Below are 144179 nucleotides of genomic sequence, written 5' to 3' on the forward strand. Positions count from 1 at the left end.
AACTTCCGTCTTTAGCTCAGTCTTTGACCCGCTGTCCTTGTTAAATCCTAACATGAATGCTAGCTTAATTTCAGGGGGAATATTGGGGCTTTTGATCTGTAGGAGATGGGATGAATTTTGCATTATTTTATGCTCCTTACATCATGCACAACTTTTAATGCAAAACTTTAGAAACAACATATTCATGTGAAAATAAGAGTAATGCTTTTCTATGAAAAGCCTAATTCATGCCTACCATTTAAATAATCTAATTTCTAACTTGAGTCGTCTTTTAAAACACTGTAGCACCAGCTTCCTTAGCAATCAGTATTTCTCCAACTAACCAATTTTTTTCACACTGCCACATCAGCATAAATTAGCTGGATGATATTGTGTAAATTATATCTCAGAATGACATTTGTACAAAAGGAAATGAAAACCTAGTGGGAAAATGTTTATGGCATATTTATATGAAAATAGTCTGCAAAAATAACTATAAACAAAATCTTTGAATGTGGGTGACACAATGATTTAGAGTTTATTTAAATCCCTATTTTTTTGTAAAGGTATATATTGGTATTTCCACCTAACTGAAAATATGTTATTTTGAAAGGGGTGAGCGGTTTTGCCTAATAAGTCTGTCTTTAGGACTAAAATGTAGAAATGCTTTGTTATTTGTATTTAAAATTTCGTTGATAGTACTGAAAATCACCGCTTTGATAATGAATTTGGCTTGTAGAGGAAGATTGTAACTTCTGCTACAGAAACCATGAAACGAGATTACTTTGGCCTGAATCTTTGTTCAAGACATCATCCCTACCCATTGTTAGAAAATGAAGATAGGATATTCTATCATTAAGTTGACCACATAATACAAATTCTGAGTAAAAGCTTATATCTCAAAAATATCTTGACAGATTGTGACCTGAAGTTTCTGCTTTACCTGTGGAAGCACTGTACAAACGGAGAGGATGGAAGTAAAGGGAAAGTAAAACACAGTTTTGTGTTATATGCTGATGTATTTGAGTACTAGCTGCTGATAGATAGGTCTGAGGAATAGAATGGAAAAGTGCCAGAGAGAGTGAGATGAAAAGCAAGAACTGTCTTTGTAACCTGTGTCTCTGTGTAAAGACAATTCAGAGTTTAGAGGAAAAATGAAACTTCATAGTTCTGTGCTGTAATAGTGCATGCTGAATCCCAGCCCCCTGCGGCCTCTGTACCGGCCGGCCCGCTACAGACACGCTTTGTATTAGAAAAGCCTTTCTTCCCCATGGGAACAGTCAAGGTCTAATCACATTTTCATTACAAGGTTGCAGGTTTTAAGTCCTTTGAGTCCTAGTCCTAAACATTTAGTGCAACTGGTACTGAGAGAACTATTTGACTACAAATTGTTATTGCTTTAAGGATATTTTTTTTCCAAAAATGACAAACCTAATTCCACGTGCAAGTGTATTAAATAAACTGATAATTTGCAATGATCGTTATACAATGCTCAAAGATACCCAATTCTCTGATGTCTAAGATATTACAATTCCTGAGAAATGAAAACACAAGTAAAAATATTTTTGTCAACCTCACCTCGGCAATTCAAAAAGACCTTTCAGGCAGAGGTTGATTTATTACCTTATCAATTTTGAGGAGTTCCATCACAGGTTGATCATAATAATCCTTAGCAATATGGTTTTTGGTTGTCAACAAATAGTGAGGCCTCCAGGGAATTATTACACAAGTGAGGGCACTATACTGTATTTCAGTGCATCTCCACATCTGTTTGGGGCATTAATCTTGATATATATTGATTGTTTTGTGGTTCAACAGATTTAAACTTTTGAGAGCTTGAATTAGGATGTTGTCTGTAAAAAGTTTTCAGCAACTCACACTGCTTGGCTGATTTAGACCTTTGATTGCTTTACTAGCAATACAAACACAAGAAGCAAAGATCACCAAAAAAGTGCACCAGCTAAAAAATAACTATCAGTTCTCTCAAAGCTCCCTCTTTTGAGAAGTAGGAAATAGCTCTGAAAGTGAGAGAGTACATCAAAATCTTGGGTTTTTTTGAGTATGTCTTATCGCCAGTAGTAACTTATGCAACAAAGAGCCCTGTGATACTTTCCAAACAGCACTTTACATGTTTCCACCCCAATCTTACTCAAAAAGTTGGCAGGGAAGTGGGTTGTACAGTCAATTTAAACGGTAGTCATTAAGAAACATGTCTATTAATTTATCACATTTTCAAGGGACCAAAGCAAGTCTGTTCAGAAACATGAAGGGTATTTTATACAAACACCTGACCAAAAAAATTGTTCCTAGCTCATGAATTCTGTAATGGAACAATTAACATTGTATATGAAATCAGATCTTGTCCAAGGTAGAAAATACATGTGGAGCTGGATTTGGCCTTGGGTTTTGTTCCAGTTTTGTACTGTCTCTGTACTTACCACATCTTTCCTACCTGTCATCTAGTGGAATTCATTTAGTTTGTGTCCTAGACTTGCATGTTGTTTTTTTTTTTAAAAAAAATTGGTTTCTCAAGGAATTTACACTCCAAATGAAGCCACCATAGAACAAGAAAATAGCAAACAAATGGGAGGGTAGGAAATTAAGAACAGAAGGTAAAGTAAACAAAAATAAAGAGCCAGAACTCCAGCTGCTGGAAATTAGTGTAGTTCTATTGAAGCCTATGCAATTACACTAACTGAGCAATTGGTTCATTATTTTTATTTTATCCTTTGTTCCTTCCCTTCGTTGGAGCTTTGAATTAGCTGACCCGAATTAACATCAGCTGAAGAGCATTTCTAATGTGCATCCTGTAATGTAGCAAACTCTGGAATCTGTAAGGAGTGGGAAGGGCAGAGTGGGTAGTTTCTGAGGGAGCATTTGAGAGACAAGAGTCCCTATCTACCGAGACCATAGTTGCGCTCAGGTGTATAGTCTAATTTCTGTTTTGGTTTTTTTTTCTCCTTTCTGACTTTTTTTCCCCAGCGCAGGTCACTCGCGTGGGGAGTCTCACTGTTGGTGTGGGTACAGAGCGCTGCACAAGGGCACCAGACCTTCGGGGACAGCAAGCGAGCCATCAAATGAATTAGCAGCAGGTATGGTGGGGTCATGTCCACACACCATAAAAAACCAGAAATTGAGTATTCCTCCCTTCCTTGTGTGTTTTGCAGCCTGTCCTCCACACTCTCTGCAAGTGAGACTGGGAGCTTGAGAGCAGGACTTAAACATGCACCACCGTGTTTGTGGTGTGGGCAATGGGTGGGCCAGGTCTAGGTGTGCCGTCGGGAGATCAGCAAGAAGGCAGGAGAGGAGCGCCCAGAGGGAACGCACGGCGTGGGGTGGCAGCTGTGTAAGTCATCAGTAGTGGGGAAATAAAGATAAGAGTATGACTGCAAAGTTACAGCTTGTAATAAATGCAGTTTTTGACTGAGTTGGTTAAAATTATTTTAAGATATAGGTGTGATTTTTTTAGTGACTTTTAATTTTAACTTGGAAAGCAAAACTTATCCTTTTAATTAGAGCTTCATGAATGAATTGATGAATGTTTTGAAATTAATTTTCCGTACAAAAGACATTTCTTATCCAGATTTTATTTTCTATAGTTGTTATACAGTAAATCTCTCCTGAATCAAAGACTTGATCTATTGCTCATTCAATGCTAATATATATATATATAGGTTTGTACATCATTACTTGGAAATACATTAAAAGAACATTAATCTGTGAACATCTCTGAAGCAAGGAGTGCTAACAGTAAGTGGATTTGCAGTTCTAATTCATCTGCCTTTTGCATTAAGGTACAGTCTTTAATTACATGTTCGCACATACTCTAGGCAGTTTCCTCCTTCATTATTCACTGTGGACCCCTTTCACGTCTTTAAGGCTTGAATTAAATGTGGAATTATACATTCACCTTTGGTCTCATTTAGGACATTCATCAATGTACCAGCCAGGTACCTTGAGAGTATGAAGGCGTTTATCTCTTTTTGCCATACAGGGTTACTATTTCCATCTTACAGAGAGAGAACTTCAAGAGAGGGAGAGAGCTGTTTAAAATGATATCAAGGCAGATGTAACCTGGTTAAAAAAAAAAAAAAAAAAAAAAAAAAAAAGAGGCTTGGAGGGCAGGGTATCCTAGATTTAGGACTCATCTTCATTCCCTGGGATGAAACATTTTATATTTGGAGATGCCTATTTTTTAATGGAAAAAAGCAACTCAGTGTGAACAAAATGCCATCATGTGCAAATACAACAATTTTGCTGTGCGTTGCTATTAGGGATTTGGCTATGAAGAGTTTTTACATAGATGTTAACCATCTGAGCTGCAAAGCTGCCCTTTCATAAACTCAGTCTCAAGGGATGTGGCTGTTTCTGAGGTTGGTTGTGAGATGGAGGAGCTCGTCACCCTCCTGCTGACGAACACTAGAAATTGTGGACTTCCTGACTGAGGCCACAGCCCCATGAGCTCAGACCTTATTTTCAAACCCAAATGAAATTTCACAGTACAAGGGAAGGTCACTTTTGTGACCTGTTGGCTCTCTCCATGCTGAATATTAAAAGGATTACTGGAAACAATGGAGGTGTTGAACTTGAAATAATTTTGTATGACATAAAGTACAAGGCAACCCAGATATAAAGGTGTATTTTAATTACTGAAATAGAAAATATGTTACCACCGGATATGTCTTCAGCTGTGCGTGTTGTACTAACCTTTACTTGATAGCAGATGCCTAATTCAAAATGCACTTCATTCTCAGGACAAAAACTAGCAAAATTAATTATAATGAAGAATTCTCCAAAAGTAGAGGAAGATCACTTTCATGACTAGTTTAACTGTATGATCTAGTGGTTCTTTTTGACTCTTTGGATATTTGATTAAGTAGGTAACAAACAGGTATTTATTTTAAGCATCAAACTTCTAAATTTGAAGAAGAAAGCTGGATAGCTTGTTGAATGAATGCTATCTGGTGAAATTTCTACTTGTGAAATATAAATTGTAAACAACTTTATTAGTTCTCTCAAGATTTTCTATTCCTAATGGGCTTCTTGTCTTACTCCACTTACCATGTTTCTGTGAAGAGATTAGTTTTGAAAATCATATCACCAGTAGAGGTTTCAGTTTTTTCATTATTCATTCTGAATTGATTAGTAATACAGGTAGAATTATAGTCTTTTATTTCCTCCATGAAAAAACAAAGAGATTTTTAATACATACTCTTTTCCTGTGATGTGTATGTCTTGCAGAGAAAACCTCCAACTTGATTACACACGTGATAATTTAATTTTATATAGCGACAAATAGTAGCTATCATGCATGATGATGATCAAGATAACCTACGAACATCTAAGGAAAAAAAAAAAAAAGAGTGCCTTAATTCATGAAATATGTAAAGAAAACACTGAGCTTTATTTTGAACATATGGATCCCATTCACATTATTCTCCCATGCTGCTGAAAACTGTAATTATATTTGATATGTGCTAATGAGAAAGAAGCATATAGTCTAGCAGTAAAGCAGGTGGAGCCACGGGTTTTTTACACATGTGGCATAAAATAGAGAGGAGAGGGATGCAGTGGTCAAAGTTTGAGGCTTCAGTGAGGAACGGAGTGAGAGACAGAGGAAAAAGGTGAAGGGAAGGTCCCAGAAAAGAGCTCAGGAAAGGAAAGTGAAAGCTATTATCCGATTATTATTGGTATATGTGTCCTTTTACTTCAAAGCCCTTTTTGAAGTTAGCGGTGATTTTTCATGAAGGACTGGTGACAGAAATCAATGACAGTCTCATGCTTCTGTAGAAGATTTTCCTTCTTAGCAATGCGGTATGACAAAATACCCAGCGGGAAAATGTTTCTGGAAAGCCAAGTATCAGCTACAATAGCGATCCGTTTTCATCCGACGAGAAGATCTGCAACTCTTATTTCTTGCAGCCAAATCATGGGCTTCCCTAATTGCTAACATGCTTTGGTAGCTGTGCATAGCGTGCCAAGAATGAAACCGTACCTGCGATCTGAAAGAGATAAAGTGTAAGTGAGCAAATGTATGAAGTAAAACTTTAGGAATTCTAGTAAAACCAGGTGAAAACTAAGAAAAGTTGAAATGAGAACTGATGTGCAATCATGTCTAAACCTCAAACAGAACCTGAAAAATGTGGGTTTTCTCTCTCAAAAACAGAGATATGCGGAAGAACCCTGTGTGGTTCCCCTCTTATTAGCTCTGTTATTTTCTAATCAAAATTACAAGTAACTGGCTGTCTTCCTGACTCAACCTGGGAAGGGGGAGAGCCCAACTTCAGTTCTTAGTGCAGACTTGTTTTAAAATCTCAGGAGCCTCTGGGTGAGCAATATGCGGCAAATCTGATGAGCAGGATTTGCTGAGCAGCTGCAGAAAAACACCGCACTGCAGGCTCAGTGAGCCTGGTTTCTCCACCACATGCAAAATGCAGACCTCGTTTTACACTTGGATCAGCTGTGTGGTACCTGGAGCGAGGATCCGGCCGGGATCAAATACCGCCCGTTGCCTTGTGTCAGCGGGCAAAAAAATAGTCTGCAAAACTTAATATTAACTCTCATGTGAGGCTAAGATTTTCCTAATTCCCTGATTTAGTACAGGTTGGATCATGTTCTGAGACTTATAGTTTTCTTTTGTAGCTCTATAGCAAAATATGTTTTTCCCATTCAATGCGATGGTGACTCTTCTTGCTGTCTTATAACTGTCCAGTCTTTTCTTGTATGCTAATAAATCCTTAGCTTTGATGCTGTCTTGCTGCAAAGAAAGGCTAGTTGTCCACTACGCTAAGTATTTACTTTTGTCTGTAAAGCTATATAATAATTGCAAGCCAATAAAGCTTTCTCTCCAAAATAGCTTGATTTAAAAAATAAAAAATAATAATAAAAAAAATTGTTATTGGGTTTTTGGTTGGTTTTGCTCTTTTGCAACTTGTAGAAAAAAGGCAAAGAAAAAAAGTTACGGAAACACATAGGGGAATTGCTCAGGGAATTCTGTACCGTGAACCATATTTATAATGTATCAATATCAAAGCACAGGAAAAAAAAATGGATTTATCGGTAGGTGTTGATATTTGAATCTCTCATTCCAGTCTGTTTCTTTGCTTGTCTTCTCCTGGAGCTCATGCTGCAGCACCCTGATTTGTGAACCATGTAACTTCCCTGGACAGGGATTAGAAAAACAATGGTATATTAGCTTTGATTACCTCCCTCCAGCTTATGGGGAACAATTTAGTTAAACTTTTTGCTATTTTCTTTCGGAGCAGATCAGTATAGGAGAAAGATCAGCACTTCTTGGCCCCTTTCTTACTTTTACTGTCCACACAGTGAAATCTAGCTGTCTCTGCAGTGAAACAGCAGTTGTGTAGGAAAGGGAAACGTCGTTTGTATGCAATATAATGTTCAAATTATTGAAATCATGTTATCTCCTTCAAAAAAGTGAATGCATTATTGAATAGTTCTCCTGTATTTTTAAGAATTAGATCTCTCATAATCAGCCTCAATAATATTAAACTGGAGTATTATTGTTATAATTAAGTGGCAAATGCCACTTTCAATATAATTTTTAACAACTGCTTTTTGACTTAAAGCTCTGATGTTCCTAAGGGTGTTTGCCTAGCTCACAGTTAGGTTAATGCAAATGATAAATGTATGGTACTTTTAAAGTGTAAAATTAAAATAATTTTTCATTTAATAGTGAAAACTTTTATGGCTTTCTCCAACTGATATAGTTGCATAGATAAATTCTTGAGAATAAAAAAGAGAAGAGTACACTTCCCAACTTGAATTGAACTCTGAATTCCCTTAAATCCTCAAATACAGTTACCAAAGTGAACTTTCTAACACAGGCAGCTTTCATGTTTGCTAATACGGTTGTTGTCATCACCACATTAATGAGAAAACTGCAGAATGAGTTGAGTCCTGAGGGAAACTGTTTATGTGGCAGATATCATAGCTGTTTCCATCGTGCAGAGATAGTTGTATATTAAAATATTGCATTTCTTCTGAAAAAGGCTTCTACATACAGTAGCTGGTTGCATGAAGCAACAGCAAGTTTGGGTAGTTTCAGAGTTGTATTCTTTGTATTAATGACATTTGGCAACAACACATGCTCCAAAAAATTTATACAAGGTAAAGTTTGGCTGGTGAGTCCTGCCTTTCTGTCTGATGTAAACATATTTATCCAATGCATTAATTATTTATGGTCTGGCCTTTCTATAAAACTACTGTTGTATTTCTATTTACTGGTTTTAAAACACTGTCTATGTGGGTGGGCAAAATGATATTGCAGAGCTTACCTCCCATGCCAGCTGGCCACCTAAATGTCTGACTGTGTGTGTTCAACTTTGTTCAGTTGCCACATGACGCGAAGCAGGGCTGTGACCCCGGTGATACTCCGGCTTGTAAATGTAAGCTCGGCTATAAAAATTGCTGTGATTCCGTCAACAGTAGGTTCCTCTGTGATGTTTTCTGAACTCCTCCGTTTGCCAAACCTAGTTGAAACAACGTTTTTCACATCTAGAAAAGTAAAATGCATTTGGAATGGAACCAAAAATTGTCATGGTTAGACCTGAATGTTAAGATTATTAAATTGTGTTTTGCTTATAACCTACCAAAAGACATCACCACAACCGTAAAGTCATGTTCTTTTTCAAAACCCTATATCTTCTTTCAGGTTTCAAATGCTTTTGTTAGAGATACACAAAAATACAGAGTTTTGGGCGTTCCTTTTGCTTAATGTGATATTCTACATTAGGCTGCGGCTGAAATGCTGCCAGCTAGAGAGGACGAACACCACGATGTGTCTAAGCACATCATGACATTGAGCACTAAAGCGGCGTTTCAGAGAAGTGCTTTTACTGGTGTTATCTGCCTGTCTCCATGAACGTTTGGAGTTCACCATTATGAATTATGTCTTGCCTTTAGCAGTGTCATTGCTCTCTGCAGAATACAGCAGATACAAGGACTGGAGGACAGAAAATGGAACCGGCTTTCTGAGGAACTGTCACTGCACACTCAGCTTGTCTGGATACTCTTTCTTAAGCATTTGGTATTGGGCACTATCAGGGGCTAGCTGGACTTTTCATGCAGCCCTAAACAAATATATTTTATGAAGAGTGAGGTAATATTGACTAGTGGAAATACAACATTTTGTGACCAGATGTTAATAAGAACTGTACAGAGAGAGATATGAACAACACATTGGCAAGTGTTTTGAAGTACTGATATTCTTCAGATATACTGACAGAAAGAGATAACGTACTACTAACTCCTATGAACAGATTTTCAGGCATCTACTTTTGTTTTGCCAGGGAACATAAACTCAATGGTAACCACTCACCAGAGCGCCCAGGATGGTTCCCAGCAACAGGGAAGGTGAGGACCTTAGCGCTGCACCCTTGCTCCTGCTACTTTGGCCTGCCGGAGAATACTTCCAGCAGTAGCACTGGGAGACCAAGAGAAAGCAGAGAGAGGAGGACCTAGAAGAAGTGTGGGATAAAACCAGAAGAAATACCAGCAGCAAAAGGTCTCCGTGCTTCTGCTGGCACTTGCACAGGATGAGACTTCCAAAAGGACTTAACGATACCCTGCTGAAACCAAAGCTGAGCTCACCTAGTGTGCTTTTGAAAATGTAACACTTTTAATGTGACTGCAGCCTGTAAGAATTGCTTCACAAAAGCATTTCTTGTTTTATTTATGTCTGTATTTTCCTTTATATATATATTTCTTTTTAAAATTAAAATCACCGCAGGGGTGGATGACAAGGCGGAAAGTCTAAGTTGCCTTGATGTAAAGCTAGACTTTGACTTCATCTCAGCTTTCTGCTGCAGCCTACTCCTGATAAACTCACTGCATGCCAGGACCTGGCATGGGTGGAATTGCAGGATGGCTGGTCTGGAAACACTAATGTTGTTTACAAACCTTCTTGCTTATCTCTGCTAGTCTCTGAGTCAACTATACTTAAATGGACCTGACTGGTTACTCCAGCCCCAAACTATTTCTGGTTATTTTAATCCAAATAAAATAGACAGCAGGCATAATGCACTTCTTTTTTTTTTTCTGAAAATAACACACAATTGAAAAAAAAATTTAAAACCTAGAAACAAGATCTCAGTTTTGAAGCATGACGAAGATTGACAAAATAATCTGGAAAGGATTCAGGAAAGATATGCTCAAGTTTAAAAGAAGAATCATATGGTATTTTAGGACTAACCTTGAGTACAAAATAAAGGTATTTACCAAAGGCACATTTCACATTATTGTGCGTGTGTATTTGATTCTCTGACTTCCCCGTAATACATAAAGTCAGCTCTCTGTTACACTCACAAAGGCCATGAGGTGTGACTAGAGGTAATAGATCTAGTTCCACTGGTTTCAGGAGGACTGAGTCAAGGGACTGAATACACTCCTTAAAGGTGTTCCGGAGTAGGTTATGCCACCTAAGGTTGTGCTAATTCCTTCTTGGTGCACCAAGCAAAGAACATATATTTTCTGACACTTTTCCTCACTTAGATACAAGTCACACAATATTTATACACAGAATTACTGATCCTTCTCATTAAACACAGTTTTTACTTGCATCGCCACAGATTTTCTGTTCTTGAAATTTTTTAACAGATTTTTTTTTCCTTTTTTTTCCCTAGAATCGATGGAGGCGCTTTCCTTCTGTATCAGTTGCTAAGAAGTAAGGAATGTACAGTGCGCTGCGTAACAGGTATTCCTAGGTTTTATGCATGCAAATGATGTGGCAAATCATCAGTGGTAAACAAACATTTCTGGGGAGGCCTTGATATTGGGCAGCCACTATATCTCCTGGGTATATGTCTGAATCTGCTTGTTGCTGTATAATTGTGTAAAAGGACATTATCTTACGCATCTGTGTACTGGTTTCTTTGCGCGGTTATGTATAAATTCTACCAGGACATGTAAAAATGTGTAAAATATTTGGAAAGAAACAAAATTCCCATCTTGAGGGGGTCTGTTACTGTTTCATTTTCGCAGGAGAAGTGGCAGAGAAAACTCCAGATCTGCCTCTCTAAGTTGTACTCAGTGTCTCAGGGTCGTGTAGGAAACATTTTGAGGTTTACCCAACCAGTTTTCCCTCCCTTTTCTGCATGTTCTGGTTATTTTAAATGTTCTTTCTGTTTCCCCTTTTTGGGGAGAACACAAGACCCACCCTGACTAGGCGAGATGACTCCTCATCCCTGCTTTGTGTCCCCCTTCCCCTTGCCCTTCCCAGCTCACCTTCCTCACAGTGCGGACAGCCGTACATTCAAGCCACGGGCAGTTTGGTTTATGTCAGCTCAGTGTCAGATTTGGGCAATCAGCATGTGACATTACGGCGGTGTTTGTGGATGGATGGTGACTAGCTGATGCTGTCGTAATGCGTTTCTCATCTGTTGGTCCTTTCAGACCGTTCTTCAGAGTTTAGGTCCCGATCTCGGTCAGTCGCAGTGATTCTAAACATTCGGAGCTGGCTGATGATTACTGCAGTATCAGAGATAGGGGCAACTCCTGGGTGAGAGCCAGGGTCTCACAGGGCTGCTGTACGTGTCTTTGAACTCCTGTTTGACATTAGACACAGAACAGTGGGTGAATGCAATACAGAAAATTAAAAAATCATGATTTTTACCATTATTTTATTTCAAATTCTTTCAAGTTTCAATTGAAGGTCACTGAATTAAATACAGACATGGCATAACAGAAGGAAATCCACTTAATCTGGTATTAACACACTTTAAAACGTATTCTAATTGCCTAGAATTAAATTATGCTTCGCTGAAATTTTACCATTGACTTCCAGAGCTAAAGCTCTATTCAGCTTCAGGGGATTCAGAGTTTCCTCCATGACTCTTAAATGCTGCTTCACATTAGGAGGTTCATCCTATACCATTTTGGAGACATAGCTCCTTTCCCTGCCTGAAGTCTGGCTGTATCCTTTCACTCAGATTTTGATGTGAATTAATCACTAGTGTCTCACTATTGAGAAATTTAAATAGAGAAAATAGATCCATTTACCCGCATTGTTTCTTGATGTTGCCACTGGGCTGATATTCCATTTTCAATTTCTGGTACACAAAGACGTGACTGATCGATCGGATTGCTGAGGAAACAAAAATAACAAAAATCTACTAATTGAACATGGATTTCAGGGAAGGCTCTACATGTATTTCTTTACATAAACTGTTCTCCAGTGTTTAGTTTTACTGCGTTCTGCCTCCGAGCCATGATCAATCTTTTGTGGTTGGTAAAGTGAATCCTTTGTATATGAGGTCTGAAAACACCTTTGAAATCTTTTGAGACAAAGAGAGCAGAAAAAAGTATGAATGTATTCAGGCATTCATAAAGAAAGGTGACACGAAGTGGAGTTTCGCTACTGATTCCATGTATTCGCAAGAAAAAAATGGCTAAATTGGTAACTCTTTAAGATGAGTATGGCAGAAATGATAACCAAAGAAAAAAGGATTTTGACTGTCATCTTAGATTATAAATGTAGCACTTGGTGTTGGACCGAAGGAGGTATGTGCTTAAAGAGATTAAGGAAATATACGTCCCACCGGAGATTGCGGAGAATCCGGCATTTCTTTCTGGACCTCACAAGTTTTGTAAAATTACGAATTTAATAAACAAACCATTTTATGTCTCTGTAAGGACCTTAGAGGGGATTTTGAAAGTCAAACACTGAGGACCCTTGCTTTGACTGTGGTGGTAAAAGTAACATCTGCCTGAGACATTTTAACAACAGACTGTTCAGATCATTCTTTGCAGCTATGGTAGGAGACTTGACAGATATAAGCCATGCTACCCCTCGTTTCTACACTTACATCTCTCAGCTGAACTAAACCTTACATCAAAGCACTTATATCAATGACAGTCAGATTCAATTTTACCTTTCTCTTTCAGATGTTCTGTTCATTACATTAATTTTTGTGGTTTCCTAATTAAAACAATAGCACAGAAATAACAGAAAAACAATAATTTTTAAAGTTGCATCCCTGGGTTGCCACAAAGTTGGGGTTTTCTGTTCTCCAGATCTGGGACAAAAGCCCCAGCCAAAAATTCTGCCTTGCTCACATACATTTACCAGTACCGACTCAGGATGCTGTGCGATGTGACTCAGACCGCTTCCATGAGCAAGGTATCCCAGTGATGCCGATGTGCATGCTGCCTCTTCCTCAGGAGTCCCCAGATCAAGTACAACAGCATTTAGCCCCGGGATGGGGAGCAGACCTGAGATCATAAGCCAATCTTTTTTTCTTTTTAAAACACGTGGTTATATGACCATGGTAACGTTAGCTTGGGGTAAATGCAAATATTTTAAAAAAATTAAAAAAGAAAAGGAGCCAAGGATCTTCATTGCTCTTTCCACCATTGAGGCTCCTTCCTTTTCCGTTGCTCTGTTTCTTTGTCCCCTCTTGGGCCCACTGTTACAGCCCACTGTTAACCCACCACTAGAGACCTGTTAATTCTTTGAGGTTGCTGACATCCCTGTGCCAGGCATTTATTTTTTTTTTTCAGTGATTGTGTGATTGTTATGCTTCATAAAACATTATAGGAACATTAGCTTCATTTCATGCTTTCTGTTTAAAATTTCACGTAGGTGTTTGGTTAAAAATTTTAAGTTCACAGTTGCAAGAGTTTTGTGAAAACTCTGTTCTGCAAGACTTATTTCCCTGAGGAAAGTTAAAAGGCAAGTTTCAGATGAGGCACTCAAAACAAAGCCAAACAAGGAAAAGCTAGAAACAGCTTGAGGAGCATTGAAAACTTTGTTTTAGTACGGAGAGATAATAAACAATAGCTTTCAGGGTCTTATCATGATATATTGTCTGTGTTTCAACACAGGGTCTTTGTAAAGTGGACAAAACTGGTTTTATTAAAACACCAGTGACAACGAAAAATGCACTTCCGCAAATCACCTCTTCTCCTGGTCAGAATTTATTTTGTCTGGCAGGTGTAGCCCATTTACTGCAACAAAAGGTGAAAGGTTTGATGTTGTGATTGTGGAATCTCAGGGAGACACCAGTCAGCTGAGCACTCAGACCTCTTCTGTGAAAGTTTGTGCAGTTTTCATTGCAACCTATTTCCTAGTAGTTTCCCACATTTTCTACCACATCAGCAACTTTATTTAGCATTACGGTGGCTCATGACCCTTCCTCATGTGGAAAATATCTACTCCATCACAAAAGAGGTGAAGTAAAGAGTTTCTTTGGAGACTGTGAAGTCCCTTGAAGTTTCAACAGTTGGAGTATGTGCTTACAAAGTTTTAAAACTCGGTTTTGATCCAGAGCTATACATGCCTATGCAATGTGTCCATTTTGATTTATTAGAGAGACAAGCATATAGTCTGAAAAGGTCTCTAATCTTTGATGTAGTTGATGAAATATTTATCTCAGTGCCCAAAGTTGTTAATGATATTGTTTCCCTGTTCCAAGGCATATATTTAGCGAAACATCAAGAATTTAGTCCAAGAAAGTGATTAATTGTAGCCCTAAAGCAGTGCATAAAATCCACCATAGGAGATAATTTAAACTGGGATCACAAAAACCCCTTCACAGCCAGCAAGAGATTGCCTACAGATGCACAAGACGAAATGCCCTTGAGGGTGATACTTTTTAAATATGATTCCTCTCTGGAACTTAGGTTCCCTGTACTGGATCCCAAACCCCTTTTCTGGTATTAAACTCCCCTTCATAAAAACCTCTGTAGTGTATACACTCTTCCTTCTAAGAACTCGAACTGAGGCACACTGTGCTGGCTAACCTAGCAAATGGTTAGTGCATTCACCCAGGAGGCAGAAATGCGGTTCGGCGTTGGACTGCTGCCCTCCACCCGAGGAGCTCCCAAGCTGGCGCTTGTCCCTGTGCTCCCGGGTTGTTGCTCCTCACAGCAGAGCTTCACGGCTCTCTGCTTTGCTGACCCAGTAGCTGCCACTGTGACAGCTGTACTTTCTGTGTCCTCTTCCTCTTCCCATCTCTCGGTCTAAATTGGAAGTACAGGCAGTGGCAGTATTTTATTTCCATTCCTCCACACACTTTCAGCTGATGTAATTCATGTCGTTTGCATTCAGTTCCCTCCTGTTTCTTGGACGGACATCTTTTGCAGCCATCCATACTTAGTACCTTGGAACTGTTCCCCTTATTTTCTCATCAGGCTCATGTCCAGCACTTATAACGAAAGGCAGGTGATCTGCACACCGGTATTTTACCTCGTTCAGCCTCCCTAGTTCCCTCTAACTCCAAACTTCTCAAGAATAAGAAGAATCTGGGTACAAGCCATCATTTTTCAGCTCTGCCTGTGATCTTATAAACCTTTGTTGGTTTGTACATCAGAGGAATTTGAAAACTTCTTTGAAAAACAGTGTTAGCTTTTTACATCTAAATCATTGAAACAGACGGTACCAGGTTTTCTTGCAGAGTGTAGTTATTGTAATTAGCTGGAAATTTTTGAAGTACTACCCTTGTAGCTGTACGCTTCTACGGGAGAACTTATCTTGGGCCGCATACCTCCGGGACACAGGGCTCTACCCACCCTGGGGACAGTGATGCACAGACATCAATATGATGGATACAAAATGTCCGTCTATTTAGCTGCGTCACACGCTTATATAGCTCTTGCGCTTCCTGTTCCTGCCACTCCTATGGGGAGGAGTCTATCTTTCCGTCACATCCCGTAATCTTCCGGTCGCCGATCCCTGTCTATTCCCCTACATACCCTGTTGGGAAAATAGACAGTAGCTCAGTAGAAATGCCTACAGCTGAATAGCCACAGGATCATTTATTCTGTATGTGTATGAATCCTTCCTGTCTATATTGTCATCTTTTTTACTTCAGCCTACTAATTCTTCTGCTATTTACACCCATTGCATTTCCTGAACGTGCCAAAAGTTTTTTTCCTACCCTTTTCATAGCCCCTTCACCAAAGTGATTTTATGCTTACTGCATTCATTCCTAAACACTTCTCATTCATTTTAAAATGTGTTTTTTTTTTTTTTTTAACTGATCTCATCAGTCGGCTCTCAGGCCAGAGGGGAGTGAAATGCACTCATACAGTTTGCACATTCTCGTGGTGTCTCAGAATCACTGACTCTGGGGAGAACTAGGTATTATTTCAGACATCATCCAGGATATTCTATACAGCTGATGCAAAGCCACAAAGAAAAATTTTTTAGTGACTTCAGGAGGTTTGACAGTGATCTGACCAGACTTCGATGATTCTCTCCTACTATATTGGTAGCAACAAAGCTCAGAGCTGGCATTTCTGTTGGTAGTCTTTCCTGAGGGCCCCTTCAAAGGCAGCTTTCTGGCAGGATTCAGAGGCCTTTGTTCTTGCTGTACCTCTACTTCCAAAGGTGCTGACTAAAATGATGAAAGACAAACGGGACATCAGCCTGCTGAGGGTTTTGTGCTGGCCATCCAGGCAGTGGTTTCACTTGATAGCGCAGTTCCTCACACACATTCTGAGCACTCGGGGTGGAGGGTCAGGGCCAAATGACTCACACAGCAGAGACGAGCGTTCAACCTGGCAAAGGGTAAGGAGCTGATGTGGCATTTTGTGCTACACCCCATACTTTTAGTTCTTAATTCCATGCTTTCACACATTTTTTTTTTTTTATTTCTGGACCTGGAGAGGAGTATCCGGTGAACTTGGGACAATATTTTCTTTATGGAAATTTCCTTCTGTACAGAATATTAATCTCTGCCATTGGCATTGACAGACAAGAGTTAAAGTTTCATTTTAAGTGTAAAGCTCTGACAGAACATATATAATGCTCTGCTGTGTTTATAAGATAATTGTACTTATTTTTAACGACATTTAGCTTGAAAAGCTCCAAACTCCAGGCATGTTAGTTCCTTCCATGGTGTCTGCTTAGGAAACTCTGTGTAGGAGCAGTTAGCTTTCTTCACAAGATACTGTAGTAACGGGTATTTTGGTGCAAGGTTGTTTTACCTTATTGGATTTCAGCTTGAAACTGGTGTTTATTATTGCCTTAAAAGAAACGTAATTACTTGTTACCATAACCAAAACGAATTCCCCACAAACAGTAGCTGCCAGCTGGTACTGGGTTTTAAAACTCTTATAAATTGAGATTTCCAATTATTTTGGCAAAAGCCCAGGAGAGTCTTATTTTTGTTATATGCTACTCTGTTTGCGGGAATTCATATGGATGCATTCCACCTCCAGTAAAAAGTTATATTATGCTGCAGGTGTACAGCACACACAACCAATAAAATAAAAATCAAAGCCTCACAGGTTTCAGCCATTGTCCATTTTTCGTAGCTTATGGTGTTGGCAGGGCGTCTGCATTCTAAACCAGTGCTGGGCAAGATATCCCGTTCACTTGTATAGGAAGAAGTGACCAGCTGTAGCTGAGGAGTGCAGAACATCCCTTCTCCCACTGCCTGCCTCCCCCCTCCTTTCCCTCCTGCCCCAGGGAGGGAGGTGTTACATCGCTGTGCACGTGACAGGGTGGTGGGAGTTAAAGCAACTGCCTCATCCCCAGCACCATCCAGCCAAGTCCAATGGAAAAATAAATCTCTCTACAAGAAGCAGTTACTGACCATCAGCCCCGGAGTTTCCTGAAAGGTTGAGGCTGTGATTGCAGCTCGCCTCACCCTGGGAAAGTTCTGAGCTCAGTTTCTGTGGAAAATTACAGCTATCTGAATACTTCCTAGCTCCGGAGTTAAGACAGTGAAAAAGGGCTCTCCACTTTCAGTTTGCTGGCTTGAGAGGAAGGGCGTTGCTTTCGTGAATTTTTATTTTCTGTACTCTTTTCACCACTCCTCCCTCTTTTCAGTTTCCTTACTGAATACCAAAAGACATGCAGGCATTAGCTTTTGACAGCTTTATAAAAATAAGTCACCATATATTATTTATAAAATGTTCAGTCAGAAACTGTAAACTAGCTAGAATTTTAAAAAGGAGGTTAACTGGGTACTGAGATTTAGCATTTGACTAAGTGCACAAAATTGGAATCAAAATTGCCTGTGAGTATAAAAGAAACTTATAACATTTACTTGACTGCCAGCTAATTCATATTCAGTGTTTGCTTTTCCAAATTTCTTGTTTTCTTTAAGTTTCCAGTTATTGCTTCATTAACATGATCCACTTCCAATGAAATAATTTAGGTCAAGAATGCCCCAGTGAAGTCTTTTCAGGTGTTTGCAGGATTTTCCTTTTTAACGTATTTCCTATTGTTTAGCAAATCAGATGGGATAGAAGCATGGCTGCTTTCTCAAGGGAAATGTCACACAGGTAACTTAAGCAGGACTGATCAGTGTCAGAGGAGGGGAAGCATGGGCTGTGAAAGGAGCTGCATTCTGCAAAAGCATATTTCCATTGCCCTTCACTGGGGACCCCAGGCCTCAGCTCCAAGGAGGCATAGTTTGTGAGTCATCAGGAGCTGCAAGCGAGTTTTCCTATTGAAAAGGTTCTCTAAGAAAAGTGTCCCTCCATCTCAGCAGGGTGGAGCCTGGGAACTGATAAGAGCAGTGAGAGAAAAACAACCTTGGGAGTCTGGGGAGGAAAAGGGAAAGGAGGGGCAGGATTGGTGACTTTCACCTCCTTCAAAAAACAGTGTGTTGAGATTGCATTGGACCAGGAAAAGAGAAAAGCAGAAATCCCTTCTCCTAGGTTTATCCGTGGGGTCAGTAAGGGATAGTGGATCTCTCCCCATCCTGGACGGAGGCCTTTGGTACACACTGTGCCTGGCACATAAAGCTGCTGGCCATCCTTCCCAGGGCCCTGCAGCAGCATCCTCAGCTGACCTGAGATTCCTGACACTATGGGTATGGATACTGTCCCAGCCAGGGCACTGCAAGGCCAGCTTTTTGATTTAGGTGAGGATGTTCAACAGGTTTTCCCCTGCTCCTCACAACGTACTCCTCCTGGGTTTAGATAACTGAGACATAAGAGCATGGTTTCAAAGCCTGAACCCACTAATTTTATCAGAGCTTCTGGCTGGTATTGGGTACATGGTACCCTCCCCCTGGCCAAAAGACTAGCTTCCTAGGGCAAGCATGAAACAAGGGAGAAGAGTGGTTGAGTGCTAGCAGCCTGAGGAAGGCAATGTACACTTCCACAGCCTACAGTGTTAATCATTCCTCCTCCAGCAAAGAGACGAGAGCATTTGGGGGTGGGCCAGGTTGCAGGTTTGGAGCAAAGACCGTTATCAGGCATGGCAAGAACTTAATGCGGTAGGGGACTTGTTTGCTAAAGAGCATGAGAGCATTTAGATTCACAACTCTTTTGAGTTTTGAGATCTACAGTGGAAAACAACTGAAATAGTAAGCACTTGAAATATATTTAAGGCAGTGTGTTCACCTGAAGCATTTGCGCAGTATTACTTGTATTAAATAGCTTGATTTTGATCAAAATGCAGGAGCATAAAGCAACCTATCTCAAATAAAAGAGGTGTGGCTGTACATATAAGTTAAGAAAATGGAAAAGAGACCACTTCTTTGTATGTTGATAAAAACAAGTGTAACCCCAGACTGGCCATAACTAGGTGTGTTTTAATGAAACTCATGTTGTCATTTCCCCCTTTCTTTTCCCTCTTGTTTCAAATCCACACACAAGATCTTCATTCCCTACCCCAAATTTTGCCCTTAGCATGGCAATGTGATCATTGTTCAGTCTGACAGGGACACAGAGCCAAATCTGACCTTAAACACTTGATAGAGGTCGTCTTGTAAAATATATGATTTACCAACAGCTGCAGTGATTCTACAACAAACATGTTAGTGTATCAGAGGACTGGGACACGAGCTTGTTTAAACAAATCCAGTAAAGTTATCATGGGAAACTGAAGGAATTGGGTCACCAGTTTCCTGATAATATTTACGACAGTCCATAGATAAGAGAACTGGAAAGGAGGCCCCTCTTTCTTCCATAGTTTATCACACAGTTAATGCAGAAAGACGAATTGTTGTAGGGTAAACTCTGATGTCATACGCTAGCTTTGTCACTCAGACCATCTGTGCAAAAACTTATATAATAATGTGTTTTAAACTTATATAATAATGTGTTTTAAACACATGATGTTTAAAATTAAGGTTCTGAAGGAAAGAAGGGGGAGAATGATAGATTTCTGTAAGGCACGTATTCTGAAGGCAAAAGGGGACCTGTGAGGAATGAACCGTGTGCTCTAAGACCGAAGAAGTGTTTGACTGTAGTTCCTCTGGATCAACTGCACAGAAGCATTAGGCAATTATCACCCATTGATTTCAAGGTCCGAAACAAAGAAAAAGCTGGCCTGATGGCTCTGCACTTTGAAATGTTGTTCTTTACTGTGGCACACAAGTAGTATGGATACCTTTAGCAGGCAAATGTTGACTTTAAGGAGAAGTAGTTCTGGTACCAATAGCAAAATGAGACTAACTTTAACAGAGGTGACTTTCTCCTTCCCTTCGCATGTGGAGCCACATGCAGAAGCATCAAGCCACGAGCAGAAGCGAGCAGCATGCACATCCCATTATACACCGCAGAGCAGCTGGGAAGTCTAGGAACAATTTTAATGAAATGACAATAGTATCTAAGCTCCCAAAAACACTCCTGGCAGCAAATCCTTGCTTCCTGAGTAGAAATGAGCCATGGACTGCTAAGCGGATGGTTTTAATTCCTTCTAAGCCGTCCATGGGAAGATGACATAAACTGTGAACGTATCTTATTTTTAATAGCTAAGTAAGCAGGCATGGGTACTGCTTAACTTGAGTGGGTATGTCTTACAAGGACAATCTCAGAAGCTTCTAATTTAATGGTAGTGAGGGTTAATTAGGGGATATAAAGGCCCCGATGAAACTTAATCTACCTATTATGTTTTTGTGTTTCAATAACGCTAATTTCATTAGCTGGAGTTAGAGAGAAAGCTAAAATGAGCAGTGCCCCATGGTGACAGTAAAGGGTTTTGAGTTGCAAGAACAATTTTTTTGGCTCCTCCAAATTGTGGTCCCCACAGCATGCCCAGCTGGAGTATGCTGAGGAGCTCTTCTGGTGGTTCTTCCCTTCCCAGTCACAAAATGCACCAGGTTAAGCAAGCTGGCAGCAATATCCTTCTTTCACTGAGTTTGGAGGGGTTTTATGGTCCCATGGTCCTTACAGCAGAAGTATACCAGAGACCAAGGCAGCCAGCAGCGGAGCAAAATTCCCCCCTTCCCCTCCCACCCCCAAAACCTCACACATTTCAGCCATCACTAAACTGGGTAGTCACCTTTAAGGAGACAGTCCCTTGGGGTTCCACCTGAGCTGCACACCGCTCACATTTGTTGGGAAACAGGAGCCTTCATTAGCAGCCAGGGTCCCCTCACTGGCTGTTTAGATTTTACAACTGATCCCTCTAATTTGTGCAAATTCCAGACCTATGGAGACTAACAGTGGCCTTTGCATGGGGAAGGGCACTCTTTCATTTGTAAGGAATAAATAGCGAAAAAGTATGACATGAAGCTTGCTGAGATTTCCTCTTTTTAACCCGTCTGCTATATTTTTCCATTACTTTCCACATGGTTTTGATTTCAGATCTTCAAAATATATTTTACGTTCCTTCCCCGTTCTCCTTTGCAGGACTTTGTTTTGCAAAACAGAAAATATTTCCTGGGCTTATATCTTTGTCAGTAGCTTGAAGTGGGGAAAGTCCTTTTTAAAAAAAACACTGCTCATATGAAGAGGAGCTCATTTCAGCTTGTTTTCCACTACAGTGTGGCTCTTCTTTCTGCTTGTGGCCCAGAAGGTCTTACACTTTTGTCCATGTTATCAGTTTTCTGCATTGCTGTATTTCTTTGTTTAAACCCTCAACCTGCATCGAAGGTGTGACTCATTAGCAGTGGCTGTACATAACCCACGACAGAAGACTTGGTGCAGATGTGGTTAGTGGTGTTACGCACCTCAGGGATGAGGAAGACCCACTCCCGATGGAAAGCAAGCCTTACTCTGGCCACTGGAAACCTCCTGGCTGCAGAGCCAAGGAGCGCCCGCCCAGTCTAGCAGGAAATTTGCCTGACAGAGGAAAACTGTCATAAAACCGGTTTTATTTCTCTCGGCCGTCTCAGCCTTTGCGTGGTAGAGCAGGGAATGTAGTGGGAAACCAGAAATCGCCTAGAGCTGCTCCATACGAGCTATTCTTGGCTGTCAGAGCTGTCCCTGAGGCTGCCCGTGGTCAGGCTGAGGCATAAAGTAGGTCTTGAGTCATCGGGGGTTTAAGCAACAGCAAAGTTTATGTAAAGCCCTCCATTTCCCCTCTTGTTCCACACCAAAAGTAGCTGGAGTGGACCAGAAATAACAGTGCCCCGTCGGTGCAGTGTCTCGCCGTTACATCTCCAAGCAAGCAGTCTCTAAGTCAGAGATCCTAAATTTATTGCTTTAGCGCTCGTGTGCAACAATACATTTGGGGTAATTTTGTGGCTCCATTTCTGTGGTGAAGAAAGTCTGAAGGAGTCTATGGTAACCTGAAAACTGCCCACGGATGTGCTGCAGGGAGGAGAGGGGAAGCTAAGGTTTTGTTTGGAAGAGGAAAAAAAAATGATGAAAGCGAACATGAGCCAAGACATAAAGTCTCATTTTGCTCCCATGTGCTAGTGCTTGAGCAGACTATTGTTCTGGACTCAGAGATTGGTTCTTAATTATGTTGAGCAGTGAATGGTTTGAATTATGGCCACATAGTTTGGTGAGCACAAGCCTGTTAAGAATTTTGGCTGGAGAGCAGCTGCAGGGCTGCTCTGAGATCACAGAAGGTGGCTGTTGCTGGAGGTGTTTTCAAGAGTTAAGAGGCGTACACGCTGCCACCTGAAGTCCCATGCTTGAATGCTTTATCTAAATCTGCCCTTGTCTTTATTCTGCTATTTCAATCTAAAATAAAACATCTTGTATTTATTGTATCATCACATTTAGACACTACCATTTTGGAATCTCCTGTGGACATCATCAGATCCAGATGTTTCCAAATGTCATCATCCATACACTGAAATGATTACAAATGGAGATGTATTTCTGTAAGCTGTTGCTACTCGGTGAAGATTGCCAGTTTCCCCTGGCTTGGAGGAGACTTTTATTTTTAATGGGGTAGGGATGGCCCCAAGTTCAATACTACAGATTTTTAAATTACACTTATTGTTGCATGAAGCACAAGCGGTTGCAGTCTCTGTTTGCTCATAAATTTGGACTGATTTCCTAAGAGGTTACTAATTTTAACACGTGTAGGATTATTTTAATATTAGGATTACACAAGCTGATTACCTATCGCTATCTGTAAAGAGTGTGATGTAAGTTCATTTTGCACTTTGATCGAGGTATTAAAAATACAGTTCATTTCCAAGGAAGAACTATTTTACCTTCACATCACTCCATTTGCCTAAATCATCTGACAACTGCACTGGTATTTATATGTACTGTACATAGCTCTGTCTGGCTTGTGAATGAATACTACTGCCCTCTACTGCAATGACTATCTAATTCCTACTCAACGTTGCATACTCTCCATTCATAATGTGCACAAAATACAGAGAAATCAGTTATATGGGTGCCCAGGCACAAATAGAGGTACAACCCACAGCTCAGAAGTAGCAAATCTTTATGCTGACCTCTTTGGCATTGCTTTGGATGTCACGGCAAGGTTAGAGTTTCTGCAGTGGGAAACGTGTACCACAACTTGCTGTTATTGTGCCCTGTATTGGGCAGGCTATCTTTTGGATCTTCCCTTCTGGGTACTGATTTGGACACAATAATAGGGATTTTATATTCATGGGTTTGGCCATTTGAATGATGACTATCACAGAGCTAAAATACTAGGTACTCTTCTCTCGCCTCGAAATGGCAACTCGGTTAGGTATTGTAGCTTTCAGGCACAATTAACAAGGTTACTTGTGCGCTCAAGAGTGAGACCCTTGAGCCAGCATCCTGGGTGAAGGATTACCTGTTGTGACTCTTGGGAACACTAAGGAGATGGTAGGAGAGCTCTGTCTTAAAGCCTTGCACTATGTGTACATTACACTATAGGAAAGCACTACTTTTTGCTGGGGAATTATAGTCCAGTAGCTTTACCTAGATGAAAGTGTCTTGCTATTTCTCTATTTTAAAAAAATTATTTCAGGAAATAGAGCCAGTCTCGCTCTTGAATTTTCAGTTTATGACAATGTACTAAAAAAGTCACCTCGCTATCTTTCCCTCCTTTCTCTGGTAGATGATCTTGATCGGGTGAATGTAAATGAAATGCTTCCTAAGAAGATGAGCAACGTAGATTTGAAATACCTCAGACTGTTAAGGAAACAGGAACTGGGTCTTCCAGGTACCAGAAAGTGCTTTGATGAGCAACGCATACACAGAATAACTAATGCCCATCCCTCCTCTGTATTTTAAAAGAAAATATAACTTTGTAAAGAAACGGGCCCTAATTCTTTTGAAGCACACTGGCCTTCCTCTGCAAAAGCTCTCTGCATCAGGCCCTGCAGGGGAATTAACCAGGAAAATTACATTGCTGGATTGAATTTAGGCCTCATCAAGGGGATCAAAGCTCAAAAAGGGATGTACCCAGATGTAACTCCAGGCTCCAAAGGTAGCTAGTGATGTTTACATTCAGAAAGTAGGTGCTGGGAAAGTCAGATGCAGCAGCTGAGCAGGTAATTTGTGATTTCAGTACTGGTCTTGGGTGCTAAATCCCATTTGGGCACTTAAATTCTTTCTGAATTTGCTAATGTACTACCCTTATTACACACAAAAATACAGAACGAAATTATAATAATAACCTAGCTGTTGGTTTGGTGCTGCCACACACAGCACCCTTCTGCCCCATCCCGTGGTTACTTTAGCTATAATGCAATTCTTAGAAGCCTTCTGGAAAGTATTGATCTCTCATTATTTTCAGAATGTTGTCTTACCCTAATGCAGAATTAATAGCAGCATCCTGGCAGAAACTTCTCTGTGATCAGGACCCTTTGAAACAGTCGAGACCCTGTCAGAGGCAGATGCATAAACCTGGCCATGCTGGATGTACAAAGCTGAAAATGCCAGTTTATTGCTTGGATGTGCAAGTTAGTGAAAGTTGCATCCCTTCCCTCACAGGTGGGTTAAGCCCAAATCCAATGCCTATGCTTGGCTGGGTTTTTTTTGTTTTGGTTGGTTTTTATTTTTGTTTGGTTTGTTTTTTTGGTTTTATTCAATACTGTTTATGTGTCATTAGCTAGTGATTATGATGTCTTAAAACTAATAGCTGTATGTAGTAGCCGGGTGTATCTCATTTTGTACCGCTCCCAAGTGATTAATGGGCATGTTCTTTCCAGCTTCCAGACTCCTCAACCAGAATTGTAATTAGGGTTAAAAGACAGTTTGCTTTATACAGAATGTCCTCACTACAAAACCAGATTGAACAAAAGTCAGAAAAACCTCAGGTGCTCCTGGGCACCCTTGCCATTTACTGAGGCATGAGGCCACCCGATACACCGGTTAGAGGAGCAGACACAAGAGCACGACAAGGGACTGACACTATGTGAAGACTGCACAAGTGTCACTCAAGCCACGTTGCAAATTACACTCAAAGCTTTTCTGAATGAAGTATATACACCTTCCTTCGCTAAGTCATTTCTGTCTTTACTCAGATTTGTCATTAGGAGGTTACTAGATCCCCTAACTATATCGGAATGATTGGTTGTTTTTTTTTGTAGACTAAAAATATAGAGGTAATAAATATGCTTCAAATGTACAGTAAGCGAGATCTTTGTAAGCGCATGCTTACAGTTGCTCATTTCCCAACATTTAAAAAAGGCAATAAAAAAAAAAAGACTAGCAAGAGAAGGAAAAGTATCCAGGAAAATCATTGGAGAAGAGTTTGAGGTAATGGTTTAGAGACCTGCCTGTGCCTCATGGAAAACTCAAGAAATGTTTAACTGTATTTGGTGATGTTTCATGTCATGTTTAGGACTCACAACACCCAAGAAGCAGGGTAATATCTGAGACAAATAAGCCCTCAATACAGAAAGGGCCTTTAAATAAACCAAAAATTGTGGATTCTATATCAAATGAAATTATATTTACCTTTTGTGGAGCAGCAACTAACTTTATACTAGGTTAGTGATAACATAATAGCAGCAAAAAGAAGAAAAACCTGAATTTACTTATGTGCAAAATAATATAAAATTAGATAAATAAAAATACAAACTGTATTTGATTTCAATCTAGTTTTACAATGATGGAAAGAGAATCACCTTTATTGCTTATTAGCTTTTGTTAATTTATATTAGACTTTATTTTGGAATTTCAGAAACGGTGCTTCAATTTTATTGTGTGGATGGAAGTTTTAAAATGAAATTTTAAATGTAAGATGAAATTTTGAAAATTACTGAAAGTCAAAGTAGATCGAGATAAATTTAATACATAGTTAGAATTTTCCTTTTTTTGTGTGTGTGTGGTTTTTGTTCTGTTTTATTAGCACTTACTTTATGCTGTTATCTCCAGTGTATTTTCTCATTGACCTGGTGATGAATCTATGGCAAACTTGCACAAGTTCAATAACTGAAAAACTCAGCAATATGAAGAGCTGCCAGATTCCAAAAGCAACTGATCCTACTAAATTGGAAGAAATTGGTAACGGCGGGTAATTATTATCACAATTACACGTGCCATAAGGATATTGTTTTCATGAATACTTACTGCCAGGTCAGCTAAACTATGCTCAATGAACTCTAGGCACAGGGGACTCATCAAATTATTCTTCATGAGAGGTCTTCATGTTGTTATTGGACAAGGCATAAAAGCTCTTCGGGAGGAAGGGTTGTGATACTGAGAAAAATATTTCATTCAGCACCATATGTATGTGTATCATATGCTGTTGTGAGAAGAGAGTCTCTGTCAATGTGTTATTGAAGTAATACTAATAATAGTACTGAAAATTATATGGATACTTTCAAGGATACTTGAAATTACGGGGTTAAGAAACATCCCTTGCTGAATTAGAGCTGAAGTAAAAGAACTTAACATCTTGTGTCTCCTGTATAATTGATTAAGTGATCTGCTGATTCTTAACTAGAGTCTTTTGGGGAGGATTCCTCATGTGACAAAATGGAATCACCCCTTATTTCTTCGCTGGAGGCTTGATATCTCTCAATTGGTCTTGGGTAGCAATGAAGAAAAAGAAAAATAAAGCCAAATCTCTTTGTAAACTCTCAAGCTTAAAGACTCAAGCTAAACCTTGACATGGGTTTTCTGTTAATCCAGCACATGATTTATTTACTGTAAACAATTCTGAAGCATGAGAAATGGTTTCCGGAGGACTGAACATCAGTTTTCTGGACATTGAAAAATCTTTTTATAATGAAAGACCTGTGGATTGAAATTGTTAAAAGAGATTTTGTTTCCAGTTTAGGTATCTGGCTGGACGGGACCGGCTGGCCTTCTCCTCAATCTGTTCCAAAAAACACAAACCACTTAGCATATATAAGTTAATCAAGGCATATGTGTTTAATGGCTCATAGGGCTGTAAAAGGAACATTTCTTTCCTTTTTGGACACTGAAGCATAAAAAGCAGGCAGAGTTGTTTCATCTCACAAGCCAACAGCTTTCTGTGTTCAAGTAATTGTGATGGCGAATTGGGTAGTAAAACTTGGTACCATCATTCTGTCTATAGAGCTCAGGTGTCTACAGACATAGGACAAGTTGGTTCATCGTACTGTTTTCAAAGAAATAGAGAACAGAAATGAAAGCTGTAGAATTTGGCAGGTGGTTAAGGGAAAAAAAGCTCAAATATCTTTCATGGCCTGCTTTCTTTGAAATGTCATCTGAACAAAGGATGTGAAGGATGTTCTAAAAAAGTCAAATATAGCTTCCTTTACAATTATGCACCCAGGTTGTGTAACTGGGGAATTAATGAATTTAACCAGTGGGCTAAATGACTAAATCAAGGAAATGAACATGGACATTTTTAAAATGATCCGCTCAGTGACAACTAGATTAAGAATGAGACATCCCTTCTGGCACTGAAACTTGTAGTAAAAGCCTTTTTCTTCCAAGATACTAGGATTGTGGTCAGGAAAATGGTATACTTGATTGTAAACATCACTTGTCAGAGAATGAAATATTAATTCTTGTTCTTTGGTTATGAAAGTAGGATAAAGCAATTTCCAGTTTATTATCACGCAAGCAAGACTTTTTTTTCATAAGAACTACAGAGGGCTGATAATCAACCAAAATGTCCATTGTAAGAAGACAGACGTGGTGTTTTCTGAAAGAGTTGATAAAAAATTTTAACATCTCTTCTCTTGCTATGATAGTCTCCTTTCTGTATAGCTGTAGCATTATAGCTGAAATGTTGCCGAATATATTTCAATATGAATCAATTGTTTATTGACATTTTTAGGTAGTATAGAATTTTTATTCTTCCTCTCTTCCTTTCTCTTTCTTTTAAATGTTGCCCTTCCCAATAATTTTGGACTATATCTTGCCCATAAAAACATCAGTAGAAAAAATCCTAGAGACACGTGCTAGTGCACGATCATTTTGGTAGAATCATAATTCTGTTCTTATCCTCCAATGCTTCATTTCATCCAGAAAGCTTGTTGCCTAGCTCTAAAGAGAGTTTAGGAATATATATAAAGCAACTTTGATGCTTGGACCTTTCTGCTTTGTCTTTAAGTAACTATTCCCTTAGAATTTTGAAAAGATTGCAGCTTAGTCTTGCCCTTGATTTGCTTTCCTTCCTGTAAGTTCTTGCTTCTAGTTCTCCCTCAGCAAAATTACTATAAAGAGAGGGAAGCACATTTTCTCTCAGTGATATGCTGACAAAATTGCTGCAGGAAACTTCCTCAAAACTTGTTTTTATGATTCATGTGATATTTTTAAGGTAGCGTACTTCTTTTTTCTCCTATTTCCAGAGTTAACTACACACAACCAGTGCAACACACTTTCCAGTCTGCCTAATTAAGTATTAGTAACTGCATGTTGTTTTTTCTGCATGTGGCTTTTCTAGCTGGACATTTCATGGGGGCTTTTTAGTTGTTTGTTTTTTTCCCAGCACTGGTAGCAGCGATAGGTAATCATCTGACTGCATCTCCTGGTGGCAACATCTTGAAAACTGCTGAGCATTGTGTGCCTGTGAGGTGGTCAGTTACGTGAGCACAAATTTCATCTTGGAAGTGGGCCACATAGTTGCAAACCATTTGTATTTGTTATATATATGTTGGAAAATTGATGTGTTTTTCTTCCTGAGGTGAACTGGTCTCTCCTGCCCCTTTGAGGTCTGCTCTAGACTAGGAACCAGATTCTCCCTGGCTGGTGTGTGTGGTGGGATGGAAGGCAGCAGAGGCAAAGAACAAGGGGCGAGGGAGAGAGTGCCATAGAAATATTTGGATTAACAAGGCTGAGTTATGAGCTTCTCTTTTTAATCCTCCTTGGCTAGTCTGTCTTCATACTGATGTATGTACAATGGCAATTTAGTGGAAGACCTGCAGCTTACAGGAGTTACTACCTGATCTGTTAAATACAGGAACAGCACAGGCTAAAACTAAGTGATTGGCAGGTAGTCTCAAGTTTTCTTCCCAGAGAGCTACTTAATGTGTGAGGCTTTGAGCTGGGGACAAAGCACCAAAATTTGTCGGTGATGTACTTATCTGTATGGTTCAGTAAATGCAATATGGAACAGGATTTCCTTTGTGCAACACATACAAGGTGTTTGGGACCTCAGGTGGCTTTTGGACTACTCTCGGAGTAATGTCTTGTAGCGTGTAAGCTGGTGGATGAAAGTGGCTCTAAATAGGTACCCAAACATAAATTAAGTAGAAGAGTTTGAACTGTTCTGACAGTGGTATGGAGCAGAAAAACCACCTAAGTCCTACCATTTTGGACTTCCCTTTGACATGTTGATGCCCGCTAAAGTTCAGTTCTAACCAACTCTGTTCAACTCTTGAGATGCCAATTGTTGCAGAAGTGGTAAAGGCCCGAGTAAATATGGAGCAAGAAAAGTAATAGATTCAGTTTTGAATTAAGGCTGTAAGGGGATTTCAGCTGACTCTTTAAGATGAAGTCAAGTATTTGTACAGGAAGCTGGCCATTTACCTTCCCATGTTTATCCCTCATTACTGCCTGGTTGTATGCAGCAGACGTTGAGTTGGCAAACCGTAGTTTTTCAGAAATTTTAAGCGAACTTACTTTGGCACTAAAATACCATATTGCTTCATTTTGCATGCTTGAGTTGTACAATTCCTGGTGGTAAAAATTGCACTTTGGGATTTTTGTATTCATTCTACTTAAGGCACTGGAATCCTGGCAAACTCTAAGCCGAGTGCCTGATTTCCCCTTTCTCGTACACCAGCAGAAGGTCTCCACTGACCTTCAGTTGACAGGATTCTCTTGATGCAAAAGTGGTGCGAGTGTGGACTGAATCTCAAATGTATTTGCAAGTTTAACTGAGATTCGTCAGATTTGGGTCTAATGAAGTACAATAATTATGTATATGTTTGGCAACATTTGTCTCCCGGTTAATATTTTTATGGTCAGTTGTTATATTACTTACAGATGTCTTCTTTCTGCTTATTTAGCAGATTTCCATTTTTAAACAATTTCATGTAATTTCACAAATATTTAGTAAACATTACAATACTGGGATTTTTCAAATGGTGCAAAACTGACCTGGCTCACTGAAGTTAAAATCTTGTTGCACTGTAAAATATATTCTTTCTTGTTGTTTTTAATTAGCATAGCATTCTTGAATTTAATGCAATTATATATCTTCTTGTAGACACATAACACAGAAGAAGTACCACTAAGTTCTTTGCTTGCATTACAGTTTACAAAATTATTCCAGTTACCAGAGGGTAAATATTTTAGCTTTGTGTTCAGAAAAAAATGAAATAATAATCAGTAAATCCTATCCAAACATTTGGCTTTGTCCACTATAATGTCCTACAAAGCTTTACTAATGTCAGTGCATAAATGCAGGTTGCTAATTTATTAAGAACTGTGGCAGTCAGGTTGTTTAGGTGGTGCTTTCTGTTAAGAAGACTTATATTCTGTTTATTTGCATGATTAAACTAGCACTAAACTCACATCTTTGTCTATCAAGCCTTTCAGGTTGGCTGCGTTTGGGATTCATTCCCAACTCCACCATGTTTTTTCACTTGAACTTTAAAATGCCAGATAGAAAGAAAATAATTCACAGCTGTCTTGGGGCTTGATTCACCTGCCTCTGACATCAATTTCATGCCAGCACAACGCCATTGAAAGCCATGATGTTACTCTGGTGCTATACTGGTTTAATAGAGTAGCAAATCAGGCCTTGGGGGGTTTCTTGGTTACTTCTAATTTTCTGATTAAAGCAGAGTTATTGAAACTCATAAAATCCATGTAACATTGTTGCTCCACTGTGGGCTATCTGCATCAGAAACCTCACTTTATTCTAGGGTTTAAGGAAATTCCCAGCTGGCCTCAGCTCAGCGAAGGTACATTCAGTCAAATGCTTCAGTGGCATTTTTATTTTTTAATTTGCATATTATTTTAACCATGTTCCAGAGCCTTGCAAACACAGAGGTTCCAATTATTCCATAGATTTCAGGTTCTTAGGCAGATGTGATGCACCATCTCCAAATTCATGTTTCTCTTCCCTACCTCACCCTTCCTGACTCCGTGCAGCCAACAAACAAGCAGATTACTACCCAAAATATTTTCAGGATTGACTCTTTGGGCAGGATAACTCGTTATTCACCCTCTATGGCCTGTCGCTGGTAGTGTGGTTGTGCTGCCACAGTCTAAGGGCTTCCCCAGGGGAGTACTGGCATTCATTGGACCAAACTGAAACATATGGAGAGAAAGGTAAAGGACTTTTAATTTTTTTTTCTTTTTTTTTTTTGACACTGCTGCTATTCAGATTCTGCCCCTGAAATAAAATACACTAAAATAAAATAATAATAATAAAAAAATTCCCAAACCCCTAAGCAGAGCTTCCCTCGGTTAATGCGTCATGTGCAGGGGTAGGTTAGTCAGCCATGTGGCACGAGCAGCATCAGCCAGCTGCAATTCCCTCCCCAGCGTGGGGCTGCGGGAGGGCGTCTTGCTCTCCCCACGCCTGGCTGAGCGCACGTAGGGTGCTTGCTTTATCTGGGGGAATCGATGTAACATGCACGTTGCCACCACTAAGTAGTTCAAGATCACGAGTCAGAAACGCCTTAATAAGTTATACTGTTCAGAAATCATGCAACCTCTGAAGTCCCAAGGGTTAGAAGTGAATTCTTTATAAATAAATGAAAACTGAGTTTCCCACGTCATACGCGATTCTAAAAGCCGGACCTTAACGACACCACCAAAATAGTGGGGGACTCTAGGTTGGATCAGAAGAATTGGCAGCTCTCTCACATGTTCATCTGGATTGTTTATGTTTTCTCCTCTGGGAGCAAGAGCTTTCTTTGAAAGCATTGCATCACTTCTCTGTGGGAGGAACACGTCGTGATGGGCAGCTTCTTGCAAAACTAGCCAGAGAGTTCTCAACAATACGTAGGAGGGCTAAGCTTTCCAACACAGCATCCAAACCTCCTGTACAGCAGGGAGAGAAAAGAATGGATGTAAACAGAAGAGGAAAAAAGGAGGGGAATGATTAAATGAATTCTTTTTTATGTCTCGAAGAAGGTCCAGTCAGATGTGCTCTGACTCATTATTATGGTTGGTAATCGTGTGCGCGCCATTTGACGGAGGGAGGGTGACTGAGGGCTCAGTTCTGTCTGCAGGCAATCTGATAAATGCTAATGGCCTCAAGCTCTATAAATTACTGTAGTGAGAAGAGAACTTGTTCTGCAGCCTTTGCCTGCAGAGGTATAGATGTTGTCTGCTTCAGGAAAGTTGACCCACAGAAATTCTTGAAGTGTGCAGTGTTTTTAGGAAAAATCTCATGCATAACTAAAATGGGTTTTCATTTGATTCTGCTTTATTCAATGCACACAGTCCAAAGGATAATCAGAGAGGTCTTTTATTTCATTAGAGGCTAAAATCTAGAAGGGCAGAGACCTAGGAGATATGGAAAAAATGTTTATGGGGGGAAAAGAAAAAGAAGAAAAAAAAGAGATTATTTAATTTCAGAATAGTTCCTGGTGTGCTTTAAGCCCTGAATGAAGATTTATGTTGGTCCCGCTTGATCCAAATGGGTTGCCTTAATAACAAAGCTTTCTTTGAGGAGGTTTAATGCATATTGCTGCTGCCAGATACAACCTTCTACTTTTTCTAGGTTTTGAAATAGACTGGGCAATTCCTAAGCTTTCTTTGGCATGTGAAGATAATTCATGCGTTGGACTACAAACCAACTGCTCACCCAAAAACGCAGGAGGCGCGGATGATGTAGATTAGGAGTAAACAAAAGGAACTGGAAAATTCTGTAGAAGTAACATTTTAATAGCTTTGCTTCTGCATTATATGATGGAAAATAACTTGTGAAAAGTGAATAGTCTGTGGAGGATTCCCTGCCCTTGACTATAAAAAGGTTAGTTTTCTTGTCCCTTTACACGTGTATGCAGCAGATGATAACATAGAAAATGCTAATCCTAGTCATAGCCTGTTGAGAGGGAAAGAAAAAAAAGTGAGACTTAAGTAGTAAATCTGGATAATATACTCAGAAAGCATTGGCACAGCGATGGCAGCAAACGCACAGGACAGAGAGTGTTCAAGCTTCACTGTGGCACACGGAAGCGTCTTCGAACCATAACATGTGCAGTGTGTTTGTTCCACAACTTAGCATTCCTGCTGGAGTGTCACGGGCTGCAGTGCCCCAGAAATACCCTTTAAAAGCCCCAGGCGCAGTTGCTGGCCCTTGAAACTTCATGCCAGAGCTGATGTGAAAGGAGGATATTTCAATAATACGCCTGTTTCCATGGAGTACGTTGAAGAACAATGGAGCAGAAGACAAAACTTGGATGAAGTTACCCCCAGGAAAGGTTTGTTTTTGTTTGAAAACTGAGACAAAATGTACATAAACGAATAAACTGAAACGGCTGTAAATACCCTATGAAGACATGCTACAATAAAATGTTTAGAATTCTTCTTCATTATCCCACTTCACATTTGAGAGGATGACTGGAAAAGAAGATCCTGTATTTTTTAAAGAAATCCACAGGCATTATAGCAAACAAGTGTGTTTTCCAGTTCAAATATTTTCAGTATTTTTTAATGTTTGCACAGGCTCAGGATTTCTGAGCCCATGTAATAATCTGCAAAAAAACCCACCATTTCTTGCTTCGCTGAGACTCACCACATGGCACACAGTTTAAAACACTTCGCTGTGGCGTATTTAATAGGTTGCAGATTAGGCAGTACCTCTAGCTACATGTGGTTCCTTAGAGCAACTGGGATGAGAGCAGATAAAATATGTCCCACTTTCCCAAAGCAAATTGTATGGCTCTGTGGCTACCTGAAAGGAAAGACCGCTTCCAGTTTAGCCACACAGACGTAATCTGTGTGTATTCTTAAATTTATGAGTGGCTTCATTAATGTGCAATCAGCCTGGATTACCAAAATGTTGGATAAGAAGGGAAAAAGGTTTGCTTCTCATTATTTTTCCCTCTGCACATACGTCTGCTTTACTCAGAATTTCCTATACCTGATTCTTTGGTGTCTGTGACCACCAACAGAGTTTCCCCCAGCCCCAGCAGTCTGGTTTGAATGTGTGCACTGTATATTCTCGTTGTCCAGAGGGTTCTGGTAAAGGCATTTATCTGTTGAATGACGTGCAGACTGCCAGATTCAACAGATGACAGCTTAAGCACAGCACTAGTGACCACCAATGGTGTGGTTTTTATTTTGGGATCCTGCTCTTTCTTTTTTAAAAAATCGTTGTCACTATTGACTTTTTTTTTTCTTTCCTTCGCAAGCTGTTTCTTGTGAGTTCATGAATCCTTCTGCATTGTCCCATATTGAGGACCGATCTTGATTTCACATTTTGTGCTGCTCCTCCTCTAGCCTTCAGCAGTTGTTTGTGGTTTGTGCTCCTAGGAAATCAAAAGCAGGAGTTTGGGAACAGATGTGAATAAATGGGCATGGACATAAATACATGCCCTCTCGCTGCCTCTCTCTTCCTCACCTGTTGGCCATTTGCTAATGTCTGTTAAATTTAAGACATCGGGCAGTTTAGAATACACACTGATCATGACTCCGCTTTGTTTTTCTTGTTCTTTTTACAGGTGGAAATTTGTGGAAAGGGCAGACAGATGCAACACGGGGGCATAAAAGAGGCAGACTGAAAGGACAGTCCTGAGCTGTCCAGCCCAGACCTTTGGTATCAGCAGCAACCGCGTCATGTAGCTCCTTTCGTGTGTGTATCAAGCTGGAAACTGCTTGGCAGCGTTGTTGTCGGAAGAATTCTATCTTGTCCTGTTGAAGCTGAGCGCAGTTCAGGTTAATCTCTTTAGGGGTGGCATACTGTTCACGTAGGATGGTGTTAGAGACCCAGGAAATTAAAAAGTCAGACAGATGCAGATGTGTATAGTGCAAATTCATCTTTCCACAATTCTGCGTATCACCACAACAGTTCTTAACGGGGATTTTCTTAGCAAACAACATATGCAAAGATAATAACCTCCCTGCTGATACTGGCAGATATCCTCCTTTCTGACGGGCTCAGTTTCATTCACATGCACACCAGGGGGGAAAGGATTATTTTAGCATACTTATTTTCTTTCCTGGTTCACATCATTCACTGAGTATGTTCAAATAGGAAGGATGCCAAAATGTTTACAGAAGATCAGAGATTATTTGAGCCAAAACTATCAGTCCGAGTGCCCTCAAACTTTAGGGGTTTTCTGATGTGGCTATGACTCTCAAAGCTGTGACTCAGCCCCATCTCTACACCAAAGTGAATGTCAAAATTAATATTAAGGACAAAAGCCCTCTTAAGATACACTGTGAGTTCCCACTGAGTGCTAGACATGAGAAATTGTCCTGACTCTGTCAGCATAAAACTTTCAAGACACAGGTAATGTACATCATAAATTTGAACTGCGTATTTACCTTCAAGAGTTTTGCCTTTGAAAAATCTTCCTAAGCTCCTATCTCCTTCCCCTTCCAGACCACCCGCAATTGCCACCCACAAGCCAGTCACCCCATGGTCTTTAGAGGTCATCTGTCATCCTCAGTATCACTCTAAAAGCATAGGTGCTAAGGCAAAAAAAAACCAAACAAACTTTAAATAGATGCTTAATGTCAAAGACACAATTCATATAATTAGAATATAATTCGAATTAATATTAACACCTCTGTGTTTACTTCCTACCAAATGCCTGCATATTTTCCTGAATCCTGGCTATGTATATAATAACAAAGGGATGACTCCATAGAGATATGGAGATCAGACATTTGAGAGAAAGAATTCTGCTGTAAAGGAATCAACAGGAGGTACATCATTGGCTCTGACACACCAGCATGATACCAGGGATGTTTTTGTAAAACACTCAAGCCATTATCATAATCCAAAATGAAGCTGTGGATCAGGGAATATTGTAATGACATTTCCAGTACTTCCTGTCCCCCCCCCCCCTTTTTTTTTTTCTTCAGATTATATGTTATATCTATATTGAAACTGCTGAGTACATGAGTAGCAAGCAATAATTTTCAAATCAATCAAAGTAAAAGAAAAGGGTTTGGTGATTTCTACTTAAATGCATTGTCAGTCATATCCTGCTGTATTTTTTTAAAGTGTTCTTGAGACTAAAGCTTTCCTGCTCAGAGAGCTGAGCCCTTCACTTATGCCCTTATCATCTCTGGCTTTGATGATGGTCACCTTCTCTCCTCTGACTTATCTAATGCTCATTCAAATGCAGCTGCCATAGATGATCTTCCTTCCTTACCATACAGTTAGGGTCACCCCTTCACTGAACCCTGCCACTGACTCATCATTTGCAGCACTAGAAGAGCTTGCTTGTCCTCGGTTTCAAAAGACAAAGTCAAATGCACCTTTTCTTGATATTTTTTTGTCATCTCTCAACCAATTGCTCTTTGCTTCCATAACATCTTCGCTATGGAGACACGCCTCTGTAACATTTTTGAGGTTTGGTGGTTTGGTTTTTTTTTTTTGCTATCTATATTACATAGTGATATGTAATCTGATATGCTCGCTGAAACGCTGTCTTTCAACACCCTGAAAACCTGCTTTCTCCTCATTTGGCTCCATTCTCAAGACTTAGCTCCTACACCTCTAGGTATTGTCCTTTAAAAAGGGAAAATGATTTGTGATTGGGAATTTGTTTTTACATTTATTTTTTAAAATTTGAAATATGGTATGATGATGGTCATGATCTACATGTCTTAGGTCGGCTCCACAATATTATTACTGTTTATTGCTTCTGTCATCTTTGATTTCCCCTTCTGTTGCAGCTTTTCCTTGTTGAAGCTTGTCTTAATTTCAGACCCAGATCCTACGACTTACACATCTGCTTACCTTTAGTCATCTGCGTATTCCCATTGATTCCAGGGAGAATACACACGTACTTTAAATTAAGCACATGTGCAAGATTTTTGGAATTAAATAATGGGAAATAAAGTCTACTTGTTGTTATTTTTCCCAGCTTCAACAGCTAGCAGCTTCTGCAGGTGGTCAAACCTGCAGAGATTTAAAAACCATTGTTACTAAAGAAAAGACAGTCCGCCTGAAATCAGTAAGATTTGAGAAAAGGTCTTGACAATATTAAGAGAGGTTTTTTTATAGCAATAATAGTGGTGTGAGCTTTCATAGCAAGGGTTGTTCCAAGACAGTAGAACTGGCAACGACCCAACATTTTATTCTCTTTTCTCAAGACAATACTCAGATCAGATACAGTTTTCCTCCCTTAAGTAAATCGGTGTTGTCAAAAGTACAGGACAAGAGGGATAAAGGAAATTGTAGTTTTTGATGGAGAAGCACCTCCAGTGTAACTGGCGCCAGGTTGTTTGGTAAGTGGAAAGGACTTCAGTTCCTGAAAAACAAGCAACAAGAGGACAGCAGAAGTTTATGAGGGGAAAAAAAAATCAGGTGGAAAATCAGGTTGAAGAGCCATCTGTACCGTGAAGATTGACTACACTGTTATAACTCATTTTTCTTATTTCTGTGTATTTTCTTTGTATTTAAACTGTTACAACAAGGGCTGGAAACAACTCAAATTTCAGTCTGCTTTAAGTAGCATTGTAACTGCACTTCAATTAAAAAAAAAAGAGAGTTTATAAGTAATGGTATTCCAAATCACATGCCACAGGATATTTAAAATTATTTTAATTACTTTAAACCATTAAAAACATTACAATTATTTGAAAAAAGCCAACCTTTTTTTTTCCCCATTTGCCCATACAGGCCAGCAGTGGCAGAGTAAAATATGAGAGAAAATGAAAAGTGTGGGAGGATAAACTAATGACAGTTTAATTTTGATATAACATTTCATTCTTCCAGAAGTGCAGCTTTAAAAACATGATTCATGATGTATGGAAGTTAAATAAAATGCACACTGTAAACACAGGTCTCAAAATATTGTCATTGTCAAAAGACAGAAATTCTGGGCTACCACCGCCTCTGCAGCCCTGTGGCCAATATCTGCATTATTTATTTAGCCTGGGAAACCTCTCTGAAGGAGCAGGATCACAGGGCAACCCAGAAAGGGCCAGACGGGAGGAGGTGGGAGGTCAAACCCCGCACTCGGCGCATCCCTTGTGGCTTTCCCCAGGGCACAGCTCTTGTGCCCAGCAGCCCAGGAAAGAGCCACTGCAGGTCTGGGTCCCTGTTGGGAATAGAAACCCAAAAGACAGAGAAAAAGAGAGATAAAGAAAAGCAGGGGGAGCAAAGAATGTAACCTAGCATTTCCCAGCACTGTCTCCTGAAAAGAGCCCTTCCGTCTCAATCTTTTGGCCGCACAGAAGCGTATGAGGTGACCTCAGCCTTAGAAATCAGATGAGCTAACTCATTTCTCTGCTAACTTATAATTACTTTTGCTGATATGCGATTTGCTGGTTTTATTTCTATAATCTCTTGGTAACTTAATTCCTTTATGTTTTAGAAAAAAATATTTCCTCCTTTTCTAGCTTTGAGCTGTTAGTAGAAGATAACCACATTTATGAGAGGAGCACAAGGCTCACAGGGGCGAATGTGCTGGAGACCCGGAGCCATTTTCACAGTCAAATTTCTGCCTTCTCATCTCTGACATCTTGCAGGTAGGGCAACAGTGATTAGCATGATCTTTTCCCTCCTCAAAGTATATTTATATTTGCCATACAATAACACACTTTTTTTTTGGTAATTCTATGAATACGACACTATCTGCAAACCATCATTGTTCTCTCTGATCAGTGCTAAATATTGACAAAGAAACAAAAAAATACGCACACTAAAACAAGCTGACCTATGCTATGAGAATGGTAAATAAGCTATTGACCGTGGAGATCTCTTTTATTATTACTAATTGGTTTTCAAACACCGCAAGTCTCTTCTCAGTTGTGGAAGAGAAAGGCTCCTCCAGCGTTGCGTCAGATTGGGGGCAGGAGCAAGTGGAATAGGTTTGTCTCGAATGGTAAATGTGTGAAGAGGTGGAGCAGGCTGGCTGTGTTAGCAGCTCTGGTTTTACTGGAGCTGATGGGTTTGGGGTGCTTTCTGCTACCCCACAGCACTCCTCTGTCATGTATCTGGGGAGAGCGATTACTTGACTGCATGTAGACATATTAGGTAGTACCTGAAAGCATTCAGCTGGTTTGGATGGTGTCTGGAGTCTACCGCTTCATAAAACTCATCTTTATCAGGGCCCAAGAATCTTCCTTTGTAGCTTATCCAGAAACTGTCCATAAGCCAAGAAGTTCAGAACAACCAAGAATACAAAAATGCAGTTAAAAGTGCACGTGGTATGCATGGAGGCTGTACGGGAAATAGTCGCAGAAATTGTAAGGCTTGGCAGAAAAAAAGCATCTTGCCCCAAGTTAAGGGTACTTGGGAGGCTCATTTAACCTTCACTCTGGCCATTTGCACACAATTTTATGTTATTATTTACTACATGATTGAATCGAAATGTGAATTCGCCATAGCAACCCAGGCTTCAAATGGGGCATATGTTGTTTTCCAAAATTACAGCACCTCCTTAAAAAGGAGTAAAGAATAGTGCTCTGTGTAATCTGAACTCTTGCAAAATGTTATTAGCAAAATATGGCTTTAATAAATAACATATTTTCCCCAATTCTTAGAGTACATTTAATAAGGAAAGGTTGCGATTACAAAAAAAAGATCATATATATTTATAAATATATATATATATATATATATATATAAAACGAGCTACTTCAGCTTAATCCATTTTTGAGGAAAACAGTAAGATGGGGGACATACAGCTGGCAATGGTGAGGCCAAGTCCCTGTGGGACATACGCATGATGTGGGTGAGGGTTTCTTTGCCACTGCCTTCTTGTTTCACTGTAAGAAAAACAAAACAGTGACAGGTCATACATTCATTCATGCATTTTACTCTTTCCATTTAATCAGTCCTTTTGCCAGAAAAATAATGGAGCATCCAGCAGATGACATAATTGTACATAAATAAATATTTATTCAAATCCCCTACTTGCAGTCACTTCCCACTAACAAAATACCAGAGTCAGCTGGATTTCTGGAAAGCAGAATGTGTCCAGAAGTTTTGCTAGGTTATGCAGGATTACGCTTGTTTAACTGAGCCTTTGAAAGTCTCACATGGTTTTAAATGTACATGTTTGCGCGTGTGTATGTGTACCTGTGTGTATCTATGTATCCATTCACATGATGTGATACGAAACACTTGGACTTGCGCATCCATTTCACTTTTTGCCTGTTATTCTCGGGTAGACATTACTAACAAGATTTATCGTAAGCATAAGTAAATGTAAGGTTTTCTATTGTGAACATCGATTTTAAATAACTGATGTACATCCTTTCTTTAAGCAGAGTTTGAAGAGATTCAGCCATGTGTATGTTTGGCATAAGGGAAAAAGCTATACAAAAAGGAGAAAACGTCTCACCTTTACAAATTATTTCTTGTGACTAAAGTGACAATGAATATCAGGCAAATCACAGCTATATGTTGGCATTTTTTTAAAGCCAGCCAAGAACCCAGGCCCTGTAGTGAACAGGTACTACAATGGGTGAGATAACCCAGGTCTTTCCAAAGATTTCCAAAGATGTTTTCAGTAGGAATTTGTTTTCAATAGGAGATAAATCGGAGATTCTTCTGCACCTAACAGTGAAGAAGCAGCCCCAAACCTCTGAATTTTTAAACTGCTGCACTGCCATAAGCTTTCTTTTTCAATGCAGGCCAGCGTAAAGGACAGAGGAAACTTGGGGCACAGTGGCTGCCAGATTTGTTTCTATGCATCTCTGTTATCTGAGCTAGTAGTCTGGACCGAGGAGAAATGCAGCTTCAGAGCCTGAAAGGCCAGTGGTGGGCCCGATTTTGGACCTGTTTTTGATATAACGCAGATTGCATCAGAAGCTTTTACCGGCAATAGGAGCTGCCCGGATGCAGGGCTTAGAAGAGTTGGCTCCTATTCCTTGTACACATCGGCACAGTTAGCCGATGGACGCACCAGCCTTGCCGAGTATCTACAGTCTCATTCTGGCTGGTTCAACTCATCCCCTTTCAGACTTTCTGTTCATTGTAAACAGAGACCTGGGAATCTGGACCCAGCATTTTTGCAAATATTCTTGTCTTTTCCACTTTATTGCTAGTGGTCTCTTTTGGGATGCTACAAGACAATATTAGAACATGTCTCAAATATCAGCTTCGCATTTGCAATTCATGCTGTTAAATGAAAATTTCACAGGACAAAAGAACATCCTATGGATTGACTTAAATTTAGTGTCCTTATTTTAGATTCTCGTAAGTTAATGAAAGCCACAGCAGGTTTGAATTTTGTTTTCCTTTTTAATCTAAAGATATTATTTGTTTTGGCTTAAAGGGAATTGTGAGAAATACGGATATACTTAAAGAGAACATATTTAAGTGCTTTCTGAGGACAGCAAATGAACCTTAACAGTGAGATCCTGCTGTATGTGAGGCTTTAAAATTGCAATATACAAGTGCTTTACTGGATTGTAAGTATAAGGGTGTAAAATTAGTTACATGTCTAAACGTGTGTAATCCAAGATGATATCCAGTTTAAAATGGCTAATGCATAAGGAGAAAATTATTCTCAAAATTTAAAGGCATCAGTTTGTATGCCCATCCCAGAGTTCTAGTGACAAAACACACAACATGAAACAATAAAATCTAATAAAGCTTGTTCACTTCAACAGAAGTTTTAAAGTATGTTCAGAAAGACCCTCCCTCATGAGTGCTGCCTGACTTCTGCCTTGAAATCCTAAATCTGACAGTCATTCACTTCTTTTTTACCTCTTTCTACCCCACAGAACAGCATCTTTGCTTTTCCTTCCCAGCTTGCTCCTGCAGCATGCATCAGCTGTACCAACGCTCTCAAATATTTTATGTAAAGCATTCCCCATATTCACTGGCAAATACCAGAAAGTGATGCAAGCCCTGACGTAAGTTTTCAATAAAATAACGAAATTAGAGCCTAGCTAGCTAGGAGCAGTGCGCATTTCATTTCAGAGCTCCATAACTCCATGCCTACAGGCAGTATAATTTCACAGTTCTCAGAATATGTGAAACTCAGGAGCTACTCAGAAACATAAACTGCAATTCCTGGAGGTAAAGTGAAATATCTATTAGTTGTATGTATCAAATTTTGTCTTCTCTAAAAGAATATACATTACAGAGAGGTACTTCTAATACCTGGCATATGGTCTTCTTTTGGGAAATCGGTGCTCTGTAAGTATTAAAAGCATTGTTCCATTTTAAACCTTATGCAAAGGCAGAATATTTTTATGGCCTTGGTCTTCACAGAGTAAATTAATTCATCTGAATTGTGTTTTTATTAATGCTAAAAGCCAGGGGAAAAAAAAAAAAGCTAGGACCAAACCCCATAATGCCTTTGTTCTGCTAATCAGAAAAATTTGGTTGTCTATACTTTAAGTTCCCTGGGAGAAAGTCTGTCTTCCCAGCAGTTTCAGACTATGTACAAGACAATAGAAACAATGCTGGGATATAATAAATGCTTAACAATATTAACAGTGCCAGTGGAGTCAGTTCTGGTCCATGTAATTGCAAAGCGTGTCCAGATTCTGCAATGATGCATATCTTGTAAATGTATATAACGGTAAACAGATAATAAAGGTTGAATTAAACAAGTTGATGATCTTGGCCTTGTTGCTGGCTGGCAGTTAGGAAGTGCATGTGAAATAAACCATCACCACAATTAGCACTTATTGGCACTCTACCATCCCCAATGAGATCCAAGATGTTGACTCTCTCACTTCTGGGAATGGTCCCTCTGGGTCAGCGTTCAAAGCATTGACTGGTCGGTGCAGTACAACCTTAATGCATAGTGCCCAAACTTTTTATGATTTGCCAACTAATTTCAACTTTGGGAGCTGTCAGTTCAGCCCTTTTTCCAAAATGTAAAGGAGAAGTGTTTTTTTAAAGGTTTTCTCAGAAAATAATTGCAGAAGGTTGGCCAATTCCAACACAAAACCTACCCACAGTTTTATTACGTACCTGAAAGGAGATATAGGCCTTCCTCCTGATTAATTATCAACATGTGTATTTACTTCATTATGTCCCATGTCTCAGACACCACACGGACCATCCCCTAAGATCAGTGGTACAGCCACACTGTAAAAAGCTATTTACCTCTATTCAATTACATAAAACCATTTAATCTAAAACAACAGCAATGCAGGGTAACTGTAGGCTAGCCTGGGTAAGAATTATCTGGGCTGTGCCAATAGATTTCCCGCCTGTTTCTTAAGTCTCCATATTTCAAGTCTCCTCTGTAAGAACATTTGTCTGTTACTTATTGCGAAACTATAGATGACAGGGTTTCCACAAAGGTATATTAATACCTACTTAAAGTTAAAGATGAACACAGGTGCTTCATGAAAATGTCATGCACTTTAAAATAGACTATATTGATGTTTCCCTGGAGGGCAAAAGATCCTGTGATGGAAGGTGTAATGACAATTCAAGGTATTAGTGATAGTCACTCGGTGGTATTCCCCATTTTCCTGGTTTCTTTGAATTACAGCACATGCAGGTATATTTGAAATAAGAAATAAGGATGCTCCTGATAAGGGAACGTGCCTTTCTAATAGGATTGGGCATCGATGGGTAGAATCTGTTACAATAAAGGGAGCTAGAAGACAGCTGAATGAAACCTGAGACAAAAAAGAAGTTCTTTGTGCTAAATGATAAAAACTGAGGCACTTTGCCAAAGCATGCATGCATCATTGCACGCTCCTTATTTGGGTGAAGAAATCCCCAACTTCCACTTCTTGTGCCCTGACGGATCAGCTCTGAGCCATCAATTATCCCCAGCCAACGTGCCCAGGACCACTGTTGTCAAATGCTCAGTAAAGCCTGCTGCCCACCGAGGCCCATTCAAGGATCTGGACTCTGGTTTCTCCCAGAACTGCATTTCTGGATGTGTGTGACACAACAGACTGCATTATAATGAGCACAGTGTTCAAAACTTGGCACCAGTGCCTGTTTTTTTTCCAAAGTCAAGTGTATAGTCTTAGGGCCCTATTAATGAAAAATCCATCCCACGGCTGGATCACAGAAAAAGGAGGGCCTCAAATTATGAGCAGGATCTGTTTTAAAAGCCATGTGTTCATGTAAAAATATGATGGAATATGGGCACAGAAGGTTACATGTGGATTTCACTAGATGCACAGGGATTCCTGGTATGCATATAAATTTATATGTTGTACTTGGAGACACAATGCAAAGGGTCAGGAGCCTGTAAATATGTTTCCTTGCTGCATAAAGTAGGGTGATAAACAATGACATGTCGAAATCCCTGAAACTCAAGGTTATAGCCAAACTACAGCGTGAAGCAGGAGACTCAAACACAACTGTCCATGCATGGACAGTAGAGCTAAGGAACTCAGTAAATTATGAAAGATATAGCACGTCTTACTTTTTGTCATCCTGCCTAAAGTTTTTGCTTCTAAGAGCGAAACCAACCACTCTTGCATGATACATCAACCATGCTCCCTAAACAATCTGGGAACCTGTTAATAGTTTATATCCATCTATTTGATATAGGCTGCAAGAATAGTCAGCACCTGTAATTTTTAGAGAGGCAGTTAAACAGTCCTAAAATATAAATACATACTAGGAGTATGTTATTGTTCTCAGGAAAAATGGTTATTTTCCCAATGATCTCAGCAAGTTAACATACTCACTTCTATTTCTTTTTACTGTTTTAGTTGAATAGTTCAGGAAAAGATAAGACACAAGAATTTTCCATCAGAAAAATATCACCGTATTAATGTCTCTAGCCTTAGCCAACTTATGCAAAGCGGACTATCCTTTAATATGTTTAACTTCCCATACATATCTGCTCATTCTTTCATGGACAGCCTGGATTACAATAAAGTGTTTTAGCTTTTTATTTAGTTAGTTAGTTAGTTAATTTATTATTTATTTGTTTAAATAAATATATAACAAGGCAGGCTGTTTCACGCTGCTCACTTTATGCGAGTTGTACTTGTAGCCTAATCTGCTCTGCGCCCTTTCTCTCGTAGCTGCATGTGTGCAGTCTTTTCCTACCATTAATTCCCAGCTTCATGGGCTTTGTAAATGAGACAATGCAGGTCATGAGAGGCCTCTGGGAAGGAGCTCTGAGGCTACCTTTGTAAGGCTGGGTTCAGAAAAGCCCTTTCTCCTTAGCATCTGCATCGTCCTACTGTCAGGAAAGGCACGGAGAGGGGCGAGGCCAGAGCATACAGGCCTTTTTGGCAATTCTGGTGAAGAGCTTTCTCTTTGGACTACTTGACTTTGCCATAATTTATGCTATCCCAAAGGTTGTAAATTACATCTAAAGCAGCTCTATCTTCTTTGCTATTTATTCTTATTAAAAGACATGAAACAGAAGATAGTGAGACTGAAAACTAGTCTTCCTCACTAACATGATGACCTCAACTCTTTGTTCTAGACATGAAACAATGCAACAGCAGCTTCCAGCTTTTTACAGTGTAAGCCCGTCACAGCAGCTGGAGGAAGCTCATTCAAGCAAGGACATTCAGGATCTACACAGGCCATGTAGATCTTCATCATTGCTGTTGCTCTTTAGAGTTTAGACCTGACTACAAGGACAAATTTCAGCCCCAGAGCAGAGCTTCATATTGCATCATGACAGAAATGCAGCCTAGCTGCGCTGCCAGCCAAGAACTGCTGGTAAGGATCACCTTAATACTATTGAATAAGTTGGGTCAAAGTATACCAAAGGAAAATGGGAACTAAAGCACATTTGCTCAGATTCAACCTTCAAATTATCAGGGTCTTCAGGCAGAAATTGTGCAGTGGGGGGGTCTTGGGATCTTAGAAATGGAGGGGCATAGAAACAGTTGTCATAATCAATGTGTTCCATATACCTTGAGAAGTCATTAAATGGGCTATTAATTACTGGTGCCAGTACAAGAGAGGCAAGAAAGCGAAAAACTAATGGTCTGTTTGTACAGGCAACAAAGGGGAGGAAAATAAACACCACCAAAGCTGTAAATATGTCACAAAAGGTTCAAAAATATATGTTTCCAGGGGAACAGAAGATTTCATTAAAATTTTTACTTTAGCTCTGGAAAAGAATTCAGTTAGAACACAGGTGGTTGTTATAAAAAAATGTGTATATTAGGAAAAAAATCAGTGTTGTCTGTTGCAAAGTAGGAATAATTCTGTCCAATACCTTCTAACTGGCAGGTTTTACTTAATAAAGTGGGGCAATAAATATACTGCGTAACTACATGATGTATGTGTAATATTACTATGCATGTAAAAAATGCTGTAAACAGAAGGATTTTTTTTATATATTATCCTCTGCGAGAAATCCACTCTATCCTCCGAAAAAGTTTATCACTGAAAAGACAAGATAGGTTACAATTAATGTACAGAGACTGTCATAAAGTCCAATTCTGCAAGATGTTGCAGAGCTTTCTCTCTTACTGCTTTCGCTGGCTGGGACTGCAAATTCCTCGAACTACTTGCTTAAGCACTTTGCAGGCAATAAGGGTTCCTTACAGCCTTAACATTTTCAGAAAGAGAAGTGAGTCTGTGTTTCCATGGACAGATGGCTCAGACAACACAGCTAATGCTATTTGAGATTTGTGTGGGGCAGCAGGATAGACGAGTTCCCTTTATACATCAACCAGCTCAAAAAAAGAAGTAAAATTATGAAAGGGCTCCCTCTGTCCCATCTTGCATAGGAGATAACAGTGAGAAGGAGATGACATTTGGGTTTTCTACTAAATGCAGTTGCAGGCCGGCTGGAGAATGCCTGCTCTTGCATATACATTAAATAACACATATATAAAGTATATGTGTGTAGTAATTGGTGTACATTTTTGCCTCAGCTACTAGGTAGGCATTTACAAAACAGCTGAACAATTTATGAAATTGCTTTTGTCCATTTTTAGTTTTCCCATTCACAAGGTCTGCACAGCCTGTTCTGCAAGCCATAAATTCTCAGTCAACGTACACTTCTCTTCCGAAAACAGACTATTGTGGTATTATTGGCAGAAGGTCTCAAGCAGAAAACAAAACAAAACAAATGAATCAGCTGTGATTAAAAAACAACAACAAGAGGACAAACAAGAGCACTCCTCTCCTGCCATCTGGCAAAACAAAATCCTTCAGGCATGATTTATTAGTAAAACCGGTATGGACAGTTAATAGTGTACATCTGGATCTAATGAACAAATGCACAGCCAAAATCAATTTTTTTTCCTAGAGTTTAAGTGAAGTAATTTATCTGTACTTTAACAAAAGCTTTTATTTCCACATGAAGAGGTGGGCAGCCACTCAATCAGACATGACTAAAATTGTTTCAGTCAGTTAAATTGCTTAATATTTTCATGTTACCTTGAAAAACAAAATAGAGAAGAGCACGTGCATGCCATTTTGACATAAGGAAATGTATGCCTCTACCTACAAAGTGTTTAATATATATAAATTTGTATACATATATTTATGAATCTATTATACAGAGAAAGTAATACACTCACGTTAATATGAAACATCACAATAATTAGGATCCTCAGTAATAGAAAGTGTAAGTGGAACAAAAAGGCTGGGATATTTACTCAGCTCTATAACCCTCTGGGTAATAAAAGCTCATTTTGAAAGTGGATGCGCCTGTCTCATAAGAGAAATTCAGTTTAAGTTTCTGAGCGGGTGTTCACTGCTTTCAGCTGGCAGCGAGGATTTTTAGCCGTGCCTCCCATCATTAATGTCCCAGATTTTGTTGCATGGGCATCATTAGAAATGGGAAGACCTGTGCTTGAGGAAAAATCTCAGTAAGAGTTTCTCTCTGGCATGTATGTAATATTTCAGTACCACTAAGCGATGCAAGGAGGCTCACCAAAGTCGATAGCACTACTGACATGTTTAAAGTGAAACACGTGTGTGATTGTTTGTAGAACTGGGGTCCATGATTTTAATGCTCTTTAACAGTGGCTTAACTCTTAATATCATACAGCTAGCAGGCTGCTTTTCTTCTACTCCTTTTTTTTCTTGGAAGCATGCCACGATTCTTTTAAAGGAGCTTTTGAATTAGTCTAGCGTCACTGCTAAGCAGCAAAGCGGAATATCAGGCACTGTTGTGGAGTTTTTCCAATTAATTTAATATTTGCAGCTAAATATAGGTGACATGAGTTAACACATGACTAATCCATGAACCATTAAACTGCAAAATTTCAGTGGAGGGGTTTCTTTTTTTAAAAAAAAAAAGAAAACAGACAAGATGTTTCAAACATATACCAAACATTTACAGGGTTGTTAACAGCAAGTGGCTGATGGAAAGCTGGACAACTTCAAACAAAGCAACTTTAGTTGGTGGATCATTTAAATCATCGAATAATGGCTGACGATGTCTTCATACTCAGGTAGCCTTTATGGCCTTTGTTACAGCCTCATGCTTGTTTCTGAAAAATCTCTTATAACAGGAGACCAAAGATCTCTGAAGGAGATGGCTCTAGCCAGTCATTTTCATCTTGCTCTGGAACTTAAACTGACACATTTTTTTCATGCAAGAAATTCAGCTAAAGCTTGCAACCGTACAGGCAAAATAACTCTTCTGTAAGATGTATTTGTGTTGATAATTGGCATGGCTCTTCTTACGCGTTACTCATTTTCCATAAAGAACAAATCTTTAGGTTAAAAACTAATGAAATGAGAAATACTTTCATCCTTTCAGTTTAGCTTCTGCATGTTGTAGGGCAATCAGATATGACAACAATGGAAGCCAAAAAATGTGACCTGATAATAAGATATTTATATCCATTAAAAGCTAAATGAGCTAAATACTGACCTCACTGTTTTTATTTTTTCTAAAGTTGCCCAGAGTGGCACACAAGACCAAGAATTATTCAGAGGTCTAATAAGAGGAATTCTGCATGCCTCCAGCTGGCCCTTCTTCATGAGCCAGTAACTGAAATGGATCATATTTGGGTACTTTATCTAGCTTTGCCCATCATTTATTGCCTGATCTTGGCTAGTTCCCGATAGCTATTTTTTTATATGCAGTTTTTATACAGCAGTTTTTAATGCTGTATTGGAAAAGCCTGCAGCCTACCATTCCATGCAACGGAATAGAAAACTGTAAACATATGAGTAGTATCCAAGGGGACCGACTACCATTCAAACTACCATTCAAACTGGTTGGAGAAGTCTTCCTTGGTCCCAAAATTACGTTCTACAGAATTTCCTAAAGTTATATTTTACTTCCTTTATCATATATCTTGGTAACTGAGCTACACATATATAAGGTATAAGAAATATCAGATTCACTTCCTGTCTGAAACAGTGCAATAGGTAGGGAAGGTTAACGGCTTCCAGCCACTTTAGGGATCCTATGATCATAGGCGCTGTCATGGAAAGTAATTTGTAATTAATTTCCAAAAGTATTTCAGTTAAAATTACACTGCTTTTATATTTATGACTTTTTAGTAACCAGAAAGCAGTAAGCAATGATTTTACAGATGAAGGGACTCAGGGCTTTTTTTTTCTTTTTTTTTTTTTTTTTTTTTTTTGCTAGGAAGAAGCATTGGCATCATTTTCAGCTTTCACTGCTTCGATGGATTAAATTGAGAATGGCAGGTATTTTAGCGGGGGCTCAGCTAATTGTATATCTGGAGCTGTAATGAAGCTCTGAAATATTTCTCCCCCCTGGGAGGTGCGAGTGCTGGCTATTACAATAGCTTACTTCTTTCATGCCTGACAGTTGAAGGGCTTTTTAAATAACGGCAGGAAGTCCAGAGCTTTTCTGTGTAGTCCTTTCCTTTCAGTATGCCGGATGCTCTGGCACCAGAGAGGCTTTGAAACCTTCTCCTGTTTCTTCAACATTTGATGGTGATAGTTCGACTGCAGATTTACAGCTGACCTGAAACTCAAGTCTTTCAAATAGCTGAAGTTACAGTAGGTTGAAATGGTACTGGATTCACTGGAGTGCTAATGTTATCAGCAGCGGATGGCTGATGAACAGTGAAATGAGATGGTAATTTCTGCATTCCAGTGGTCAAATGTTCCTACCGCCAAAGACACCAACACAACTCAAAGAAAAAGCTATTTAGAGTCCTTATCTTCCGCACAAGTTTGCATACGTTTGAGCTCTAACCACATCAGTAACATTACCAGCTTTAGTTGAATATCGCCTGTCACAGTTTATCGCATGCGTTAGTACTTGCAGGATGAGGCCTCGGTTAGTTATCTCCGAGCGGAAGCACCTCAAGAAGCCATGATCAGGAAAGAAAAGAGACTTCCTCCCACTGCGCTTGGACACTGTCCCATCCTGCCGGGCCTGAGAGGAACTGATGAAGCCAAATGGGGTGTGTGGGCATCGCTGCAAATTTTTTGTGGCCTGGAGAGATTTCTGTCTTTGAATAGCAGCATCACAGGGTGGCTGAGGTTGGCAGGCATCACTGGAGATTGTCTAGTCCAACCCCCTTGCTCAGGCAGGGTCAGCTAGAGCAGGTTGCTCAGGACCACATCCAGTTGGGTTTTGAATATTGACAAGGATGGAGACCCTACCACCTCTCTGGGAAACCTGTGCTACTGTTTGAACACTCTCGCATTAAAAAAGATTTTTTTGTACATTCAGAGGAAACCTCCTGTATTTCAGGTTGTGCCCCTTGCCTCGACCTGTCACTGGGCACCAGTGAGAAGAATCTGGCTCTGTCTTCTTTAACCCCCTCATTAGGTATTTATACACGCTGATGAAATTCCCCAAGCCTTCTCTCCTACAGTCCCAGCGATCAGCCTCTCATAGGGAAGATGCTCCTGTCCCTTCATAATCTCTATGGCGCTGCGTGCAACTTGTTCCAGTATGTTCTTCTTTCCCCTGCATTGGGGAGCCCAGCAATCGACCCAGCACTCCTGACGTGTCTCACTAGAAAAGGGCAGAAGGCAAGGCTCATCCCTCCCCTTGACCTGATGGGTCTGCCTAATTCAGCCCAGGGAGCTGCTGCCCTTCTGTGCAGCAAGGATACACTGCTTTCGGTAAGGGTGATACAGCTCTGTCAAAATCTGGGGGTCCTTTCAGAGACTGTAATTGCTCAGGCGTTATGAAGGTCCTAAGTTGCACACAAAACGCTAAACCGTCCCCTTATGTGTCCCCTTGTCTCCCCTCCAGCCACTGTTCCTAAGAAACCAGTAGTAAGTGAGAGCCAAGAAAAAAAGACGCAAGTTCTTTGTGAACAACCTCATACCTAACGTTCAGAAATGGAGGGTTTCATTGCTGCTTGCAGTTTTAAGCCACAATACAGCATTTGAAGTGACACTGCAAAGCTGCAAAACAAGTGTTCCTGAGTTAGAAATAAAAGGGGAGATAAGGTTGAAGATGATTTATGTCTGTAGGAGGAAGCTACTATAGATTCATTAATAAAAAAAGCTGTGAAGCTTTATTAACTAAGACACAAAAGGATTGCATCAGGGATAAAGTTCCCTGATGTAATAACAGTGAAAAAGGAAAAATTATTCTAGAGCTTAAACTAGTTCAACATCTGAACAATGTTTTCAAACTACAAAATGCTCTCTCAGTAGTGATTCTTTCTCTCATTAGCTTTTCTTTCATTAGTCTTGTTATTACTGTCTTCATCAGTGTCCCTATTCAGATGTGAACATGTACTGAGAGTAATTCCCACATCTGTAAGAAAAGGCTTTATGGGGAAAAGGGAAAGAATTAAAAGGAAAATCCTTTAGCAGGAAATGTCTTTTTTCTTTAAAAAAAAAAAAAAAAGGAATGACAGTATTACACTGTCAAAAACCAACCCCAAGTCTGGCCAAAGATGGAGTATATTTTGTGAAATACTAATAAGTAATAAGTTAGGAAAAAAGAGATTAAGAATGTCTTTGAGACTATTAAATTATGGTAGGGCTTGAATTATCTTCTTGAAATTATCAAAATATTCTTTATATTAATTTAGTCTATTATTGTAACAGACAAATAGTATCTAACAGTAACAGACTACAAGCATCTTGCTCTCACTGCTATATACAGTTTATTGTAGTAAAACATGCACAGAGGCATACACAGGTATGTATGTATGTAGTTATACATTTACCAGGCATTTATATTTTCGTGATATTATTTTATATTTCTACATTTAACACAGCGCAATATCCAATTTCCAGGAATCCTACTAAAAGTTTAGCAAGAATGAACTTGTACTTAGGAAAAAAATCTAAATGACATTGCCTGAAACTAGCTTGGCAACCTATTTTTTAGGCTGAAAAGAATATGTTGCAAACATGCGTCAGGGGATCACTTGTGCAGTTTTCTTTGATATCTAAAGCAGTGATTAAAAGATATTAAGTTGTAGAAATCTTAGAAATAAACAAACAGAACTACGATTTCATTGGTACCTGGTATTTGTTCAATAGTACTGGTTATGCAGGTGGGTTGCTGGCTACCTTCCTAACTTGCTATCCAGTCACACATTATACAAAAAACACTTGCCACCCTCCCACCCCGGTCTGCGTGTTTGCAAGCGAAATGGGCCATGAAAAAAACTTCTGAAACCACCATTTACCAGAAAAGTTTGTACTTCCCTTTAAAGAGAAAGACATTAAAAAAATAATATTCCAATTATAAATGAAAAAGTCTATCAAATTAGTTAAACATTCTGTTTCCACATTGAGGATAGTACCTTACAGTACAATTTCAGTGTTGCTTAGCCTTTGGGTACCTCATATCCTGGAAATATAGCAGAAACTTCTAGCAGAATCCTATAAATAAAAGATGTCTGTAATTTTTTTTTTTCACTAAGACCCTCATCCCAAACCTTAAAAATTAATTGTAGGTTAAAAACCTTTTACAGTTTATCGAGTTACATCAAAAAGAATGTTTTTACTGCTATTTTATGAGTCCATAATATAGAGTTTTATAAGACAATTTTGAACTAAAGGATCTTCAATAAAACATAAAATAATGACCTGGTTAGAAGCAAAAAATCTATAAATAACAGCTACTTCAGCAATGACTGTTTAATGTATCAAATTGTACATAGCTGTAACACAGATCAGTCAATAAAACAGGGAATCTTTAACTTTTTTATGCTCAAACAATTGAAATGTTGCTTATTAATAGCTTTTGACTCATGTTTTCTTCCTTCACTTCTGTTTAAGGGGACAGGAGATTGCACTATTAATAATTGCTCTTAGAAAAACAGTAGTAAAATATTTTTAGGTTAAAACCAATACAGATTCTTGGGCAGGCCAGGTTTAGTCGAACAATTAGGTGACAAGATTAGCACAAAAAATGTTAGAATTGTTTTAAAGATAGATGGTTTGAAAATTATCCTTGCTTGTACCTTTAACGCAACACTTGTGTTTCTGTTATAAAACTGCATCTTGAAGCAAATCCCTTGCAATTTTCTAGACAGAAACAAACTCCTACATTTTAAAGGATATTCTTTAAAAAGTAGATAAGTTTCACAGTAGTGATTTTATATCAGATGTTTTAAAACCTGTGTTAAGGAGAAGCCTTCCTTTCAGGCATCCGGGAAGCAATACTGAAATCTGAAGCTGCAGTTTGCCTGTGCTTGCAGGGGTTGGTATAGCTTTTCTCTTTACTGTAACAGTGTCTATACTATGTTACAGCAAATGAAGAGGTAGCTCTTCATTTCATTAAATAGATGGATCCGAAATATATAGCCCCCAAAGGACGATGTCCATGTGTCATCTCAAAACACAAGGCTAACTGTGCCAGTTCAAAGCAGATGTAGCAATGCGGGCAGAAACATTTACTGGCTTTCACATTTCTAAAAAGGCAGGCATCTGTGTCTGCCAGGAATCTCCGAGGAGCTCCCTTCTCATAAATATTTAAATACTTGTTTGATCAGCACTGGTATGTCTAATCCATGTGAGTCTTAATGGCTGAAGGTACTCCCAGCTTCAAATAGGCAAGTGGGCTCACCAGGCAATCCACCTGCCAAAGCCAGGACAGCTCTGGATGGAGTTGTGTAATGAAACATTGAGGGGAGAAACTCAGATGGAGCTTCAGCAATTAACTGGGGTGTTTGTGAGCTCTCGTGAGCCTTCCTTCTTTATCCTTCGTGTTTCATGACTGGTTTCCCAAGTCATGGAGTGCAAGTGTGGTAACTGAAGCCTTAAAACCAGGGAACCAGCAGCTCCAAAAAGAATTATGAAAGTACCTGAACTGCAGTATGAATTCAGTTGCAGCTGAAATGACTTGTGTACCTGAATGAGTTGTCTGAAAAGTAGTCATCTTCCACAGTTCATGCAAACAAATTGAATTAGCATGGATGATTACAAGTATGGCTGTGACAATAACTCACTCAAGAAGTTATTGAAACAATAATTTGTGACAAATATTTCCAATTATTTGCTCAGCTATAGTCATGACTGTTCCAACCTCTTATGTTGCTTAAAATTTATGACTTTAATATTGCTACATATATTTAAATATTCTTTTTAATGCCAGTTCTAGATATGCTAGTAAAAAAGGGCATTATATCACAGCAGTGATGAATTAAAAAGTAGAACTGTGTAAGAAAGTGCTCTGCCTTTTAAAAAAATATTTTGAAAAGAAACCAAAGACTTTTTTTCTATTCTTTTGTAGAACCTCTTACAGAATGTAGTAGGTTATTGAAAGTAACTATTATAGGACTCTAAAGAAAGGTTCAGATAAATCACAAAAAGAATATTCACCATTTTTACTATTTGCACAGTTTACAAGGATTTCTACATAACTTTACAGACTTCATCCCCATTACATTCTGTAGAAACTTCTTGATAATGAATATCTGCTTTTATATATATTTATACATATATACGTATGTATATGTGTGTGTGATAAAGGATATCTTCTTGATAATGGATATCTGCTTTTATATATACTTACACATAATGTATGTATATATGTGTGTGTGTATAAACGTATGTGTTGCCTTGAGGATTTATACTAGAACTTATTTGTTTTAAGAGATTAGAGAAAATACTCATGCAATAGTCATGAAAGCCTTATTGTGGACTCACTCACCATCTGTTCACTACAACTGACTTCGAGGAAGAAACAGAGGGTAATTCAGAAAAGGTTTATTGTAAAAAAAAAATTGCATTTCATTAATCATATGAGTAGTATTTTTTGTTTAGAGCTTTAAAGTAATATAGAGCACATAATAGAAAAGATTAGCTGAGTATAGAACCTATTACTGTCAGTCATAAGCTACAAGACAAAAAAAGCTGGTTTTTTTCTCATATTGTCCTCTGTAGACAGAGGAATTGTACTTCTTTGTGCCATTTACTCAAAAAGGTACATTTTCTTTTGGCATCCTGGCATGTTAGAATCTTTGTTCAAGCGTGTGGAACACCTTGTTTTTCCATTTCATCTCTCCACTGCATGAAAAAACAGAGTAATATTTGGAGAGTTGTTCCTTGGAGAAGGAAGTTTTCTGTGTGTTCATCTGAAACAAGCAATCTTGTGATGCAAGAGCTCTGTGTGATAAACACTATTTGGAATGAAGAATTTAATGAGTACAGATATTATCAGAGCTGTTCCTTAGCCCCAAGTGAATATTAATGGCATGTGTTTTGTATCTCATGATACACTTTTTGAGAACGCTTAATTAAAGGAAAATACTTCCATTCTCAGAAATATGCAGGGCTTGTTATTGAGTAAGGTTTTTGTGTAAAAGTAATGTGATTTGAATAATTATTTTTTGGCTGCCACTGTGTAGTCACTTAGAAGACCTCAGCTAGATACTTAATACATTAGTACTTACTGTTTTGAAACTTTTGCTGTCCACAGTCAGCCTTCCAAAGGGCACTTTAAAAACAAGATGAAAAACAATGAGCATAAATAAATAGCAATGATTTTCTGTCGATATCTAATAACTCCGCTTTTGTATAGAGGTGGTAGCCATCGCACGTTGAGTTCAAAACAGACTGTAACACTATTTCCTAGGTCAGCCCAAGAGCACCAAATGGTCCTCTCAGTTATGCATTCCTTTATGAAGTTTGCTTTTGTTCACTCTTGGGTTGTTTTCCTCTTAAAACCAAAGTTATGTTTTTTTTAGATTGTATCTATTTTCTAAATAAGCCCAACATCACCAAATGCCCCTCTTTATTATGGGTTTTAAGAACATGTAGACTACAATAACAAATCTAAGTTTTTAAAATATGACAACAGAAAGTCATAAACTGATAGTATGAGTTAGAACAAATCTGTGCTTCTGACACACAACTAAGGATGCAGGAGCTCAATTCAGCCATTAACTAGCCAGAGTCCCTCTGCTACTTAATGGATCACTTTGCTTTTGAGTAAAATCTTTGAAAACAAACCAAAACAAAACAAAAACAACCAAAACAAAACCCAAAACAACCCACCACCTAGAAGAATATTTTAGGCCAAAGCAACAAGATAAGATTTTAATTATTTTTTAATATTTGGAGAACAAGATTTTCTTTAACTACTTTTAATAGGTCTCTTAAAATCTTTATTTACATTTTTAATCAGTTAGATTCTATTGCTTTAATGTGACAAACGCAGCTAGGATTAATCGGAGTGGCGCTGTTCATGGCATTAAATCAGGGTGTATTTACCTCCCAGGGCACACAGTCTGACATTGTGAGGCTGTACAAGATATTCCTTGCCTTGCTTGATGTTGTGGAGTAATCAACAAACCCCAGTTAGGCAGCTCTTCATATGCACTTTCTGAACTCCCTCTTACTCCCCATTGACTGGTAAAGAAGCTCAGAGAAGTTAGTCTAAAACAACCACATTCTTGCTTATTTCTACGGTTTGATTCTGCCAAGCTGTTTATGCTGAAATGGTACTTAACTGGCAGAAAAGGGACCAGTTACAGAGTAGAGTATGAACCAGAATAAACTAAGCTGATAAAACATAACCAGAAAGTATCAAGGTCCAAACGACTCATATTGCACAGACCTTACCTCACAATGCCTGACTCATGTTGAAAAATACTTCAGCCATGAGGAACGCCATTGAAGCGAAGTGCTTTGTCAGGAAATATGTCTGCTTAAGATAGCTGCAACACTGACCTTTGATAGCATGTGGGCACAACATCAGTCACTCGCTGGATACCAGATGATTGGAATTATCCACTAATCCAATCACGGCAAATTAAATCTGAGTGCACAAGCACACACACACACACAAAGATGGGAGATATTTCACCATAAACAGTTTTAAAATAGGCAACGTTTCCCATGGTCTATAAGTGTTGAGGCCATGACAATCTACTTTCTGTTCAAAATAAGCTCGCTTGCTAATAAGCCTCAGTTAAATCACTACCATGATTCCTGTATTTGGGTATTACATGCTCTGGAAACTGCCCAAAGACAACTAGAAAACAAGAATCCTGTACAAAAAAATCTCTCTAAGGAAAAGGATGTAAATTTGTCAATATTCTTTTACAAATGCACCAAACCCAGACTTCAGGGACAAAAGACTGTAGGTGAATGCTACAGACGTGGGGCACAGAAAGTTTTCGAGCAGATCGTATGGTGACAGACTGTCTTATCCAATAGTGGCAATTCCGTGTAAATAAAGTATGATAGAAAAGTTGCCGGTATATATCTGCAGGAGTACTATACTAAATTTATTCCTCTCTTCTACTACTTACATCCTATTTCTATGCCACTGCCTATAAAATGGCAGCAGCACAGGGAACCATTTAACTACAACAGCATAACACACCACCACCAAGAATTTCTTTCGTTAATATGAGACCATGAAGCTATCTGCATCGTTCATAAATCAAACTATGTTTTTTCTGTAAATAATTGCAATAGAAACTCCCCTGCACGCTGTTCTCAGTTTCCTAACAATATTCCCATTGGAAATGAAAAACTAAAACAGGCCTCATATGTGTCAACCTCCTCTTTGATGCAAAAAGAAAGCAAGCAAATCTGTGGCCATGCATTGCCCCTCGGCGTTTGCACATCCTGCTGGTTGGCTTCTCGGTGGTACTTTAGGACAAGAACGAGTATGGCTCTGGTCTCTGCCCTTGGGCAAGAGGCAGGAGGGCAGAGGGCCGGTGCCTCGGTGCAAAATGCGGGCCAGCTGGGTGGAAATACCTCGTCTGTATTTAATCTGCAGTATGTTCTCTCTCCCACAGGCTTCACTTGAGAAGCCAGGAGTTTGTGAAGTATGTGGCAGGATGCTATCTACTGCCTTCACGGGAGGGATCAATTGTACTTAAACAGGCTGCTGTAATGGGAGGTAGGCTGCACCTGTGGGGCTGCCTCGGCCACCGCTCTCCGCAGTGTGACAACAGGAGCAGAGAAAGTCTGGAAAGCCATGAACTGCTCCTCCGAGACTCCAAAACACCTTCGTAATAACGCTAGTTTTCTATCACACTGCCTGCTGCTCAGACTAATAGAGGCAGCTCAGACAAATAGAAATGTTTTTATAGGCTGTGAAGTTAGATTTGTTCTACAAGGAAGTGAAATAGGGAATATTATAAAAATGGGAAAGTTTTGGGTTGTGAACCTGCAGCTTATTATCCATTCATTATCACGTTTTTCCAGCGATTTGTCTCGATAAGTGTGAAAACGTCTGAACAGTGTTGTGGTTCTTCCGGCTCTTAGTCACTGAAGCTTGTGATAGACTTTGTAGCAACTCACTCGCTTTCCCAAGCTTTCTCTGCTTACACACTTACAAAAGCCAATTTAAGATCCATACTTTGTTTGTAACAAAGACACTAATGCTCCGGGTTACGCTTATGACGTGCAACCAGGAATACGGAGGAAGGAAAGACAAAACCCATGCCTGGGAGGTTTTGGCACTAGAAGTCTTACACATGCACACAGGTGAAAGTACTGATGGATATTTAATTTTAACTTCTTAAAAGATGCTGTAAATATACCTGTGGCATTTTATAATCACAAAACAAAGATATATATTTCTGCAAAGAGTAATAGAAAGATGCTGGCAGATGTATAAAATGTAAGAAGTCCTTTACCATTTGAACTAATCCAGAAGTCATAACTTTTCAGGTTTCTTTACAGCAATACTTACAGTAGTTGAAATTCAGCAGATTCAGTCAACCAGTGAAAGTGCTGTGTGGCTTCTCTCATACAATTTTAAAACTAATTATTCCAACATAACTAAGCCTAAAAGGGCAGAATGTCTGAGCAGTTGGAGTAGATGATACAATGAGTGTATATAATCTTCGGTTATAACACTACAGCTTTGTGCTGTCTGAGATGACGGAAAGACTGTAAAGCAACCATTGATACAAAGTCTACATTAACATTACTTTAAACACACACAAAAATGGATTTTTAAAAGAAATATGAGGAAGAAGCTAAAGCATATTTTTTCCTGAAACACGACTCTGAGAGGAGTCTTTGCAAATCACAGGTCCTTCTCTCTCCTCTCACACAAAATTCCTCTGCTATAATCCTTATTTTGGGCCTTTTGCCACACATTGACATTAGATGAATGCAGAATTATCGCTTGAATTTACAAACTGAGAGACAACAGGATTTGCTGACTGACTGAATTATCTTCACGCAGTCTGTCACTTCTGCACGTTGTACACTAGAAAATATTTGCCGGTGTATCACTTTTAGGCAAGATACTGTACTAAGGGAGTTGAAGACCTAACAAAAACAAGGCATGTTAGAAAGCAGTATAGTTTGTGTAGGGCACATTTTTCAAACTGCCCGTATTTTCCCCTGTAAGCCTCAGCCCGCATTACTTATGTGCTCCTGCTGAGACAGACAGGCAATGGGATTTTTTTTCCTCCTCCACCCCCTACCTGTCAAGATATTCTTTGTTGAGCTTTGTGTCATGTGGCATTAGGAAAGCTTTGTTCTTAGAGTTTAATTCTCTGTTTCCAAGTCTGCTGCGGTGTGACATTTACAAACTAATACACTTGCCCTTTATGTAGCCCCTAACATAAATCCCATGCCCAATAGGAATTACGTATCATTTTGCTTTGAGAAGGAGCTTCATCTGTGCTCAAGGAAATTCAGAAGTAAAAATGTACCTCAAGACTTAGTGCCTTTTTCATCAGCTTTCTTCATGTACGCAACTGTTCACTCTTCCTTATTAAAGTGTATATTCAGCATTATATTTGCAGTTTAATTTGGGGGTAAAGGATCTTTCTTCATGCTCCTGAAGACCATTATAATAAAAGATTTTTTTTTTCTAAATACTTTTTAAATAAAATTGGTATTTTGGAATTTTTAATAAAATTCTGTATGTCAAGACCAAAAATCAGAGTCATCCAATCAACTGCTTTTCCCTTTTTTCAAACATATGTTAGTTCCTCTACTAGCAGCTACCCCCTCTCTCCATCTGAGTCCTTTTGTACTTCTCTGAACACCATGGTTAAAATATGCTACTGCTATTTCCTTTGAACTAGTATTTTTTTTAAGTGGGAACCCATAATAGCAGTAATTGACTACAAATTTGCTCACATAAACGTTTAATTGGCTGTTATGGCCATTCTACTTATTTGTATGACACAATGCTTGGGGTCATTTGTGCCATTAGACATTAAAAACGGAAGGGTGAAGCCTGTGAAGTACCATACTCAGAGGCAAATAATTACCACTGTCCCCTTCCACGTAATGTCATTCCTATAACTAGGAAAAAAACAAAAAAGACATTTTCTTTTTAAAATATACAGAAATAGGATAGAGAAGTGAGTCATTCTGAAAAAAAAAAAAAAAAGGAAATGCTTCTTCGAAAATGAAACACTCTGGGTATATTTGAAACCTGATTGTTTGAAAGAAGAAGCAGCCTGTGTTTAACAAATGTTTTTCCACAAAGCCATGGTGAGTCTCCTAGAACATCATATTAAATAGCAGGGCAGCTATTAAAGATTGATAAATTGCTGTAAATACATTTTTTTTATTTGAGAGTTTGGCTTTATTCCTCCTTGTAAATGTCTCCTAGAAAAATCACTGCAGAACAAGAAGTAGCTTATATCTGATTCATATAACCTACAGACCAGAATGAAGACTTTTGAGCCAACTTTTAAGTAGCACCCATATGGAAAGCTTCCCTTCATGTTTTTGACTGATTTTTGCTGAAAAATCAGGTGGCCATTTTTTTGTCTTTTCTGCTGTTACAGTAGAAACCCAACAGGAGGGAACTACTGAGATTTTTCTCCACTGCAGAAAAAGATCAACTCCCAAATAAGAAAAAAACAGAGGTCTTATAAAAATGGCCTGTGCTATACGTGGTTCAAATCACCGCAGCAACCCCTCAGCAGTTCTAGGTCATTTGTGAATAGAAATATTAATCGAGCAGTATTGTGAAATTGTCATTCAACTTAAAGAGCGCTTCCCCAGAGCTATCAGCAAGGCTTGGAAATGCTGGCTGAGGATGCTCTCCTGCCACAAGTGTGCCTGTGCTTCCCCCCGCCCTGTCCTGCACAGCCGTGCTGCCAGCAGAAAATAGCTGCTACTTCCAGGGCTGTTATGACATTAAAATCCCCTCCCAGGATTTGTTGTAGTCACCTATAAGTAGAGTTAATCTGCTGAGGCACAAAGTTGAGCCCTTTCCCGCGACAGCCTGTATAGTACATATAGTTTATATAGTATAAACAGGCTCTCCTGCCACTGTGGTGATGTACGGCCCGTCACGCAGGCCACAGCGAGTCTCCGGTTTCGCGGAGGGCAGCCTTCGTGATGAAATGTACAGCTCGTACAGAAGCAGAGCTACTGTGGGAGGAGTACAGAAGTCAGCCTGGGGAGATGGGTACGACAAAGGGTTTAGGCACCTAATTGTTAGCCCAGCATCTCTTTCAGGCAACAGGCAGCAGTGGGCAAGGGAGTACAGAGCAGCAAGCCTGCACTTGGTTACTGAGCTCTGCTCTTCTCCATGCATCCTTTGGGCAGGATGGTTGAGGGAATAGTGAATGCTCATATTTTCCTATGGATTGATTTCAAAAGCAACAGCATTTAGCACAATTCTATCCTTGGCAGTGGTATATCCCCAAGCAGAGTGCTTGCCTGGCTTTCCCTGTAATGAGGAGGGCTTAACGAAGCTGATGGGGACAGTACCTGTGGCTTTTCCAGGTCCACCGTTTAGTTTCTGGAGCCACATCAGCCTGCATCTCCTTGAGGTCACAGCCGCTGCAGCCATGCCTGGAAACACAGCTCCACTTTCCTGAGATCAGGCGCCTGCAAGCAGAGGGGGAGGCAGCTGAGCGCATGTCCAGGATTGCTCCGTTCGGTTTACTATCGTTGGTAGCCGCCTTTCCTGAGCCTGTCCTTGCATCTGTTGTCTAACTGAGTTCCTGCTGTACGTTGCAGACATTCATCATTACAGTGGGTCTAATGCATTCCCACACTCCGTCACACACTAAGTTCGTTTGTGCATGCTTGGTTTTATAGCGGTATATTTTTCAGTGAAGGTAAGAGCTTTTAATGATGGAGCAGAAAGTATTAAAAATAACATTTGCTGCATTAAAGATCTGCTCAGCGGTTACCTCCCAGTTCTGCCACCTTCACTAAACTGATTCATATTTTACTTTACTGCTGTGGCCGATGCTTTTTGCACTGAGGTCCTGGAGCCTGAAACAAGGATGGGAAAAGGGGCGATGACAGGACACCTTCCCCCCAAGAGACTCATCCCAATTTTTGCTCTGTGAAAATGAGTAAGGGATGCAGAAACCTCAAAGGATGGTTTTTTTGGTGTGACTCTTGGAGAAAGAGGAGACATAAGGCACCGTACAGATGCAGGTATTATTTAGAAGAGTATTTCAAGTATGAGTGTGATTGTGATCTGTTTAGGTCTATAAAGACAAAACCCCAATAACGCCTTATTAATTATCATTCACTAATTATTTCCTCGGTATAAATATGGTGTCCTTTAGAAAGTCTCTGCTCCTGCGCTGAAATCATGCTTCAGGCGGTGGCTGTTTTCTGCTCTGCTAAGTTGTCTCCATTCTCTCGTTCATTCATATGCGCATGCCATTTGGTATCAGTTTTCTGTTTGATGACACAATAAAAGTCACCTAATTAGGTAACAACAACTTAATGTATTAACTACATCCTTGTAAAACCACAAGAAATTTGTGGGACAGGTTTACTGCTGATGTTTTATTACCGTTTGCTTTCATTTCCTTCAGTTGTATATTGACCCTTAGCAATATTAGAGGTGAAATTCTGATCCACTGTAGAAATCAGCAGCAAACCTGAAATGGCTTTAAGAGCACTGGGATTTCTCATCTAGTCCTCCATATGGCAATAAGAGCAGTTGTTCTCATGAGAAAGCCCTGCTAAAACAGCCCTCCGTGCGTAGTAATATTTTATACACAGGACGTGTGGATACCCTACTTTTTTTAAACAAAGTCAAAAGAACAATAGCAGTCTAAGTCAAGCACTCAGAATATGGGAAATGCCAGAAGGGAGATTCTCTGTGTAACTTCACTTCAGACCCCTTGGTAGTCCTACTGGTTACTGGGTTATTTTTGTTTTTCCTCAGACCTCAGTGAATCACAGGAACTCTGGCAGATTAGCAGGCAGTTGTTCAGGATTTCACTGCATGGAATTTGTTTAATGTGTCCCCTCCATCCCTAATGCTATTTAAACACAGTTAAGAGAACGCTTTATTTCCTCAGAATCTATATCATGGCACTAGCTGTTGCTTCACAGTGTATTTATTCTCACAGGACCCATTACTCTCAATTTGCTCTCAGAAGCTGGACGCACAGAAGTAAGAACGTCAGAGGGGATAATTTAGGGCATACGTTCTGAAATACCTATTCCAAAATATCAAGACCCTGATTATTAGAGTTCAACACCACGGGGCAAAAGAAGAACTCACGATTAAAAGGTTCAGGGGTTTCAGATGTGAATAGGGTCCCTAATATTGTGTACGTCAACGTTATATGCTGTGAAATATCTGAGCTCCGTTAAAATAATTAATATCATACTGGAAGCCAGTTAGTCAAAGCAGGATAGAATTCAGCAACTTCTGTGTTAGCCCTGGTTAATTTTCCAACCTGTCCTCTGAGTGAAGTGGTATAAATGCAAGTTTTGTGCAGACAGATCTATAGTACTGGACACCTTGTAAAGATGTCCTTATAGAGACAGAAATTCTTTAAGAGAATTAAGCACTGGGATTACAGAAAAAACTCAAGTGTTCTCAGTAACTCTTGGGACTCATTTTTTCCTCTTGTGGAAAATGTTTTGACTCTTTAGGGTGCTTCTCTAACAATTAACATGCATTTCCTTTAGGCATCCATTTGTCAAGATGTTCCTCTTGATAAATATTAAACAAGATATTTGCTGGCTATGTGACAGATGTCTGGGCATTGGCAGTTCCTCCTCAAGCAAACTGGGATATGGAGATGGTAACAAAAATGTTCCATTTGCCTTGGGAAACATCACAGAGGTCAGCTAGAAAGCTAATGGGGAAGGACACTTCTGAGTAAGCAGTGTCCTGAGGATGTTCAAATGCTTAAATATGCCGCTTGTGAAGACGTAGCATCCCAGCCACCTGAAAAGGATATTCTCAGGTCCTGATGTAGGACCACAATGAAAACATGGATTTGTAACGGGGCATTACCTGTGTACCTATAATTATACATTGTATTTTATATATAATAATACTTTTAACATTTAAATGCAAAGGTTTTTTTTGTTTTTTCTTTTTTCTCTAAGCATTTCAGTGAAGTTTTGGAATGGAATATCTACAGCCAAAACTGAAAACAAAAAAAAAAGGGGGGGGAACTTTACTAGAGTACTTTCCGGAGTACTAAAGCCAAGTGAATTACAGAAAATAAACATGTCATAAGTAGCATGAAGTAAATTAGATTTTAATAGGATTTCTGACATAGTTTATGAACAAGAAAGGATTTTTTATGTTTACCAGAAATACAAGGGAAACTAAAGACAAAATGAAGACCAAAAACCCCAGGCACTATACAGATCTAGTTTGACTGGCACTTAACTCTCACACAGCTGGACAGTCAGTTGGTTTTACACTTAGTATAGATATTTAGGACATCTGAATTTTATTTAGTTGTACGCTATGTACGCGTGTGAGGGAGGAGGATTTAAAGCCATATAATGATTGTGATCTTTATGTTAAATGAGTTCACTTAAGGGTAGTTTCAGCGGGACCATGAGTCCATTCCCACCAAAACTGTGAGCATATATCCCTCTGACATTAGTAGGAGCAGATAAGTGACGTGGTAGGCCATCTTGCAGAATCCAAATATACATGCATGACTTGGATCTTGTTTATCTTAATCTATTTCTTCTTTTCAGTTATCAGATATCCATTTTCTCATGCTTGAAATTATCAGCATGAAAGACAGCATCAGAAGGCCTGAAGAGTTTGATGATAGAGTAGCCTCCCTAAAATGTAATGTAGTACAGATGCTTGCAACATGTCACTCCTTCAATTCACCGGTAAATATCTATTAAGTTTTCCTTGAACCTTGAAACGCAGTCTAGCCACTCATTTCAGGCATCTGGGTAAAATAAATCTTAAATTGAAAGTTGGCCTCATCACCAAATGTCATTTATTTATATTGGATTTCATCCTTTTGAGTGGCCTCTCTGTACATATTAGACGACAAACGATTAAGGCCTTTGGTTCAGAGAAGGGAAGGGCATTGGAGGTCGCCAGCACTATGTATCAGATTTTAGCCAAGAAAACTTCTTCAAGTGTGTTACTAAATCACAAAAATTACAGATTAATGCTCCACTAGAAGGCAAAAAAATGCTGAGTTTGCTTCTGGACTGTTCTCTGATGCACTGGAAGTAAGGCTGGAGACGATTAATCTTGGGACTGAAATTTAAGGCAAAATATTTATGTGAAGGACCCTTAAGACACATTTCTCTAAGTCTTTTTTAACTTCTCCAGAAGTTCTTGTAATACTCAGAAAAGTCCTTTAAATCATATTTCTTGTCTTGTACAGTTATAAAATTATTTTTTTTTCCTCTTGGATTATATAGAGGAAAAGTGTCTTCAGCATTAATAAGAATTTGACTACATGGCTATCAGATAAAATAGCTTTTCCCAACCTTTTTTCTTTTGAAGACCTCTCTAATCTTTTGGGGGAAGATAGTGCAGATAATCTTACAATGTTCTACTTCTGCTCAGTGGATGAGCTGGAGGATTGGGGTGATTAATAAATAATGCACTTAACACTGAATATTTTTTCAAACTGTCACAAGCAGAGTTACAAAAATTTTAGATAAGCCTTGAAGCCATTAGGAACTGGCTCCCCCCTAAGCCTACAGGTACCCAACACTCTGTGGAAATACATGTGTGCTTGTAGCATCGGGTTTTTGTTTTCTGTTGACCGTCACTGTGCATACCACCTTTGGAAGCTTGTGGAGCACACTAGTGTGGGAAGAAGAGGTTAGCTGATACTAAGCGTGATGATGCACATGGCTTTACAGATGACTAACATTCTGGATTATAAAAGTGAAACAAATTACATCACGCCATTTAGAAGTCAGACTTCACAGAGAACTTCACAGGTCATACTGCCTCAGGACACAAGAGACTGCTCTGCCATGAGTCATATATGATGAATCTTCAGGACTGGAAGATGACCTTTTCACATCAATGAATTATGCAATGAAGACATATCCTAAGGGTAGGGCTCATTAGCAGAACACGGAATTGAACACTGTTCTGATTTATCTTGTTCTTTGATCACTTCCTTCCCTCAGAAAGCCAGCAGATAAAGAAAGGCTGGAGTGTTTTTAGCTGAGTTTAAACCATGTGAACATGTTCTTCAGTACTGCAGTCATCGCACATTTGGCCTCATATAAGTGGATTAAATGAGGAAGCGCTCATCTCTGAGCTGCCCTAAACTGTTTTGCTTCTGAGGCTCACTCTCTTCTTTCTCGTGTGTGTCAAACATAAAAGTGCTGAGGTTGTGAGACTGCAATAACTGGAGGCATACAGGTAAAATAGACATATTTGGATAATCCTATCAAATTATATTGATAACAACAATTATTTTTTTTTCAGAAGCTAATGTCAGAAGGCCCTCCTGGTACTCAAATACTCTTGAAAGCCAATATACTATTTTATTGCCTAACTCTGTTAACCCTTTTAGCCACTGTCATTGCTGTCTGTGTATCACTAACTAGAGCTTTGATGGTGCAGTAGCTTACTTCCAGACTTGAAAAAAGTGTCTTAAACAACCTTACACCTGGTGGAAAAAGTCACTTGGAAACTGAATGCAGAGGCTGGGTGCTCAGTTTATGTAAGTTACCAGCTTCTAAACCTTTCTTCTCCCTCTCCAAGCATGTAAGGTCTCCAGTAAAGAATTACAACTTGCTGTTCATTCTTGTTAGACTGCTACAAAGGTCAGCAAAAAATCTGCCGGTCTTAATAAACTAGCCAGGTTGCCATCGGAAGTCCTACCAATTTCTCATATATATTCTCTAGTGTGCCCCAGGAACTCACCTTAAATGATAAAACTTTTAGGAGAAAAAAGAAGAAAAGTTCATTTTATATCAACTCAAAACAAAAAAAAAGATCTGATGACTAAGTCCTTGAAGGACGTGCTGTGAAGGACATCTGTGCATGTGGACTAGGCACAAAATTGCTGTCAGTACTAGAATATTGCCTGGACTTTATACGCGATGATGTAGATGTACATGAAAGCCACTTGAAAATCGAAAAGGATTTTGAGAACTGTACAGTTTGTCCATATAAACATAGCTAATGTGTGGCTAGAGCTAAGAATGCACTTTTGGACTGAATCTGTTTTCAGGCTTTCAAAGAAGGAAGAAAAAGCAGTAAAGAGCTTTGGAAAATTACTGTAGTTGTTTTAGGGCCTGAAGCCAACTCAGCTTTAAAGTATCCTAAAACCTATGCAGCCTCTCATGAGATAACAGTTTTCAGAACTCTTCTGTGGCTCTCTGATGACACAAAAATCAACTTTTTCAACAATGAAAGGAATTTCCAGGGAGGAATTATCAGAGACCAGCACGCAGCACATGCAGGTACAACATGCAATCTCTCTTGGTCCCAGAGCAACCAATTTCATGCGCTTAACAGAGTCCCAGGGTGTATCAAACCAAGAAGGAATGCAGAATTTAGTGGCTGCAGATTATCTGTCCACAAACTTTATATAATAGCCAGAATTAGGCAGCAAGATACTATGGTATTATGTGCATTAAACTGCCACAGGCAGATCTTATTTCAGTTTAAGCGCTGTTCAAATCTTGCATGAGCAGGTCTGAATGTTCTGTGGAAAACAGAAGGTGTGGAGTCCTGGCCCCACAAATGCACTGGGAAATTTGCCATTGATTTAGTGAAGCCATTATCTCACCCCAGATCTTGAAAACATTTAATAGATACAGTGCTTCCCAGTGTGTTCTCTGGGGCCAGTCAGAACAGTAAATATTCGCTCGCTTTAGCATGAGCAACCCTTGCTGAATACCTACCCCTTTAGATGTGCAGGAAGACAGGCTCAATCTCCACCAGAGAGTAGCTACAAATAGCTGTCACATCAATAGCTGATCTGGCAATGGGCATAAAGATCCATTTTTAGCAGGCAGAGGATGAACCATACTTTTTACTTTTTACTTTTTACAGTTTTTACTGTTGCAGGGGAATTGTGAAGAAAACGTTCATAATGATGCAGCTGCACAAATGCAGCTTAAAGAACGGATGAGTGAGCAATGCCATTGTTTCTCTTTCGGTGAAGTCCGTGGAGTTACCCTTTTTAACACTGACTGGCATGCCTCATACATCAGCACAGAGTTTTATAACAAACTGCTATACAACATAGGTGTCCTCTGATATCTGTGAAAACTCATGATCTGTTCTCTAGCATGATCACAAATCAATGCTCCTCAAACGTTCATGGTAGTCGGTCTTGGAGCAGCTGCTAAACAGCACTTAATAAAAATAGAATACTAACTCTAGCCATCCCCCAGTTCTTCATGCCCCTCTTTTCAGTCTTAGGAAACTTCTCAGTTAACTGGGAAATCAGATGCATGGCAAAATAGCCACGCAGAAGCATCTGCATAACAAAGTTTAAGTGCACCTTACATGTCAGTCCCGCAAAGTCTCATGCTCGATTTATGCACTGACCCCCTGAGTATTATCTAAGCATCCACCAGAAAATCCTACTTTTTCAGGCATCTAGCCTTGACTTAATTTGACTGACAGAATATATTTTTCCAAGATATTCTTGGACGCATGCAGGATCAGTGGCTGCAGTATGTGTGGTAGGAGGTGGATGAATGAGGTAATAAGAGATGGGGGAACCCACTTTCTCCTCTCTCATGCGTGTGATAGGATCAGTGAGTTGTTTCTTGTTTCTCCCAAAGGTTCGACCTTCTCCCTCCGTGTGTTGGCGTGTGCCAGGATATACGTGTGTGTTTGTGCTCTGCTCCTCTAAAGGAGCGTGAATTAATTTTTTTTCTGGCTGCTCGCTCTGCACATTTGGGAAGCTTTACTTTTCTGAGCTGGTAGCTAAGAACCGAAGCATAGACAAATCAAATAACGCTAGGACTTGGGAGTTGAGTTCAGGAAACACAAGCTTGATCAGCCGGGCTCCTAAGTACCAATAGTGAGAGATGTGAGAATTACGTGCTAAAATGAAAGGAACAGTTCTTACCTGTAATTTACTCTTTAAAGTCATATAGTTTTCTAGGTCAAGATCCATATCTTGAGGAAACTGGGCAAGCAGTCTTTCAAAATGCTTGACAATTCACTTCTGGGGATTTCTGCAAGATAAATGTGGGCCTCGTGAGGTAGTTAGCTAATTCATACCTGGAGACAGTTTGAGTCAGAACTTCTCAAGACAAACTCTCTCATCTTTCTCAAGGTGAAAACACGCTACTAGTGAATTCTCTGCTGAAGAAAGGTATTAAACAAATCTCAGAATAGGCTCCAAAGGGTTTGTCCAACACTTACTCAAGATAACACGTGCCTCATCTGGGAAGGAATACTGACTGCAGAATGAAGCTCGGTGTCCTCTGCCAGATGTACTGATCCGTCCTTCCCCTATTCACTCAGTTACAGTGGAGAAAGAGACAGAGCGTGTGCAAAAGTCTGCCTAGAGCCAAACTTGGGAAAGGTAAGAGATTCTACAGGACGAGTGCTTAATAATAAGATTTGTTCTCAATGTAAATTCAATATATATTTTCATAATCCAAATTTCATTCCAGAGTGGTCAACTAACAGTTCAGAGTTAAAACAACAAGCTGGGAAAAAACATTGCATATTTTGTCTTTCAGCATGGCTGGAACCTTATTGTCTCAGTCAAAATTTTCTGATTTGGGCTGGGTTCTCATTTCATAATTTTCAACAGGAAGCTGAAAGCAACCACCTCTCGACATTGTTCCTTTGACTATCCAGCAAAAAGGGATTTGAATTGCTCCATCATGGTGCTAAAGAACGGGTATAGGCTCTGATGTTACCACAGGCACTATTTTCAATACTTGCAGAGAAAATGGATCTGGATTTTAGTTGAAACTTGGGTCAATCTGACAAAAGACAGGTAAGCTTTGTGGATTTAATACGTAACTTTGGCCTAAATTTCAAACAAACCTGGGGCAACACAATCTTTGGATTTAAGTGGTTTCATATGTCTCTCAAGTGCAGGTCATTTTCCTTAAATTTCAGCTGAGAGTCTGAGTTTGCTCAATACTGAAAGTCAGAGCAAAATTTAGGGGTGTGAACCCATCTGGACTAAAACTGAAGGAAATATTGGCACAAACCTCAGCAAAATGAAACTGCCAAAACTTGAAACAACTCTGATATATACATCTACTCAGAGAGAGAGAGTTTAATAAAAGTTAGTAGTTTGTCATAATCATAATCAATTTAGCCTGTTTCACTCAGAGATTGAGGGAAAGGAAGTCAATTTAAGTCACCTATGGCTTTATGAGCACTTTGACTAATTTAAGAAAAGTTGGCATTTAAATATTTAAAATTTTGCTAACAATTGCTACATGCTAATCAAACCTGAGCTAGGTCAAAAAAATTAAGAGGCATTCTGTTCTAACACTGCACTGGGAATAGAAAGAGGAGAGGGGAGAAGACAGCAGAGGGGAGGAAAGGACAAAAAAGGGGAGGAAAGGAGAAAAGAGAAGCCTTACATTAAACTGAGTTTGAAATCCATTAAAACACAAGCCATGAACATCTGACTGGAAGAATTTTGATGGGCATTGTTAAGTTTGGAGGAATTTTATGACTTGCATAGGCTAATTTGTTCATTATTTGAAGGGTGAGCTCACTCCATGGTAAAACATCAGGCTGAATTAGGTTATTAATCTCCAGAATTCTTTCAGTTTCAAGTTTATATTAAAGGGTTATGGAATGTTACTCATATTGTAAAAATGCATAAAATGATACTATTTATCAAACATACAGAATTTCCCAAGTGCTCTAAATAGCTGTTTAAAATTAAAGCAGATGGCAGAGACTGAATAAACTGTTTGATAAAGCAGCGTATGTAACAAACAGCTCTAACTGCGCTTTTATACTGAAAAACCCTCCTCACAAAAACATCTGTGTTATAATGTGATCATTGTTTCTCTGGCTAATTACTGTTGTCTATGCCAGTGAGAAGCCTTGCTATAAAGCAGCAGGAGTGTACACCTCCCTCATGCATGGACTTTTTGGAGATCATATAGGACAAAAAAAAGCTACAGAAAAAAAACATACAAATGAAAACAAAGAACTAACCGTTTATTTTTCTGGGAATGAAATCTGTGGAGTCCATAATACACTTTCTGTATTAGCTAGAGTATGCACTCATACATGATTTACTAATCATGGATAAGAGTGTCAATGTGATAACCAGCCTTGTGTGCATAGTGCCATTCAAAATAGCCCCTTTGAACCTTGGACCATTTCCAAACTGTTCAAAGAAAAATATGTTTTAACTTAGGCCCTTTTTTATTTTCTATTTTAAAAATATTGTTCCATTTAATAGTGGATCTAGCCACAGAGCCAAAAGCTTACGGATAGCTTATGTGTATTTTGGAAGGTAGAGGAGACAGCGAGCAACACCTGAATCAAGTAGAAGGAAAAGATACATATAGAGAAAAATTAAATTCCCATCACATAGAAATATTGTAGAGATTTAAGTGTGTTTATTGGAACTTGGAAAGATATAGCCACGTATCAAGAGAAAGATCACAGGCTTTCTGTCCTAGAAGAAGCATCATAGGTTTCCAATTTTACCTATGTTTTCTCTCTATTGTGATTCTACAATAATCCTGGCAAAGCAGCTAAAATAACTCCTTAGAATGAGCATTTCCATGAACAGTCTTCATTGCAGTTGGAGTTTGAGAGAAACTTTCCATGGAGATCCGTAAAACAGAGGGCGAGACTGAATACTTTTAGAATGTAAATCCCACAATCATGAAATAAAACCGCTTTAATGCCTTTAAAATTAGAATGACAGAAACGCTGATCATTGAAATATAAACCCTTTTTTTTATGTTACTTGTATTCATTAGGTTATGTATGAAATATAATTTTGAGGGAAAAACAGGAAGCTAATAATATTACAACCCCATATATTTTAAAAGCTGCCAATTTAAAGATACACAAATCATCAGCTTTACCAATTTGTTCTGATCGCTTCCTGCTGACGTCAACAGAAATGTTGACATAAACTTTGTTGGGGAAAGGATTAGGACATATATAAAAGTACAGAAGTTTAACAAAATTCCTGAAGACCACAGAACATATTCCTCTTAGAACTTAGCACATTTCTCCTGTGCATGCACTAAACACATGTTTTATATTTGATTATTAATTCAATCATCTCACTATTTTTTCTCTACAAACTCCTGTGGCAAGGTTCTTCGTCATAAAACCTAAAATTTTCCTCTTTTGTGATCCATAAGGAAAATCTTACATTTGAAAATATACTGCAAGTGAATAGTAAGCAAAAAGTCTCTTCAAACTCCCAAAACGCTACTTTTAATATGCTAAAACATTAAGCAAATCATGCTTAGCAACTAAGAACATCACATGATGTTATAAGACATTTAGCGTGCCTCTATTCAACTGTGTTTATAGAATCATTTAGGTTGGAAAAGACCTTTAAGATCATCAAATCCAACCATTAACCTAACACTGCCAAGGGCACCACTAAACCATGTTCATAATTATTATTTGTTGACAACTGGATTAGTGGTCTAATGTATTGGTTGCTGGCTTTTTTTTTTTTTTAGTTCCTCTAAAAACATCCAGGGGAACTTGCAATACCCTTAAATGACTTGTGGAATTTACTATCTTCAAACAGATCACCAGTTCAGAGACAGAGACATTTTATGATCCTATGATGGTTATCCTATGTCTCTCTGTGCAGATCTTTCAGGTTTTTTTTTGAAGTTTCAACATGCAGTGAATGCTGTTCTAGGCAAAACACCGGACATATGTAAGTGCTTGCTCTGTTGTAGTTGTGCCTGAGTTCTGTTCACAAATATAAATCAATCTCTCTTGGACTTCACGAACTGGCATTTCTGTAACAATGTTCCCTTGTCTTCTACATGTGCCTTGGGCTGATGTGGACAAGAGAAGATAGACTTCTGAGATAAATTCATCACACCTTCATTCTAATTTTGAAAATTCACTAGAAATAAAGCTAGAATAGATTACCCCAGTTTTTTCATTACATTATCCTGGCTAAAAGCCTACAATGTATTTCAGTGAAATGGTTTGAAAAGGCAGTAAGAAAAGAAAATGGTCCGATATACTTAGTAATATGGGTCTTTGTATATTTTTTTTTCCCAAGTGTTGACAATCCTTATTTTATCCCAAGCTGTAAGAGGGAATAAAAAAGATCTTTTGTCATGATTATTACAGTCGTACAGATTTGCCATGAGTATGTATCCACATATAAAAATTTCACTTCAGGAGTGATATTTTATTGATTTGAAATGCCTAGTCACCCCTGCACAAGGAGGATTCTTCAAGACTGAGGTGTACTTGTTTATCCCACAATAAAGGAGGGTATAAGCCATACAAGACATGTTCCCTGCATGACAAGTTCCCTGTTTAAGGGATAAATGTGTGTGTAACTGGCAAACACCGAAAGAGTTTCCAGACCAGGTTGGTGAGGTCAGATTAACAGAAGAGTTAAACTTTGAAAAGTAATGGAAAGAGCTGTAGTCCAGTGCTTAGTGCAGGAAGGAGGTTCTAAAGCGTAACAGGAGAAAAAAAAAAAAGAGAATTAAAAGGATGGAGAAGAGATGGAATATGTATGTACTCATAGCAAACTAACAAAGGAAAAAGGAGATCGTTGCTAAACGAGTGAAGAATTGCGGAGAGCCTTGAGAGGGAAGAGCAACAACAGGAAGCCTGGCAAATTTGGTGAAAAGAAGAAGAAAGTTAAATAATCTGAGGGGCCACTTTTCATTTTCACTGGAGGGCACAGTGAAGATTGCAGTTGTCCATCTAAATAAAAATAGTCCCAAATGTGGCATTAATTCTGATAGCAATGAATAAATACGACAGAAGTGTAATTCTGTCTGGCATTCCACTGCTGAATGAGGCAACTGCTCCACCCTGTCTAGGTGAGATGTCTCAGAGCACTGTTGTTTAAAGCAATGCTGATGGTCTATTTCTAGTTAAGGTAATATATATGTACATATATTTGTAGTTTTCTTTTAAATTGACCTCAAATATGAGATTATTTTGTTTGTAAAAAGTAAAAAAATCACTTTTTACCTCCATTGCCTGATTGGTAACGGCACTGTTACAGCACGTGGCGATGTTTTTGCTGGTTACTTTCTTTCTGATGCCAACAGAACTTATTTGAAGAGGAAGGGCTCTGATAGAGATCGTGTAGCAGTTTACAGTCTGTGACCACAAATATTTCAGCATCTGATCTCCAGCTGGGTTTCAGTGGGGTACCTTGGATCAATCTGTATGCAGAGAGCCATAGCAGAGATCATATCTCTCATGTCTGTCAGTGCACTGATCAGGAAGCAAACTGAAGCACAGTGTATGTGCACAAAGGTGGTTATGAAATGTCTTTACTGCAGCAGCTACCATATGCTTCCCTGCCTTGGGCTGGAGGGGTGAGAAGGCAGCTTGCTGACTCATCTGCTGGAGGTTGATCAAATGACATCATCACATGGCAATGTGAGATACATAGCGAAGAACGGGTTTCTTTGGATTCTTTGCACTGCAGGGAATAAACATGTGAAGAACCATGCTGAGGACTAGCACATGACAACACTTTCTCCTCTGGCATGGTCTAAAACACATCTAAAAACTCTAATCCAAACAGTCTGAGCATGAAGCAAGTCTGGATTTCAGATCACACTCAAGCTATAGTATAAATCTATCAGCGTATCAGGAGGCTTTCATGCTTTCCTGAGTATCCCCCTAGCAACTTTGTACATAAGCTATTAAGCTATGTTTTACATGGAGAAGACTATGAAGACTTGCTTTTCACAAAGGAAGGACCCAGGCTTGACAGTATGGGATCCTGTGGCAATTAATATCTATTGAAGCACTCTCATGAATGAAGGTATGGAATCTTTAGTAAGTCTGAAACCCTTAAAAACTAGACTTTTCTTCCTTTTTATATTTTGTTTTCTGCATTTCTTCACTGTGAGTAGAAATACCTGGTCCCTCAAACTCTTATTTTTTTTTCTGTATGGAAATATTAAATATTTTTTTGGCCTGCCCGAACAGTATCTCAGCATATAGAACTCCATTGCCAAAAAAATCATGTATGCTTTTTCAAGTTGATCAAAAGTGGGAAAGATGTGCTCGATGATGTGCTGAAAACCTAAATCAGTATATTTTGCCTAGCAAAAACATGCCTTTCTGAGACCCTAGTTTGCTTGAGATTTTTAGCATCTTGAGGTTGAGCTCCCTGTGTATTCCTTGGTACCAAATATGCGGTTGCCCACGTGGATCTTTACTCTCTGAGGAGACCCCCTTGACAAAGCATCCATCTCCTCTGCTCAGCTGTCTATGAAATTTATAGGAGCAGAATATAATTTGAGAGCACTATCCATCACATTTAACAGCATTTGGTTAAAATTAGGTGATAGTGACAAGGCAGACAAACAGGATGCTCCTACAAGCTTCATTTCCCCATGAAATGAGGCTGAAATGAGAAGCTCCTCCACCACATGTGTTTGTTTTTGTGGAAGCCAACAAACATTAGGGCTGCAGACTAAACAGAAACAGCAATATTGGGTATATCTTGTCACGCTTTTGCATATTTCTCTTCATTATTTTCAGCGATTCTGCCCATTTTTCATATATGAGAAATATTTTACTTTCTCTGCAGACCATCAGCTCAGATGCATTGTCAGTTACAGAATTAATCCAAACCCCACTGATGCGCTTGGCAAAATTATACTGATTTGAATTGATTTTGGAGGGTCTTAACACTCTGAAGTCATGTAACTAATATTTGTGCCAATACCTTTGGCTGCTGTTAATATGCGTCTTGTCATCTTTGTTGGTAGACGATGCTGTTATGGACACAAAAGTAATGGAAAATATTAAGTCTTTCTCAAGAGACACAAATTAATTCCCTTATTTCTGGGCTTTTTTTTTTTTTTTAAGGTGTCATTTCTTTAGTTTAAGAGCAAATTCATTTTCTCATACTACAATGAAAAGAGAGGGAGAATATAGATGCCTAAATGGGCATAACTGATTTCTAGGCAAGGTGCCAAGTATTTCTGGGGAACAAATAGAAAAGAAGGAATCCCTTCTCCCCCAAAACAGTGGTGGAACTCAAATAAGGATTAAGTATAAATATCAGCATGTATTTCTGGGTAAATCAGGTTATTTCATTGTGTTTTCTCATGCGTTTTAATGTGTCAATCATTCAGGGGCTCTAATATCATGATTTCTAATCAGCATATTGTTGACATAATTAAATGAAATTATGATCAAAAATAGTCCTGACCTTTCATTTTTTGATATGAAGGAAGATGTTTTTAGCAGTTGCCTGGAAAAGCTGAATAGCTAACTAATAGTTGTTTGGAATGTAAATTGAAGAAATACAGGGTTTCCTCCAATTCTCCTGTCGAGCTTTCTGTGGGTGTCCCAGGGCTGCCACTATAGTCACTCTTTTAACCACACAGCTTAATCTTATGCAGGAATTTTGGTTGATTCAAATGAGGTAGCTTATTCCATCTTTTTTCTTCTAGTGTTGCTTTGGTATACCACATACAATATATATTTTTCTTATCCTGCAGCATTTGATGTTCTAGTTAAATTAAAAAGAAATCTATTCCCGCTGTGCCTAATTTTCAAAATTAAAGTGAAGAAAAGTGCTCCCCCCCAACCCCCATTATGCTAATAGTGACTTCGGGGAATCGCCACAGCAAAAGTTGTGAAGTTTTTGTAGAAAATAACAAATCCCCTGCCAAGTTTGTAGGATATGCAAAGAGGCCTTGCGAGCGAGAGGAACTTAGCAGAGATACAGCTAGTCTCCTCTGAAAGGATGCTTTCTGCTGCCTCACCAGGAGATGACCATAAGCTCAGGTAATGAGAGAGCAGGTAATGGAAAAAACATACGCAGGTCAGGGAAAAGCAACATTCACTCATTAGCTAAAAGTAGAGCTAATTGGCGCTTTTCACTGCTGGAAAAAAATTTCATCAGAAAATACAGCCTCATCTGTGCAAAAGTATCAACCTGAAGCTGTGAGAAAGCTCAAGCTCTGTTTCTAACAAGCTTTGACTGGCAAGCTGCTGGGGAGCCCGGGTTTCTGTCCTGCTCCAGCGCAGCCCTGCCACCCACACTGCCATTAAAAGAGGGCTTAAAAAAAGCCTGTACTGAGCTTGCCTAGTCCTTCTTTGAGCCTACTTCTACTTTTTGCACCTGTAATAGACAGCGGGCACTATGCTCTGCACTTTACTCATATAGCATACAAAAAAAGGCACTTCCCCTTCTTTTCTGTCTGGTCTTTTTCCACATGATAATTTCATCGACTGTTTTCTCAGTTGCTGATTATGAGATACAGCTAATAATCAGAGACTGCTCAGCACCTTAATAGCACTTGTTACTGTATAGACTTCTGTCATACATCCCCTGCTTTGTTATCTCTTTCTCAGCTGAATTGCATTTCTTCTGTTTCCTCTGAATTTCACCTATTTTTGACATAGGACCTAATTTCCTTATGAGATTTCTTGTGTGGAAAATATTTTTGGTCTTTGGTCATACTTGTTATCTTCTCTATGCCTTCTTAGCTTTACTAGAGCATTTTTGACATAGGACTCCAGAACCTGAGTTTCAAGGTTTGATTTAATTTGGAAATTTTCTTCACTATTTTTTTCTTTTGATCATTTAGAAAAAAATTTCCTCAGATTTTTTCTTTCACCAAAAAAACCCACCAAAATTATAAATGATGTCTTTGAGCATCTGAGAACTAGCAAATCAGCTTTCGTAGGTAGGTGTCATCCAAACAAGCTCTAGATTTGTGTCTCACATGCCAAGCATTACATTGTACTTAAATTACGTACTGCCAACAAATCAGTGCTCACGTAGCAGTAACACACTGAAAACATATACAAGCACAGAAACACGTGTCATCTGGGTATGGATGTTTGCCTCATGCGTGATGCTACTAGTGCTACAGATGCAGTTTCCATTTGTTTTGCAGGTGCAGCCAAACTGAGAAACGGCTCTCAGGATTTCTTTTAAAGATCAGGTTACAGAGAAGGAGCTCCTGCAGTGCTTTGAACGTTTAATTATGACTAGGGTTCCCTGTCTGAGAACAGTTGTTTCACACAGGTATAATCTAAACTGCAGATATGGTAGATGGTCCGTTTCTTTGTCAAAAGAGTCCAGTAAATATTGTTAACTTGGATAATGCTTTGAACTTGCTTACATATATGTGCATGAAACTTTGCAAAGTCAAGCTGTCTCGTAAGGGCACCAGTCAGGCCACAGTGTTTGGTCAGAGAGGAATCAACATTTCACATTCTCTTTGCTCTTGTTTTTTGCTCCTTTATCTCTAGAGTCTGAATTCCTGATAGGCCAAACTATGGAAGCTAAAGATATCTCTGAATTTTTCATTTCATGCACAGGAATGACATTCCTTTACCCCAACTAACAGTTCACAGGTGTGGGTTTTAATTTTTGAACATTACCTTATCCAGAACTTACTGAAATTAAAACCATTCTGCTTGAAGGGAGAGATCTTTCTGTTATTATTTGATATCATGTCTATCAAATGGCAGTTTCTCCCACACAAATTTCAATCCAAGTACATACATGCTGATTACTACTTGCTACAGGCGTCATGAAATGAAAGGGAATTCAATGGGAGCCATACACGGCAGACCCCCTTCTCCCCTTTTACTGCCTTTTCTTTCTGATCTGTGTTGAAATGGAAAAATGGTGAAACATAAAAGCTATTGATGGTTGTACTCAAAAGTCACAAAAGAAATTCCTAGCAGAGATTAAAATCACTGAGATCAAAACCGTTTGGAGAACAAAATCATAAGATTATTTTTTCCCCTCCTCCAAAGCAGATGAACAAAATTTTGCACAAGGGAGAGATTGTAAAGTACCACCAGGCTCAGCTGAGCATAGCAATCTCTCATTCTCAAAATAGAAATGAAGCCATACCCCCTTCTATGGCTGCATCTCTAATTGTATTTGCCGATTACAATGGGCATACACATATTTGACAAATATTTCTTCTACAATGTCCAGAGAAACATTTAGATATAAATTGTCTACCTTGGTTAAAATAGTTCTTCAGTCCTTCAGATGGATCTGTTCGTCTGGAGACTTAGGTAGATGGCATATGGCTAGCAGATTTTCTTCATAATTTCTAGTGCTGTATTTGCATTTTCAGAAGTTACACAGGAAAATTCAGTTTACATCTACTGTACCAGTACAACAAAAGAGTTTTTGCTACAGCACTACAGCACTTCCCAGCTTCAGCCATACCAGGAATCATTTAAGGAGGACCTTTCCAAGTTATTTCATGAATACCTCTTTCTAGATATAGCTGAAGAGAGAGACAGATGAAAAGCATTCACTTTTCCCACTTTTAAACTGAACTCTTATAGAGCCACTGATCTGCCAACTGCTGATAATCAGTCTATCAATAAGGCATACGAAGGTTCAAGCTGATTCTGATCTCAACCAATTGACTTATTCCTGCCACATATCTAAAAAAGGTAGAACATATACGTACGTTGAGAAGTAGCAGCCTAACAGCAATGAAATAATCTGGAGTTTATAGTGGTTTTTGGTTGGATTTGAATCTTGCAAATCCAGATCAGGGAGCAATCCAATCTGGGTTTTGTTTCATTTGAACCCAAATTTCAAGAGCTGAAGGTAGGCTAAATAGCTTATGGTTTTTGATCATCCCTACTGGAGAGTAAAAAAAAAAAAAGCTAAAACAAGCGAAAACCCAGAACTCCCCCTTTTCTTTATCAGATTGCATGTTCCACAATTCTTGGCCCTGTTTGAATTGGTTCAGTTGCTTTTTAATGCAGCATATTCAAAAGAAAATGAGGAATACAATTCTCCTTGCCTTGGTAGAAGTAGAAAGTCTCGAAGTCAGAGACTGTTTGTACCACTCCAATCTGCTGAACTGTATCTCATGAGGTTTAAATTCTTCTTTCTTAATCGCTCCAGCTCAGCTTCACAAGCTAATTTCTGCTTCTTTAATTCTAAAGCAGGACTAAAGGAAAAATACAGAAAAGGGAAAAAGACCCCAACAACAAGGACTCCAAACTGTTCATGAAGTGTGGCTATCTTTGTCTGCTGTAAACTTCTGTAAGATAAGGCAAATGATACACCGTCATCAGTTCATGGTCCAAAACCATGACAAACAAGAAAACTTGGGAAGCTTTGGAAAAAGCAAGTCAAATCATTCATGCTATGTTAAGGGCATTAGAAAGCTATTACTAGATATCATGACTAAACCATGTTATTATTACCAGCCTCAAATGGCATTTTATCCTCCACAGAGAAAAGTACTCTTTCATTTTATGTTCTTTATTTGGTTTTGGGTATTTTTTGTTTTTGTTGTGTTTGGTTTTTTTTTTTTTTAACCATGATCAAAAGCTGTATATCTGTCAACTTCAAACCAGATCTATGAGTTACAGTAAGAGAAAAGAAGCACCACCCCTGGGAGCTTTTCAATGAGAAAGAGCAGATCAGAGAAGTAAAATGGAAATGGACTTTACACATACTTTCCAGGATTTCTGGCTTTAAATCTCCACAATAATTTAAATTATTGAATGCACAGAGAGTATTAAATCATTGTGGTTTACTTAGAAGTGTCTTTAGCTTAAAGTACGGGAAATACAAGACCTGCTACCTGCGTTTATCTGCAGATGTAGAGAATTCTTGAGATGTACAAGGAAAACGGATTCAGCATTTTATGTGTTATGCAATAGATGTATCTGTATAAATCAGAAGGTTACTTTGAGCTGCCTATGGGACCCAAGCCAAGGTTACCTATCAAGAGGTAACATACTGAGAGACTTTCAGGGACGGTACAGAAAAAAAAATGTTTGAAACCTCTCTGAATATGAAGAGCTGTGCGAGATCCTAGTCAGGTGTCATTGCTTTTAAATGAGTCTTTACCAGTTTGTCCTAGTAAACCCTTTCTAAGCAGTGAGAGAGAAAAGACATTACTTGAATTACTTCCCTAAAGGTCCATACCAGATTGGTATCACAGAAAGGAGGATAATTTCATTTTGCTTTGCATAGATAAGTAACGCATATTTTTAATGTATACATTTTTTGTGGTTAAAAACTTCCTCTCCTAAGCCTAATTTCATTCCAGCCAAGTTGTCCACGAAGAGTTTCCACTAGAAGTCAGACAGACCTAATGTGGGTTTGCAGCTACAAAGAGGATGGAAACTACCTCTTCACAAGTTGCCACATGTAGAAGACAATGGGCAACAAGTACGAGTTTTGGGAGAGGTTTTATTTTGACGTAAGAGAGATTTTTTACAGTAAGAACAGTCATTCACTGAAACCAACCTCTCCAGGGACATGGTAGAGTCCCCATTGGTGGAGATTTTCAAGATGCATTTGGACAGGGTGCTGGGTGCTGGATAATCTCATCTAGGCTCCCTGGAGACCTCACTGAAATGAAAAAGGATTTCAATATAGATTTGATTTCACCAAAGATCTTGTAGCAGCACTGGAAATGATCAACTGTATGACTGTTTTCTGAGGAGTGATTCCTCACTGGCTAATTATGTCAGGACCAACAGACCATTTTCCACTATAACTTATAAATCATATTACAGGATATATCTATTACTACTTTCAGAAACTACAACAGGCACCATTGGGCATTTTTTTAATTTAGAGCACACATTCCACAATTTTTCTTTTTTTTTTTCCATTACAGACTTTGCTCAGGGCATGGCTACACCGAAACATATTGTCCCATAGAGATAGCTGAGATGTCTCTAGACAAATCAATTTAATGTGGATAGCACAGCTGTATTAACACATTACTCTTCCAAATGAACATTTGCTGGTTTACTACTGCTGCATGTGTGATAACCCGCAAAATTTCTAACACAGGATGAGGCAAAAGGGAAGTGAAGCAATAAGATCAGAAAATCTGATCTAGACAAGGATGTAATGGCCCCTCTTTAGCTTCAGGATTCCAAAGACTGATGTTGTGATTTGGAGTTTTGAATCTTCCCTTAGGAGGCAGCACTGAGATTCAACGCTCCAGGCTGATTCTAAGGGCAAATTTATTTTTTCTGAGGTAAAAATATCTCTAAAAAGGTTTCCTCCTCCACCTCAAAAACAAATCCTAATTGCACATTAATTCTAGTATATCATCCTGTTTATAATGAGTCAAACTTATGGGATAAAGGAAATAACAGAAATCTTCCTTTTTCACAGTTTACTCCTAGTGGAAGCTAAGAACAGCTCCCCTGAAAAAAAACTCCTGAATTTTAGCATCTTCTAAATGAGCTTGAGTCAACTGGCAGATTACTACAAAATTTGTTGAAACTAGTAGTTCCTCTGAGCAGTAGAAGTGATCTTTGAATTATTTTTGGTGGCAAGCTTGAAAGGCTTGATGCATCAAAGCTGGTGGAAGTTTTTTTCATTAAATGATAAAAAGTGAAAATGGATAAATCTGGGACAGTACTAAAATCCTCCAAGAGCAGGAAACAAAGTAATATTATTTTGAAGAAACATCACACAAAGAGGGTTAACAAGCATGTGGCCAAGATGTGTGGGTTTTATAAAACTTTTATAAAGAAGTTAGGTCAAAATACTCCAGCATTTTGAAAAATTTAAAACCATGTATCTTTACAGATAATTGAACCAAACCATGCCTGCCTTAAAGTAAAATATAAAATATTGATTCATATTTCAGAAAACTCATCCCTAGACTTCCATGTATTATCCGTAGCAGATGTTGACTCGGTGATTGGCCATGCTGTTCATATTTGGTTGGAGCGAACATTCACAAAAATGTCTGTGTCACGTCAGCAATGCCACGCGTGCACATAGAGTTGCACACTGAGCTGTTCAGACGTGTAGGGAGCAAGAGTAGAAGGCAGAACAAGAAACACCAGAAGTGACTGGGAGAGAAATGTAAAGTATTAACACATCGTTATTACTGCGGAGGCCTCTCAATCGGAAGCGTCAAATGTAATTAGATAACGGCTTAGATCTTGAATTGGGTTCATATTTACCACCTTCCATGAGTTGGTAGCTCATTCAGATCCTTACCTCACACAACAAGTGCACAACTCCTTTTTTCATGATGTCTCGCTTAGTGGCAACAAGGTGAGGCTGGGAGCTTAAGAAAAAGCCAAGTGCAAACAAGCGCCTCCTCAAAACTGTGTCAGGACAGAACTAAACTCTGGGTGATATCTGAACGCCAAAGCAAGTATCGCTGACTTTAAAAAATAAAATACCAGACAAGAAACCAAATATGTTGTTCTGAAGCAACGCAGTTGCCTGTAAAATAGTTACAAGTTTTTCATTATCATGCAGTCATCATCAAAATATGTGCCTTGGTTTGAAAAAGCAGCCCACCAGCATTATTTAAAAAAAAAAAAAAAAAAAAGAGGAGAAAAAAAGCCCTTTCCATTCCTCAAACGCAGTGTCTTTGTGCTTGTGTCCCTGGCTGTCAACACTCCTTCCCGGTTAAAAGATTATTAGAAAAACAGGATTCTGCCAGTGCCAGTGGCCTCAGAAGCCTCATTATATCGTGAGGATAACCCCAGAGAGAATGCAAAATCTAAACATTGGCCATAAGGAGTCCTTTTAGTCAGGGTATGCACACAGGCTTCAGCCAAGTTTACCAGCAGGTGAAGCTCATATGGCTGCATGCAGAATTAAGAAAAGACAATGAGAAACTCAGCAGCTTTTATCAGACTTTCTATGGGAAAAAAATAAAATCTAAGGGCAGGCAGGGGAAAGGATCCAGACCCAAATTCACTCCCTGAGTTCCCTTTTCTTCCTGGGAATGTGCGTTTTTGTCTTCTGGAAACTGAGGCAGATGAGAAGAGAGGTGAAAAAAAGGGGTGAAGATGGACCCAGTGGAAGATTTTCTCATGACATAACTAGATGTCTTGTGGTCATATCTTAACCCCATCCCTTTGGAAAAATCTTACAACGCTTTTATGGTTTTTTTGCTCTTGGACTAAAAGCCTACAGCTGTTTTGAAGGTTGACATAGTTCTAGCATATAATTAATACCATTTCCATTTAACTCACCAGTGAAATCTTAAACAGAATGCACAGGCTGTGACATATTACTGAAAAGAAGCGATGCATATTGGACAATTGACTTGGCGGTGGCCTTTAATGCTGTGCCCTGTTGGTGTGGTGTCTGTGGCTACCATTTTTCATTGGAGAAATGTCAAACAGTTCATGGGCCTGGCAAACATAACTATCACAGGCAATTCTGCTTCTGCTTGCTTTCATCTCATGAAACAGTTGCATTTGCTCACAGTGTGCGTAGATTTATAGGCATATATGCAACTTACACTCTGCATACATGCATATCTGTTTTTATAGAAGTATGTGTAGGATACAGAGTAGGTCTGGTTGCAGTCTGGTGCAGTTTATCTCTACTAGATAGCCAAAAAACAGGTAAATTATTACGCTCCCAAACTAGCGAGTGTAAATCTATGTTGGCTATCTGCATTACTGGAAGTCACTTTTGTCACTGCAGTGTGGATGTACTTTTCAAGTGAGAGTGAACCCTAATTCACAAATGCTGAAATTGGGTCTTATATGAATTCTTCAGTATTTGGTGAAATTGTTTCTGTGATCATTTCTGTCTGTAAATTCTTTCTTTAGCTTATTAATGGAAAACAGGCCTGAAAAGGAAAACAAACACCACAGAAGTAAGAGGTTGACTAAATATTGCAATACTTTTTTCAGTATTTCCATAGCTCTAGTCAACTGACTTGGTTGCAAATTGCCCTAAATATTTGAGTCATGGGTAAGGTTTCTCCAGTGAAAGCTGTTGCCGGCAGAAGTCCTGGTTAGTGCAGATTAGAAATACCGCTCAATGTCATTAAAGTAATCAGTTCTCGCTAACAGCAACCAGTCAGCTGGCACGGTCTTTATCACAAATTTGTCACGACTTAGCTAAAAGCAACAACAAAACAGAACATCCTATTCAGAACAGTAGGGATGAAAAAATACGCTAGCAATAGTGAAATTTTAAGAAACATACTGAGGAAAGTTCATTGATTCCCACTGTTCCTCTTGGATTTTTTGTTGTGAATGTGCTGTCTGAGGGAATTTTTCCTCCTTCCATGTCTTTGGTGGGGGTATGTCAGTGACTGGGGCTTGCCCAGAATGCAATCAACATGGACAAGAACTGCTTCAGAGCTGTTGTAATCACATTACGCTCCCCTCACGTTCTTCCCATCAACTGACTGTAATGTGGCTGTTTGGCTTTGAATTGGGATTATTAGTTTTGAAAGCCTTTAAGGTGTTGGGCCTGGCTGAATTTTAGACACAGCGTAATATAATGCCCGCTCTTTCAAGAATCTGCTATCACTTCTGAAATTGGCAGGTGACTGTATTTTTGACTGCGGGGGGCACTACAATCCCCCTAAAAACTGATTTTATTTATTCCCTCCTAACTTTTAAAACCTACCTTTTCATCTTTTCTTTAATTTCCAAAGGTGTTCTCAGATTAACTACCATTGGCTCTATATTATTATTGCCTTATCCAGTCGTTTTTACTATTTTTTCTTACTGGATCCCTTACACTATTTTTCACGTTTGTATTTTGAGAACTTGGCATTATATTTTTGTTTCACTGTTTATAAACTTATACAATGTTTGTTCTGTTGTACGTGATCATGTAGATAGAGAGAATGTGGTATGCTGAAAATAATATTGGGATTAGATAATTGGGGAATTTTCGATATTGCCCTCTGCCTTGGGTTCCAATGTAAATCTATGCATTATTTCAGACATGAATATTTCTACTTGTGTGAAACTTGAGAAGTGACCGTCTTTGCCTCTCTGCTGCCACAATCAGAAACTGCCTCCCTGAACACTGCAGCCGCACGAATGTATCACTTTAAAAGTTTATTGGTCTTCAGTATGAGGCCAATACTGAAGGAATGTTAAATGTCTTTCAAACTGTTTATACATGCCTGTCGCACACAAAAGAGCTGGCATTGCTTCCTTCATTTTTTAAAGTGGTCTAACTCTTTAGTTCCAAATAGATATTTTTGGTTGGTACTGGGTGCAAGCTGGAGCAGAATTTGAAACAAATGGTTTCCCATAAAGAAATTAATTGAGAAAGACAGCGATTGTGAAGGCAGCCTTAACAATGTCTGGGAAAATGTACACTGGTTAGCTAGTTTTACTTGAAACAGGGAATATTTTTTTTTTCTGTGGCAGAAGGTCTGATTGCAATTTTTGTATTGAGAAGTTGCTCATTACTTGATACAAATTTTCAAATTTAGCACAGAATTAATGAATCATAGAAACGTTGGTTGGAAGAGACTGCTAGCAATCATCTACTCCAACCTCCTGTCTAAAACAAGACTAAAGCCAACCTTACACTGAGTCAGTCGCAGCTTTGCCCAAACGAGACTTTTAAACCTCAGAGGGAGGCGAGTGCAAGGCCTGTCTGAGCAGCCACACGTGGGGCCAGTAGCTATCACCCACAAGATTAAAAACAAAACAAAACAAAACAAAAAAAAACCATCCAGATTAAAGAGCACTTTCAGGAAATGGTAAGACCTTTGCTACTACATTGTTCTCTCCACCCCCTTAACCCCTGGGAAACGTTTTTTCTACTTAAGCCCACAGCTTTTCTGGTGTGCCACCATTTTGTCACCAAGAAAAGAATGCAGCAGCAGCACAAAGTGGTTACTACTGTTTTATTAAATAGAGTTCCTCATAAATTCCAGCTGCTGACCATGTGTTCCATCTTTTTATGTGCAAACTCACTCTCATTTTAAGAAATGCTGAGCACATATGTGAGTACATGCTCTTGCAAGTCCCCAGGCTTTATTTGCTTTGTGCATAAACCTCAGCATGTGACTTGAGCATGAAAGATCTGTTGAACGTGCCCCTGTCACCTCATAATCACTGTAGTTTTTTTCTAAAAACGAATCTGACTAAAAACTGATCAGGTGATCATTAGACTATTTTACTTGAGTATTATCTAGCAGAGATAATCTGTGGAGATAAATGAGGAGATAGAGGTTTCAGCCTGTAATCATAGTAATTTGAAGGGGAAAGGATTTTGCCCTGACATCTGTGGCACTGCAGGATTGGAATTCAGAGCGAATGGCAGAGGGCAAGTGGGGCTGTGTTCAGAAAAGGCACCAAGCTTTACACAGGGCATTTGTAGTGATGGTTAAAACCCAGAAGGCATGACATTAAACCTAATATCTAGCTAGTATTGTTTGTGAATGCTAGCAGATGCTATCCTCAGAAGACACATGGTCATTCTTTTGCTAGTTAACTTCACTGGAATTTGGAGCAAATCTTTTGTAAGGAGATTTGATCCCTTTACTAGTTTAACTTTTCTAAATCCACCCAAAGTCACAAAAACCCTTATTTGGATACTGCCTCCCCAAAGAGAATAGGGAGAAGACTTTGGAAGCTATGTTGTTTTGACTTTTGTATTAATATTATGCTGTAGATAACTGTGGTATCTTAAAGGCCAAAGTATAAACTCTCCACCTCAAGGAAGCTGGCAACTAACCACTGAGGTCCGAGAACCTCGGTATGAGGAACTGAATGGCAATTCAACAGACCATCAGTCATAATCACAGAAATTGTTCTTTTAATTCCTTCACCTGTTGCTTAAATAAGAAAGCCTATTTAAACCTTATCCTTACATATACTCAATGAAGTCATGCACATTAAAGCACGTCAAAGAAATAGAAGTGAGCCACTAAGATAGGGAGTCATCTGCACCCCTCTATGACTGGATTAAATGCAGCCCTAGGCAACTTCAACATCAAAATGAGCTGTAACCCTAAGAAATATGGAAACAAAAACATATAGTGCAACACTTGTGCAATCCATTAAACTATTACCTGCCACCCTTCCAAGAGAGTAACAAGCAGCTAGAATGATCCGAATACTATTAAACCAGACACTGGGTACTAGCAGGGCTTCTAAAAGAGGGCAGAAGAAAGTTGATTTCTCCAGGGAACAAACAAGAAATAGAGGAAGAAGGCTACATGCATGTGAAGTAATGACCGGGCAAAGGGAAGTTGTGGTGTGTCTCGTGTAAAATTATTTAAAAGCAAGGGCAATATTCTGTTTGAAAGTTGCAATACTGGCCTAGGGAAAGGGTTGGTTAACAAAATATCATAAAATTCTTCAGAAATCTGTTTAAAGACGTTTCCATATTACTGATATCTTATTTATGTACCAAAGACTGAGGCATGACGGTTAAATGACTACTTCTAAAGATATATTGAAATACTTCATACTGCATTATTTGCAACAAGATTTATTTAGGATAAAGTTGAGTGCTACTTCTTACAAGGAAAATTTATTTTAAGAAGAAAAAAGAGGGAGAGACACCCCTCTGATCAATACAAGTAGAGCTAAAACTAGGCCAAAATTCTGTTATTCTGTGATAGTGGTGGCGTTAGAAAAGATAGAGATACAATATTTTCTGAGGGGAAAACCACAGCTTTTGTACAAATTACTATTTTTGGTTTTCAGTCTTAGAGTAAGGTTTCAAACACGGGTCCTGGAGTTTTGTTGCGGCGTGATCCTGTGGCTGGAGCCCATGGGGGCTGTGACAGTGCTGTAGGACCCAGGATATTTCTCAGCTCTCATGCAAAGGAGTATCCACCGCCACTTTCTAACACCATGGTGGGACAAGGTTCCAAGCACACGAGGCAAGGGAAACCAGTACGAGAGCCTGAAGGGAGTGAGTTAGGGCATACACCAGCCATGCCCCGGGAACCGGCTGCACTGGGGGCTCACCAGTCCTGCTCAACATAGTCTAAAGGCCTAAGCAAACTTGGGTCATAACAACTTTGGAGTATAAATTAGTATTTGGAGGAATATCTAAGATCACTTGTACCGACCAGTATAGATGAGGTCAGTTTTGGATTATGCATAACAAAGATCAGCCATTCAAAAGAGCTCCTTCTACTCCATCCTGAATTATTGCTATATTCTGAAAGGGAGGTTATTTTCTGGCTTTTTGGAGTGACAAGGTCAGAAGTACACAGAGAAGAAATAATAGCTAAATGCAGTGTAAACTTTTGGCGTGTAAACCAGAACTGAAATAATTTAATGCGGATGCAATGTGAGGACTTTTCTTCTTCTCATTATTTGCCAGAAGGATTTGTATAATACGTGACTATTCATCTGCCAAAACCATATGCATCTCTGACAGAAATCACATTATGTTTTGTGTCTTTTTTTACATGGACTGACAAATACAGCCTTCATCATTACTTTTTCAGTACTGGAAAAAATTAATTTGGCCAGTATTTTTTAAGATCTGAGACTATTCCATGTCTGTTTTCATCTTTTGAAAAAATATTGAAGATGGGTTTTTTTAGAGATAGCATTTTTCCCTTCTCAGCAATTATGTGTTATTTCACTAATTATCTGCTTTTTTTTTTTTTTTTAAGAGAAGTACAAAGGCAACCTCAGCAACTTCCATATTTCTGTTAACATTTAAGCCTGGTTATTTCTGTACTTGAATTTAACTTAGAAATTTAGGTAAACATTTTTGCTAAAAAGCAGGAGAATCTTAGACACTTCTTAAAATTTTAAATGTCATTGCTTAGAGAAACTTACCACTGAAAAATACGTAGTTCAACCAATTAGTTATGGTCTCTAAAAAAACCACCCAGGAGTTTTTTGGGATTTGCTTTGCCATACCGTCTCCTTTCAAATATGATTAGACAGTGAAGCATTGCTCTCTTACTTTGCTCACATTAAACTAAATCAGATTTCAGTCTTATCTTTTTGCCTCGCTTTCTCTTGAAGACATGAAAATTTTTTCACAACTTGCATTTGAGACTGATGTTTCTTTTCCTTTAGTTTTTCATTCCTGAAATGTTATGAGCTTGTGCACCGCTGACATTTGTTTGTAACACTGGCCTCCCCTTGTAAGTTTGTGCAAATTGTTTAGTGTTGAGATGGGACTGAGGAGTGCTAATTCCTTCCATTTTCCTGATGTGCCCTAAAGAAGGGTCTGATTAAGGAACAACCCTAAGTCTCTAGAAGGGAAATCCCTCTAAAATGATGTTATCAGAAAATGCAGCTAGGGTTGTCGTTAACCCCCAGCAAGCTCCCCGAGACTTGGCTGACATCCTCACATTCCTAAAATCTTTAAGAAATTTGCTACCTCTTCCCCTGCAGAGTAATCACATGTTTAGGAGACCCCTCACATCAACCAGATTAAAATAAGCAATGGACAGATCTTCATTTATTGGAGAAACTGAAAAACACAGGAGAAGACATGCCAATATGAAAGAAATCTTAGAAAACATGAAAAAAAAAAAAAGAAAGAAAGAAACATGTGTTATGTTGACCCTCCTTTGTTCTAGAATAAGAGTGTTTCCCTCTGTAGGAGTTTTGCTGAGAAAGAAGAGGTCAGTACAGCACACTGGGCACTACCTAGGGATGTGACGGCTCAGTACACAGCATTTTTCTAGCTGAACTTACCGTAGGTAATTTCTGAACAGCTATTAATAAAAAAAAAATATAGTGTGCATGTGTTTGTTGCTACCAAGAGAGCTCATAAAAGTTCTTTTCCCTTTTTGCAAAGTATCAGATAGTCACAGTGCAATGTGCTGTGTTGATGGTTGGACTTGATGATCTAGAGGTCTTTTCCAACCTTAATAATTCTATGATTCTATGTTTGCGTCTCTTTCAAGTAGGCAGTGAACATATTCTGATTACAAAAACAAACCCATCAAAACCATAGATCTTTCTGTGAAAAATGCCATCTTCTCTGTACAGGGGTAGGTTTTTTTTGTCAAAGCTGCATTTCTTTATTGCCATCAATAACAGTACAACTGGCTTCAGAATTTCAGGAGACTCTAAAAAGTGAAGATTCCTATCTTGCCTCATAAAATGCAAATTATACTCCAGATTACTATGTTTTGGTTGAAGATTTTGGGAAGAACTTTTGGAAATACAAAAGATGCAACAAAATGTGACTTGAGAGAAAAGAGGGAGGGTTTATAAATACATGTATGTGTATTTTGTTGGGAGAGGAAATATTCCTGCAGTGCACAAAGCCAGCTGTTTACATCTCTCAAACCTATTGGACCCTTTCTATTTTCAAGCTTCTAGCTTGAAGAAAATGGACAAGATATCATCACCTTTTTATTTATCATTTAATTGGGAGCTAGTCTTCTGTTTCTTAAGTGATTTAGTGCTCAAATGACAGAGAAGATTATAAGTGCAGTCTTGAAGAGAAAAGCACTAACCCTCAGTTGTTGTTGGCTTCCTTCTTCTTGCTATACCGGAGTTTAATGAATACAGTTCTCCTGCTCTTGGAATAACAAATTCAACATGAGAAAATTGCTCAGGGAACTTACAAGCCAGAGTTACAATGTACAAGGCAGAAGACTAACAGGAATCTAAATGAAGATGGTAATCATTAAATGATCCCTCTTTGAGGGTTTACATTGGAAAGCCTTAGCTGGCTTAGATATTCGAGCCAAGCCCCTTTAGCGTAAAACACTCTGGTGAGTGTGTGGAAGCTGCCGGTTTACTGTGAAGTCCCTTGAGAGAAGGTAGGATGTAAAGGCAAGTGGTTTTTTTCAAATATTACTGAAGTAAGTTTCATAACAGACCTGAAGAGGTAGCAAAGTTATTGTTCCCACTTGACAGATTTGGAAGCTAAACCACTAAGCAATGAGGTCATTTCTGTGAGATCAGACTGCAAGTAATAGCCCTTGCCATCTTACCTTAGAGCCCTAGCAAACAACTTCTTCCCCACAATTATTCTTCAAGGCAAGATGATATTATCCCCCACTTTATAGCTGGAGAACTGATGCCCCAAAGATTTAGCAACTTGTTGGCGATTATACAAAGTCTTTGACAGGTCCAGAAACTGAAACCAGATCTTCTGAGGCTCAGTCTGATACCTTAAACACATGCCCATCCTGGTTCCTGTCCCTCTGTCTGTTACTTAAACCAATTTTACCTGACTTGACTTTAAAATATGGACATACAGAACACAGTCTGCTCATTGCATTCGTTTTGAGGTAACGAGCACTGAGGCAAACGTGGCTGGTCAGACAGCAGCAACAAAGGCTGTGATGTCCCACAGCACAGATGTGCACCACAGAGGCAAAATTTCATCAGCATTTTGGGAGAGAGGCATGTCGCACAGCATGTGATTCCTTGCTTAACGCAAAGAGCATCAGAGCTGTAGAGCAAAGGCACTACGTACTGCTTCTCTGATAAGACATGCTTGATTGCTGCTTAAAAGAAAAAAAAAAAAAAGGACATTTGATGCCAAAGAGCATTTCTGTAACACATCTTCTGAATGGCATCCCACCAAAAATAAACCCTCAAAAAACCCCAAACCAAAATAAAAACCCCCATCACAACACAACCGGCATGCTGGAGGGAACATAGTCTCTCTCTCTCTCTCATCATCAACTGAAAGGCCTTTGGGGAAGTTGCCTTCATACCCCAGTCAACAAATGTAGAAAATCATAAAGATATCTTAATTGAAAAAATAAATGACTCACAGCAAGTCTGGGCTATCTCAATCCAAACAACAAAGCAGCTCAGTTTGTTTAGGGAAGACGGATTAGTGGAGAAAATAGTTATCAAACCACAAAACGACTAACCAGGGACATCCCTGCTAAGAGATTTACTTTCCTAACACAATGGCCCAGATTGTTTGTTCTGGTCTTTATGCTCACAGAGCAGTGCAAGAGAGGGTGTGCAAAATTAGGATAACACATTTAAATTCCTCTGCAATTATGGTACCAGTCATGTAGTCCTTCATATATTGTCAGGGAGCTCCTATATGTGCCCTGGGCCATTGCAGCAACTAGGGTGATGGAGGAGTAGAAATTCTCTGACCATGCTACCTTCTTTCCTGGTCACATTCCTGGTATGTACCAGTGATGAAAAACAGCTGTTGAGGTTGTTTCCCTAAGACCAGAAAAGATCCATTGAACCATGGTTGAGCTGTGGATCTGGATGAATAAACAGTGTTTGTGCAATTGTTTAATAAACTTTTAAAAGCAGTGAAAAAAAAAATGTGATCTTAAAAACTGACGGGGAAAAAGAAAAGGGGAATGAGAGTGGGTATAAGTGGATATAATCAGAGGTCCTTATGACTTTTTGATGTGTATCTTCTCATGGTGTTTTGCTAGACAGTGACTTCACAAGCTTTCCGAGATGAGTGAATAGCTATTCCTCTGGAAAAAAAAATACAGTCCCTGGAGGGGCGTTTTTGGAACTCTCTCTGTTCTTGTAAGGTTTGACATCTGGAATTTGGTGGCCAGCATTTCTTACTAATAAATGAAATACAATTAACTTTATTAAATGCTGTGGAATTATCATTCCCATTTACTGAAAAGTCTCAGTTAAATACCGAGTAATAAAAGAAAATCTGGGGAAAATTATATAATTTGAATAGACCCTCTACTGCAATCTGTGGTAAATTCACATCAAATCTTAATTTAACTTTTAGATTCATTACTAGTTCACCATGCAAACAAGAAAACATACAAAGATACACTGCCCTTTTACTGCACTTCGCAAAAAAATGTGATGGAAAGAACAGAGTAGAAATATGTTTACGAAACTACTCCACATAATCCACATAAGTGACTAATACAAGTATACATAAAAATGAAGGTCAGAAGAGAATTGTTTCCCAGAGTAATTTGTCTGACATGAACTGACCCAGAACAACAGATGACTATTCAGTGTGCTGCCTCATGTAAAATTCAACTATTTCCCAAAACATAAGAGGAAAAAAAAATAAAAACAATATGAGGAAGCAATTGATATTATCATTCCCCCATTGTTCTCTGCCCTGTAAACGAAAATAACTCGAAGGACACTATGAAATCCCCTGATAAAATATCAAGGAGACATAAGCCTCCAAAAAATTTTTTGCTAAAAAAAGCTAAAAGCAAGGAGACATCAAGACTACCATACAGTTTATTTTCCCAGGAACATTTCTGGTGCTTAGGAAATTTTCTTTGGTGGTAAGCTTCACACACAGACCACGTCAAAAACGTACAGGCTGGAAGCAGTTCCACTCATCCCAGCTGGACTCCAAACAGGCAGCAGGATGAGATTTGCGCACAAATATTTCTTCTTTGCCCATGCTTTGTTTTCCCTAGGAAAAAAACCCAGGCACCTGGGTGGGAGGAGGTGCAGAGCTGGGGTGGGACCCCCAGCACAGGCAGGACCGCAGCACACTACAGGGAGCATACCCACAGCATCCTCTGGGGTAGGCACCATCCTCTCAAAGACACTCACAGTTGACAATTACAGATGATTAGACCATCTCACAAAAGCACCTCTTTTGCCCCCCCACCTTTGCCCCTGCAAAATAAGCTCCGCATGAAGCAGGATGCTCTTTACAGTCTCTAAAGAGAAAGTTAGACAAGCTCCCAAGCAGCTGGGAGAGAGCCAAACCTGAACCTTAAATGGGCACATGTGATGCCCTCAGCGTAGCGAAGAGCGTGGATGCGTTACAGCCAAAACCACGGAGCCCGCATGCTGCCAGGGCAAGCAAGATTTCTGACAAGATTTATCATTACTCTGTTGTGATCTAGCCCTGAAGGCATTTCATTTTAATACAAAGTAAGCACTTGTGATGATTAAGAGAAATGTACAGTTGGATCACTTTGTTGTTCGGTGGCCAGTCATAACATAAAATTTGCTGGTTAATGCAGAAATACAGTGTTTCGGCCTATGTGTGGTTACTGTCTGCTCCAGCATCTGGGTTGATGCTGCAAGCCCTTTGACACGGGCTGATGGTGCTATTTAACACCTTCGTTAGCTCCCCTCCCTGCTATCCCTGCACTGCCACCACCTACACAGACAGAAAGAGGAGGACACTGTTTTGGGTTTGTCTTTCTTTTTTTTTCTTCACCGGCACCAGGAGAGTGACATTTGATGATGCCTTTCACACCTAAGCTGCAGCCTGGCAAACCCCTTTTGGGAATTCTTTGAACATGAAGCCCTGACCTCAGATACACATGGAGACCCTCACAGGCTAACCAGCAAACGTGTACAGGGTAAACTGAGAGCCACTCTCAGAGGCTAGGGAGCACCCAATCTGACACTTGGCAAGCATTTTCAACAGGCTGTGCACAGTATAAAACACGTACAGTACCTGTAAATAAGCTGTGGCAGAGCGGAGCAGTTGCTCGGCCTGCAGCGCGCACAGCCCTGCAACCACCGGCAGCGCGACCCCCTCTGACCACCGCAGGGGCATGGGAGAGGAGGTGGCCTCTTTGGGATGAAAGCCTCTACACCTGCCACACCGGGATTTCCCACCCAGCCCCTTGCCCTGGTTTCAGCTGGGATAGTGTTAAATTTCTTCGTAGTAGCTAGTATGGGGCTGTGTTTTGGATTTGTGCTGGAAACAGCGTGATAATGAGGTGTTTTGGCTGTTGCTAAGTAGCACTTACACTGGTCAAGGACTTTTTCAGCTCCCCGTGCTCTGCTGGGTGCACAAGGAGCTGGGAGGGGGCACAGCCAGGGCAGCTGACCCCAACTGACCAACGGGATATTCCATACCATATGGCGTCATGCTCAGCACATAGAGGAGGAGGAAGGGGGAGGTGTATTTGGAGTTATGGCATTTGACTTCCCAACTGTTACAGGTGACAGAGCCCTGCTTTCCTGGAGATGGCTGAGCCCTTGCCTGCCCATGGGAAGTAGTGAATGAATTCCTTGTTTTGCTTTGCTTCCGCACACAGCTTTTGCTTTACCTGTTAAACTGTCTTTATCTCAACCCATGAGTTGCCTCACTTTTACTCTTCTGATTCTCTCCCCCATCCCACCAGGGGGGAGCGAGCGAGTGGCTGCATGGTGCTTGGTTGCTGACTGGGGCTAAACCACAACACCCTCCCCAGTCTGAGCCTAAAAATCCTTGCTCCAGCTGTCTCCCACTTCCTTCCCAAATCTGGTGCCCTTCTGAGGCTGGTGTCCCTATGTATATGCCTTTGTGCTGTTTGCTTATCCCTCTCCCTGTGGAAGCAAGCTGCAGGACCTACAATCCAGACAACTGATTTAAATAAGCATCCAGAAAGGAGGCTAGAAATCTGGCACATCCATTTGCACAAGAGCAAGCTCCTAGGCAAAAGATAGGCAATGTCTCTGAGTTTCAGCCTGTGGCATTTCAGTGTGCTGCCTAACCAAAAAACAGGCAACAGGGACTCTCAGCAAACACCTCTCCTCACATGGTCCTCTGTACAGTCCTCCACTTGCTTTTGAGCTGGTTCAAACTGCGTGCCCAAACCTGCTTGCCCATTAACGCTACACCAAGCGGTGCCATCGTGACTTCTTTTAGAGAGCAAGGCAGCAGGCAGACTTATTTCACAACCTAATAACAGCATGTAAATGGTTCCTCTGGCTGTTTCCATTTGTGACACAACGAGCAAGAAAAGCCTGTGCAGCACTTACATGGAGAAGGGTACGATAAATGGAAACATTTCCCCTTAGCGATGTAATTAGTTCTTAATTGTATTTAGGGTTATCAGTTACATTTGTATACATGCAAATATATATATGTATATATAGAAAAAAAAAGGCTCGGGAGCATGTAGGTAGAAAAGAGGGGAAAAGGAGAGATTTGAGATATACTGAAAAGTAAATTTTAACATTTCTGAAAACTCAAGCTGAAAAAACAGTAAAAGGGATTCCTACTGCTCACAGTTGACAAATGGATTTTTTAGATGCAATTAATAGTCTGCTTACCTATTCACTGTCTGCTCAGCTTCCAGGAAAAACAGAGAAGGGACCCAACTTCAGATTCTGCTATGATAACCCCAACACAGTTCTTGTGCTTTTGTCCTGCTTTTCCTCCTTTTTTTTTTTTTTTTTTTAAAAACCTGCTTTTTCATTACCACTGCTGTGACCTTTCTGTGCTTGGCTTGCACCTCATTCTGCCATTCTTCCCCTAGTTCTCTTACTGGGACGTTCAATACAAGGACACTTGTTTCTCTGTTGCCATTTTCAAACTAAAATCCAGAGACCTAACTTGGGTTCCCCTGAAATACAGGTGCTCCTGTAAATAGGTAATTAATTCCACCTGAGATGTTTCTGTCCTGAATTATCCTCCTGCCTTCTGTTATCATGTGTTAACAGATACTTCTGGGTATAACAAGAGACTCCTCCAATGCCTGATAATAGTGTAATACAAAAGAAAACTCATTGAGTATTGTGTGTAGTTTCCCTGGCTGCTCTGTGGCTGGGCTAAGGTGTTAGGTGCTCCTCATGCATAATACTACTGGAATAAGAAGTCGTTTGGATAGGTCACATATACACCTATTGATTTTCCTCTTTGCCAGCCATTGAAATGATTTAAGCCTTATGTAACACCTTGTTTCAATGAAACTGGAGCTAACACTTTGAGATGGTGATAAATGATAACCTTTTGCATGTAAATGTATATTTAAACACACACACCCCCGCTCCCCCCAAACGATGTATTTTATCCCATGGGAAGAGTTTTTTCTCAGTAAATATTAGGTTTTCTTATTGAAAAAAAAGAAAAAAAAAAAAAGATTTTGGAAAATGAGTTGTAACTATTCATTTATACTTTAGAAATACCTAGCCAGTCTAGGTGTTAATGGTGCCCTGGAGTTAAGAGCTATGAGTTAATATCACTGAACTTGCAAGATTCTGCAAGTTATTTCTGCAAGTAGGAGTTCAGATTTCAGAAGGCAGGCAGACCCAGCACCATGGTGTGGGCAGAGGGGTGCTCTGGTAGGCACTTTGCCCACATACACGGTGACATGGCAGTACCAAGGAACTTTCCTAGTTTTTCTGAGTGTGTTCAAATAAACAGTAAGGCTTCAGTTCTTCTCTGACACTGTTAGAAACAGATTTATTCTTACTTCTCATTCTTGGAAGCCAAGTTAATCCAGACAGCCTGAATAGATTTCCAGGTTCACTAATGACCTCACAGGAATTGAATAATGAAATCATATCTGCGACTTTACTGAATAGAGACAGCCGAAGCTTACACAGATCTAATTATTGCATTTCTTGAAGATAAATTGCAGCCTTGAAGGCGTCTTGCAATCAGTTATCAGGCGTAACTCCATGGGCACCAACTTTCATTTTTCTCCAGTACAGTGATGTACTGCCAATATTTAACAAGGGGCTCCCACCAATGTTTCCCTATTAATCTGTTCTATACCCTTGTGTCCCTGAGGCACGTATTCTTGCAGGGAAAGAAAACAGTAATGCAGAAAATCTATTCATTTATTTTTACATTACTGTTTAAACATTTTCTGAGAATCACAGCCAAAGAGGAAAATAAAACCACTTGGCAAACAAACCTCTATTATATGTACTTTTGCAGGAAATGTTTATACTTCGCTTCATTCCTGTTTAAAAAAAAAAAAAAAAGCTGGAGCACTTCTAAAGTGTTTGACTTGTGATATTAGTGTTGGTAGTAGCAAAGATGTGGAGTTACCTGTCTGTGAAAAACTGGCAAACTCAGGAAATGCATCCTTTAAAGAAGTATGAGAAGGGATAAGACCGATATTCTCGAGTACGACAAGAACAGCAGTTAGCTGAGCGAAGGGGAAGAGATTCTTCGTGAAATAAAGTGATCGCCACCTTACTGCATTGAGCAATCCTGTCTGTTCCAGTGGAATGGAAGAACATGTATCTAAGAAAGAATAAAAATCACAGGACCACTCGGTATTTTTAGGCAGAAAGAATTCTGCTTTTGATTTTGTACAAGGACTGGTCACTAGATGCTATAGTTACAAGAGGATGAAAAGAAACAACTAGATTTAACAAGTATCCAAGGGGTGCCACAGTTCCATTAGTGGTAGGAAATCATCCCAATATTCCTTTCAATTTGGCTGCAAAACCTTAACAAGACTCTCAAGAAACACCAGGGATTTGCGCCGGTGATGTTCCCTTTTTCCTTTTTTTTATATCCAAATCTGATTATATTTTAAATTTGGCTAATCTTTTACTTGTACTTGCCTTAACAAGTAACCAGAGATGTTTTTAAGTTTTATAGATTGATTCTAAATGTAAAAAAAATTGCTACTTTGTTTTTATTATTTGTATAGCTGGTAGGAACTTTAGCGTCCTTATATGATTTCGGCTTTTCACAGCATCAAGGAAAGAGAAGTTTAGGGTTTTTTTTTCTTTAAAAACAGAATTTTTTCTTACTCTGAAGTGAAATAATATGTGTTTCACTTGAAAGTTCAGAGCTTGCATGAGGTTTTCTATTATAGCTTATGTGTTATTTGACTTTTAAAAAGAAGTGAGGTGAAAAATATTAGGATGACGTGACTACTCATCCTGATAATGAGCCCTGCTTCCCCGCCCTGATAATTAACAAGTAGCCACCCATTATTAAGCAGACCAAATACTTCAATAAAAGGTCCTGCTGAGTTGTCTCTGTTCTGAAACAGATTTCACTTGAAAATTGAAATAATGAGGTCCCTTAAACTGTTAAACAGCTCAATCAAGCCCACTGCACTGGATCCATAAATCTTAAGCAGAGTTTAATTATGAGCGGGGTTTTCCTGACAGAGCCAATAGAGGGGCCTTTTTCTCTAGCCTGCTGACTAGTTTGTGGTTCCCATGATTCAAGTAAATCTCTGTAGACCTGCCTGCAAGGAAAACAGTTTGAAGTTTAGACATCAGTTAAAAGGGAATTTGAGGGAGCTGCAAAAACAATGCCCCAATGATGCCATTGAACGTTGCGGACAGACAGCTGAAAACAAAACATCCAAGCAAGTAATTAGCAAGGCCAAATCACTTCCAATTAGGCATCTGAACAGCAATCCTATGCGGTCTCAGAGGGCCCTTCCCTTTGAAAGATGATGATCACCTCTGAAAATATACGCTCCCCCCCACACAGAGGAAGTGTTCCAGCATGTGGGAAAGTGTAGGAAGAGCAGGCTGTGATAACGTGGGATCACGTGCAGCTTTCTGCAGTGGGCAGTATATCTCTTCTAGTGCTATGGGAACATTCACAAACACTTAGAACACATATATCCTGATCCTGTCTAGGGATACTAAGAGCAAGATTTAGTGTGTGAGAGAAAAAGTCATGCTGAAATAAATGGGATTAGCCGGTATTTCTTCTTAGCAAAATCATAACTAAGACTGAGTTGGCACTTCCGTATGATTGTTCAAACAGAGTAGTAAATTGGCTTTAAAAATTTTTGGACTAGAGAGATTGGTAACTGCAGTGCTTTTTGGATCAAAGAAAGGTCAGAACTTTAGAAGCTCAAGCCAGTCAACGAGTCAAAGCAGAGATCCTTGCTTCTGTGTCTTCTCTGTTAAGTAGGAAATAATGTTGGATATTGTTGAAATAATGGTGCCTAACTGAAAAATCCTACACGGACTGTCATAGGCAAACCATTAAGTCCTCCCATGCTTTTCAAAAGGCAAACAACAAAAAAAAAAAAACCACAGGTTTAAATAAAAGAAGAACCCAGATTTAACAAAACCTTCAAATGCAGTTGACAGCAACAAGACACAGCAAAGGAATCAGTGTCTACCGTACTGTCACCATTGCTTTAGAGCTACCAAAGTCTGGAAAACAAAGGCCAATGAAATCAGTAGAAATACAGCTTAACATATCTGAAGACTCTTGTACGTTTTACTCTGTATTCAGATTAAGACTTAAAACTAATGTGTACATCTGAGAAAAATAATGGCACATTCTGTCTTTGCATACAGTGTATTAGATTTTAACTGATTTATTGTTCTGCTCTGTAGACTTGAGGGAAATCACTGTGCTGTGGTGTTTCACAGCTTCTGCCGAGTACAAGATGAAATATTTGTTATGAAAGAAACTATTTGTTATAGTTGCAAATCTTTATAAGCCCTGTTGGCGAAAAGCAAATTCAATACTACTGGAAACATTCCCGTCATACACAGAGGAGCTGGAACACAAAGATACTCACACTAACAGATGAGTTTTGTACCACATACCTTCAGCACTCAGAACTGTTGCATGCCTAACACATATCAAACTCATTTATGGAACTTTTTCCTTTTTTTTACTGGGTGGGATTCCAGTGAGTTCAAATGAGCCATGAAAAAAAACAAACATAGAAAGGCTTCCAGTTTCATTAAGAATGTGAATTGTTTACATCTTCCCTTTCAGTTCTCCTGACTAACCTATTTGTTTAATAACCAAACCCCAGATTTCAGCCTCTGCTTGTAGCCTCAAAATATTTGAGGCTCGCTCTTCCTAAAATTATTAGGACTCTCTTTAACAATTTGAGCATGAACAAGAACAGAGAGTGCATGAATAGTGAGGATGCTGGAAAAAGCTTCTTTATATAACATGTGTGCTTGGCCTTTTGCCACAAAGGGGATGTCAACATTTTTGGTTCCTGTGTGCCAGTACTGAGGGTCCTATAGAATCTCTCTTATTACACAGACAGGAAACTGTATATGGTCCTAATACCTGTGCAGTCTGGCTCCCGCTACTTGAATTGTAGGAGTACTTTTATGAAGTGATCATATAAATACTGCCTTAGGAGTTGACACAATTTTTCCTAGCGCTCTTCAGCGTGTCAGGTATGGGGCAGTTCTGCTCCCATGAAGTGAGCTGCTGTCGCTGACTTCTGCATGGGCCAGTCCTTAATATCTTTAAAGATGCTCTCCTGGATTCCCGGGGAGCTTGCCCCCAGACGTGTCTCTACTTTGTGAGGTTCACAATGCACTTTAGTGTCTACAAGCCATTTCTGGGAATTTGCTGCACATGAGGAAAAAGTTATTTTGTATGTCCATTTCAGACTTCCAAAATGCCTCTCAAGTGCTTACTAGGGTGTGTATGTACTTGCGTAATCTTCCTACCTCTCATTCTCATTTTGAGAGAAGATCTGTACAGATTCCTAGACTCCCCCATAAAATCTCTTCAAGATTTTCCTATGGAATAAACATGAAGTATAAAAGTCAAGGTTTTTCTTTAATAGTTCTTCACAGTCTGCCAAAGAGGAGGCATATGGTGCATCTACTTATATTCCTTTCCTCTCCAATGAGCCAAACAGAAGTTTTCCTAACACCACCATGCCTTATAAAGACTTCTCCTGACCTTTTATTGATGGCATAATTCAGAAGGTACATTCAAGCTTAGTGAGAGTCCTCTTATCAATGGGAAGTCCCACTGTTCGTGAATTCATTGGCATGGCTGTGAAACTGCAGGAGTATCTCTGTGCTTCCCAGAGATACCTTTGATTTGAGGATTGTACTCAAATTTGAAACTCTCTGACTTTTGGTAAAATACGGACATATAAAGAAGTGGAACAGAGCATAAAGGGCACCGCTTCTGTGTAGAGGGAAAAGGGGATTGTGTTGGGTATGTGGGGAGCACGCCCACAGCACAGCTCTCCCAACTTTGTATTTAAATACTCACCTATACATATGAATGCAAGCATTAACCAACCTACTTTGTGTGTTGTTTAACATGAAAATTAACCATGAAAAAGGACCCAAACTTATTTGTGATTGTCATTTTAGATCACAAGCCAGAACATCAAGCGGAAGGATCATATTCCAGTACTCCAGAATGACATTTCTGACTTTGCCTTCTCCAGGAACAGGTTATCACAGTTCCACTCAGGTATACACTCTGACATCCCTGGTGTTTGCACACACATGCACTACTGCCCCTCTGAGCATGATGGGATGGGGCAGACTTAGCTAGTTAACACTGCAACGTAATTTAGCTGCATTCATTATTCTGATGTAGTGCTCCAAGTTGTGAAAAGCTCACGGGCACTAACTACATCAGAAAGAACTTTATGAAGCCAACTAAACTTCAGCACTTGAGCCAAGCGATCAAAATATTAAAACCTTGCAATAAGCAAACGTGCTTTTTTCTCAAAACAAAAAGTATTTTTAGTGTAGCTGTAGGTATTGCAAAGTAAAAAGGGGGGGACAGGAAATAAAGTTAGTGTGTCATTTTTCAAAGATTCATATAATTTTAACTTCACGATTTTTAAAATTCCTCTGTCACTTGTGACGTGATACTTGCATGAAATCAGAGCCACCTTAAATCATACCTGAGTTAACACTTGAACTTCACACAAAGCATAACACTTGAGTATATGGAAAAGATTTCCTCATCTTTACCTAATTCTGGCCAGCTAGTGATGTTTCCTTCCAGAATGAAAATGTCTAATCCATCACAGAGTCATCCAGCTGCATTATAAATGTTTTCTTAAATGGCAGTTCTGTCTTTCTCTTGCTACTTTGCAAACCACAAATATTTGTAATGTGTTTCAGAAGCTTAATTTTTTATTCAGGCTCTGCTATAGTCTTTAAATGTAACCTTGCCATTTTCTTTTCAAACGTTATACCTTTATCAGCAGATATCAGAATGTAAAACCTCACTGCCACCCTGGCGTTCATTCCAGATAAAGAATTGACAGATTGATTAATCAAGCCTAAATCCTATGCAGAATGCAGGGAAAATGGTGCTGGAGCTGGCACAAATGGACAACAAATGGTCTCAGAAGATAATCTCCCTGAGACATGGTATATCATGTAACATGAGGGGATCTAAGACACAAATGACAGGGGAAAACTAATACTAACACATTTTTGACCCCCAAGCAGATGAAGACAGACCTTGAGACTTTCACAGCAGTGCTGGAGCTCACCTTATAAAGCAAACTCCTTTGCAGCATCCAGGGGCAGCAGGAACTGAGCCTGGAAATCAACACCCACGTTCACAGGAGCTTTCCCAGAGCGCAGAAAAGTGGTAATAAATTAAAGATGTAACACTGTTTTAAAAGAGAGTGAGAGAGAGTATGAGCTGACAAAGCACAGCATTTTCACCATACGCTTTGCCTACGGTCTCTTGGCACACCGCTTACGCGAGGCAGCACAACATTTCATTAAAAGTAAATGATACACTTGTTCAACACAGAGCTCACATAAAAGAGCAAGGAGAGCGAGCCACCACTGCAATTCTCTCTGCCTGGATGATGCTAATTATTTATATATTCTTTTGTGGAACCTGTCATCCTCAGACTCCAAACAGAACACTTAACTGGCTTGATTTGTTGAAACAGTGTAGTGCTAGCAAGGCATTACATAAATATGAAGTAAGTAGCTCTCCTAAACTTAGTATGTCTTGAAAGAGAGTATTATACTGATGATTGCCAATTCCAAGTTCAACTGTGAATCGTTTCTCACTTCAGCTGATGAAGTTCAGTTCCATTTCTTGCCGTTTCAACCCAACAGGAAAGAAAAGTAATTTCAGAGGATAGGAACAAATTCACAGTTGAGGAAAATAAGTATGCAGTATCACGGATGCTCTGCCTCCCTATGTATTCACTAAGATTTGCTGTTCCAAATACAGTCCAACAAATAAACAATCTTTTTGCTTTCTGCCTTCTGCACAGTGGAAGATCTGGCCGCCACATGTTCCTGTACCACAGACAAGTGGGAGAAGTTGTAGGTTGTTTTGTTTGGGTTTTTTTTTTTTTAATGGGACAAAAATTGCATTCCAGAAAAAGTGTTTAAGAAACAGAGACATAACAAACACTATTATAGTCTCTGCCTGTTGCAAGGAGGACCAAAAGATGAATTAAAACTTCCATTCAGTGCCTAGGAGGTGAGTAAGAACACACCTTCCTTTCTTGTGCTTGGCAAACCACCTCTTTCAACCTGACTTTCTGTTTCAAGCATGAGAACTACAGACCCTTGCTGAACTGTAAGCTCTCACAGCAAGTGTGTGGAGCCCACATAATGGAAAGGAAGGTGCTGTGCATGCTTAGATAGGCATTTCACTGGATGTTTACCGAGCGTGTCGACAACAGCTCCACAGAGGGAACTCTCTTCCCATTGTGCAGGTCTAATCCTTCTCATTTTCTTCTCTTTCTTTCAGTATACCTTTCCTGATCTGTATTCCTTCTCCAACCCCCAAGCCCCTCTTCATTAATAAAAACACTTCTCTGATCCTCAGCAAGCTTTGTCATTACCAAACCAATCTTCCTAATCCAAAAGAGTTTTTCCAAGCTCATTTTGTATATCCACAGAATACTTCCTGATCTCTTTAAAGAGCCGATTTAAAGAGCACAGAGAAAAGTAATTTGCCATGAGCAAATTCAGTCTGTACTTCAAAACCTAACAAATACGTTGCCTGATCTTAACCAATGCCCCTTTCACTACTCACGCGCCTATAGATTAGTTTAACCATCCCCAGTACTCACCAGGACTTTCCTAGTCAAAATTATTCCGTTTCAGAGTAGCTGATCATAATGAGGCCTTTGGTGTTCAGTATCATAGTCTTTTGACCCTCTTAGGTCACTTTGGTCTTATTAGGAATTCTGAAGAAATCCTACAGTTCATACCTTTTTGGACAGTGGTTTTCTTTTTAGTATTTATTTTTTAATTTACTTGTACCTGTGGCAGCTTTATTTCAAATTCTGGACAATGATTCATGCCATTGTGATTTATTTGAGCATTTGGAACTCATCCCCGAATAAATTGAAAATAGAAACACACCAATGAACTAATGCTGTGTTACAAGAAATATTCATTCTTCAAATAGGATTTTAGAAGTTTTAAGAGCACGTAAGAAATGCAGTGTTCCTAACTGCAGGAAGAATAACTTTAGCTTTATCTCTCCACTCTTTCCGAAGAAAATTAAGTTAGAATTTAATTTTAAAATCTGGGATGTTGCCAAACATTGGTGCCCATTCATTTTGCATAACTTCCTTTTATGCAGTGTATTCTTTCAGTGGTGACTATGTCAACAGATTTCTGTTGTTCTTATTCAACAGGAAGCATTTTTTCTCTTTTCTATTGTATTTTGGAGGTTTCAATGTCGCAAGTGCAGTTTCAATATTCAATGCGCTAAATAATGAACAAAGGATAGATGTTAACATTTAAAATATTGCAGATATGGTATGAGAAGATAAAAAGGCTATCATAGCTTGCAATGTCTGGTGGACTAAGAGTAATGACCACCACAACAACAAAAGACAGATTGGTCTCTTTTGTAAACGGCCTTGAAATCTGGGGCCGTATACAACTGGTCAAAAGTAATTTCAGGGGGTTAGCGGTTTAAATGCATTAGCAGAATACTTGCTGATGGTTATTTTCTTTATAATATTTACTGTTCAGTACAGCTAATGCAAAACACTGCTAGAGTCACAGTGGGGGATTTGGCAGCTAGAGAAACTTGGAAAGTCTAGCAATTACAGTTCAGGAATGTGCCATGTACACAAAAAGAAAAATGCTATCGTGTGTACACAAATAGTAGCATGAACTCAATCAAGAATTACTATTCCATCACCGCTATCTACCCTGAGTCAAAGTGTTAATTTTCTTAAGATAACAGCACTCAATAGAGTCAGATATTCTCTTTCAGGTATTACAATATTTCCAGCAGATAACAAGTACAAAAGGGAACTCTATTCTCTTCATTTCCCAGATGAATTTATTTTTCATATTCCCAGCTCTGCCATTCATACTGACCTTGTATTCCACATCAGTGGAAGACCATCCGTGTGCAAAATTTGCTTCAATATCAGTGCAGGTAATATTTTAGATATGTATTAGGGATTTCCAAGCTAAGTCATGCTATGCTAGCAAGGGTTGAGCACATGGTACTTTGGATGCTTAGCATCCTTAGAAGAAGAAAAGTGCACAAAAGAAGGAGGAGAAAAATGTGAAAGAAACGCCTATTTTACCTAACTTGTAATTTGTTTGGTATGAAGTTGGAATTTCCTTCACAGTTTCTTTCAGGAACAGATACTCCACAAGAGCAATGACAGCATGAATGAAATTTAAAAAGTTATTTTCCTGGCAGGGAGCAGAACATCATCTAAGAAAGATATTGTCTGTTGAGTGATGACAATGACAGTATTGATTAAAGCCCTGAGGGCTGAAGATAGGTACCAGCCCAGAAGAGCATGAGGTATTCATAGAGCATTTTGGAAAAAAAAAAAAAGACCCACTCCCCACCCCCCGATATTAGTGCTGTGAAGACGTAAGCATTTGAAGGATTACATGTTTGCCATCAACCTCACAAACTTAGTGCTTCACAGATATTTTACACACCACAGGACTGAACTCAGAGGAGAGAGTTGGCTCTGCTGCTCTATCCCACATCTGTGTCTTTTAAGTGATGAGAATCTGTTCATTAGCAATTCTGTGGTAACACCAAAACCTTGTGCCTCAAGGAAAACATGAGCAGTTCAGGATGATCGAGGACAGTGGTAACAGTTGGGCTGGTGAACCCTGGAGAGATCATGACTCCCAAAGGTCCTGAGCTTTAACCTCTAATCTTTTTTTGCCATATAGCACAGATACTGAAGTTGGATGCAAGTACAGCTTGGAACTGCATGGTCATCCTTTCTGGGAATTACTTTTATATGAAAAAGTGTAGTAGCCAGAAAGAGGAAAAAGGGTCTAAAAGGCACTTAAACGTTTATCAGCAACACACTTTTAAAAGCAAATGTCTGAGTCAATAAAATACATACATGTCCAGTAGAAGGTAAATAGGTTCCCTCTCAAAAGGAACTTCATAGGTAAGATAATTTGCCTGTGAAAATGAATTAGGAACAAATTAAAAGCAAGTGGCTTGATGGGATACAAAATAACAACAGCATTGCATAAAATGACAGGATCATTTCCCCTTTGCCAGCTGATAACCCTGTGCACAATTTGCAGGTTGGTTTCTTATTTGAGAATTCAGGGCTGCAGAGGATCCTGCCGTTACTCCATATATTTATTCAATGTTTAGCAGTTCTCTTTACCTGAGCTGGAAGATGTGAGACCGCACAAAGCCAGCACTCTTCCACAAAAAAAGTCATCCTTACAGTGGCACTGAGAACCCTGTTTCTTTTGGATATCCTATACCATTCACGTTCCCCTGAGCTTTACGCTTGGAAATTTCCTAATACAAAATTGCTCACCCTTGAGTGACTGCATGGTCTTAGGAGGAGCCTGCTATTTACCCCATTCTGTGGCACAGACAAAGCCCACCCAGATAAAGGAAAGTGCGTTAATATGTGGAACACTTTGCCTAAATAGCCTCAGAAGTTACTTTTCCCTTTTCTCATGCAGAGCTTTATCCCGAGTGCATAAGCATTGATGATTCACTGGATTCTGCATAACAACTTTGCCATGCTCAGAGGTGTGAGCAGTGGTAAGAAAAACAAGACCAATTTTAATTCCTACTGGAAATATACCCTCTGCAACATTCACGGTCAAAGGATCACAAAGTCTTATAAAGAAAAAAAAGAAACAAACAGCTTTTTGCTTTATTTTTTTTTTTATTGCAGTCAGAAAGCTATCTTTTATTTCAAGGTTCAGTTGCATCCTGAGTTTTTCAGCCAAGTTTTGTACCCAGCAAGTGGAGCACGGACCATCCCTTTAACTTTACATAGGTTATATAACAGAATAAATAAGTTGTCCCTTCTCCTCAGGGAAGACAGTGGATGAGCCTATTCTTGCTGTTCATAAAGTAGGCACAACACACTGATCGGTCTTCGAACAACAGCTGATTTGGCTGAGAAAGATAGAGAGGATCAAGTAATGTTTTAGATCAAGCTTTCAGACACTTTGAAAAGGTAACAGGAGGGTTTATTCATTCAGAGAAGTCTCCGGTTATTCAAGTAACTGAATGCATTTAAGGAAGGAATGACATACAAAAGAGAAACATTAATTGGGCCGATCATAGCACTGTAGATCTATTTTTACAAAACCCAAACACATTTATACGTAGCCATGCCTTTGAAGCATTTTAAGGCAACGTTTCTTTCTTCCTTATCTGCGTAATTGACATCTTCATTCAACTTCAACCAGCTGTTGTGTGAATTTGTAATCATTTTATTTCTTTCAGGGGAAGGCTTAGTCTTTTGAACTCAAGGAATAATTATTATTGCAAAGCAGTTTTCCTTTTCCAAAGGGACTGCTTTGGGGTCACCGCTGCTTCCAGCCTCTCCGGGCAGGAGAACAATGAAGGCGTTGTTGGTGCTGGAACGCTGTCCCTTCCAAGGGGGCTGGCGCTTTCTCTTTCTGCGCTCGCCTTCACACGTTGAAGTGAATTGTGCCACATCAAAAGGCTTTAAATTAGCACTTCGCTGCTTGCAAGTGTCTGGAAGCTAATTTTAAATCCTATGGGGCTAAGAACCTTTTCTACATCCTTATGCACAGGTACACCCATCAGAATATGAGGCTTACAAATGTAAACAACACCTTTACAGTTATTTCCTCTCCCCATTAAACAATTTTTAAAATGCATATTTTACGATTTTCAGCTAATCATCAAACAGAGCACACATTTTGCATTTTATGAGAGGTGAGCAGCTATTTTCCTCTTTGGGAGAAAGCTGTTTTTCAGTGACAGGACCAGGGATTATTATGGAAGAAGGATGGAAGCTGCAGAAAAAACAGTGAGTGCTGCTGCCAGTAGTAATCATACCAGTAAATGATCCTACTATCAGACATGCAAATGGACTTAGTAAACTCAAATTACTCCAGGAGCCTGACAATTAGCATGAAAAGTAGATTTTAAATGTTGCATCTTTTTTGCACATTCAAAAGCTTGACATGTAATCTTGAGCCATACAGAATCTCTCTTTATCCAAACCCTTAATAGAAATTTCAAGTAACTATAAATTTAAAATACTCTTCTTAACTCAGTAAATAAGGAGCAATTAAAAAAAAGTTAAAGGAATCACATCTTGATGCACTGAAAGACTGTTAGTGTCTCATAATTTCATCACTGAAAGATCCTTCTGCAGAAGGATCTGGACAGGCTGGATCGATGGGCTGAGGTCGACTGTATGAGGTTTAACAAGGCCAAGTGCCAGGTCCTGTCCTTGGGTCAAAACAACCCCAGGCAACGCTACAGGCTTAGCGAAGAGTGGCTGGAAAGCTGCCCAGGGGAGAAGGCCCTGGGGGTGCTGGCTGACAGCCGGCTGGGCATGAGCCAGCAGTGCCCAGGTGGCCAAGGAGGCCACCAGCCCCCGGGCTTGTGTCAGCACTGGTGTGGCCAGCAGGAGCCGGGCAGGGATGGGGCCCCTGTGCTCGGCCCTGGGGAGGCCCCACCTCCAATGCTGGGCTCAGGTTTGGGGCCCTCAGGAAAAGAAGAACACTGAGGTGCTGGAGCGTGTCCAGAGAAGGGCAACGAAGGTGGTGAAAGGTGTGGAGAACAAGTCTTCTGAGGAGCGGCTGAGGGAGCTGGGGGTGTTTAGCCTGGAGAAGAGGAGGCTGAGGGGAGGCCTTATCATTCTCTACAACTATCTGAAAGGAGTTTGCAGTGAGGTAGGGGTTGGGCTCTTCTCCCAAGTTACTAGTGATAGCATGAGAGGAAATGGCCTCAAGCTGTATCAGGGGAGGTTTAGATTAGATATTAGGAAAAATTTCTTCACTGAAGGAGTGGTCAGGCATTGGAACAGGCTGCCCAGAGAGGTGGTGGAGTTGCCGTCCCTGGCAGTGTTCAAAAAATGTGTTGATGTGGCACTTCAGGGCATGGTTTAGGAGGCCTGGGGGTGTTGGGTTGACAGTTGGACTTGATGATCTTAAAGGTCTTTTCCAACCATAATGATTCTACGATTCTATTCTATGATTATTTAACCTTGCAAGAACATTGTTTTTTGTATAATAATTTTATACAAATCAAGGCATAAGCGATGTTTGCAAGAGACCAGAATTTACACCTGCTTTCTTGCCCTCCTTGTTGGTGGACATTGCAGATCAAACACAGATTAGAGCAGCCTTGAGGTTCACCCTTAATTTCTACCATATCTTCAGTTACCAGTGGGTGAACCTGAGCATAGTAGTTGAAGATAAGTGCCACCTTCTCTTCTCTGACACAGCCTGTGAACATCCCCTGAACCCAGGGCACAATTATGTCTGGCTTTATATGGTACATCTAACATTAGGACATTCCTGAAAATTAAATGACTACCTGTAAAGGCTGTTTTGTAGCCCAAGATAGAAATGAAGAACAAGGACCATAGGGTCACCACCAACTAGACAGCCAACCTCTGAATAACAAGAAGGGTGCTAGAGTTGTAATATATACACATGAAAGTCAAAGTCTGAAAGAGTTTGCATTTAGCACCGTTTTTTTTCTAATAAGGGTTTTCTTTCTGGAATACGGCTGATCACTTGAAAGAAAGCTTTATTTAATTCTTGACCTTCTTATCTGGCAATAGTGTTCTGTCTGAAGCCTCTTAAGCTTTTTTTTTCAAGTAACAAAAACTGTGTTTTTCCTTAAATGGTCAGAGTAAAATGTGTTCAGTGTCAGGTAAGTACTAAACAGAAAGAACTGGAATATAAGCAAAGGAGTTCTATAGAAATTTTAACAACCCGCCAAGAGCCCACCAAGTACATCTCCAGTAGTCTCTGCCTGGGAGAATGGCCTCAGTGACTTTATTCTGAGCCCTAAGCCTTAGACTTCCGCCTGAAAGACCAACCTCACCCCTGGGCAAACATAAAAATGATCAAAATACCTAAGAAAAATCAAACAATCCCTTATGCAAATGCATTTGCAGTATTTTCTGGGCACGGCTGCCAGTGAGTGGAGCCTCACAGTCCAGGTTGGCCAGAGAGCGGAGGTATCCCTAGGAGTTGGGGCAGTAGATTTGTGCCATTTCTAACACCTTTTCCGTAAGAAAATAGTGCTAGCCACTATTAGAGAGTTTGGTGGATTCTTGGGGGACATTTAACTTGGCTTTCTTAGGTTTCCCTCCCCAGTATGTCAGATTTAGAGTTCCTCTTTCCAGGGTTGGCCAGATAGGAACCTACTGGCAGCAGCACTCATGCACTTAGCCTAAGCTGAGAAAGGTGCCTCCTCTCATTCTGCAAGGGACCAACAACCACAGCAAGCTTTAAGCACACAGCTCCAAACAACAAGGTACAGACAGGCTGGCCTGGCACTGGGTTGAAGGGACTGCTTCATCCAGTGACTGCAGTAGAGTATTTTAGGAGCAGGGTCTACAGGCTGCATGATGTCCTCTGGTCTACCAATGCCCAAGTCAAAAACTGTTTAATAACGGTCTGTGTAAAGAATGAAAGTTGCCAACAGCTCTGAGTGTCATCAGGGATTTCCATGCCATGGAGAACACCAGTTACGCCCCAGTCATCAACACTGGAAAGCAGTTTTATGATTTTCTTATGGGTACAGAAGATAGCAAAGGTACCTTCTTTGTAGATGTATGTTATCATAGACACGTAAATAAAGTTTGCGTCCCAAACTGTGTCTTTAAGGGATGTGTGCAATGCATGTGATAACATGATGGGGTGAAAGCAATGGCTGAAAGGCAGCATCAGAGAAAACGCTGCAAGGAGCAACAAAAGGTCACGGAAACCACATGATTCCTTGTGCTCCACAGCTGTATACAGAATACATAAACAGACTTCTAAAAACTAATTAAATTCAGAAGTGTATTTTGAAGAACATCGTGTCAAGCCAGAGACTGAGACATTGCTCTTATTCATTAGCACCCAGCGCAGCCCAGTGTATGTGGCTTCCAGCAGGTTTTATAGGCCAGGGGAACTCGGCTATTTCTAGGCACAGATGGCTCTATTTTTCCCTCAGCTTGTTTACCTGACAATCACAGTCGGTGAAAGGAAGCCCAGTCATATGCTAATTCCACCCAGGCCAAAGAGAATATGAAATTGCTGGGGGCCCGATCCTGCAAATGATTCCCCCTTGCAAGCCAGTCGTGAAGCACTGCGCAGTGTGGGGCTGCAGTGCGGGGACAGCTCGTGGTGTTTACATAGGGATCCTGTTGGCTGTTGGCGCACTAAGCACTTTTGTCTGTGCGTAGAGGAAGGTTACTATTCTTGGGATTCATCTTACATCTTGTAGCACTTTTTATGTTGTTTGTTTTTCGAAAAAGGCTGACCTGGTTTTGTCCTCAACAGCTTCTTGGAGAGCATTATAAAACCCCAGTTACACATCTCCTCTGTGTAGGAATGATAATAACTGCAATTAAATTTTGCTGCCCTGCTGTACAAAACATACCAGCCCTGATGAATTACAGACGTAAAAATAACTTTCACAGTCTCAGAACCGTACCTAAGTGAAAGAAGAAAATCTGATCTTAAACTGTGCAAGTATTTCCTTGCCTCAGACTGTGGATTTGTTAAAGGTCAAAGCCTAGGGGATGCTGAGCAGTGGTGGTTGCTCTGAGGTGCCCAGCACACCATCAGACCTGCTCCAGCTCTGGGAATGGAGCGTGTTTCTTGACTGTATGCCTGATCTTGCTCTCTTTGCAGTCAATGGCAAAACCCCACATCCGTTTAATAGTGCAAGACTGAGCTTTCTGTGGCCATGTTGCTAATTCATTTGATATTCCTAATTAGAGATATATATAAATTGCCAAAATCATATTTGACTCGAGATCCATATTTTTCCAATATTTGGTTTGCCAAGACAAAAGGGTTAACCTTGAAATACAGAGTGAATTCAGTTCCAAGTATTTTGTAAATTTAAAAGTATTTAAGACCAAGGATTAAAGTGAGAATTCATCTCTTCCTTCAATCTTTTCTAACAAGAATGAAGGAAAAGAATACAGAGTATAACTGAGATCCACTACATAAAAAGATCTAAAAATTCTTCCAGAGAAAAATAGTACCTTATGGAGGAATACAGGTTTTTCTGAACACAGAGAAAGAAGAGAAAGGTTTATATTAAAAGGTACAGTTATTTTAAGCCCAAGAGGGTCCAAGGCTGAGATACACAAACCTAGCAGCACACTAGTTTGTCTCATAGGCAGGTGTCTGTGCCTGCTTCCCCTGTTCCGACAGGTCTTTCTGGCACTCATCTGGTTTCTAGGTGTCTTTACCACAGGAGGTTAGAATGGGAGCATCCAGTTTTTCTTATCAATTCATCAGTGACTGACACTCAAAACAAGCCGAAGCTGCATGGCACGGTACTGTGGTATTTGGTTGTTTTTGGGGTCGTTTGAATCCTAGCACAGGAGTGACTTGCTAGTCACTAACTAGGTCCTTGGTCTCTACCCTTGAATGTGGGTACAGCCTACGCAATGCAAACCTTTGTTAAAAACACTAATTGTAGGTAGGTGAAAAGTGGAAAGAAAAGTCTAAATATAAATCAAGTCTATCAAATTATCTAGAATCCCACTGATGTAAGTGTGATAAGTTCTGAGGAAAGAAAAAATTAAAGAAGAGCAAAGAGGGTCACCCACTAAGGTTCATTTTTATAACCATTGTATAAGATTTCTGTTTGAGACTGAAAGTACATTAAACAGTCATGGTCTGTCAGTGACCTTATATTTAAGAGCAGAGAGGTAATATGGGATTATTGGTAACACACTATTTTACAGGGCATCAATAACCATGTGTAAGAAATTACCATAGAATTACAAAGTTATTACATGGTTATTTGTGGCTTTGCCAAATACAATGTTACTTGATCATCCTTAGATTAATGGGGTGTTGATCAGGTTTGGCCATTTACCTCCATTCTAGGTCATAAACCTGATGTTAGCCGAACTAAGTTCCCAGTCTAGCAGCCATGGCATTTAACATTTCTTTCCCTCTGCAAAAATAGGTTGCTGTTGGGGGGTATGATAGGCTCTGTCCCGAGGAAGCAAATCACAAAGTTCTCTGGTTCTTAAATGCAGAGACTATTTCAGGCATAGGCTTTCAAAAAGACCCCATCAAGACCTTTTCAATAAATACATGTAATTTTATATTCCCCACAGTCTGTAAATAGATTCTCTAAGTTTGGAAATGCATATTTTCTCAAACTATTTGGATTTTTCCATCAAAAGAACACTGTTTGCCACCACCCTTCTCTGCAGTGCAAATGGAAATAAAATTAACGAGCTAAATTTCATTTAACACATAACTTTTATAAAGACAACATTCTTGCAAAGCACAGGCCTATTGTTCGTTATATCTCAGTGCAGGCAGAGCCAACAGACACTAAGTTTGGACTTGGAAGACTGTAGAAAATCCTTATACACATGTGTCTGTGTGCATATGTATATATATGTGCCTACATACACATGTATATACATGTGTATACCTGGTAGTTAACAATTGCCCATGGATGCTATAAGAAACTATAGGTAAGCCAGAAATTTAGAACACTGGACTGCCCTTGTCTGTCTGTCTAGAAATATTTAACAGAAATGTCAAGCTGCGGACCTGAGGCTTTGGCAAGGAGGGTAGCCATAACCTCTGCAGTTTAAACACTGATGGCAACAGGCTGTTCCCTCCCCAGCTTTCTCTTTTTCTAGTATTTCTTCCAAAAATTCTCCAAAACCAAGGCAGGTTGAGCCCAGTCCTGGCACTGGCTATTTTCTTTACTTTATACTGAGAGCTCAATCCCAGAGCCCGCAGCTAACCGGGTCTGAGGGAAGCATAATAGTACCCTACAACAGTCTAGAAAGTTAACCACAGCGTAGGCTTTATATTCCTTATGAGTGAGAGTTTAAAGCAAATGTAAAGATTTTAGGGTAGATACAGAGTTGAAATTCCTATGTGCTTAGGTTGGCTTTATTGGTATACCTCACAGCAGCAATAAAAAATAAAACAATTTCTAAAAAAGACTGCAATTCTAGAAGAGCTTGACCTTGCCTTCCACCTCATTGAGTAATAAGTGAAAATGCTGTGGCCACAGTGCCTTATGCTCATTTTGTACTCACTTTACAAAGTTGTAAATGACTATAATGCACGGTCCAGGTCATACATAGGGAAAAAGCCCTCATCTGCTGGCCAGCAAGGGTCATCCTACACCTCACACGACCCTTATTACAGCCTGACGTGCGAGAAAGCATTTTTTCTTATTTAATCAAAGATGTGCTGTGAAAGAATAAGAAAGAATGCCTTTTCTCTGAAAACATCTTTCAGAGACAGGATCGGTTCCCCCTGCCATCTTGAACAAACTAATTCCTTGGTATCTCAATCGTCCCCAAATCCCAAATGCAATAATAATGCTTCCTGTCTCTATCAGTGAGGGAGGTAATTTGTTAATATCTGCAAGCCATTTCCGCTTCTCGGATGAAAAGTGCTATTCAGACTCAGATTATTATATTCGGAGCTGAAAATAATGGTCAATATTCAGCTGTGTGTACTGTCTATAACTCGGCTGCTTTTTTTCCTTGCTTGAAATTTAAAGCTCTGAGCTAATTGAGCACCTTCCGCCCACCCCGTCAAAGTGACTGTCATCTTTCATATTGATGCAGCTGTAATTCATAATTTCTTTTCCCTAAACTGATGAGGAAACAGAAGGGATAGATGAACACCCGCAGCCTCTTTGCCTGCCTTTGGAAGTTGCTGTCTCCTCTGCCGGGAGGCTGCTGCCCAACACCTGGAGAGGCGAGGGGGAGGCTGCAGGGAAGGCAGGGGCTCTGGCAGGACTGGCAGTGAAAGCTCTCATCACCGTCTTTTAATCAAACACACCAGCCCTCCTGTAAGGGGGGGCGTCTGTCAGCAGCTCTGGCAATTCACTGCCGAAAATCCTGCATGCACCGTAGTCTAATTCAGGAAACAACTCTTCTTTAAGAGTGTTAATATTGGCATCCAGTACCTGATTCCAGCTTATATTTTAGCAAATAATTTCTCTTTCCTTTCACCAAATTCATCCTCAGTGGAAATTAGAAATATATATTGCCATACTCTTGAAAATTCCTGAATAAATCAAGGACTGGGTGATTTGAATTTATAACAGCACCATCCATCACTCCTTGAGCTCCACAACACTAATTCTCTGTTTGTCTTCCATCTAAAAGTAACCTTGGGGATTAAGTACTGGGTATAAAATCACCCCACATTTATTACCAAAGATATTAGGAACATGGCAATTTCACCTACGTAAATCTGTCATGCTACGTTGTCCAAAAAGTACAATTTCCAGATATGGAATATTTCTACCTATTATTTGTGTTGTACAGAATTTGAGGCTACAACACTAAAGAACATCTGTAGTTTCCACATCCTCTCACTACCCCCAAAAGTCTCTGTTTAACGATTTCAGGTTTGAAATTGCAAACCTTGAAGCGTTAAGGCACTACTTACTGGAGTCACCAGATTAGAAGGCACAGGGATTTGAACGTAGCCTACACACATTTAAAACCCAAATGCAAAAAATATTTGATGCATATATCCCAATAAAAAAAGGAATAAAACTTGTAGTAGAGTGCTAGCTTGGTAATTAACTGTCAAATACAGGAATTTAAAAAAAAAAAAAGACACAGAAGGAGAAAAAATGACTAATCAAACACCTTTCTTTTTTGAGATCAGGTTAAATAAGAATTCCTAAAAGTTGAGCTGTAAGTTATATCATATTAAACTAAGCAGTAAAGTGTTATTTGCTCTGTTAGTTTGCCTTATATCTTACTGAATTTAAAAAATAAGAGGAGAAAAAGAATGTTTGATTATTATATACCAAGAATGTGACAAATTAAAGATCTCGCTATGTAAGGATGAACTTACCGACTATGAGGACAAGAGCAGGAGAAGTGGTAGAAATGAGAGCATGGAGATGATAGAAATTATTACATCCAACACAGAATCAGACTTGGGGAGCCTTAAATGATAAATGCCTCAAGCCTCAAAACCCGCAGCTTTCTGAGGACTTTGCACACCGCTCTTCATCTGTGTCAAAAAATGATGCGTTTGGATGCAGAAAATAGTTTGGGAGGCCAATTACATGGGCCAGATTCTTAGAGGAAGAAGCTAGGCTTGTTGAGCTGTTGCTTGGTTTGCCATAATCGAGCTCTGCTTGTGCTTCACTTCTTCACTTCAAATAGCAAGAGCTACTTGAAGAGAGATGTGCCTATGCCCAGCAATTACCATGGGGCAGAGGAAACCTGGTAGTGTTGCAGAAGGGGACTACCTTTCCTATGAATGAAGGACCCCCTGCTTGTGGTCTTTTCTGATTCAGCATAGGCTCTAAACTGGCCTCAAATGGCTCGGTAGACCCTAAGTTATATTCAATGATAGCGTGATAGCCATGCATTGTTATATGCAGTGATACTAATATCAATAAAACTGTATACAGAATTACATGCAAAATTAGGACTCCAACCTGGATGAAGCCTGTTGTAGTCTTTCTTCATGTTATTTTCCATTTCGGGAGATAATCTTCATCTGGAAAAGGAATTAAAAGCTACATGTCTTATAAAGTAAAAGTGTAATAAACATCAAAAGACATGAGGAGATTAAATGAGAAAAATGGACAGAACTTTGAGTCCCAGTCTTTTGTGGAATTCCCCATAACTTCATATAACAATAATTATGATATATTTCATAATTTTTTTATAGCAATAAATAAATATTTTTCCTAGAAAAAAAAGTATTTCTTGAACTCTATGCAGAAGAAAGAGGGAAATATCTAAAATGAAAGCCAGGCATATTTTATGTAGATTACAGTAATAAAATCTCAACCTCTGCAACCATCAGAATCAATGTTACTGTAGGGGTCTGACCCAAAATTCACTGGAGTCTGGGGAGAGATTCATCTTGACTTCAATGGGCTTTGGATTAGGTCCTGCAAGAACAGCCAAACCCTGCAAAAATTTGTTCTGCCAAGTTCAAAACCAGATCTTTGAATACAAATAAAACTGAACCTCAATATCATCTCTTCTTGCAATAAATTCTTCTAAGTTCATTGGGTAGAAGGAGCTGAGATTTCACAATACCTAAAAGCTCCGGTTCCCACATTCCAACAGAAATAGAGAAACCTGGTGGGGCTTTACTGGTTCCCTCTTTTCTCGTCTCCAGGGAATACTGAAGACAAGGCTCCTCACTCTTTGGTGGAACTCACTCTCTGTTCCCACGTGAAAGTGGGCAGGAACCTCTACCACAATTACAGTTCACAGGGTGGGAGAGAGATGAAAAATGTATCCTTCTTTTATTTGGTTTCCTCAGAGATTATGGATGTAAATCCCGTGCCCAGATGGAAGGGACGGTTTCTTTTTTTTTTCTTTTTTTACCCTCTCCACAATTTCTTGGCTCCCATACCCCACTTGGAAGACAGTTTTATTTATTTGGGGAAAGGTGCAGGCTGGGCAGTTGCAGCCATATTTCATATATTTGCAGTCCTATGACTTTAATTGCTCTGTTTTTTTCCGCTCATCGTTTCCCTACTACATTCACTCGTCACTGTAAAAACAGTAAATCCCAAGATTAATCTCCTGGCTCTGTAGCATATTGAATGCACTTAGTGTCCTCCGGAGAGCCGTGGCAGCCATCACACCTCCCCGACCGCTCACTGTGTGAGCACTCGCTGTCTGCTTCATTCCCATCTGGCACGTGCAACCCTAGGGCTGAACTGATAAAACCATATAGATGGTCTCTAATACACCTGGCAGGCGTTCAAGTGCAGGTTTATTTAGATATTACAGCCCTGTTTGATGATGTGGGTCAAGGGATTCTGTGGGGATGCCTGTTCTCTCCATCGCTGCTGGCCCACGCGGGTGTAGGGTTTAGTGCTGGCTTGGAAAAAGAGTGATCTTCGACAGCTTTTACTAGCTTTTTCATTAGTTGAAGAGTCTTTCATTACATGAGGCAGATTTTTCTAAACAGCTCTTCCTGTGGTATTCTTCTGCCAATAATACTTTAATTTAAATTAAATAGCATCATGAGAACTCAGTAACCTGGCTCACTATGCTCCATAAACAGTTTTGTTTAGGTGAGACAAAGGGACAGTGCTTCTACTTTCATTAGTAACAGTTAATTCTAAGTATCATCTGTCCTCTGTTTATATATGCACACTAAAAAAACATTTGATAATGTGTAACTACATTTCTCTTCTCTCCTTTCAGAGTGTTTCACATTTAAGATATCTTTTGTTCTGCAAAGTAGCAAACTGCAAGGAAATCTGTACCAAATCTTTCTGTTTTCAGGAGACTCTCACATTGACTTGACTTTTCTTTAACTGTACCTGACAAGAAAATATTTTGATTTTCTATAAAAATTTAAATATGTGAAGAAATCATGGAAAAGCAACTCCTAGTTCCTTCCTTCCTCCACTTCATTCATTACCCACAGCTAAAACTCATAGCTCCCATTAATTCAGAATAAATTAATTTGGGGGAAAAAAAATAAAAAGAAAGATGAAACATGAGTGAACAGGAGATGCTATATATAAGGGTCATGTGTCCTTTGGTAACAGAAATATCTCAGGGGGGATGGTAAGTCAGATTTTGTGAGAAAATCCACCATCATTACTATTAAAATTATTTTAGTTGACTTCAGAAACATGTATAAAAATTATTCCCACACAGGCTCTCTTAAATGTATGTAATACTGTGGCTCCATAAGCCACTATAATACCTGGATTTAGCATTCATAATCCCTACATCGTTTTCCTGCGTAATATATGCATAAAAATACACACATAGACATAGTTTTGCTGTTTTACATACCGGCCGTGTATGAGTTTACTTTCTATGGGTCAGGACACATGGATTTGAGTTAAAGTAACAGTGACCCTAATGCTTCTTTTTGCTTAACATGAGCAAGCATCTCCACACGCAGTGTTGGTGAATCGACTTCAGTACACTCAGCGGAACAGCTTAACAATTTTACCAGATCTGATGTAACACAAATTTAAACTACCTGGTCACCTGTTAAAGAGCCACAGAACAGATGACTCTCCCCAAGAAATGTATTCATTGCTGGCTTCCTCCAGTTTTACATAACAGCTAGTTTATCCTACCCATCAAAGAGGTTTTCATTAAAACTGATTAGCTGCTGAAAATAACAGAGTAAAAGGGGGCTCTGATGATTTTTGTTCTAAAATTACCATTTTTCTCCCCCTTCACAAAAGTATTGTTAATTTCACCCACAGGTATTTATTTCCATTTCAAAAACAGAACCCAATCATGTATAAGCCAAAAAAGTGGAAATTAGGAGAGGAAAAAATATAACACCGTAGATCAAGTAAAACGTACTACTAACGGAATTCTGATCATGAACGTACACCCTTCCTTCCTCAATGCATCTGTAGTAAATTTCTGTTACTTCCAAACACTAATTAAGAACATTTTCTCCCAAGACCTACATACCTGTACTAGCTAGCATTAAAACCCTTAGGAACTCTTTTTTTCTTCTTAGTTAAGCCCAGACAAATCACACTAAGGGAAAGGTTCAAAGACAGCCTTCAGGCAGAGGGGCACTGAGGTACCCAGGGCAGTTCCCTGCTCATGCTGCCAGCGTTCGCTGCCTGACAGACTCCCTTGTTCTCTCCCTGTTGACTTGCAGATTACTCCTGCAATAGAAAGAGGGCAATTTCTGTAGGAAAAGGCACTTATTAGGTTAAATGATACTATTTGTGGGGGAGGCAAGAGGGAAGGAAGCATGGCACTTTTCAGGAACCCAAGATTTTTATTGCAAACAGGCAGAGAAGAGCATCCCCTTGACAGCAGCCTGCTTCTTCCACGGCTGCATCTGCTGGTGTGATTCCGCAGGGCAGGGCTTGCCTCTGGTGCACCCTGACTACAGCTGCTACCCGACGCTGGCTCTGACACGTGGAAGCAGCTCCGTGCAGTAATTTGCTCAGAATTAGAAAGAGGAAACTCAAAAAGACATAGCAAGGCAGAGCTGATGTCCAAACGTTTGAAAAAAGAGAACTTCTTATGGACATTGAACTTTCTGTAGCCAAAACTACTTGGTTTGCTGTGAAGATTGTTGATTCACCGTCTTTTATTATTTTAATATGTCTCTATAAAACTAACAATGTATTAGGAACCAAATCCTCAGCTGGGATAAATCATCCCATGTATCAGCCTACCTTCATAACACCCTTTTTTCTCTGGCCTGCGGGGTTAAATCCCGCTTCAGCTTCATCAGTAAAAGCCTTTTCCAAGTTAAAGTGCTGGAGGTAAACAGAGGAAAAGCCTTTTCCTGTTGTTGCTGATACCGCTCAGAGGCTTAGCGTGGATTTTTCAGGCTAAGGATTTAATTGCAGTGTCTAATCTGAAATGTCTTTAAATCTTGGATGCTGTTCATTAGACAGATATTTTCTGCTTCTTTTTCCAAAACTTAAGCATCACGAAAACAAGAATGTATAATGCTAGAGCCTCAAAAACCCACTCTAGGCAGCCCAGCGAGACAAGAGTGTTCCTAGATGAGATTTTTAAAATCTGAAAACAGTGTTTCTAGGAGTCTTTGCCAAAGCACTTTGGGACCTCTTTCAACCAATGTGACATACAATAGGCTGCGACTGAAAGAATTTGAAAAAACAAAAGATTCAGGACATGAAATGCCTTTACCCCAAACAGCCTGAGTGAGTAACAAAATCATTATTCAACATTTGTTTTCCATAGTGTCCACAATGTTGTAGGCACTTCTCCGAGGCAGGAACGTGCAGCAGCTGCCTAGACACCCACCACGTCTGGCTGAGGGGCTGTCACCACACTCTGCATGGAGAGGGGTGGCAAAATTTCCTTCTAACTCATAACTCAGGGGGCAAATCTGGTTAAAGCTGTTCTGTTACTGTTTCATCCCTTTTTATACTTTAATAACTCATGAAAAATGGGACCAAAACATATGAATGTGAAGAAATGTTGCCTGACACTAAGCACAGTGGGCAATTACGCTTTTCTGTTATAGAATGCATTCAGAATCTCCTCCAGGTATTTTATTCACAATTTTATATAATAAAATGTAACAAAACACCCATTTATTTTCAATTCTTCTCTTTTTAATAACATAAGCAAAAACAAACTTGAAAATCCCCTTTCTCTAATTGGATTGTGAAATACTGCATATATTCAAGAAATATTTGGCAGCACATCAGATCACTAGAAGACCCTTTATTTTTCTAATTTGCTGCAAAAGTCTGAAATCAAGTTCTTTCCACATTTGCTTTATGTGGTGAAGCACATCCTTAATTCCCATATGAGTGTCACAGGTATTTGGGGCGTGCTGAGTGTACTTCTTTTAATCAATGTGTATAAACTGAGCTATTTGATATTTTAAATCATCAAAGACACAGGTTTTATTTCTTAACATTTTTCTTCTATATAAAATCTTTTAAATCTCTTTTTCAGTGCTCTTTCATGTCCTGATGTTTAACCACCCCACCCCCCCCTTCATAGTTTTTTTAAGGATGGTGGGCCTCATTGCATTTGATAGAGAATCAATATGAGTACAATTCCTGTGGATTTACACTGGTACAAATGGTAGAAAACCAGGTCTAGTATATTACCATCTCTTCTCAAGTAACTGCCTTTCATCCTCCTTAATACTTTGAAAATTATAATATTTTTCTGCTGTTAAATCTTAGCCATGTTCCCATTCTATGCAGAAACAAACAAAACCCAGTTATCTCTGGTGAAGTCCTGCAAATTATAACCTTTCACCCCAAAATGATAACTTAATCTTCCAGGAAACAGCACAGACAGACAGTATTTGAGCTTTGGGGGAAAGTAGTTCACTGTGGCATGTGAAGCTGGACCAAAGGACACATGAAGGGATGCAAGGACTGAATAGTTGGTTTTGCTTCTAATTTTTTACATTGATTCACACAGAAGGGTCTTAATGCACCTGGCCTTGGGTGTTCTTACCTGAAGACCTCTCTGTCATAAAAGTGGGCTACATTTTCCACTTTTAGCAAATAAGTACATGGTATTCTATTTAGTAGCATTCAGACAATGCTGTAAGCATAAAAATATTTTGGTTTAGACCTACACAAATATGCACCTTAATTTGTATCAGGCTGTTCCAGCTTAGTTATAGCTATTAAGCTGTACACAGGCTGTGGGTGAGCGTATCAGGATGGCGAGTCAGGGAGGTGTACACCTGATCTGTCCCTGTCTCCTTTCCCACCGAAAGCTGTCCTCTGGCAAACACTCAATACAAACGGGTGATGCTGACAATGTCCCTCTCCTCCATCCTTAACTGAAGCAGATGTTGGTACGAGCCTACCGTGACCCACGAGCTTGGGGATGCTGCGGTGAGGACGCTGGGGCCGGGCGGCCCCGTCGCCCAGCAGTTTTTCCTATGCTCGGAGGAGCAACTTGCTGTTTCTGTTACTTCGGCTGTTTAAAAATAATGCATCCCAGAGCTGAAGGAGGGAAATTGCAGGCCCCGGGACATGAGCGCTCGGCCGGCCCTTCCTGGAGCACAATGGCAGGAAGGCACTGCTATGGTTTCTCTGAGGCCTGGGCGGCCTGATATGATGCTGCGAAAGAAGTACAGCGAGCGTGCATGGCAAATCCGTATACAATACATGAGCTCTGTGTTAAAGGACAAATAACGCTAGACACTTTACCAGCTGCATTATGAAAACGTCTTATCTGCTGGCTGTAAATGCTAGTTAAGCCCATGGCATCTTCATGCATAAACCCCATATACCTTTATCAAATAAGCGTTAATGTTTATGTATTCGTGCTTTGTTTCTCCCCTCACACGTCCTCATACTGAACCTCCAGGCCTGCTACTGAGAGAAAACATTCCATGGTTATCCAAGCAATTTTGTACAAGTGAAGAGTGTTGTCGGCTCTGCCACAGAACATCCGTAGTGAACCCAGGGAAATAAAACTGATGACAAAACAGAAGGCAACCTGTACATGGGACGGGTGTATGCTAGAGAGGCACCAAAATGAAGCTACCCTATAACGGTACTCCGACAGTGAGATCCAAACGCTGCGTTTGTGTCAGTTTCCCACCCTCCAGGTAAGTTAAGGTTTCGGACACCACTTACACGGCAGTGCCCTGCTGGAGTGGTCATGGGCTTCTGCTTCAAGCCCTGCAAAACTCTCACCTCAGTGATACCTTGGTGAGATACCTTGATTTGTCCTACCCCGATACTTTGATATGTCCCTCAGATTAAATATACAAGGTATAAACCAACAAGTTTAATTTATTCCTTTTTAAAAACTGTTATGTTACTCTCTTGATGTGAAAACTGCATGTAGGAGCCCAACCTTGCCACTTAAAGTGACTGAAAGTGTGGTCTAGTACTCATAGCTGGTAATTTCAGCTCTGTGCTCACCCTGCACTCCCTGACGCAGATGATCAGCCTGTATCACCGCTCAGCATAACCACAAGTAGCTCGCTGTTGTTCAGATGTACATATGGATTTGGTAAGTAGAGGACCACTACAGTGGGTGGGTTTCACCAAGGCAAAGCCTGTAATACCCACAGTTTCACCCACCCTGGTATGAAGCAGCAGAAAGGAGCTGTATCACACAGGAAAAATAGAGACTGCATCCAGTTCCTGGTAACTTTGCTGCCTGTTTGAGAGCTCGTAACATTTCAGATCACAGAGGTAAGTGACTATTTTTTGGTCAAAAGCCATCTCTAAGACACCCAGAAGGAGGCAAATGATTCCAAATCCTATGGAGTCTCAGCCCCCTGCTCCTTCTGACATACTCAGTGACAAAGTATGTGGACCTGTAATTAAACTTACTACAGAGGCAAAGCAAACAAACCCCAAAGCCTATTAGAAACATCTAATCATGACAGAAAAATTGCACTACAAAAGTATGATAAACAAAACACTTATTATGAGTACCTTAAAAACCAATGACAAACTCAAGATTGTAAAGATCAACAACAAAAATTAAATGTAAAAAAAAAAAACCAAAACAAATGTCTCCTAAATTAATGACAATATTTATAGAATAGATCTAAGCACAGACCTAATATTTAGCTTTACTTAAATTTTGGCTCCCAAGAGAATTAAAAAAACAGCTGGTATTGTTGATCTAACAGCGCCATGTCGGCCCAAGCAGACAGCGTAAGAACTGTGTGAGGTTCAACGTCAACAAGCTATAGACTTGGAAAGATTGAGTTTACTATTTTATTTTATGTTTAAATATTGTGCCGTGATGAGAGTGGAATTAGATGAAATTCTAGAGCAAATATACAGTTTAAATCGTAATTCATTTAGTCAGTTTAAGCAAAGGGAGAAATATATATCACCCTACTCCTTACAACCAGCTGAACTGTATATTACAACATCAACAGAGAGCATCAGCTGGCTTGGCTTCTGGAGCTCGGGAACCTCATTCCTTGGAGTTCACTTTGGTTTTGAGCAGGGATCTGTAAGACTAAGTTATAAACAACAACATAGCGATCCTAATTCAGTTCTTAATTAGTCACCTATTCAGAGGAGGTAGTTTATTGCCTGATTATTTAAAACCCTACAAAATGAGGCTGTCTGTCTAGGTGCTTATTGGTGGATTATAATGTCTAACTTTTGGCAACAGAAATGGCATTTAGGATCCTTCCCTTCTAAATAAACATAATTAAAAACAACAACAACAAAAACCAAACCCAGACAAGGATTTTGTCCTGATGTAGTTAGCCAAAATGGTAATTATCTCCAGTATGACATTGTGGTCTATGAAGTATACTGTTCAGTTACAGCTCTCTACTACCTTCCTACACACTATACGTTTATTCTATGCTCCTGACAAAATAGTTGGGGCTTGTGCAGCATGAAAGGACCTGTGTGAGAATCAAGAAGTGTAGGTAATGACATTAACTTAATTAAGGATAGAAAAAGTCATTTTTCTGACTGCCAAACAAAATGTGAACTCCAGTTCATGAAGTTTTCCTCCTTTGTGAGCCTGCATTCAGTCTGGTATAGCCGTGGTGTCGGCTCTGTCTGACTGCAATTCCTAGACCTTTTCTGATTTCTGTCTTTCAAATAAGGAACCAGTGAACCACTACTAGAAAACTAAAGTAAAAGCTTATAGCTTTTTAGACCTAGGCAGGATCACAACTGACAGACGTCTCCAGGGAAAGCCTGTGCAATTGAATCTTGCAGCCTGGTATCTAGAAGATATTTTGGTAAATTCAGGCAGAGCAAGCTGGGACATGGTGGGAAAATTAAATGCAGGACTACGCACTAACTACGCTTTTCTCCGCTACATTCATCCCTTCTCTCCAAACCAGTATGGCACCGGCCCCTGCGCTGTCGTTAGTATCTTAGTCCGGCGTATCATGGGCGTAACAACGGACCCTGAAGAGTGGGGGAATATTGGAGAAGACAAAAATATTGTTGTGTACATACAGTCTGTAATCAGAGCAAGAGGACAGCAAGAAAGCGATTCAGCATCTCCACACATCGGTCAGAATCAACGAGAACTTTGCAATCACCTTAGACAGCTTCATAGCTTGCCAATATATATTTATATTTCTAAATTTACACATGCACATGTATTAGTACAAGGCTGCTGACAAACTAAAATCTGGTTTGTTGGTGCCAAAATTGATTCCAGATTGCACGTATAGAATTATATAAACAACTTACATGTCCAGAGATTGTGGAATGTGTAGGAGGGCAGGAGAGCAGCCAGCTCCCCCACCCAGCCCAGCACACACACAGAAAACACCCAAGGGACTATTTGAGTCACACTGTACCCAGGCAACAAATATTTAATTAGAGTGACAAATAGGATGAGTGGGTCTGAGCTGTCCCCCCCGCCTTCTTATGTTAGGGGAACAAAGCGAAACACTAGGAGGGAAGCCTCTGTAATGCCCCAAACGCCTCCCGCCTGGAAGGATATTTCTTCCCTCCAGCTTTTCCAGCTTGGCTCTCCTCCACCTCATGTGGAGCAAATGTCAGAATAATCCTGACATGGAAATCTCTTAAACATGCTCTAAAGTCTGTCCACACATAGGAATGAAAACAATATCCACTGCATACATCAATATGGGACTTCCCTGATTGACAAAAAACCGTAGAGAAATACTTCTACCTGTTGGGCCTGCCTTCCCAGGTAGAGGCCCGACAGCACGCTACTGATGTGACGCACTGCATGGTATCAGAAGCTATCTAATCTTTTTCTTCTTTATATTTATTCATACTGAGAGCTCATAATCTTTTACTTACTAAGATGCATTTTTTAAAGAAATAACAGAAAAGTGCTTCTAAAGCCCATTTTATAGGGAAACTTTCTTAATATTTTTTTTTCTCCTATTGTTGCATATCTTTATCCCCTCCGGAATGATTTCTCAGTGATATATAGTGCTAGATGCTCTTTACCATCATTTTCTTGGCATTAAATTGCACCCAGTTCAGTTTCTGACACATCCGTTTGAACAATAAAGTTTTTGGAAAAATTTGAGCCCTGACACACAGAAGCTGTACGTAATTTTTTTTTTTAATGTTCCTAAAGGCATCTTTTGCATTCAGGAGACCATTTAATAGCACCAGGCTTACTTTTTTTACTGTTCTACCTTCCCCCTTTTTTTGGATCAGGTCAGTGAGAGGAGCAGAAACTATGGAAAATCTCTGGGTTAAATTTCCTACAACATCCTTGCAAATCAAAACTTGATTTTTTTTTTTTGTCGTCTGAAGATGGATGTGGCCTCTAAAACAACTGGCTTCTTAAAAACCTGGGTTTGACCTTCATTATTCAGCATAGAGTTCAAGGACTTTGTCCTATTTCAGGAACAATAGCTGATTAATATAATCTTGGGAATGACCTGAAATCTCACTCAAACTATTTTTTGTGACAACCCAAACCCCATTTCTTCAGCTAGAAGGGCACAGCCAAAGCAATATTATATATTCGTACTGAGCAAAGTTCTCGTAAAATTATATAAGCCCTTTCCTTGTGCCTGGTGATAGGGTCACCAAACAAATTTTTTCTCAGGTCTTCCAGCTTCTTGCTTTGTGAACACAAAACCAAAATAAAACCGGGATAATACATTCTGTATTATGTTGTACAGCGGCCAGCATGCCATATGCAGGCTGAATTTTTTTAATATGAAAGCTACCCTCCTCCTCATCGTATGTTGAACCACGCAACAGCCTATGTTTCCTACATACACTACTAATGCATCATTTATAAAAGATAAGCTAACACATTGTCTGTGAGCTGTAATTAAATCCATAATTCCTAATGGAGTTCTCATTAACTACTACAGTAGGAATAGCCATAGCCCGAGGTACTCCTTCCTGCCTGCAGTTTTGTTTTGTTTTTTTTTCTGCACATCTGCTTCCTATCGTGTCTTTTAATACTAACACCTTGAATGTGAATGATTCCCCTGGGCCTTCTGGCTGGCCACCTTGCTATTGTTTTTCTCCTTTAAAAAATAATAGTAAAAAACCCCCTGACCTAAATTAGTCATTTCTTCATTAAGCACTACTGTCCTCACTGCATTTTTGTGATATATCACATTTATATAATTAAACCTTAATGAAGGGAATTCAATATTTCCTCTTGAAGTTTATTGTTACACATTGTACAAGAAATACAATTTGAGATTTTTTCCTTCCCCTTTAGGGTATATCAAATAATTTTCTTCTTTAAGGTCATCCTTTATGTACTTGTGCATAAAGGCAGGATGGCCCAGTGGTATAACCTGATTTCCAGAAATCTAGGTTCAATTCCCTACCCCAACACAGACTTTGTATGATGCACTCTTAGCTAAGTCACATAGAGTTTGCCTTTCCTGTATTTTTAGATCCCTCTTTCCTGGAAAGGGCTGGATAACCTGGATTTTGGCACTGGTGACCCACCAATGAGAAGATGGAGAGGGTGGTACTTCACGTGGTGTGCACAGGAACCAGCCCTCGCAGCTGGCTAAAAAGGGACAGATGAGCAAGAACATATCTCAGATAGCAGCTTCCCCTAATACTGGTATCTTTGGACCGCAGGGAGATGTTCGATATATTATTTTCTGTCAAAGATTCACAGCCTGATTCACAGCCATCCCCCCACATCAGCAATGCACAAGAAGATAGTTTTGGATGGAGGTTGGTACGTTTCAAGTAAAAGGCAGTAGCAATTACACAGCATGTTGAAGATCATCCGCCTGATGCTGTCCAAAGTCATATCACTCCTCCAGATGCTTTCCCTAACACCGAGCAGTTGGCTGCTGCAGAAGTGGGGATTTCTTCACCTTCCTATTGAGCAATTTTTCAACACAAGACAGACACCTTTGCAGAACTAGAAATGAGAGTAAGAGTTAACATGGCCTCAAAGCACACTCAGTAGGGAGACCAAAGTCGTGGATCTTTCCCTAAGCTCTTACCCTAAGAAGTGTTTACACTTTAACTGATGAGAGTTTAATGGAAAGTGCATTGACCTAGCCTAAGTGCTTCTGCAGCCATGTTTGCTGGGGGTGTGTGTGGGAAGAGTCAACTCTGTAGGTCTTTTCCTTTTCGCAGGCATTTCTTGCTTGTCTGTTAATCAACCAAGTAAGTTTTAAATCATCTCAGTCCCCTTTCATAATTTAGCTTTGATGGAGTTTGGACAGTACAAGTAGAGAATTTTCAGAAACTACGTATGCATTTCATATCAACAACCTATCGCTCCATCCACTTTCCGTTCTTATACTCTTACTTGTGCTCCCAGCATAAGCATTGCTGGAGGCTGGATACGGGACTGAATAGCCATTTGCCCTCGCTCCTTGGTGTTTCACACCTTGCAGTGTTCAGCATTTGCTGAGAGAGGAATAGCAAGTAGAGAGGAAGACTAAGTAGAAAAAAGCCCTGCCAGGTTTCTGATTAGCATGGGAGCCAAAAATGCTTTGGACTGTTCAGAAGCTATTTATACTTTATAGATATGGTTTTCTCACACTTACTACTTAATTGCATTATAAAAGAATCCCTCCTCTGTCACGGCTGGTTCAAAAGCAGGCGGTACCCAGATGTTATGCTCTCCTTTTGTGAGTGAAGCAGAGAAGCACTTCACTTCCAGACGGGCACAAATTCCGTCTGTCTTTCCTTTGTTTTTATGAGGTCTAGTATATCAAACAGGATATGTTGGAGGCCCCAATTCAAGTACACAATTCACTTTATGCAAATGTTTACGAGCATTACTGAATAGGAATGGCTTTGCCATATTAGGAGCTAGGAAAAAGGAATAGTTTGAATAGTATATGTCCAAAATCATGAAGATTCAACCACAGATGTCTCAGCAAAACTTTTGAAAGGAAAACAAAAGTCCAGATAGGAGCAATCTTGTTTATCAATGGAGTTCATGAACTCATTTGTCCATTAAAGGGAAGGGGAGAAAAAAAAGGAAAAAAAATCTCAAAAATGTGTTTACAAGGGGGAGAAAAGGGAAAATGTTTTATTCTAAGATCACAGTGGTCAGCTCATGGGCAGTTTAATAGACTATACTCATACAAAAACATTTTTCAGAAAAGGATGGAGTCTTTCTGACAGTGTCTCCTATAGCAGTTTGCTTCTTTTGTTGTTATAAATTCCTGGTAAACTTAAGAGGGCAAGATCCTATAAATAGTGTGGCTGCTCAACATTCAGCCCTTCAAAATTATACCAAGCTTGCATGGCTTTTGGGGCTCCATTTCCCCTTCATTTGTCACTCCCTGCACCAGCCTCCCCTTCGTTCCCCGAGAGGCACCAGAGCTTTGTGCAGCACATGCCAGCCATGCTGCAAGGAGGTGGATGGTACGATAAAGCCATCTCATGCACAGACCCATGGAAGCAGCGCTCTCAGCACGGCACTCTTTTGCAGGTGCTAGATCAGGGCTACGTCTGGTGCACCCATGCCGGGTTTGCTGTCATTTCTAAGGCAAGTGGAGACGTTGCATACGGCGTAGTTGGTGCTGACAGAACAAAACACGTATTGTAGCCTGGTTGTAACACATTTAGCTCTAAAATGCATCAGCTTTACTCTCTCTACAGCAATCCTAAGATCTTATGGATTTGAGGATTTTTGTGACGCATTAGTTGATCAGGAAAGGACTCTTCCTTGGCCAAACAGGGAAGGAAGAGAGGCTAGAAAATAGAATTCAAAATACACCTCACTTTTTAAGAGTCTTTTCTACCAGTTCCTCCCTCTGTAAAAGTAACACACAAAGGCAAAATGTCAAGATTTTGAAACCTTTGTTCAGAACACTTTGGGTCTGGCTGGTTTCTATTTATAAAGCACAGTAACAGAAACACTGGAAAAAGAAAAGGCCAACAAGCTGAAAATTAGAGCTGGAAGCTGCCAGGCTGGGAATTCTGGTCCCAGTGGTTTCTAAGGAGTGACTTAACAGTTCTTTCTTTTTTCACCCTTCCCAATTGCTTGCTGCTTCCTCTGACCTGTTTGGTTTTTGCAAGCTAAATATCAGCCATCATCCCTCAACATTAGCCCTCAACAGTTTCTACCTAACAGACCAGTCCTTAAATTTTCCATACCCCTGCGAGTTCTCTTTGAGGATGCATTTCTGTTCCTCTGAACTTCTTTATCTGACCAACTATTCTAGATGCTTGCAAAATATCTTCTAAGAGACATTTGGTCTCTTAGATGCCGCCAACTCTTGCTCCTCTGAAGCTATTGCATTTGGTTCGGTTTCCAATGTACTTTTTGGAAGCTTTTAGTTACAGAAACTTCAGAACTTTTCCCATTGTGTTTGGTATTCATGCCCCCAGGCCTGCGAGAAAAGCAATAAATGAAGACATATTCAGACGTTTCCAGACTCAAATTCTTGTACAATTTCCTGCAGTTCAGAGCAAAAATTTATTTTACATAGTTTTCTTCACTAATTGCTTGTATCAACAGCCTGGTTACACTGTGTTTCCCAGCAGTCTAGTTTGCTTTATCGTTTCAGCTGGGTGAGTTATTCATAGACACTGTGAAACAGAGTGAAAGAAAGCTACTCCGTGAGTACGGCTCATAATGCATACTTTGTTCTTCAGAAGCCTCACAAACATTAATTATTCTGCATTGACCATACCACAGTGCAGAAATAAAAACATTTGTTCTAAGATTTTATCCCTAAGGTTTTCTGACTTTTTTTGGCATCCACAAATCACCGTGACAACTGTGAAGTCCTTCAAAGTCTCTCAAGAAGACACGTCAAAAGAACTGTAAGAAGTAAGGCTTCAGAAAATGTCTGATTCAATGTCTTTTCATTTCACTGCTTATTCTTCAACTGGCTATGACATTCTTAACGAACAAAAGTTGAAGAGCAGACCCCTTTTCTTCCTCAAATTCTTTTCTAAAGACAGTGTTGTAGTGTAAGCAATTTGGGGATGCTGCACATGCTTTCCTTAAACTTTCTACCAGAAAATTAATTTAGAAGCTATAAGTAGCACATGTGCATGTAGAAAGGAGTTTACCCTATAGGATTAATTTTATGTATAATTCCAGTTGTTTTCTGTGTTTTGTGTACATTAGAAGGCAAGCTCTACAGAGCATATGCCTGATATTCCAAGTTCCAATAAAGTATAAGGAAATAGCACTAAATCATTTTTATTTGCTGAAATGTCAAAAGGGCTTTAGCTGACACAATGTTGTGGAAGACTGGCTGTCACTCCCGCCAACTCAAAAGGTGCCATTTTCACGGAAGGATGGCAGAGATGAGAGACTCCATTGCAGTGCCTTCCTAACACTACTTTCATTTTCCTCAGCTGCCTGACAAGTCACTTTTGTTCAACTAGATGTGGACAGAAAAAACTTGCAGACTTGCAAGCTTTCAGTAGGTAATCAAGAAGCAGTGAGCGCTTAGCAGCACACACGACTGGATACTGACCTTAATAATACTGCCTCTTCAGAGGCGAGCCCCAGAATTTGGCAAGCTGTGCTTCCAGTCACTAATTAAAAAGCAGCCGAGACAAATGTGTTTGCAGAAGCGTCATGGTCACACTTCTGTCTTCATGCTAGTTATGTGATCAGCATCAGAACTGCTCATTAGAAACGCTTCTAGAAATGCTCTGGGAACCCAGTTCTTAAATTTTGGGTGACAGCTACTTCAGCTGCTTGTGCAATTAGGGGATGCATAAATGAGTAGGCAGTCGCTTCATTTTCTCCATGTCTGTGAAAACAAGGTTAACGAAGCACATAACAGATGCTGAAATAAAATGACAGTCGCTGTTTGTGTTTTTCTGTCAGGATGAAAGATAGCATTTCACAACTGCCATGACATATCTCATATTTAAAATCGGTCCTTTGTTATTTTCCTTGATGCTACAAGCAACCTCAGTTAGGCAGAGTCAACATGCTAGACAAAAAAAGATCTTCAAAGATTTGTTGCTCCAATACCTGCCCCATGAAGCCTTTGCAGCTTTCTAACGGCTAGAGAACAGCGGGAAGGGCCTCAGCTATGCTAGATGTGCACACCAGTAAGAGAAAATGCCTCCCCATATAGTTTAGCTGTGGAAGAGTGGAAATTCCGGCTGTAGGAAAGGCTTTTTGGGTTCTCCTGCCTGTCTCAGGTAATATCCAATAGGCCTAATAGAGTCTGCACGAGATGAAGAATGCCTAAATTATAAAGGACGCTATAAAATGTTGCATAATATTTACCTTCAGAGGAAGTATGACTGGCCTTGGATTTTAGTCACAATTATAACAAATTTCACTGACTAGCATCTGTAACTGCTGCTTCTGTGCAGGGCATATTGGGCAATTTTGTTAAAAAAATGTACTTCTGTGAATTACAAAAATCAAGCCTTCATCTTTGTGACAGGCTTTTAAAGAGCTGACACCATCTCTGTTGAGGTGGCATGAAAAGAGCTCACTTCTTACCATTAAAAAAATGTGGAAAGGTGGATGGAGCATTGGTTACCCATTCTAGTCTGACACTTCTTAAATTAAAGCATATTGCAAGTAAAAACTGTCTTTGATACAAGATTTAAAAGCTAAATGTGTGTTATGCTTTAATCTATGGAAGATCTGGTCCCAGTAATTCACTATTTAAAGAATGCTTAATACAGGACCCAAAACTGGAAGAAATACAAGAAAAGAATAGCCGGATCTCAAGAGTATTAAAAAAAAAAAAGTAAAGTACATGACAAGTGCTTATTCTTGCAACACTAACAGGGCAGACGGTTTCCCGATAATCCTTTCAGAGATGAAAATGTAAATGCAACTTCTATAACTCATCAGATCTAATTAAGAAAAAATTATCCTAACGATCACCAGATGGTTTAAACAGGAACAAACACACCTTCTTCCATCCATTCATCATTGCCATTAGAACTGTTAATTATTACAGCATTGGAGATGCATAACTTTGAAAATAGGAATTAACGGGGGAGAGTATAAGGATATGATCACAGAACCACAGAATGGCGGGGTTTGGAAGGGACCTCTGGAGATGATCTTGTCCAACCCCCTGCTTGAGCAGGCACACCCAGAGCAGGGGGCACAGGAACGTGTCCAGGGTCCAGGCGGGGTGTGAATGTCTCCAGGGAAGGGACTCCACAGCCTCCCTGGGCAGCCTGTGCCCCTGCTCTGGCACCCGCACAGGGAAGTTTTTTTTCCCCCCCTGATATTTAAGTGGAACTGCCTGTGTTCCAACCTGTGCCCATTGCCCCGTGTCCTGTCGTTGGGCACCACTGAAAAGAGTCTGGCTCCATCCTCGTGACACCCACCCTTTAGATATTTATAGGCATTTATGAAATCCCCCCTCAGTCTTCTCTTCTCCAGGCTGAACAAACCCAAGATCAATGCAAACACAAAAGATCTCAAGGTTTTGTATTCCTTGCAGTGCATTTTGTGAGCCTGTGGAACTCATGGGGGAATTTGAATTTTTACTGTGCCCACCAACTGAACCCCATACTTTTCAATAGCTGGATTTCCTAAAAGCTTTCCAGTGAAAGCATCTGTTTCACTCTCTATAATAGAGAGCATAACCTCAAAGCCATGCTGCTCTAAATGAGGACTTTACACACCATAGACTCTGCGAACAGCCTAGAAAGACTTATTGGCAGCAACAGTGAAGTTACTCTGAAGACTAGACAACCACAAGGAAATGGTACAAGCTGACCTAAACAACTGGCAGTAAAACTGGAGACCAAATGAGATCGCTCTGCGTTCTGTATGTCACTTATTTTACAGAAGCCATATTTTGGATGTTCTTTAGAGAACTCAAAATACATTTTATAAGCTCTTGCTTTCCATGTCTCTTTCGTGAAGTCCTGTACCAGAAAACCATATGAACAGACTTCAGAAATAGAAAAACATATACAGCTAACATAAACACTTCCTCTTCTCCAGGTAGTACCCCAGTAACTAGGAGTCGGCTGTACAGACCTTTAGAACAATGACTGAGATTGCAAAGATGATCACGGATAGACCCAAACTATGTGGATGAGAACCAGATCAAGATACAACACATTCCTAGCACTGAAAGCAATGGCTTGTTGGATCTGAAACCTGTAATAAACTCAGAGCCAACTATTGCAGCAGACTCCAATTTGGAGCAATATATTTATCTTAAATAAAGACCTTGTGTGTGTTGGGGGGTGGGAATACATATGTTTTGGTTATTTTTCAAAGGCAGCTGTTGCTAGACAGAGGATCAGATCATTGGTTTCAGTGCCCCAGGAAGTGTCCTAGCACGAAAACGTTTTGTAGGTGAAGAGGTCAAAAGTGAGTGCCCTTTAACACAGGAGGGCTCGGTTTATCAAATGACCCTGCAAGTTGTCATGCAGACATCGTTATCACAATACATCTGTTTCAAACACTGACATACTGTATGTAACATGTATACATGCAGTGAACTTTTTTTTTTTTCAGTATTTTGCACAGTATATGCATGTTTATAAACTTATAGATAGATATACACAGAGAGCCCTGGTCTTTCTGTTTCATTCTCCAGGATCACACACATCAAGCACGCAACAGGCACTGGCAATACTTCTGTATACGTCCAGTTTTGACATGAAGAAATTAATTGTTATTTTGCAGCATTATCTTAGATTGTCTGTGGTCACGCATGTTTCTTCCAGTTTGTATTTAAACATCTGAGTCCACAAGCATAATTGGAATCAAGATTCTCCTTTTAACTCTTTGTCTCAGGTCTCCGAGATAGCAGGGTCAACTTTCTCCAAAAAAAACATCTCCGAGGCATTGATAATGCTAGCTTACCCCATTAATCTATCAAGGGAATGACCTTTGAAAGGAAAAGGGTGCTTTTCTTTCAACTTTTGGTCATTTTGCCTACTTGCTGAATGTGCTTTTCTTTTGCAGAGCAATTGGACGATGGTAAGAAATGACCAGTTGCTACTGAGTCACTGCTGACTGCGTAAAACCCACTAACCCAGAGGAACACTGGAGGACGTTATTCTCATTTCATTTGATTACAGGGTGAACTTAAAATGTGATCTACACAGAGAAAAGTCCTTGCTACCCAGATGATCGCAGACAAGCGAGAACGTTTACTTCAGAAATTTGAACTGAACAATGCTCTCCACGAAGACTTTTTGGCCTTTAAAAAATGTAATTTTGTGGATTGATGATAACTAGGCACAGTACTGACATTAGCTCCCAGACACCGCTAGACAATAGGAAAGTACAGGAAATCCATAAGTCGAATCATTCTCCTTGGGGATACACTTTGTCTGACCTGGAAACCACACACTCAGCCCTGTCCAAAAGAAAAAGATTAGTTGCTGAGGTAGGTGGGCTCTCAGTACTACCTTGCATGAGCCTGATGACAGCCTGTTAAGTATGGGTCCTTGTGAAAAGGGAGTTGGCTTGAAAGCAAAATATTCTAGGGAAAACATTACCATTGGAGCTCCTTTATACTTTCTGTCTAAAAGCAAAGACCACATACCTGGGCAGGATGCAGAATTAACATCAGCAAAGGCTGGGTTCCTCTCTTTAGCCATTAGTATGTGACTGCGAATTTTATGATATTGCTAGTACTCTGTGTCTCACAACAGTCTCATCAAATTCACATTAACTTTGACTCTGAACAAAGGGGAAAGAATCTGTCCATGAAATTACTGTGAAATCCTAAGTGTTATGTATTTGTAGAAGGTAGACTCTTCTAAGTTTCCCATTAATGGGAAAGAAAATCTGCCAATACATTAACTGGCTTACCACAGTCCCCAGGTTTTTCCACTTTGACTGTATTTGAATAACATGGTTTTGGGTTAATGAAAGTAAAGAATTAATCTCTGTATTTTCAGTCATCTTTATGCACTGGGTTCCCATCAACAGCCCAGAAACTTCCAGCATCACTGTCTCAGCTTCATTGTAGAAAGATTATAACCACCCCCAAACTACTTTTAAGGACTTTTTTCTTTATGCAGGGCTTCTCTGCTCCTCACCCATGCTTTCCATCTATTCTCTCTGCTCATACATTTTCTCTATCCCATAACAGAGTAGTTCCAACTCTGCATAGTGAAGTAAATACGCATTTGGGGTCAGGGTAATGAGCAACGGAAACCAGTGCACTGCAACGACAACAGTACAAGTGTAAAGGACTCCGATAAGCAACGCTGTCTCCTGCATCAGCCCTAATTCTAAGGTCCCAGTGCCAGAGGTAGGCAATGTTAATCACCACCCCATGTCCTGGTTCATGTGACTCCTCATACAAAATGCCCTCATTTAGCAGGGCTAAGATGACTGGTGAGACTTGCACACCTTAAAAGGGTAACTTAGGTTTCTCCTTTGAGATGTTTGTAGGCTTTTATAGCCGTTTTCTACCACAGTGTCTCCTTTACTGGGGCCTTCCTGTTTCTCACTGCTAGCTTTCACACTTTCTCCCATGCTTTGGGCCACAAACTCTTTAAAAGGGACAGAATAACTTTTCCCACATGACAAATTGGCAGCACTGGATCGTTATTATTCTTTAGGTTAAACAAACAGTTTGGGTAGGGAGCAGGTCTAGGTTAACTGAGGTAACAAGAGGAACAGAGCTGCTGCTGAGTCCAAACACTTGGTGGGTGGCATTCGCTTGATTCCTTATTGCTGGTCTGAATTGCACAGAATAGGCAATCCAAGTGTTTTGTAATCAGGAATCAGGACCAAAAATCTGTATGTTTTTGGCACTGAGGTCACAAATTAGAGTTTGGGGTTTTTTTCCTGGCTTTCCTCCTTAGATAGGAGAGCTAGCAATTTACTGTTGCTTTTTGTTTTTCTTTCTTAAGTAGATCTGCTTTTCTCACAAACATTTGACTTAGCAAGTCAAGACTTGAAGAGAACCACACAGTGCAGAAGATGTGCAATGCCACCAAGAGTCTCAGTGTGCTCCAAAGGGGACTTCCCACTTGTAGCTTGGACGGATCTCCGTGGAAAGATGAGGCATTGCCTCCTTTTAAGGACAGCTCTGGTCTCGGCATCTGCTCATTTGGGGAAATCTCACAGGATTTATCCCGGTCATTGCTTTGCAAAGGGACGAGCTAATAAAAGTTGCAGCTTTCATTTTAAGCAAATCTTTGTGTGTGGTATGGGACTTGCTGCAGTGTCTGGACCAGACGGCAAAGTTTCATATAAGTCAGGCTTTTTCAAAAGACAGGTAAGTCCCTTGGCAACTGCGAGGATGAATGGTTGAATTTCATTGTTTGTACAGAAGCCCATACCACACTTTTAAAGTAAACCAATCTAGATCCCCACAGGGTCTCTCAGCTTGTTTACTTTCAGACTCCTGGAAATTTGGGGTAGTTGTTTAATTGGCGTGTTACTTTACTGTCCTGGCAGCTCCTCCAGTACCTTTACTCATTATATCCTTGCAAAAAAGGAAAACAAGAAAAAAAAAGGAAAAATTAAATCCCATAAAGATAGTATGATAAACGTTGCATCAGCAGTTTTCTAAAAGGATTTTGTTGTTATCAAAACTGGCAGACATTAAACAGACAGAGTCTCAGAATAATTGATATGGGCGAGAGGCTAAGCATTTAGTCTCCCTGTAGGCTAGCCACCTGTGCAAACAGCACTTCCAACTTCTCTTTCAGTTGCTGGCTCCTGAACAGTCAATTATTTAGGGCTTTCCAGAGATTTCACTAGTGGAGAAAAAAAATATCCAGGCCTGTTTTTGAAAGGTAGCTTTATCAGCACAGCTCAGTTGTGCAATTACAGCCTTTCTCTTTATTCCTCTTTAGGTGACTGCAGGTTTTCAGCAAGACAGCTCTCCTTTGTTTAACTTTTGGGGAGCTGCAATGGTACCATTCGTAATGTTCCCATATTCCTCGTACCCCGCATGATCCCTTCTACCGGCAATCTCTCTGCATAGGCTGCAGAAGAACAGGATAGATTCAGAGCGCCACAGATCATTCTATCCCTCCCTTTCCTCCCAAGACAAGAAAACAATTCCTGAATAACGCCTACTGGGTGATTTCAGCGATGACTAAATACCAGTGAAAATAAACTACTTGGAAAGACATTTTCCTGTAGTTGAAGCTTTCCTGGGGTATCATTCAACAATAAAGAATGCACAGTTAAATAGAGGAGTCACGAACACAGAATGAAAAAATGGACATGTTTATCTCACTCATGTTAGACATTGGTGTGCATTGTAAGAATATCCATATTGTTTTAGGTAAGGCTAATAATAATAATTAAAAAAAACCACCAAACCTAAAGAGAGCTATTTGTCCTCCTATTATGTGGAGAAATACAACCTATAAAGGCTAAATAATACATTTGTCATCCTGGTTTATGATTTCATAAGTGCCTGTTGCAAGATTTCTTGTAGCCATGGCTAAGGAGGATATTTGATTTCAGAAACCTTTGATAATTTATATCACACCTTCTGCACTCTGATGGAGATTTTGGAAGAAACTGTGCTACTTTAAAATTAAATAAATCATTTTAGACAAACATAAAATAATTCATGTGGGAAAACACGTTCCTAAAATGATGTATAAGATGTTTGGCTCTGATCTGCTCATTAGCACCCAGGAACAATATTTAAGAGTCAGTGCTGACAGCTCAGTTTTCAGTAGTGGTCAGGAGATGAAATATCAGATCATCAAATATGCTCATACAGGCAAATATTTTCCCTGTGTGTTGTTCTCCTTCAAGGATTGTTTACGAGTTGCATGCTCATAATTACTTCTACCTTCACTTTGCGTTTGGTGTCTCTCAGAATGAACTGCTCAAATTTCTTCAAGTTGTTTAAACACTGATCCCCGGGACACACTCAGGGTTTCTTTGCCCACAAAGATACATCCCCAGCCCCTTTATGTCCTAACAGTTCATGTTTTCTTACAATTTATTTAAAATGCAATCCCAAAATATCCTTAGCGAGTAGTTCAGGATCAAAACTGCTGCTGCTTTTGACCCGCCAATGCGCGGTTACGCCATTTGTGTCATTTGACTCTGTGTCATTGCTGAGTTGGGATTAAGGGACAGGGGCCCTTGGCATGGCTGGAAGCACTGCTGTTACACAAGAGCATCTGCTGACCCATCCCTGCGCCTCCTGGCCTTGCTCACAGGAGAGGTCTCCCTCCCTTTCTCTCCCCACATCACTCAGCAAAAGGAAACCACTCTTTTACACATATTTTCTGGTAATCCCAGAGACAGTACAAAGCACATTCTCTAGACCAGGTCATGGCGTGATTTTCTCGTGGAAGAACCGAAGTCCTATCATTTCAGTAAGCGAGGTGACAGATCTCATGCAAACAGCCAAACCTGTGCACCACCTCCCAGATGGCCACAACCCATGCGGGGCTCTGCCTGTTGTCCTGGGCACCAGCTCTCCTCAAAACAGCCCACTTCAAATCAGCAGCTACTTCAGAGCCTAATATCAAAACTAAGCTAAATATGCAAGTAAAGAAAAAAATATGAAACGATGTTTCCAATCTTAGAGCTGAACCAGTCTTTCTGACCTGAAGAAAGACTACAACCAGAAAATTACTGGCAAGTCGCTTTTCATGCCAGCATGGTGATGCTTCCCCATAAACACATTCAAGAGCTTTATATAACTCTAGTGACTCAAGGGATAAAATTTCCAGTACGTTTCTCAGCAGATTATTCACAGCTCACTTAACAAAACAGACTTCTTATTTTTTCCTTCTGTTAGCCTACATATCCTGTTGCTCAGTTTCATCCTACTATTCCCAGCAATACTTCCTTCAAACGGCTATATGCCACGTTCCCCTGGCACATGGCATTAGCCTTAAAACACGCCCTGTTATCACCAATGAAAGAGAGCACACTGCATTATGCAAGCAAGGTTTAAACACCTTTTAGCTGCCTAAAATTTACTCATCGTTTCATTTGAAATAATTTTTGCTTGAACCACTGAATCCCTCCCAGCCTAAGGGACATTTTTGCACACGCAGCACTCTGGATGCATTTCCCAGTCTCTCTCCTACCGAAAGTTCTGCTGTGATGCCTGCACGTATGTTATGTTCTCACTTGTGGAGACCTTACAGACTCTTTCTCCTCTATGCTCCACACAGGAAAAACAACACACACACACACAAAAAAATGCATGCAAGCATCTAACTTTCCAAGCAGTTCCCTCTCAACAGGGGTCTCAAAAGACCTTCTACGATTTCCATCTTGTCTGCTCTTCTGGGGGCTGTCAAGCCCAGCTAAAGTGCTGTTGATCATATAGCTATGACTGCAGACAAAGAGGTATGAAACAGCATGAGGGAGTTAAACTCTGACTTTCTGCTTAAATTCAGCACAGTTGTTTTCAATAAGCAAGGAAAGCTTCAGCTAAAAAGGTCTGTTTTCTGCTAAGAGAGTAAACTAAGATAAAACCTTTCCAGCAAAAGTAACCATTTTCCATGAAAGTAAAGGGAGGCCAAAGTGCATCAGTTTTGTTTGCTTCATATGTCTTTTTTGTGGGATCCATCAGGCAAATACTACACTGAAATATTCACTGAGCACGATGTTAACAAACGTTTGGCATCCATCCTGCATGAGCTGAACCTGTAATCATTAAAGAGATTTACATTGTCCAATCTGCCTAGTTTTGACTGGTCAAAATCAATCTTAATACAGGGTGCTGGTTTCTACCAGATGTCACTCATCCCTAAAGTACATGGTTCTAGAGCAAGTATGTTAAGCACAATCACAGTAAGATGAAGGTCACATGTGCTATTAAAAAAACCCAACAAAACAAGACAACCAAACCCAAACCAAACAACAAAAATACAAAACACAAAAAACAACTCAGCAATGAGATTTGGTCTCGCTGCAATGCTTCATCCCATCTCTGTTATTCCTCCTCACAAAGTGACAGATATTTTAATGACTTTATTGCTAACATTTCTATCATGCTTTGGTTTTGTCTGATGGGTAAACAAGTACTCCCCTATTCACTCCCAGTAGTTTTTGTAAGTGCCTTCTTATGTGTTGGTTTATGTTGTAAACTAAACGCAGCCTGGCTCGCTTAAAATTATATTGTGAAGATGCCATGGGTTCATTTCAGAGGCTATCAGATGGGAAGTGCAGCTGTACAACAGATTTTATCTTACACTTTTTTTCTTCTCAAAATTTTTAAATTTCTAGTCTTTGTGGTGCTTTGTTGCCTTTAGAAGACACGATGTGTCTGCATCTTCTTACAAAAAACTCACTTTCATGAAGATCACAAGTTATGACCCACATCATA

Source organism: Phalacrocorax carbo, chromosome 4, assembly GCF_963921805.1.
Source record: "Phalacrocorax carbo chromosome 4, bPhaCar2.1, whole genome shotgun sequence".
In the NCBI taxonomy this organism is placed as follows: Eukaryota; Metazoa; Chordata; class Aves; order Suliformes; family Phalacrocoracidae; genus Phalacrocorax; species Phalacrocorax carbo.